Source organism: Triticum aestivum, chromosome 7A (genome assembly GCF_018294505.1).
Source record: "Triticum aestivum cultivar Chinese Spring chromosome 7A, IWGSC CS RefSeq v2.1, whole genome shotgun sequence".
NCBI classification, from domain to species: Eukaryota; Viridiplantae; Streptophyta; class Magnoliopsida; order Poales; family Poaceae; genus Triticum; species Triticum aestivum.
This window is the reverse complement of record NC_057812.1, coordinates 510,194,122-510,326,731: the sequence shown is the minus strand read 5'-3', so window position 1 is coordinate 510,326,731 and position 132,610 is coordinate 510,194,122. Positions and strand designations below refer to the sequence as shown.

Below are 132,610 nucleotides of genomic sequence, written 5' to 3'. Positions count from 1 at the left end.
CGGCCAAGTGGTTATGAGGTGACCAGCCGATGGCGACGCGCGGGGCGGCCGAGTGGTTATGAGGTGACCAACCGATGGCGACGCGCGGGGCAGCCGAGTGGTTATGAGGTGACCAACCAATGGCGACGCGCGGGGCGTCCGAGTGGTTATGAGGTGACCAACCGATGACGACGCGCGAGGGTCGAGTCTGGCAACTTGATGAAGATGTGCCCAACTGTGCGGCCACGCGCAGGGTGGCTGAGCGGGAAGTCGATGAAGACGTGCCCAAGTGAACGGCGACGCACGGGGCGGCCGAGCGGGCAAATTGATGAAGACGCGCCCAACCGAGCGGCGACGCGTGGGGCAGCCGAGTGATGTGGACATGCCCAGCCGAGTGGCTATGCACAGGGAGGCTGACTCGGACAAGTTGATGAAGATGTTCCCAGCCAAGCGGCGACGCACGGGGCACCCGAGTGATGTCGACGCGTCCCGCGGAGTGTCGATGCACGGGGCGTCCTAGTGATGCAGACACATCCCGGGGCGTGACGACGCGCGGCGCGCCCGAGTGAAATAGACGTGTGCCGCGGAGTGACGATGGCGGGGCGTCCGAGTGATGTAGACGCGTTCAGCAGAGTGGCGACCCGCGGGGCATCCGAGTGCAATAGACGCGTGTCCCGTGGAGTGGCGACGCGCGGGGTGTCCGAGTGAAGTAGACGCGTCCTGCTGAATGGTGACGTGCGGGGCATCCAAAGGAAGTTGACACGCCCGTGGAGTGGTGATGCACGTGGCGGTCGAGTGAACCTCCATAGGAAGGTCGAAGGCGCGTTGAGCGAGTGGAAGCAGATGTCGCAGTCGAGGGTCACCCTGACCTGTCGCCGCGTTCACTGAAGGAGACGAATCCACCAGTGTGCTCGCCGCATGGAGTCGAGCCGCAGACTGGTTAAATGAAGTGGTCATGGTCATTGCGTTGGAGGACCGGCCGAGTGAACCCCGCGACCTCACGGTCGAGTGAGGCCTGTCCGAGCAGACGCCTCATCCGAGTGTTTCTGCCCGTCCGAGTGAACCGCAGCCGCGGCTGTGAAGGTGCAAAGCAGATGACGCAGCAACGCGATACCGTGCTAGAGCTGGGTGGCTGACGAAGAGGTTAACTTGGTGCAGGACTCAGTCAATAATGGAGGAATAAATCCCTGTTAATTAGGCGTAATTGCTTGGCTAGCCAACGCATGGAAGGAGTAGCCCGCGTCCAGACCATGAATGCAGAATCATGTACACAGAATCTGCATGTAAGAGGCATTAATTAGCGCTAATTAAGCAAAACTTAAAGCCGTTAGTGTATGTAATGGATGTAAATGGAAGTTTCCCTTTCCCACGGCCATTCACTGCATGCAGTTCAATGTTGTGCTGTGGGGGTTTGCCGAACTTGATCTCGCGGCCCCGGAAGGCATCGAACTCGCCGGGTACGGGACCGTCGGAGGCTCCGGAGAGCAGCTCGGAGACCGTCGACGTCACGGTCGTCGAGGGCGTGCCTGGTGCGGAGGAGCACGTCGACGAACCCGACGACGCCGGCGGGCACGTTGTACCCCACTATGGCGTTCCGGGCCGGGTTGCGACTGCCGGAGTCGCGTGTGTGTGTGGCACTGCCTCCATCGTTATGTGCACATCGATGGATCTGCATTTCCATCGCAGGGCAGCCGCAGTGCAGCTGTCCAGAGGAAAATGACGGCATCGAGGCCGGAGATGACGACGGTCAGACGGCGTCGGTGCCAATGCATGGAAGCGCAACGTCAGCGTCGTAGATGGAGTCAGAGATGGCAACGCATGGACGGTGTCGCTTCATTGCCTGGGAGCAGAACCAATGATCACAACGAAGTGAGGTGTCCCTTTCGCTGCTTCTTCTCCTTATGATTGATCACGCATGGGTGATGTCGGATCCTACAGGAGGAAAAGATCAATCCATTCTTACATATAATTAATTCAAAGAAAGACTAGATTGAATGGATACTTCCCTGATCCTTTGCTCTATACGAATGGCCCAATGGTCAGAACTCCATCGGCCAATTACTCTGGCGATGGTCGTTGATCCGTTGCTGAAGATTGAAGAAAAAACCATTTGCACCATGGCTCGATAGACGCCGTGCCCCACGGTGGGCGCCAACTGTCGTGGATCTAAGACTGACAGTAGAATGGGGGGTAGGTATGAGGAGGCAAGATCCTAGCTATGGAGTAGTTGTACACACGAGTTTTACGAGTTTAGGCCCTTCTCGGAGGATGTAACAGCCCTACGTCTCGGTGCCCTGAGGCGGTCGACTGGATTATACGTGTGTATGTGTTTACAAAAGTGCGAACCCCTGTCCCAGAGGAGGGGGTGGCTTATATAGAGTGCGCCAGGACCCCAGCTCCCCTCCGTTACACAGGGTTCAATGTTCATAAAGGTGGGGCGGTCGACTGGATTATACGTGTGTGTGTGTTTACAAAAGTGCGAACCCCTGTCCCAGAGAAGGGGGTGGCTTATATAGAGTGCGCCAGGACCCCAGCTCCCCTCCGTTACACAGGGTTCAATGTTCATAAAGGTGGGGCGTTACTGGTAACGTCTACAATAAAGTGTTATAAATGCCCATAATGCTATGGTTTAAGTCGCGACCGTTGCAGAGTGGGGGGCTTCTCGTCTTCTGGTGGTCGAGTGTCTTCAAGGTGGTCGAGTGTCTTCAAGGAAGTCGAGTGAGCACATCTTCATGGTCGAGTGGATGATATTTTCTCTTCGACTGCTTCTGATTCTTTGTAAAGATGTCCTCGTGGAGGGTATGCTGGACAGGTCCATGACCCTACCCTAGGTACATAGCTTCATCACCTGGTTTCCTGACATCATGGTCCCACACCATTGTCAACCTATGTAGTACTAGCCAATAAACGAGAGAATTGCACAAGAAGCGGCCGACAGCTGGGACCAAGCAGCTCGAGTAGTATTTGTGTTTTTGAGGTGTGAGCACTGCAGAGTTTTTCGATGTTTAGCTCAGATATTAATTTTTCTCCTCTGAACAACAACGAAAACATCGCTGCAGGTATTAACTGGGGGGTTGTGGCCCGTCTAGCCCAGGCCAGATATCCAGCCCAGATATTAATTTTTTTCAAGCTAAAAATGGCTAGCCCAGCTATACTTTTTTAGGAATACCCAGGCAAGGTCAAGTTGTTATTCTCCGCCCCGCTGGGCTGCAAATCTTTCGTAGGAGGGATGCATTAGGCTTAACAAGAAAATGGGCTTTAAGAAATAATAAATGGGATGTAATTATAAAAACTGGGCAGTAACTATAAAAAAAATGCACCAAACACGTGATTACTTTATAAAATATTATTTTTGGATATTGAAAATTTTAATTTCATTAGTTGTTGCGAGCGCAATGTTTCGTTGGATTTTTACGTAATATAAATTTATATTGAAATTGTATTTAATCTGACTAGAAATTTCGGGATAAAAATATTTCGGATCCCATCAAAATGTGGGAAATTTTATTGAATTCTGTTTTGAACGGTTGGTTGAAATGGGTTGTACTTTTAACAAACTGTAAATGGGCTGTAGTAAATTCCATTAGAATTCAAAAATAGGCTACACATTCTTACAAATCTCAAATGGGCTATAAGTTCTCTGCCACACACTTCTGGCCTTACTAAGTTGACGCGTCCCCTAAAAAACAGAGTTGACGCGTATGCAAGGCTTTGTCAACTTATAGTCAACACACGGTTCTAGCAGTAGTGGCCGTTGGATGTCCATCTAACGGATGCCGTGCTTCTTCTTCAATCTCGGATATTCTAGCTTCACCCGCCCAAAAAATGATTCCTCCCCCTGACATTTGGGGCGCACCATTTCGGAAGCTGACCTGTGGGCCTACTAAGTTGACGTACCAAGGGCTTTGTCAACTTAGTCAATATAAACGATTCTACTCTAGTGACCGTACGATGTCCATCCAACGGCCGTAGTGCTTCTTCAACCTCTGGTCTTCTTGCTCCAGCCGCCCAAAGCAGCGCCGGTCGTGCCGCCTGCTCCTGCCTCCCGTGGCCGGCTGTGCTGCCGTGGAGGCCTCACCGCCCCCTACTATTCCCACCGCTGGCCAGGCCCTGCGGCAACGACAACCTCACACCGCAGCCGAACGAGTGAACCCTCATACTCCTCTCCGGTGGGCATCCACTGCCGTGTCTTCACCGGCTCCGCGTCGTCCCCTTCCTAGGCCTCGCTGTCGTCCACTGCCCTGGTGCTCTCGGCGCGGCGTGGTCAACATGGAAGGAACGACTTCCATCGGACATGGACTGTATGTGGAGAGGGTGACAGCTGGGTCCACGGCGGCAGCAAGGAAGTGCCTCCTTATTACGCGAAAAATAATGATTCCTCCACCTGACAGCAGGGACCCACCGGACGAGCCACCAATATTTTGCGAAAAAAATCATTTCCCCCTGACAGCTGGGACCCACCGGACGGGCCACCGTATTTCGCGAAAAAAAACGTTCCCCCGCTGTTAGCTCGGACCCACCGGAAGTGCCTCCTTATTACGCACAAAACAATGAATACTCCCCCGGCTAGCTGGCACCCACCTTGCTGGGAGGCTGATTTGTTTTGTGGGCCTACTAAGTTGACGGGGACGAAGGGCTTTGTCAACTTAGTCAATATGAACGATTCTAGCTCCAGTGACCGTACGATGTCCATCCAACGGTGGTAGTGCTTCTTTAACCTCTGGTCTTCTTGCTCCAGCTGCCCAAAGCAGCGCTGGTCGTGCTGCATGCTCCTGCCTCCCGTGGCCGGTTGTGCTGCCGCAGAGGCCTCACCGCCCCCTACTATTCCCACCGCTGGCCAGGCCCTGCGGCGACGGCAGCCTCACACCGCAGCTGAACCAGTGAACCCTCGTAGTCCTCTCCGCGTGGGCTTCCACTGCCGCGTCGTCCCCTTCCTAGGCCTCGCCGTCGTCCACTGCCGTGGTGCTCTCCGCGCGCGTGGTCAACATGGTCAAGGAATGACTTCCATCCGAAGAGTATTGTACGTGGAGAGGCTGACAGCTGGGTCCACGGCCACAACACAGTTTTTTGTGATTTGCCAAGTAAGTCGCTTTGTCGGGCCTGTTGGGCTGCAAATCTTTCAAGACGAGAAGAGCTTTCATTTGGCTTGCCGAGAAAATGGCCCATCAGTAATGAGAAATGGGTTGTACATTTTTAAAACACATCAAACCGGGAATTAGTTTCAAATATCTTTTTTTCATTTCAAGATTTTAAATTACATTAATTTTTATGTGTGGAGAATTTGTTGGATTTTATATTGATATACATTTATTTTTAAAATCAGTTTGAATGTGAGTCGAAATTTCAGGATTAAAAATAGTTCGGACCGCACCGAAGTATGCAAAATTTCGTATAATTTTTTAACCGTTGCCACAATATGGGCTGTAATGCTAACAAAAAGAATATGGGCTCCAAAAAACCCTTAAGAATTAGCAAATGGGTTGTAAATTATTAGAAATAATGGTAGATGGGTTGTATGCTGTTTTCCACAGATTTGAGGCTTTCCTAAAAAAAGGTTGACGCACAAGCACTGACTGTTGGATGTCCATCCAACGGCCGTCGTGCTTCTTCAATCGCTGCTCTTCCTGCTCCAGCCGCTCAAACAAGAGCCGGCGGGACTGCCTGCTCCCTCCTCCTCGCGGTCGGCTGTGCTGCCGCGCAGGCCTCACCGCCCGACCATACTCCCATCGCTGGCCTAGCCATCCCTCTACTCACCCACACCTGCTGTTATTCTCCGGCGACGGCAGACGAACCAGTAAACCCTCGTACAATCATACTCCTCTCCGTGTGGGAAACAACTACCGAGTCTTCCCTGCCTCCGTGTCGTCCCCTTCCTAGGCCTCGCCGTCGTCCACCGCCCTGGTGCTCTTGGCGCGGCATGGTCAACGTGGTCAAGGAACGACTTCCATCGGACGTGGACTATACATGGAGAGGCTGACAGCTAGGTCCACGGCTGCAGCAAGGAAGTACCTCCTTATTACACGGAAAATAATGATTCCTCCACCTGATAGCTGGGACCCACCGGACGGGCCACTGTATTTCGCGAAAAAACGTTTCCCCCTGACTGCTGGGACCCACCAGCTACATCTTCGCACGCAAGGAAGTGCGTCCGGGCAAAAAAACAATTCACCCCCTGACTGCTGGGACCCACCAGCTACATCTTCGCAGGCAAGGAAGTGCCTGACAGTCGGGACCCACCTGGTCGAAGCGTACGTAGCGTTGTCATTATGGTCACGAACGTGTACGTACATACTGGTCGATGTAGAGGCGCGCATGTGTCGTAGTAGAGGCGTGCATGTAGCATGTACACGTACGTACAGCGGCCAGGGTGCAAGAAAGAAAATACGGCCACGTATGTGTACATACGGGCGGGGTCTCGAACGCCTACTCGCGCATACGTACGGCCAGGGCTCGTGTACATTGCTGGGTCGGAACGGAGAAACAGCGTTGTCATCGTGTTCATGGGGAGGCAACGGAATGCGTCGTGTTCATCGGGAGGGCTTGGACGGAACAGGCGATGGAAACGAGGCCTAGCGTACCGCACAACGGACAAAACGGACCTCCTATGTTCGGAACGGGGTCCTGTTGATCAGGAGGGGTCTGGTGTACCACAAAACGGAGGAAACAGACCTCCTACGGTCGAAACGGGGGTCCTGTTGATCGGGAGGGGTGTGGCTTACCGCAAAACGGATGAAACGGACTTGTGTTGGAGCACTACGGTCGAAACGGGGGTCATGTTCATCGGGAGGGGTGTGCCATACCGCAAAACGGGACTCCACTGGATACTGTTCATCTCCACCGTTGACCCCCTCCAGCCTCCACGAGCTACTCTTCATCCACCGTCGACCTCCTCCAGCCTCCACCTGCGACTGTTCATCCACGGGCTCCTGTTCATCCATCCTCCACCGTGCGCTACTCCACCGGCTACTGTTCAACCAGCCCTCTCCATGGGCTCCTGTTCAACCACCCCTCCATGGGCTACTGTTCATCCTGCCCTCCACCGTCTACTGTTCATCCTGCCCTCCATGGGGTGGTCCTGTTCATCCAGCCCTCCACGGGGTCCTGTTCATCCAGCCCCAACTGGCTCGATCGATCGGGGTCCTGTTCATCCAGAGGCAACACCACAGGGTCCTGTTCATCCACCCCCACCGGGAACTGTTCATCCAACCCCCCCCCCCCCGCAATGCTCACTGTTCATCCAGAGGCAGCATCGATCGGCTTTAGTTAGCAGCAGTAGCGAAGGAATCGCTCGATCGGGTTCAGTTAACAGCCATCGATCAATCGCTCGGGTTCAGGAACACGTAGCCTGCAGTGCAATCGCTCGGGTTCAGTTAGAGCCCAATGCCTCGCTCGGGTTGAGTTAGAGCCAATGCCTCGCACACACGCGCGTATGTATACGAGAGAAACGCGCATCGCTCGGCCCCCGACCTCCCACCGTAACCGGGAACTCCCCGAAATTTTCCTCGCCCTCGCTTCTACCATAGTTTTTTCTGTCATGGACGGCCCAAAGAATGTCATGCAGCTGCGTCTCCGACCCGCACAGGACGAAAAGCCCATTTTCTTTCATGATTTTTTGTCATACAAGTAGGAGCCCACCACATCTATGATGATACCGGGTTTTGTCACAATTATCGTCATAGAAGTGTCATATGTATGACAGAAAAAAATTTCGTTCGGCCCAAAATGTCATGGGTGTGTCTTTTTTTGTACTGCTTGGTTCTCAAAAACTGAGGGAAATACTTACGCTACTTTGCTGCATCACCCTTTCCTCTTCAAGGGAAAACCAACACAAGTGCTCAAGAGGTAGCAATCATCCTGCCCTGAAAAGCAAGATTGTTCTCGAGCTTAGTAGCATATCGGTGGTTCATGATTTTCTGAATATCTTCTCGGAAGTGTTACCAGGTTGTCACCTGGCCGCTATGTTGAGTTCATGATCAAGTTGGTTTCTTGTAAACCACCCCTTCTCCAAGAATCTGTGTTGGATACCCCTGAGCTAGTTGGTTAAGCCAAACAACAATTTGGAGAGTTGGAAGATAAAAGCTTGTCTAACTTTTTGATTGTGTGTGTGTTGAAGAAAGATGATGTCTTCATCGATTGATCTCGTGACCAGTTGATGGATCTATTATCTTGTCCAAACTTTGATTTGAGTGTGGGCTATCCTCAAATCAAATCAGAACCAACAATGTTCGTAATGTTGTCTTACTCATGGTTGATCCCCCGAGCATACACCATTACATCTTTTGGTCTGGCCAATGCTATCACCGTGTTCACTTAATTGTGGAATTCCATCTATATGGAAGCCTGGATGGATTGTTGTTTAGCCCATTGACAACATTTTCATCTTGTCCATGATTCATGTTGAACATCTAAGTTAGTGTTGGAAACTTTGAAAGCATTTTCTTCGTGCTAGATCATGAAGTTTATGTTTGGTGAAAGAAGAGACTTTCTCCAAGTTCACGTGCATTAGGTGTAAGCTGCCGCCATGAATTTGAGAAAAGTTTGTTTTGCTTCCTCTGGAATCATACCAAGTCAGTCACGCATGTGCGAAGTATTCTATGGTTTGATAGACTGATCATCTCCATTCCATATGTATTCCCTAGTACACCAAGCCACTGATTGATTTGTTTAAGGAGAAGAAGTGCCTTCTTAAGAGCATGGCTTATGCAAGGACTTCGTTATCCTTGATGATGGTTCCCAACTAGAACTCGGTAGTTTTTGTTGTAAGACTTCTACATGGTCATGCTTGTCTTGGACAACGTGTTTACATGTATGTAGCAGAACCAGCTCATGTTTTGGAGCTTGCTATCGTAGTTCATTTCCCAAGAATCTCGCAACGTCATCTCGTCGGTTTGTGTTGCAAACTTTCTTTTCCAGACATGTTGTCTGAAATATCATGTTACCAACCAGATCTGAATCTCAGGCAGATATGATGGTTGGAACTTTTCCAAGATCTATGAGGTAGGCTCCAGCAAGGTTGATGTTTTGGCCGACACACCTAGCCGGAAGATCTATTATTGTAGCATCTTGATCAAGCAATTAACCATCTTCTCCATGAGGATGTTTTGCGACTTATTTTCGAAGTTGTTCCTTATGGATCCTTTGTTCTCCCGAAGTCAGACCTTTACTTCATATTCCAGATACCAAATGGAATTGGGTTAAGCTGGTACATCAAGGAGAACATTAGAAGTGGAGTACTAAATGTCTCTTGGTCGATCATCCAGATTTCATTTCCTTGGCATCGCTAAGATGAAGTCTGAGAAAGTGATGTCTTCCTTTGCATCTGCATCATCCATCACTATTCATCATGGTAGTATGATGTGTTGCCAGGATCCTCGACACGGATGTTGGTAAGACCCTTATGAATATGGAAATGCTCAAGTTCTTGAGAGCACGCTCAGACACTAGGTTATATCCTCGGTATCAATTGGAATGTGCCTTCCGTTTGCCGAGTTGTCTTATAACTCTAGTTTCCTTTCCAAACTGAGTATGCCATTCTTTCGAATTCCTTCAAACGATCAATTGTGAATTGCCTCTGGCTGGAATAAAGAGTTCCAATGATCTATGTATCAAAAGTAATTCCTTTTTACACTCAAGGGAATACTTCTATGAGTCACCTCCTCTAAGGTGCCCTGTTATGGGATCATGGCAATCAATCTCCTCGCTACTGTGAAACAATGCGCCATCCTATTCTAGCGTGGAATTGTTTCCTACCAATTTGAACATTCGTCATCTGGTTGTTTCCATCCCTCTTGAAGTGTGTTTGTGTCTCAGCTCAAGAGATGATTCAACATCTCACTCCATGAGTTGATCTTGAGTGCTTGATGTTCAAGGAGATCATTTCCAGTAGATCTTCTTTTCTGTCGTCATCGTGTTGGATGAAGATCTCGAAAGCAAAGGCGTCAAGATCAATTTGAAGCAATGGATCAACATCTTCGAGAATGGCAATTGGATCATGAAGATCGTGTTAGCCTTGTGTTCCATCTGTCCTCTTACCTCACGTCTTGAATCTCGGGACGAGATTCTTGTTTAGTGGGGTTGAGTTGTCACATCCCTAGCTTTACCTTGCACTAGGCTAGCACTTGTGTGTTGCATCATGTTTAAATTTTATGTAAAGTTGAAATGAGGATTGATCAAACCCTAGCACCAGAAATAATTCAAATAGGTTCAATTTTTTTTTCAAAGAACCCAAAATGTCATTAAAAATGTTCATGATTTCTGATAAAGGTGAAAACCTCTGCCAAAAATGATGAGCTTATTTCTTGGCCATTTATGGATTTTTGAGTTAAATCATATTGTATTTGAATTGGAGCATTTAATGCCTATAAATATTTCAAATGCTTCAATACTTCTAAAAACAATTGGGGGTTGTTGGAAATAATTCAAATAGTGCCACAATTTTTGACAGGATTTTACAAAATGAGTTAGTATTTTTACTAATTCAAAACAGATCAAAATAAATAGAAAACAGAAACAGAATTAGAAAAGAGAGAGAGAGAGAGAGAAGGACTCACCTGGGCCACTTACCTGGACCCCCTGGCCCTACTCCAGCTGGCTCAGCCCATCGCAGCGGCCACCGTCTTCAACCTCCTGCCAGTAGGCAGGAGGGCGTGTGCCCGACACGCGCGCGCACGCGCCGGCCACCTCCTGCTTGCCTGCTCGCCATTGGAAGCACCCGAGGGTGTCACACACTCCCCTCGACCCTCTGCACCTCCCCCTCCTCCCAGCTCTCCCCCCCCTCTGCTCTCTTCCCGAGCGGAGCCCGTCGCCGCCGTTCGCCATAGCCACAACCACAGCCTCCCCCACGCCCCCGCGATGTGACCAGAAGTTCCGCCGTGACCTATTCTTCCTCTCTGTCGAGCCACACATCGTCGGACACCCTGCAACGCTGTCACCACCATCATCTTCCTCCTCGGGTGCCGGAGCTCACCGCCGTCGATTCGTCGTCTCCAACCTTCCGCGAGGCCGCTGACCTACCCTGCCGCATCCCTGTGAGCTCCTGCTCCTCCCCCCTTTCTCATCCTCCCGTTTTCGTGCCCTAGATGCCTCTCCCACCATGGCCGTGAGCTTCTCTCCGCCGGCCATGAGGTCGTCGTGGCTAGAGCTCACGCACGGCGTGTCCGAGAACACACTTGAGCTCAGTGTGCTCCCAGGAGCCCGCCCCACCCACCAGATCGTCCAAAGATGCACCCTAGCACCTAGCCCGGGAGAAACCAAACTCCAGCCGCCACCTCGCTCGCCGCTGGCACTACTCTCGGCCACCCTGCGGCCTCCCGTCCGGTCCTTTGGATGTGGACGAGCAAGAGATCCTCCCTGGTGCCCTCAGCGCGCCAAACCACCGCCCGTAGCTCAAATCTGAGCCGCGCCATCGTCGTTTTGGTCGTCGTCGGCAGGCTCCGGCGACTGCTGACGTGGCCGTCATTAGCGCTAACCCTGCCAACTAAACACCCCTAATAGCCACTGAAAGCGGGCCCTACCCCTGGTCAAACCCCAGTCAGCACAGAGTTTGACTGGGACTAATTCCCGTGTCACTGATGTGTGGACCCCACACGTCAGGTTTGACCTGGATCCGGCCCCGTTGACCCGCTGACATCACAGTGTCGTCATGCTGATGCAGTAATCACTTTTCTGGATTCTAAATAAATCTAAACGATTTATTTATTTTCAAAAAATATCCTAAACTTCTAAAAATCATAGAAAATAATCTATAACTCAGATTGAAAAGATTTATATATGAAAAATTATCAAAAAGATCCAAAGAATCTGTTTATGGTATTCTCATGCATGTTTGAACAACTTAGAGCCATTGTTTATGACAATTTGAATAAATGGCATTTTAAATATCCCATGTGGAGTTTGAATTTTAACCTAGTGTTCAAACCAACTCCATTTAAATCGTTGCTAGTTGCATGAGCTCAAATCACAGCATATTGCCATGTCACATTCATGCATCATATTGTTGCACCACGTTGATTGTGTTTCTTCTCTGTTGCTGGTATTTGTCCCCTCTCAGTAGACGTGGTTCTGACGATGAGTTCGGTGACACTGATGAAGAGATATACTATCTTCAAAAGTGCCAGGCAAGCAAAACCCTCTTGTTCATTCCGATACAATCCCACTCTCTCGCTCCTGCTCTCTTTTACTACATTAGGACAACAACGATTCAACTGTTACATGCTGCGGTAGTTGAACCCCTTTCCTTTGCATGACCTGTCATTGCCACAGTAAATAGATGAAACCCACTAGCATGAGTAGGAGTTGTTTGAGCCCCGATGTGACTACTCATTCATGCTTGTTGTCATGCCTGCTACTGCTTAGAGTTGAGTCAGGTCTGATTCATCGGGGATGAATTAGAATGTGATGAACATGTCTTACTATTGAGAGCTAAGTGTGTGAATACGATTTGGTCAAGGTAGCAGTGAGAGGCCATGTAGGAGTACATGGTGGGTTGTATTATTGAAACCGTCCTCAGGAACTGAGTTCTGTGTTTGTGATCCATGAACAGCTACTACCACACATTGGGATCTGAGCACTCCAAGCTCTCTCGACTTATTAACCGCCTCGATCTCTGTCCAGGAGTTGCAACTAGTTTTTGGTGTTTGTAGGTAGTGTTAGTAGTCTACCAAGTGACACCCGGTACATGTGGGCTTGGGACAGACTAGGCACCGTGATACAGTGTACCAAGCATAGATTCATCCGTCGAGGTGGGCTTGGGAACCCTGCACACATCGTTTGGGGCCGTGAGCGACACCTCGGCCGGATCTCCTTGCGAATCGAACCCGAATAGGCAATAAATCTGGACTAGAGACTTGTGTGGTTAGTCAGGTCGTGGCCGACACCCTCGCTGGGCTTCCGCTTGAAGGTTGCCGAGTACATGTCGTGTAAACGGCGATAAGTGGTGAGAGCGTGTGTGAAGAAGTACACCCCTGCAGGGTTAACATGATCTATTCGAATAGCCGTGTCCACGGTAAAGGACTTCTGGGTTGCCTGTACAGTTCATAGACAAGTGAAATTGGATACTCTAAAATGCGCAAGATAAGCGTGAGTGCTATGGATGGCCTTCTCGTAGGGAGACGGGAGCGGATCCATAGTGGTGTATTGATTTGGTGAATATGTGAACTTGTGTGCGCCACCTCAAAAGAGTTAATTGCAGTCGTAGTTCAGGATAGCCACTGAGTCAAAGCTGGCTTGCTATTGTTAAACTCCACCACCCCCTTTGTTGATACTGATGCATATGTAGATAGTTTTGTTGTAAGTCTTGCTGGGTACATTTATACTCACGTTTGCTTAATTTATGTTTTGCCAGAGAGAGAGTTCAGTCTCACTAGTAGTATCGTGTGGACTTCGACGTTTAGCCTGTTACCTCAGCTACGATCTTGTACCCTTGGGAGGGTCTTGTAGATAGTCAGGCTTCTCAACCATTTTTTCATTTGTAGTTGTCTGTACTCAGACATGTTTATGCTTCCGCTTGTTGCTTGTATGCTCTGTATGTTGGGTCATGAGACCCATGTTTGTAATACTTGGCTCCTCGGAGCCTAATGAATAAATACTTTGAGTTGTAGAGTTTTGTTGTGATGTCATGTTGTATTTGAACATATCGAGCATATTGTGTGTATGATTTGAAATGCTTGGTATGTGTGGGATTCGACAACCTAGTTGTTTATCCTTGGTAGCATCTCTTACCGGGAAATGTCTCCTAGTGCTTCCACTGAGTCATGGTAGCTTGCTACTGCTCCGGAACACTTAGGCTGGCTGGCATGTGTCCTTCTTCGTTCTTGTGTCTGTCCCTTCAGGGAAATGTCACGCGGTGTCTATCGGAGTCCTGTTAGCCTGCTACAGCCCGGATTCTCCGAAGTCCTGTTAGCCCAGCTGCTACAGCCCGGATTCACTCGCTGATGACCGACACATTCATTGTTGGGTCATGTATGCCTGTCCCTGTAAGTTAGTGCCACTTTGGGTTTACGACTAGTCATGTCGGCCCGGGTTCTTTGTCATATGGATGCTAGCGACACTATCATATACGTGAGCCAAAAGGCGCAAACGGTCCCGGGCCAGGTAAGGTGGCACCCGTGGAAATACCGTGTGTGAGGCCGCAAAGTGATATGATGTGTTACATGCTAGATCGGTGTGAATTAGGATCAGGGTCCCGACATCCTATCTTTTGTTCTCCGCTAATAGGAACTCAGGAGTGATTCTTTGTTACACTTTGAGGGATAATCATTTGATCCAACTATGTTAGCACTATTAAGAGATTACACTAGCGAAAGTACGAACCCTAGGCCTCCTTTTTAAGCATTGAAATACCGTTTTTGTGCCCATTTACTATTTGCTACTTTGCTATTTTTATTTATTCTAATTATAAAAATATATTTCTACCATCAATATTACACTTTTATCATCATCTCTTCGCCGAACTAGTGCACCTATACAATTTACCATTGTATTGGGTGTGTTGGGGACACAAAAGATTTCTTGTATTTGGTTGCAGGGTCGTTTGAGGGAGACCATCTTCATCCTACACATCTCACGGATTGATAAACCTTAGGTCATCCACTTGAGAGAAAATTGCTATTGTCCTATAAAAATCTGCTTTTGGAGGCCTAACACGTGTCTACAAGAATAAAGTTGCGTAGTAGACATCACTAACCATCGGACTAGGACGCACATTTAGTTGCTTGGATTTATTTTAGTCCTTTATTTAATTCAGTTTTTTCGATGATTTTCATTCAGTGGGAGAAAACGTACTCGTCGACTACGAGGCGTCTATGATGACTTTGTCAACCTCAAAAAGTTGTTCATAAGGGTGAGATGTGTATGTTCATAGAGGTGAGTGTATGCTCGTGGTCGTGAGCATTTGTGATTGTATTGTGTTAAAATAAACTTTTTTAGTTTTGCTAAATCACATCTAGATATGCCATAAGTATTGCACATCTAAGTCATATGACATTGATCTTACGTTGAGATTCGCGTGGATTTTTTTTCTTTTCCTCTTTATGCTTGATTCACTCACTTAGAGCATCTCCACTAGGCCCCCCAGGAGCATTTTTCTGCGTCGGCGGTCAAAAACGGTCCCAGTCGCACCCCCACAGGCTCGTTTTGCGCGGGTAATAGCGAAAACTACGGCCGGCGCTGGCAAGCGAAACACAGAAAACTGGAGGTCAGCTGGGGGCGCCGATGCTATTTTTAGCTGCTGCAAGGCTGTAACACCCTCAATGCGACTATATCTCCCACGTGTCGAGGCACGACTTAGAGGCATAATCGCATTGAAGGCATATGTCACAAGTTAGGCAATCTTCACAACATCCCATGTAATATAAATAATAAAAGGGGAGATAACATAGTTGGCTTACACTCGCCACATCAATCAAGTACATAAATAACATTACATCAACCAAACACTCATGGACCGACTACGGCGCCAAAATAAAAGATAACCCAACATGCGACACGGTCCCGATCACCCCCAACCGGGCACCACTACTGATCATCAGGAAAAGAAACATAGTAACGTTGAGAGTCCTCATCGAACTCCCACTTGAGCTCGAGCGCGTCTCCTGGAGCGGAATCATCAGGCCCTGCATCTGGTGTAATAGTAATCTGTGAGCCACAGGGACTCAGCAATCTCACACCCTCGCGATCAAGACTATTTAAGCTTATAGGTAAGGCAAGGTAAATATGTGGAGCTGCAGCAAGCGACTAGCAAATATGGTGGCTATCCTGTTCGCAAAAGAGAGCGAGAAGAGGAGGCAAAGCGTGAGCGAGAAACTAGAGAACAACCTGCGTAAAACATTACTCCAACACCATGTCCACTTCCCGGACTCCGCCGAGAAGAGGCCATCACGGTAACACACTCAGTTGATTCATTTTAATTAAGTTAAGGTTCAAGTTATCTACAACCGGACATTAACAAATTCCCATCTGCCCATAACCGCGGGCACGGCTTTCAAAAGTTCAAATCCCTGCAGGGGAGTCCCAACTTAGCCCATGACAAGCTCTCACAGTCAACGAAGGAATTAGACCTCCTCCCAAGATGTTCCGATCAGACTTGATATCTCGGTTCTTCAAGACACTTCGATAGGTTAAAACAAGACTAGCAACACTGCCCGAATGTGCCGACAAATCCCGATAGGAGCTGCACATATCTCATTCTCAGGGCACACTCAGATGATACATCCTACGAGTAAAACCAACCCTCAAGTTGCCCCGAGGTGGCCCCGCAGTCTACTCGGTCGGACCAACACTCAGAGGAGCACTGGCCCGGGGGGGGGTTAAAATAAGATGACCCTCGGGCTCCGGAAACCCAAGGGAAAAGGAGGCTAGGTAGCAAATGGTAAAACCAAGGTTGGGCATTGCTGGAAAAGCTTTAATCAAGGCGAACTATCAAGGGGTTCCCATTATAACCCAACCGCGTAAGGAACGCAAAATCCGGAACATAACACCGATATGACGGAAACTAGGGCGGCAAGAGTGGAACAAAACACTAGGCGAGAGGCCGAGCCTTCCACCCTTTACCAAGTATATAGATGCATTAAGATAACATGGCAATATAATGATGTCCCAACAAGTAAATAAATGTTCCAACAAGGAACGACCTCCAATCTTCACCTGCAACTAGCAACGCTATAAGAGGGGGCTGAGCAAAGCGGTAACATAGCCAATCAACGGTTTGCTAGGACATGGTAGGTTAGAGGTTTGACATGGCAATTTGGGAGGCTTGAAATCAAGTGGTAGGCATCGTAGCATTGACATAGCGAAAGAGCGAGCAATCTAGCATAGCAAAGATAGTAGTGATTTCGAGGGTATGATCATCTTGCCTGCACAGTTGTCAGAGTTGACTGGATCCTCGAAAGCAAACTCAACGGTCTCCTCATTAGTGAACTCGTCTCCTGGCTCTACCCAAACAAGACAAACAAGCAACAAGGACACAATTAACCACGTGCAAGGATCAAACAATATGATGCAATGATGATATGATATGCGGGATGCGATGCGGGATGCATATGCAAGATGTGACAGGAAATGCAAGAACCTGGCCTCAACTTGGAATTCCGAGTGTGCCACTGGAAAGATGAGATGAAATCGCTTGAAAACGATATAAAGAACGTCGGAATCGGAGTTACGGTTTGAAAATGGCAAGCGATTCAAATATGACACCGGTCTGCGATTTACAGCAAGTAGCCATCTAAATGCAACGAGATGAACATGCTACAGCACCCAAACATGACAACAAAATACATGATAGGGATGCATACAGGATGCTTAACAAAAGTCTAGCACTGAGCTACGGCCAATTCATCCATTAACAGGTTCAAACAAACATGGGAAAAATGCATATGGTAAGCAGATTTCAGACTTAGTGAAATTAACACTTGTTTGGAATTTCAGATTAGGTAGCACTCTTCGGAGCACCAAAACTATATGCTACAGGACCTGAACATGGCAAAGTAAAGCATGGCATGGAGCTACTCAAAGAGCTTAACAAAAGTCCCTTAGTGACCTTGAGCCAAAAGGGATCAGTAATTACAATTGCAAGCATGCGAACATAGCAAAAACATAATCAGATCACAGACTTAGTGAAAACTGAAGCATGCTGAAAACAGATATCAAGTAGGCATGTTTACGAGCTCGATGCACTCACTACGGAGCAAGTCCTGACCAACTAAGCATACATCCATCAAGAATACACAAAATGCAATCTAGACATGGCAAGAACAATAGCATAGCATGCACGGATCAACTAGAACATCATCGGCAAAATTGCAAACAAGTTGACAATCTGCCCAGATTCACAAAGTAGCAAAAGTAGAGCTCGATTGACTCAAGCTAGGGTGCTCCATAATTGAAAATAAAGACATGGATGGATAGAGCACTACAAGATTAACAAAACATCCTTACTGGTCATCCTCAAAAAAGGCACGGATCACTAGGAAACAACATGAACATATGGCAATATGAGATAAACAGTTCAAGGACTTAGTGGAAATGCTAAGTCCCTTAAATCGTAATTACCAAGTGCATCACTTGGCAAGCTTGTGCTAGACACCACACACATCACAAAAATACATGGGTTGCACCTCTGGAAAGATGACAAAACCCTTAACAAAACATATGTAGAGCTCAGGGGCATATCATGCACACATTAATCATGGCAAAAATGACAAAAAGCTAAATGGAGCAGCAGATCTGACAATTATCTCAAGTAGCACTCTTCTAACAGCATTTCGGGCATCAAGATGAACTTAAATGAAAATTATGCAATGGAATGAAATGATGTACTCTCTGAGATGAACATTTCGATATGCTATATGCATGAATCGGAGCTATGGATGCAAAGTTATAGCATGATGAACATGGGCACTTGAAACTGGAAATTCGGGGACTTAGAAGAATTCGACCTCCGGATCTAGGGTTTGACTGTGGCACGCAAACGAGGCGGCGGCGGCGCTGCTCGCCAGAGACGACGAAGACGGCGGCGGCCGGGGTCGGCGGCGGCGGATCCGGCTCTCCCGCGCTCGGGTCCGGCCGGAGACGAGGCCGGGGACGGCGGCGAGGCGGCACGGACGCCGAGGCGGCCGCGGACGGTGCGGGCGGCGACCGACCGGGCGGCGGGTGGCGGGCGGCGGCGCGCGTGCCGGCGGGGAGGCGGCGGATGGCGGCGGGCGATGGCGGCGGTGAGGCGCGGCAAGGAGCGGGGCGGCACGGTGCGGATGGGCTCGGGGGGCCCGACTCGGGCTCGCCCAGGCCGGCGGCGGGGCGCCACGTGGCAGCCTGCCACTGGTGCAGGCGAGCGGCGGACGGTGTCCGGCCGGCACGGACGTGTCCGGCGCGGCGCGGTGGATTTTTTAGGGTTTGAGACGAGGGGAATCCGGGATTTCGGAGGAGGGGCTATATATAGGCTTAGGGGGAGCTAGGAGAGTCCAAATGAGGTGCGATTTTCGGCCACGCGATCGTGATCGAACGCTCTAAATGATGGAGAGGGTTTTGGGCCAACTTGAAGGGGTGTTGGGCTGCAACACATATGAGGCCTTTTCGGTCCCTCGGTTAACCGTTGGAGTATCAAACGAAGTCCAAATGATACGAAACTTGACAGGTGGTCTACCGGTAGTAAACCAAGGCCGCTTGGCAAGTCTCGGTCCAATCCGGAAATGTTTAATCCCCACACACAAAAGAAAGGTAGAAAAGACCACCGGAGGAGAACGAAGCGCCGGAATGCAAAACGGACAACGAAAAAAATGCTCGAATGCCTGAGATGAACACGTATGCAAATCCAATGCACATGATGACATGATATGCGATGCATGACAATGATACAACACACGGAGACAAAAACCCGAACCCGAGAAAATAAAATAACTTAACGCCGAAAACGGCAAGAGTTGGAGTACAAATTGGGAAAGTTATATCCAAGGTGTTACAAAGGCCCACTGCCAGCCTCTCTCCTTCCTTCTCCTGCGTAGGCCCACCACATGCAACATGCAAGAAAAAACAAACTATCTTCTCTCTCTCTCGCTTGCACCGAGGAAGAGCTCGTCCGCGCCCCCAACCGAACTTGGGCAGTCGGCCGCGACGGGCACCTGGCTACGGCGGGAGCCCGCCAGTGCAAAGCAGGCGGAGGCGGCGAGGCGGCCCGGCGAGGCATAGAACCCGGCCGCGGGTAGAGGCGGAGCCGTCCCGAGGCGGCGCGGTCGGCTAGCGGCGAGCCGGCCGGGCCCGCCGCGGGCGCAGGGAGCCACCAGGGCGCGGTCCAACGGCGGGGCGTTGGGCTGGAATGGGCAGAGCCGCGCGAAGGAGGCGCGGCGACGCAGGCGGGCGGAGGGCCAGGCGCGGCCAGGCCGGGGACGGCCGGGAGGGCCAGGCGCGGCCAGGCCGGGGACGGCCGGGAGCGCCGCGGCAGCGGGCGGAGCCGTGCGCAGGAGATCGGACGCGCCCGAGGCGGGGCGGAGCCGCACGCGAGCGGAGACGGCCGGATCGGTGCGACATCGGCGCGGCAGAGCGGGGCGGAGCCGTGCTCGAGGGCGGACACGCGGAGCAGAGCAGACGCGGAGCTCGCCCGCGCCCGTGGCCGGGGCTGAGCTCGCGCCCGCCTCTGCGTGGCCGGGGCGGCGTCGAACGCGACGGCGGGGCAGCGGACTTGGGCACACGTGCTCTTTGGTGGCGTCCTGCTGCTGGGTGGAGAGAAGGAGGAGCAGGGCCATGCCGCCTCCACCTCCATGGCCGAGCAGAGGAGAGGCAGATGAGGGGGTGGGGGGCAATGGGTGGAAACTTTTTGACACCCAGGCAAAAATTATCGCCGAGAGCTTCCAGGTGGTGAAAAAAATGTCTCATGGGCCTCAACGGCTGAAGATGCTCTTACATGTATAATAATTTGGACACATCTAGACTAGACACACCCAAATTTTTTATGGCTTATACTGTTGTATACAAACTATTACGCAAGACAGCCTTTTGCGCTCTCTCTCGAGAAAAATCACCTACCATTCCCTTTTCCATCCTCTCCATGGCGGGTACGGATCTGGATTCGCTGACTTAGCCACAGCAAGTCTCCGCTAACTTTGCCACAGGATCAAGAAGCGAAGGCTGAGATTTGCCAAATCACTGTCCGCGAACACTGTTCACGTAAACCACTGTTCATGCAAATCACTATTGACCATACTGTAGCATCCGATTTTTCAATCCGACGGACAAGACTGGGCAAAGGTAGTGGTACTGTAGCTTCGCTACCTTTGCCACGGCAAGTCAGCGAATCTGAATCGGGCGGGTACAGCTACATGCGTTCTTGTCCATTGCTAGCAAAATAAAAGCCGAAGTTCCCCAAGGCTATATACTGTGATTCCTGTGGCTCACAGAAGCAATGGCGCCATGCGATGCAGCTGTCCGGCGCCGCGTGGTCCTTTTCCCGCTGCCCTACCTTGGCCACATGATCCCCATGCTCCGGCTTGCCGCGGCGCTGCACGCCGGCGGCCACGCCATCACCGTGCTCCACACGGAACTCCACGCGCCGGACCCGGCGTGCTACCCTGCGGACTACCGCTTCGTGGCCGTGGCCGCCCCCGACCTCCCCGCCGCGTCAGAGGACATCGCGGCGTTCCTGGCGGCGCTCAATGCCTCCTGCGGGGCCGCCTTCAAGGACCGGCTGGCCGCGCTCCTCGCCGAGGGGGGCGTCCGCTGCGTGGTCACCGACGTGGTGTGGTTCTCGGCGCAGGCGGCAGCGAGGGACCTCGGCGTGCCGGCGCTGGCGCTCATGACGAGCAGCGCGGCCAGCTTCCGGACCTTCATGGCCTACCCGGCGCTGCTCGCCAAAGGCCACCTGCCATACGACGAGTCGCGGGCGGACGCTCCCGTGGAGGAGCTGCCGCCGTTCCGGGTGAGAGACCTGCAGCGGATCGACGCGAGCAGCCTCGATACCTTCGCCGGCCTGCTCGAGCGGTTCGTCGACGCGGCGAGGCGATCGTCGGGCCTCATCGTCAACACCTTCGACGCGATCGAGGGGCCCGAGGTCGGCGACATCCGCGACGGCCTTTCCCTGCCGGTGTTCCCCGTCGGCCCCCTCAACAGATTCTCGCCGCCGCCGCCCCAAGAAGGGTCCTCCAGCTGCCTGGACTGGCTGGACAACCAGTCGCCGGGATCCGTCCTGTTCGTGAGCCTCGGGACCGTCGCCAGCGTCGACGCCCACGAGCTAGCGGAGCTGGCCTGGGCTTTAGCCGAGGCCGGCCGGCCGTTCGTGTGGGTGGTCCGGCCAGGCATCGTCCGCGGGCGTCCATCGTGCCCGCTCGAGCTGCCCGGCGACCTGGCGGAGCAGATAGGCGACCGAGGGATGGTCGTCCCTTGGGCCCCTCAGGAGAAGGTGCTCGGCCACGCCGCCGTGGGCGCCTTCCTGACGCACAGCGGGTGGAACTCGACGGTGGAGGCGCTGTCGGAGGGCGTGCCGATGGCCTGCCTGCCGTGCTTCGGCGACCAGTTCGGGACGGCGAGGTACGCGTGCGCCGTGTGGAAGGTGGGGGTGGAGGTGGGGAGGCTCGAGCGGGGGGGCGTCCGGGCCGCCATTGACAGGTTAATGGGCCCTGGCATTGAAGGGGAGGAGATCAGAGAGAGGGCCCGAGATCTCAAGGGCAAGGTGGGACGGTGCGTTGGAGAAGGGGGCTCCTCGCACATGGCGTTGCTCGGCTTGCTGGAACGAATCGCTTCATTCTGATGAAAGTTGTGGTCGCAGCTGCAATCCTGCCCATCCGTGATGCATAGGATTTGTGTCCAGCAGTGTTATGCAATGTATCTATCTATACTACTTATAAAAGAGCAAACATTATCTTTTCTAAATGCACCTCACAAAACATACACGAATACATAACCACCACATGATTAGTCCCACTAAACTCAATCTAACGGCTAGCCTTAACTTAATTCGTTCATTGTGTGCACTTAGCAATTTACATTGACTAACCATACTCCACCGTGGAGGAAAATATGAAAGCGCCTAGTCAATTAAGAAACTATAATCACGGACACATCCTATTAGGAAACTAATCACAAACGCATCCTATTATTAGGAAACTAATCACGGACGCATCCTATTATTAGGAAACTAATCACGGACGCATCCTATTATTAGGAAAATGATCACGTGGGCATTCTATTATTAGGAAATAATCACGAGCGCATCCTATTAGGAAATTAATCACGAAAGCATCTAATTATTAGGAAACTAATCACGAACGCATCCTATTAGATAACTAATCACGAACGCATTTAATTATTAGTAGGAAACTAATCACGAGCACATCCTATCGTCTCCTATTAGGGAATCGCGCACTCTACATTATTGCACTCTACATTACATACTACGCACCACCACTTTGGTAGAGGTGACGAGTTCGCATCATACAGAGAGACCAACCATGTTTCTTCAAATATCTTGAATCATGATCCTTATGACTTCATCTCTACTACTTATAAGAAATACATTTTTTTTATTTGACTATTTCCTGACTTGAGAGGTAAGGTATGTTTTATCCATTAGAGTTGCTAAAATTGGAAGCATGTCTACATTTTTTTTCTTTCTAAACCGGCATTTGTTGGCCTTTTTTTGCCATTGTTATTCTTACAAGTGGTAGTCTACGCATGTTGAAGACCATTTTCAAATTATTTATCTTCATATCATTATTACTACAAACTGAGAGGATATTTCTTATATTGTCAAAATTTTAGAATGATGAGCCCTTAAAGAAATGTGTAGTACTCAAGTAATTGTTCCAAGTTGTCATATTAATGTTTTTGTCCAGTGAATAACAAGTATAATTATGCAATTTATCACTGTAATTTTTATTTGTTTTACATGTTCTATTTTCATAATAAAGTAAGTCACTTTTCTTGCTTTCAGACATTATGACACTTGTGGTGTAATAGTAGAATCGGATGGTCCAACTAGCATTTTTTTGTCTTGTTTCACAGCTGATTCTATGCAGTCAAGACATCTCTACACTTCTCTATCTGACAATTGCTTTCTCTTTTCAACAAACCATAGAGGTCTCTTCCCACTATTGTGGTTGACACTTAATTGTAATAATAATTCTTGATTGGAGTTTGTTGGCACTGAAACGCTTCCTTAGCTTGTCCTAAGTGACAATTTCATGTGTGATTATACTTGCATAAATGTGTGCATGTGGAGAATCATGATGAATCTTCTAAATAATTTTGAGTTTTATACATTGGAAAAAGTGGATGGTCTTTTAATACAGGAGACATGTTGATTAAGCAGAAATGATATTTCAAATTATTTGTACAAGTTGGGAATAAGAGATTGTGTACTTTATAGGAAAATTTCAAATTTATGAATAAATTGTCTTGTATTAAGTTTAGTATAATGTGTTAATCTAAATAGACGCGTGTTACACGTGCTCACTTATTAGTCTAAATAGACGTGCGTTGCACGTGCACACTTACTAGTTCCATAAATTATCCAATTTAATCTATAAATAATAAGCCAGGCTCTGAATGCATTGATCAGATTATTTTTTGCGAGAATCGAGGAATTTTATTCAACTTCAACGGGGTTACAATCGGCTAATACAAGATCGGCAATAGAGTCTGGTCCCTGATGCAACCAACACACGATGCTTCGGCGAACCAACTCGTGGTTGGATGGTTAGAGGGATAGTGATATCCTCAGCCCACCAAGGTTCAAATCCTGATGCAAGCATTATTCCTGGATTTATTTCAGGATTTCCTGCGATATGCTTTTGTCGGGAGAGACGTTTCCGTCAATGACGAGGTGCCTACGATGACTTCATAGATCTCAAGATGATATGCCGGCTCAGTCTCTCGAAGATGCTCATAAGAATAGGGTGTGCGTCTGTGCGTTCATAGAAGTGGGTGTATGCACGTATGTATGAGCACTTGCGTTTGTACTGTGTTTTAAAAAAACACGCAGTGCTTCAGGTCCGAGCACAACTAGTTAGGCAGGTGTCGTTGTGGAGCTCCAACACCTCAGTACTTTGCTTTGTAGTCTCCGGTGAAAACCTAAGATCAGGCTTGCCGGATCTGATGACGATGTTGTGTCCTCGACAACTCTATCTTCTTGGAGGCAGTATCTTGGAGACCCAAATGACAGTTTGTGTTGTTGCATGTGATTGAGGGTGGCGCGTTTGTGTGGTGGTGTAGTCAGCTTGGGGTCCGTTGGTGGTGTTTTCTTCTTCATGTATTTCTCTTCAGCTACCCTTTCTCTTTAGCTATCCTTCACGTGGTCTTTGTCCTGTTGCCGTGCATGCTCAAGACCCTCCATTGGTTATCATTATGTTGCGGCAAGCTTCGGGCTCTGTGTGTCTTCTCGGTTCACCTTTGCTCAATGACGACGCCTCCCCAACTTGCTAATCACCCCGACCTCCCGTGCTGAAGCTCCCGGTCAAGGTTCGTGTTAAGGTTTGGCACTCGTTGATTGTGGGTCCTCCTTTGTTTGTGCCGGTGCAGTGTGTTAGGCTGTTTGTAGAGTCTTGGCATTGTGATCCCTCGACAGTACCCTCACCTACTTGTGCCTCTCGTAGTGATGGTCTTTCTGTCTGCTAGCTAGGTCGTGCCTTCTCTTAGGCCTCCATCTTTTCTCTTCTTTATCTTTGATACTTGTCCGGCTTTGTTTTCCTCGTAAAAAGGACCAACTTAACTTAAGGTTTTCGATCAGATTTTTCTTGGCTTTTGAACAATATATTCAGGTGGGAGAACTCTTCCCCGGTGATTTAAAAAAAACTATCTTCAACTTTGCTAAGGTGGGACGACGCTGCTCGGTGCGGTGCGTTGGGCAGTGTGTAACCCTATTTTGAACTCCTGCTATTTTCAACTTTGCTTTGTTTAACAACTGCATGTGAAACAGCGAACATATAATTGGGAATTTAAACCATAACTGCCGTGCAGTTGTGTTTTTAGTTGGGGAGAGGATCCAGTTTGGAGTAAGTTTAGCATAACCAGAGCTACAGGAAACAGCCTCTCACCGATTTCTATTATTGTGCAGATGCTTTTGCTCCGGTGTTCTTGTTCCTCCTGTATCTCAAGTTTTGAACACTACACTTCTGATTTACACTTGTGCAGGGAGATACGGATGACACAAATTCTTCTTCCTGTGGAGCATAATCATGCTACAGTCAAAACTGACTCCGGGGCACATGCATGCTCTTTATTGTTAATGGAATTAGGATGCCATAACGGGTGCAGAAGGTGGACATAGGCCCACCGAGCAAAGAAGATGGTTTTTCTGATTTGTTGCATAATAAAATCCTGAAGTGTAAATCTGCAATGTGATCAAATTATAGATACTCCTACATAGAGCTTTTATATTGACAGGATATGTGTCAAATAAGTCCGCGCCTTCTGTGGCGCTGGGGGGGGGGGAGGGTTCGGGGCAAGTGGCCCTGACTCCTCCTTCTTCTGCGGCGGTCAAGAGGACCGCCTCTCCGACGACGCCGGCGAGCCACTCGGCGCCGAGGGGTAGGGCGGGAGGAGGGCTCGGGCAGGCGGCCCACGCCCTTCTCTCTCCCGACTCGCCCGCGGCTCAGGGCCTCCGTGTGGGCCACTTATCCAAGGGGCTTGGGAGCCCCCAGCCGCATACTCCAGTGACCTTGGTTGACCCTTTGAGGGATTCAACGCGAGGTTTTACTAGGGAGGAGGTCATTGCTTTTGGCGGGATCCCTGACCCGGTCTCGGCGGGGAGACGGATGAGTGCTCGCATTCAGGAGCTCCCGGAGGTGGATGACATGCAGCAGAGGTGCGCTATGAGGGCGGCCAAGCTTCATGATGCTGCGATCTCTACTGGTATGTCCGTCAACATATCTAATTCTTTATTGCATTTTTCTAATGAGGACATTATAAATAATGCAAATCAATTAGGAGTTTCACTAGGGGCTACGGATAGTGAGATTTCCAAGTCGGTGAATGATCTTTTAGATTTGGAGGCGGAGCGTGCCTTAGAGACAATTCGTAATCTCGCAGCGGTAAAACCCATGAATGATGATGAGATTGATGCGTTAGGGGCCAGGGTGCTGGATAATCTGTGTGTGGATCTAGCACCATCCAACCATGAGTCTGAGATGATGATGTGCCCATAGATGATGCAGTTGTTAGTACCGTTCAACCCAGTTATGAGGACCGGAAAACTGAACCTAGTAAACCAAAGCGCAAGTGGAAATGAAAGATTTATCCCGATTCTGCAGTACATAGGAGTGCTAGGATTCGAACCACCAAAAAATTCTATGATGATCGATGAAAGAAATCTTCTGGAATAGCAGAGGTCTGAAGGACTTGGCTAAAAGAAGGTTTCTGGCTGAGGCATCTTTGGAGCAACGTTTAGATTTTGTTGCTCTTTCGGAAACTGGTCGAGCTAACTTTGCGCCCCAGTTTCTTTCCTCTCTTGTGGGTGGTGTTGATTTTGATTGACATTGTCTCCCCCCGCGAGGAAGATCGGGTGGTATCTTGCTGGGTGTGAGATGTGATTCGCTTGAAGTCCGAAGTGTAGTAATGGGTGATTTCGTGGTTAAGTTTCGAGTCAGGTCTAAAGTAGATGGTTTCAACTGGGCTTTGGTGGCAGTTTATGGTGCCGCACAGCCTGATCTTAAACCGGAGTTTCTAGCGGACCTTGTTCGAATCTGTGGGTCAGAGCAGCTCCCAATTTTAGTTGGGGGTGATTTCAATATCATTAGGAGGAGAGAGGATAAAAACAATGATAACTTTGACGGCAGGTGGTCATTTATGTTTAATACCATTATTGAAAGCTTGGATCTGAGGGAGATAGAGCTTTCTGGTAGAAAGTTTACCTGGGTTAATGCTCTGCCAAACCCGACTTATGAAAAGCTTGATCGAGTTCTCGCGAGTGTAGAGTGGAAACAGAAGTTCCCTCTTGTAACGGTACAAGATCTCTCGCGGGGCATTTCCGATCATACACCCTTGTTCGTGGATTCTGGTGAGCCGAGCCACGTGGGGAACAAAAACACCTTCTCTTTTGAGATGGCCTGGTTCGAACGCGAAGGATTCTTGGACCTGATTGCCAGGGAATGGGCTAAGGGTGCAGGAGGGAGGACTTCGGTCGAGCGCTGGCAAAATAAGATTAGGAATTTGAGAAGTTTCTTACGGGGTTGGGCTAAACACCTTAGCGGAGTGTATAAGATTGAAAAGGACGGGCTCCTTTCTCTTATACAGGCACTAGACATAAAGGCCGAATCCACAATTTTGTTGCCTGCTGAGCTTCAGGTTAAATCTGAGGCGGAGAAGAGGTTGAAAGAACTTCTCCGCGAAGAAGAACTGAAGTGGGCGTTGCGGGCTAAGGTCCGCAGAGTGGTCCAAGGGGACGCGAATACTCAATTCTTTCACTTGATTGCTAATGGTAAGCACAGAAAGAAGAGGATCTTTCAACTTGAACAAGATGAGGGTACTATTTTAGGACAAGACAACCTCAGAACCTATATAACAGAGTATTATAGGCAGTTGTTTGGACCGTCGGAGGATAGCTGTGTGTCCCTCGATGAGTCCAGGACTGAGGATGTGCCTCAACTGTCGGCTGCTGATAATGATATTATGGTTGCCCCGTTCACTGAGAAGGAGGTGTTTGATGCTATTGCACAGATGAAAAACAATAAGGCTCCTGGACCGGATGGTTTTCCGGTTGAGTTCTACAAAAAGTGCTGGCACATCATTAAGGGGGATTTGCTTCCTATGTTTCATGATCTGTTCTCTGTACAGCTTCACTTATTTCACTTGAACTTTGGAACTATCACACTGCTTCCTAAGAAAACGGATGCTGTGAGAATTGAGCAGTTCAGGCCAATCTGCCTTCTCAATGTTAGTTTCAAAATTTTCACCAAGGTCGGGACTAATAGGCTTACACAGATTGCGCATTCTGTGGTGCAACAGTCGCAAACTGCTTTCATGCCAGACAGAAACATCCTTGAAGGGTGGTCGTCCTTCATGAAACGCTCCATGAAATCCATTCAAAAAAATTAGATGGAGTAATTTTAAGGTGGATTTCGAGAAAGCGTACGATAAGGTCAAATGGCCATTCCTCCAACAGGCATTGCGTGTGAAAGGTTTTGATGAAGCCTAGCGCCGCCAGGTTGAATCATTCACGCAAAAAGGTAGTGTGGGAATTAAAGTGAATGACGATATTGGGCGTTACTTCCAGACACATAAAGGCCTAAGACAAGGAGATCCGATGTCCCCTATATTGTTTAACATTGTGGTTGATATGTTAGCAATTTTGATAGGGAGGGCTAAGGAGAATGGTCAAGTAGGTGGCTTGGTACCCCATCTTGTTGATGGAGGTGTATCCATCCTGCAGTACGCTGATGATATAATCATCTTCATGGAGCATGATTTGGCCAAGGCGAGACATATGAAGCTGGTGTTATGCCTTTTCGAACAATTGACCGGGTTAAAGATTAACTTTCATAAGAGTGAGTTGTTCTGCTTTGGTAAAGCAAAGGATGAACAGGACGCTTATAGGCAATTGTTTGGGTGCGAGTTGGGGGAGTTACCTTTCTTTTACTTAGGTATCCCGATCCACCATCGTAGGCTGACGAACCGAGAATGGAAGTGCGTCGAAGACCGATTTGAGAAGAAGCTGAGTTGCTGGAAGGGCAAGCTCATGTCATACGGTGGCTGATTAATTTTGATTAACTCGGTACTCACGAGTATGCCTATGTTTCTCTTATCGTTCTTTGAAGTCCCAGTTGGTGTCAGGAAAAGACTGGACTTCTATCGATCGCGTTTCTTTTGGCAGGGTGATGACTTAAAAAGAAAGTACCGGCTAGCTAAATGGGATATCATCTGTAGACCAAAATACCAAGGGGGTCTCGGGATCGAGAATCTTGAAGTTAAGAACAGATGTCTTCCTAGTAAGTGGCTGTGGAAACTGTCTTCTGAGACTGATGACACGTGGGCGCATATCTTTCGTAGCAAGTACCTCCACACAAAAACTTTGTCCCAGGTTACAGTCAGGCCGACCGACTCGCCTTTTTGGAGAGGACTGATGAAAGTCAAACAATCCTTTTTAATAGGACAAAGTTCATTATTGGCAACGGTGCTAGTACGCGTTTTGGGAGGATACTTGACTCGGAGAGACACCCTTGGCCATTCAATATCCGTCTTTATATCGTATTGTTCAAAGACGCGAGGTGTTCGTTGCAACGGTATTTCAATCTATCCCCCTTAATATTCAGTTCAGATGGTCGCTAGCGGGCAATCGTTGGGAATCTTGGCTCCGTCTAGTTAGGAGACTGATGGAGGTTCAGCTTTCTCAACAACCCGATGAATTATGCTAGAAGCTGGCTAGGTCTAGAGTTTTCACGGTTAAATCAATGTATATTGATGTTATTAATTCGTCCTCCATTCCTACCTCTAAGCATGTTTGGGATGTTAAAGTGCCTTTGAAAATAAAAGTGTTTATGTGGTTTGTCCATAAATAAGTTATTTTAACCAAGGACAACTTGATAAAGCGTAATTGGACAGGACCTACTAGGTGTAGTTTCTGTGATCGGGATGAGACGATTCAACACCTCTTTTTTCATTGCCCGTTAGCCAAAGTTCTATGGCGGACGGTCCACGTTGCTTTTAAGATTACTCCACCGAACTCTGTCAATGCGTTATTTGAGATATGGCTTAATGGGATTGAGCCAGACTTAGCGAGACATATTTGTGTTGGAGTTTGCGCCTTGCTGTGGACTATCTGGAATTGCAGAAATGATTTGGTGTTTAACAGAATATCACGTATTCACTTTTTGCAGGTTATTTTCCGAGCCACCACACTGATCCGTTCGTGGTCGCTACTCACTCTGACGGAGGCCAGGGAGCATTTGGTTACTGGATCTGTCTGCTGGGAGATGGTAGCTCGGGATATTTTCAACCGGTTTGGATGGCGGTCATGTAATAGGATAGGCAATTAGTTTACCTATTTTTCTTTAGCCAGCCGGCTGTGGCTTTTCTTTCTTGGCTAGTTGGTGTTTCTAGCCTTTTTAGCTCTGTGTGAGCTTTTTTTTTTGTTCTGTCAGTTGGAGACTTTGGAACCTTGTTCGAACTTTTTTTGGTTAATAAGATGGCCGTATGCATCACTCTGATGCAGAGGCCAGGGAACTCCCCCTTTTCGAGAAAGAAAAATAACCTATTTGTAGATGGGTTGACATGATCATGGTACACTGTCAATTTTTGGGTCTGATATACTGGAATTTGATTCATCAAAAAACAATAGAAATTTCTAGAAGCATCAATGTTTGTGTAAGCTGAAATCGATCTGAAAGGTGAAACCTGGTCCAGAAATAATGAAATGTTCAGAACCATTCATGGAAGTGTGCAATGGGGCAATGCTTCAACATTCGATACATGCTCACTCGGTCCCAAATAAGTGTCCCTGATTTAGTACAATCATTCTGGTTGACATCTGTTTTGCGATACGCCGATGGCATTTGTTGATTCCAAAAGATAGCAAGATGGCACATGGATCCAAAATGGACTCAAACTGAAACAATCCAGTAACAACATTCCTGGAGACATTAGAAAGCAGAAAGACAAGGTTACAGTTTCTGCAGTTCAGAGCAGCAAGTTTCAGATTATCAGCAGTACACCCACCATGCAAAGTTCTGAACTGAACATCAGTTCAGATATCAAGATGACCACACAAGTATCACCAAGCCCTAGCAGTTGTCGAACATCGCACGCACTCCTGTCCTCGGCTATAAACCGGAACGGCACGCACTCCTGTCCTTAGCGATGCAGTGGCTGGCAAGGTCCTTGGAACTGGCGTTCGATTTCCTCCCCTGCCTCAGCATGGCAGACATGTCCGGACAATCCCTTCCCGGCGAGGTCCGTGCCGGCGGTCCACGCCTCCAGCTCCGGGTTCCGGTAAATTTTGTTTTGTGTTTTAGTAGTAGACAAGATCTCAGCATGCAAACTGCAAATGAGGGGTCTGATCTGGCACCACGTGCTTAGCTTTACTACACCATTTCATTAGTGTCCCTATCCCTACGGGGATGCTACAAATCTTGAGGACAACGAACGTAGACTCCTGCTGGTCCAATCTGATGCCGTAGCTCGGCCGTAGCTTTTGTTTAGGGGCTAGAGCTTTTGTTAGGGCGCTCTTGTCTTCTCTCGCAGATATTAAGGTCCCGTTGGAATACAAGAATAGACGAATTTCACAGAAATAGGATCCCATGAAGACTTTCGACGATGACCCTTGGATTGGAAATTTGGCTTTGAAAATTTATACAGGAATTCCTTCTTTCATGCACGTTAGAGAGGATCCTACAGGCTCTTTTGATTCGAGGTCGATATGAAAAATGTGAATTAGGAGAGGGATTAATGAATTATTATAACACACTGACAAATTTGTAAAACCGTGTAATAAGATTTTCTCAATCAACCGAGATAATGCTACATATTTTGCATCGGAACCATGATACATATTTTCTTAATATATATTACTTTTTCTCGTTTCTAACTATTACTGGAGGGTAGTTCTTCTCCCGATCCAACCCTCCGAAACACCTCTATCGCAACAACCCTCATGCCGCTGCCGGCGGCGGCCTCTGGCCGGCTGGCCGGTGGCAGCAGCGCCTCCAATCCGACTCCCCTCCTTTCATGCCCTTCTCCTTATCGTGACCCCTGTCCTGCAGCCCGTCGGCGCATCTGGTTGATTCCCATTGTCCAGATCGGATCAGGATAGGCCGATGGTCGTCAACATGATCTGCTGCTTGCTCAAATCGGCCTCCAACTGATTACCCTCCACTACTAAATTTGCTCTATTTTGTGACATTTCACTTGTGTCACGTACAACCCTTTTTCGTCGCCAAAAATAGCCACCATGACGTTTTTCGGCCGTCGCCCCCACCGTCATCGATGATCCCGTCACAGGTGATCGGTCGACGGGTTTGATCAGTCAAAGATTCTGACATGTGGGGCCAGCAGTTGCTGACGTGGCTGCTTCCAGATGGGTCCCCCGTGCGTTTTATCGCCGACGGTCCCGTTAGTAATAATCGGTCGTCAGTTTTGACTAGTGAAAGCTCCTGACATATGGGCCCAGAAGATGCTGACGTGGCTGCTTACATGTGGGACCAGGTAGTCTAATATCGGTGACGATGTGTCGTCTGACCTGTCAACGTTTTTGACATGTGTGCCCATTGTTGTGGTGATGTGGATGCAGGTCACGACGTCCATAACTGTCGTCATAGTCTGCACTGTGTAGGTGCTGTCAATTTGTTTTATGTATTGCAAATGGCGGGCATATTTGATACAAAACTGAATTAATTTTCAAGAATTTTAATATAAATTTAAACAAATTTTGAAATACAATGAAAATTCAACCCAATGACTACATCGTAAACAAGAACACAAATCCGAACAAAACTCAAAAAACATTTAAAAACTTAATAAAAAAACATAACCCTTCCGCCGACAAGAGACAGGATCCACTGCGTCTCTATGGCCTTGAGGCCACTGGAGACGAGGCAGACCTGCGCCGGTGCCAGCGGGAGGCACGAGAAACCCTAGCCCTCGGATGTGAGTGGTCGTTTGATAGAAGGGTTGAATCACTTTTTGTTTCAGAGTAGGAGGGACAACGTTGGTCGATGGAGATCTCATAGTATTAGCCTTTTTTAGGGCAATCTAATAGTGGTAGCTGATCTATTTAGATAGCATTTCTTAGTCGGGCCACGCATGTAATAGGAATAAAATGTGGCTATTGTTAAGTTCCACCAAAACGATGAAGATCTTCGCTAGTGTGCCCACGTCCACACGGGCATCCTCGCACGTCGCAAGCAAAATTCCGTAGCATGTTTCTTTCCCCTTGAGGTCCAGGATGGCACGTGCGTGGCGTACTGGCGTTCGAGACATGTCCACCTTTTTCCCCACCGCTGGTACGGAGTACTACTATGTAGGCTCGTCCGTTCTCGCGCCTCCATCTGCTTCGCGGCGGTGTGTCTGCCATAGGTCGAGGTAAGGTGAGACGACGCTGCTAGGGTGGCTGCCGCGGCCTCGGATGCACATGGCCGCTCCACTTCTCGGTGATATCGCCAGCTGAGCTGCTGCTATGGAGGAGAAGATCGTGGCAGGAAGTGACCAAGAAGAGGAGAGCGACGCGTCTCCCAAACCAAGACAGTTTTTCTTTTCAGAGCCACATAGGGCATTTTCGACGTGAACGCCTATTCTCCCTTCATATATTCCCCCGGCTCGGACAATTTTAAGCCTTCAATGTAGATGTCCATATTGGTCCAGACACGGACGGCGTCTAAAATCCTCCGGCCCTAAATGAGAGGCGGCGGAGTAGGGGCGTCTGGATGTCCGCCACATCGGCCCGACAGGCCGGTTTCCTTACTGTTTTTAACGAGGCCCCTCGCTCTCGCTCACGCTCTCCTTGCCTTTCAAAACCCTAGTCATTGCTCCGCCGTGATGGGCAAAAAGACAACACTGGAGGAGCGCCTCTGTGGCCGCATGGTGTGGTATTCGCAACTCCTCACCACGAAGCCCGGTATGGGGTGCGACGCTCGGCGTCATTCCCTAAGATGCAGGTGTCGCCTGTTTGGGTCCTCTTCGACCCGAAGCTCGCGGAGGCCTGGTCCTTGGACCGGTTCAAGACCACCAAGGAGTCGGATGCCCGTCGTTAAAGTCGGATCAGTCAAGACCTACTCCAGATCAGGATCGCCGAGTCGAAGCGTGAGCTCGGCCTCAAGATCGATGAGAGTGCAAAGTGAAGAAGGAGGCATGGTGGCTGGGACGACGACAACAACAAAGGCGGCAATGACGATGATGGTCTTGATAGCCTCGAAGGTCGTGCGTACGAAGTTGTTGTCCACTATTTACTCTAGTTTAGATTAAATTTGGAGGAGTTTGTGCGTACGAAGTTGTTGTCCACTATTTACTCTAGTTTAGATTAAATTTGGAGGAGTTTGCGTGTACTAATATATGTGAAACTTGTTGAATTCGTATTTGAAATGTTTGAAACAATGAGATAACATGGAATAGCCCTGAAGAGACGACTATTCGCGACGTCTGAACATGACCAAAAACATTTAAAGACGACATGTTTGATAAACGACCTTGGAGATGCCTTAGGGGTTACGGCAACTATGACAATTCTAGTCACCAAATCTGTCTCAAATGTCCGGACAGGACGACCCAGACAGTTTTAGCCATCCAATGCTGGTCGTCAAACACCGATAAACAGTTGGCTAGGCGGTCCGGGCGTCTGCTGCCACGGTTAGTTGGACCACATCTCCTTGTTGATCCGCTTAGCCAACCGTCCAAATTTATTGATTATGGTTGCGTGACCTTTGTCCGGCCTGTTGTCTACGGACATGTCTGAACACGTCCGCGGACATTTGTAGATTTAAAATAAGCGCTGGAGTTGGGAAAATACACAGGAGCTCCTGGGTGCTCCACAACCCTATACGAATATTAAACGTAAAAAATACCAAAAAAAACTGAAATTTGGGATATCAAATCTGGGTTCTCAATCTACTTCCGTGTGAAATTTCGTAGAACATATCTGTGACGAAGGAAATATTGTCCGAACAAAAATCCATCCAAAACAGTTTTATCCTATACATAGGTTTTTTTGTCTTTTTTGCCACGAATACGTTTTCTAGTATTTTTCACGAAATTTCACGCGGGAGTAGATCAGGAGCCAGGTTTTGATATCCCAAAATCTCAGGTTATTTTTTAAATTTCTCGCTATTTTTTATTTCAATGTTCGTATAGGGTGAGTTGCCCTTGCTCTCGCAGCAAGCGGCTAGCGCAGGTCATGCACAGTGCTGGTCTGGTCTGAAAGAGCAGTGCCGCCGATGACACGCAAACAATATTGAATGCATGGTACCCTAAAATTTTTTTTGAATGCATGGTGGCGCTACAGTGGCTACGTACCGTACGTAGGTATAGCATTAAATGGAGCACACGCGCTATATGTATATGCAGTACTACTCGGTATAAACTCCATACGCAGGGAGGCCGATGGCGGACAAATTTTGTGTTTTGACCTTTTACTCAAACCTATTAGAGATCTGACTCTAGTTTGATTTTTTTTGCAAGATCTGATCATTTTGCTACCGTCAGGATTCATGGCAGTAGGGTATAATAGTCTACCGTCAAGGTCTCTGACGGTAGGGTTATACAGGCTACCGCTAGTCTATTTGGCGGTAGCAAAAGGGTCAAATCTTCAAAAAAAAATTCAAGCTAGGGTCAGATCTCGAATATGTTTCGAGAAAAGGGTCAAAACATGAAAAAAATGCCGCCGCAGGCATAAAGGAGCTCCAAACGCTCAAAGGAATGGAATTTCATCACATGTAAAGCTTCAAACTCTACTGTAAGCGCTGAACGCGTACGGTCTAGTGTTGAGTAAGTAAGTTCGTATGCATCTCCCTCCCCCACCCTAAAAATGGGTTTAGCTGCATTTAGTTTGGTAAGACGAATGCCATGGCAGGGGAGGAGGGGACATTTGGTGAGACAAATGCGGACGCCTACGTTGCTCAAACAAAACACGAAGGCCAACGATCTTTTTATCCCTACGATAGTCTTGCGCGGGAATCCTCTCTCTCTCTCTCTGCATTGACGGTTTCAACGCGAGAATCTTATTATATCCCCCTGGGGAGAAAGCGGAAATGAGTAGTAGGTCATCTGCAGCAGCGGTGCGGCCTAGCGTAGGGCAATGTTTCTTGCCTTACTCTACTGTGGTAGGGTCATGATGTATCGCTCTGGGACTCGAACGGGCGCGAATTAACCTGTGGTTGAGATAGTTAGGTGGATAATGGTATCCTCATTCATCAGTGTTTAAATCTTGATGCTCGCATTATTTCTGGATTTATTTCAGGATTTCCGGCGATGCGCTTTCAGTGGGAGAAGACGTTTCCGTCGACGACGAGGCGTCTAAGACGACTTCGTAAATCTCAAGATGATGTGCTGGCTGAGTCTTTCAGAGGCGCTTGTGTCTGTACTGATGCTAAAAAAAAAACTGGAACGGGTAGATTTCGTCACGTCTCAGAAAGAGAGATGAAGCGACGGGTCGCGTCGACCGGCGCAGCAGCAGCAGCACCAGCATGCCCGCCGCCTGCTCTCTCTAGTCCTTCACCTCACGCCCGTGCCGTCGGTCGAATAGACCGATCGACCAGACGTTTCGTACGTGCACGCCGAGCTGTACCACAACCCAAGGAATACAAGGCTAGCCAGCCAGCCAGGGTCGGCCGTCGGCGAGCAATCCAGTCGGGCCGGTGAGGCCAACTCCACCGCACGACCAGAGACGGACGTTCGCAGTAGCGGAGCTACAGCCCCAAACCTGGACGGGCCAGTACAAAAAAAGCCAACTATTTTTATTAGCTCGGTCTAATTTACCTATCAACCTCCATTAAACTTGCTATAACATAGGCGGGGCATAGCCTATTTCGTCAAGACGTAGCTTTGTCAGTGAATGTTCGGTTTGGTCGGATTTTGTCCTTTTGGGGTGGCGATGAGGTTGTCTATATCCGCGTCTGTTCAATGGGCCGTGGGTGCGTCCAACGCGCGACTACATTTCAAATCATATTCGAAGGTTACATGATTAAAAAAACAAAAAATAAAATAAAATGCCTAAAAAGTAAATAAACGCAGTTAAAAAAATTTAAAACATAATTTAGGGCTCACGGCCACAAAACGGCCCAGTTTCACGGTTCACTTAAACGGTCCAGTGCCATAATTTTTACATAAAAATAAATAAAAAAACGCCGTCCGCGTACTCCTGCCGTGGTCGTCGCCGTCTTTAGTGGCCGCCGGTGTCGTCGTCGTCGTCGTCGCTGATGAGATCGACGTAGTCCGGCGGCGTCCACAAGTGGGCCGGCGGTCCGTGGTGCACGGGGGCGGCATGATGGAAGGTGGCAGGTGCCTGCACCACCTCCTCTCGCGAAGAGGCGTCCCGCTCTGGTGAGTGCGGCGGCGTGGGGCACCAGTCCACTCCCCCCACGACGGTCGTCGTCTCCGGAGTCGTGCATGGCCAGCTCAAGTGCTGGCCCACCAGGTCCGGGTTGAACGAGGCCACCGACGGTTCCCCCATCACCTCCTCCTTTGCCGCCATCTTCAGCTCGGGGATGATGACGTCGCCGGCCGCAGAGAGAGCCGTCATCTCCTTGAGGCCCTCCCATTGGTGCTTCTCGTGCGTGCGCATGAAGTCCTCCATGACACACGCCATGATATGAGCCTCCTCCTCCGCTGTCATGCGAGGAGGGGGAGGTGGTGACGGAGACGGGGAAGGCGACGACGTGGGCGTGAGGCCGCGCACCCGCTTACACCCGCGCACCTCCCGTCGTGGCCGCCGTGGCCCCGACACCGTGTCGACGAAGTAGGACGCGCGCCGCACAACGCGCTCATCCTGGAGCCACGTGTCCCAGAACACGAAGTCGGGGGTGTACCTCTCGTCGTAGTAGAGGTCGTCGGGGTGGAGGAGGCGGCGGCACTCGATCTCATCGCGCCGCGCACGGCCACTCATCGGGACCGGTGGGATCGGGACCCGATCCGCGAAGAGGTGCCAATTGTTGGGGAGGTGCACGTCGCTCCACGGGACCGGTGTCCTTGTCTCCCACTACCACCAGCACACGTCCGCGGCCAGGTACCATCGGTCGCGCTCGCCGGCGATGGTGAAGGGGGCAAGCGCGGGGACTCGATTGGAGGTGCATGGCGGTGATGCGGGCTCATCCTTCTTCACGGAGCCGCGACGACGTCCCGAGGAGGAGCCGGCCTCGCGGCCGTGCTTCGCTTTGCGGCCGTAGTTCCATAGCCCCATGGCTGCGGCCGGCCGACGAGTTCAAGGATGGGGAGCAGCTAGGGTTTGGGGAGTGTCGGGTTTCGAGTGGGCAAAGAGGGGCCGGAGTGGGAAGTGTGGACGACGATCGGTCCACGGCTTTCCATTTAAGAAGGACGGTGACTGTTCGCTTGGCGGATGATAGGTGAGCCCACCCGCGCGTGCGCATTGATGTTGGCGGGTTGGAGATAGGTGGCCGCCTGCCACGCGGCTCCGACGCGAACGAGTCGCGCGCCCATTCGCTGTCCTGCTCGACACAAACCCGACGCATGTTTGCGTTCGAAATGAGTTGATCCGAACACAAAACGAACTAGATGGGTTCAGACCATCGCGCGCTGGATCGTCTAGTTTGTCCCTTTTAACCCGAACGAACGACGCCGGACGGGATGGGGTTGGGCAGTGGAGTTGGCCTGAGTTGGGTGGCGAGAGAGGCGTCGGGGCGGTGAGGGCGGCGGAGGCTATGTAGAGTACGTGTAGCGCCACACGCGGCGTGGCGAGCGAGTGAGTGTTCAATCATCAATCAATGCGCCGCAAGTGGAATAAAAATTTCCTCGCCTCTGACAACCGCCGTTCTCCGGAGCAGGCTACCGCTTTTCCCTTCACACCTCGGCGGTAAAAAAATACATTCCTCCCGCTCTACTGCCTGGGATCCTACTGCCGCAAGCACTGTGCGCAGGGAGACAGCACAAGGGAGCGAAGCTGAGGACGCAGGGCACGATGGCAGCCCCGTAGTCAGAGAGTCCAAGGAAGGGCAAGAAAAAGCAGGCAGGGGAAGGGAGGGGAAGCGGAAGGGGCCCAAGATAGCGAGGCGGCAGCCATGGAGGTAGAGCCACCGCCACCGGCAGCGGCAGGGGCAGCGGTGCCGCGGAAATGCGGCGTCGGCGGGGAGCAGCCGGGCCACGGGACCCCGAATCGGCCGCGGGAGGCGCAGGAGGACCAAGCAGCCCCGGCGCCGCTGCGGCGGGAGCTGGCGGCGGCGCGGGCGCGGCGGAGGGCGGGCCGCGCCACGCCCTCGCCGTCCTGGAAGCTCGAGGCGTCGCCGCCGCGGCCGGAGGAGCCGCCGGCGGACGCGGCGGCGGCGGGGAGGAGGAGCTCGTCGGGGGCGTCCGCGCGCCAGCTGGGCGCCACGCTGTGGGAGATCCAGGACGTCGTCAGGGCCGCGGGCGCCGGCCGCCGGATCCGCAGGCGCGCGCGGAGGGGGCCCGCCGCGTCCCCTCACCGCGGCGGCGACGACGACGACGACGTGGATCGAGTGAGGGCTCCGCTACCTCCCTCTCTCTGCTTTTTCCTGGTCAACGTCGGTGACGTCGCTAGTCAGTTGCGGTCTGCTATTTTCACTTGCCGTCTTTTCCTGCTATTCTGCCACAACAACTCCATATACATACTCTGCATTGGCATCATGTCATTGTCGCCGAATTTTCAGTGGATCAATATGTTAGAATTTGTTCCTCAATGCACATGCCAGTGCGGCGGATAGATTAACTTTTCTGCCACAGCAACATACGTATCATAGGCTGCTGCTTCTTGAGATTTAGCCATTTCGGCGCTACTAGAAAAATCCTAGCCGCAATGTGCCCCTTCCTCGACTATTTTCGAGGCAGAGATCAGGTCCTAAAATGCAGTACCAAGCACGCCGCGTTGTTCGATTCGATTAGCCTTAGCCTCGCTCCGAGATTTCTATTATTTTGTTCTCCACTTTTGTGGTGTTGAACTGTCAAGAAGACAAGAAGTAATGTGCAATAAAGCCGCAATCCACTGCTGTCACAGTAGTATATACTTGTACCTTCCTTTCAATTGAGGGCGAGCTCGTACATATTTTTGGCACATGAATCGGGCATGTTTAGTATTAATGTGGTCCCCTGGCCCTTGTGCATTGGCTGCTTAGTGATAAAATGCCCTGAAATTTATCACTCAGCAGTTGCCTCAACAGAATGGAATTTGGACTGCCCTTCTTCTAGGGGAATTTGGAGTATGTTTTGCACATAGAACCTGCAACTAAATACTAGTAACAGTATTAGTTCGAAATGCACTGGTGTTGAAACATCAAACATGTCATCAACCGTATATGGTGGAGGGTTTTTTCGTTAGGAAATTTTCTTTAGGATCACCGAGTTCTCTGAGTGTTCTTGGGTTGATTATTTTAAGATCATGCAAAAGCTAAGGAAGAGACATAGAATGTTAAAAGGAAAAACCTCCGGGCGATCATTCACAAATCAGGAGCTGGCAAATATTTCTAGCAGTCCTATGTATTCGTAGTTCTTTGAGATGGACTTGATGTGAATTTCTACCTTGCATTTGACTTGCATGGTTGATTACTGTGATGATTGTGATTCTTTTTCTTGATGTTCTCCTAGCAAAATCCCAATTCTAAAGGTGTAAACACATCTTCTATCAGTTGGGATCTTTGCCATAAAATCTTGGCAATTGTTTTAGTATACATCTGAGCTTGAAGAATATGCTTTCTCCTTGTAATTATAACCTTAATGTTCCCTACTATGTAATGATCCTAGAATATATACGAAAACACACCTGTACTTCATGTTCTTCTAAATTTTCTTTCTCTGAAAAAAGGGGAAACACCCACCTTGTATTAGATAAACTATCTTTAATGTTCCCCACTATGTAATGATCCCAGAATATATACGAAAACACACCTGTACTTCATGTTCTTCTAAATTTTCTTTCTCTGAAAAAGGGAAAACATCCAGCTTGTATTAGATAAACTATCCTTAATGTTCCCCACCATGTAATGATCCCAGAATATATACGAAAACACACCTGTACTTCATGTTCTTCTAAATTTTCTTTCTCTGAAAAAAGGGAAAACACCCAGCTTGTATTAGATAAACTATCCTTAATGTTCCCCACTATGCAATGATCCCAGAATATATACGAAAATGCACCTGTACCTTCATGTTCTTCTAAATTTTCTTTCCCTGACAAAGGTAAACACCCAGCTTGTATTAGATAAGCCAAAGTATTACAAGGTATATATGGAGAAATGTGTCACAATAATAGATGGGTAGCATAACTATGTGTCGAAAACAAGCACAGAATGAAAGGGTAACGAGCTTGCAGTCCAAGACTTCTACTGTCTAAAAAGCTTGCGTTCTGCACCATCTTTCTCTCGAAGTCCAAGCTGAGCAAATGCTGTATTGCCATCACACATGCCACACAAAAGGATTTCAGTTTGTCTTGTACTTACAGATCATATTAGATGTATAACTGTTTGGTGCAATGCAGTATTGTAGCATCATGTTCTGTTTTTCTTATAGTGATGTACATGCTCAATAAATAGGATCTTACGATTTTAAGTACATAAGTTTCTGAAGAGATTTTTTTGCTAGCATAATTCAATGGTTTCAGATTTACCAAACTCATGCCAACTAGAATATCATGAATTTTATGAATGATGCTTCCTGAACTAGTTTTGCTTAAAGGGAGCAATGCTTTCTCTTTGAGGTGCCAAAGCTTAAGTTCTTTTGTTCCAAAAGCCATGCATTTTGAGATCTCTTAATGTAATTCCAATGGAGAATTATGTTTTCTGCTGTAAGCTTCACAGCTTAGTGTTTTGTTATTTTACAAAGCCATGAGTTCTGAATTCCATAACTTCTGTCGCATTTCAGCCACATATTTCAGGCGGCTGTGGTAGGGATCTTTCAGCACCATTGATGGAACATGAAAAGTTACATGAAGATCGATGCCATTCAAGGCAGTCTCTTTCTCCTGCAAGTTACACTAGCTCAATTGGGGTATGCACACACATCCCCTCCCTTTACTCATCTCTTGGTAATTTTGGTGTTTTAGTTGTCATGTCATCATGGAATCAAATTTAGCATTTGAATCTGTACAAGAGTGACTTGCATGCTTATTATGTTTGTTGCTTATTATGCATTATTATCTCTAGACTGGAATGCCAATACTATTTCTGTAGCCGGTGTGATCGTGCATGCTACTGGTCATGCCATCTTTTATCCTGTCGCCAATGATGACATGTTGTGTTATTGGTTTAGTATTTTGCAGCTATAAACATTGGAGGAAACATGTTTCTCACAATTGTATTTGTCTGTCCTTTCATTAAACAGGCTGCTACCATAAACCTCGTCAGTCCTACTCGGTCGTTGAATTTCAGGGACAGATATAGGGATGCAGGTTGCAATCTTAAAACATCAACAGAACTATTGAAAGTTCTGAATCGTATTTGGAGTTTGGAAGAACAGCATGCGGTTGATGTGTCAGCAGTTAAGGGATTGAAATCGGAGTTGCAGAATACACAGGCACGTGTTCAAGAGCTTACGCAAGAGAGGCAGCGATATCACTATGAAATCGAGTCTCTGGCCAGGCAAGTCACTGAAGACAAAATGGCTCGGAAAAACAAGGAACAAGAGAAGCTTAGAGCAACCCTTTGTTCCCTGCAAGAGGAACTTGAAGCTGAGAGACATCTGAGGAAACATTCTGAGAATCTCCACAGGAAGCTAGGGAAAGAGTTGTCTGCGATGAAACCGGCATTTCTCAAGGCTGTAAAGGACCTGGAGAAAGAGCAGAAAGCAACCCGCCTGTTGGAAGATCTCTGCGACGAGTTTGCGTTAGGAATCAGAAACTACGAAGAGGAAGTGAGGGTGTTAAAGCAAAGGCATGTAAAGGAGTATGAACAGAAAACTGATAAGTTGGTGGTTCATATTTCGGAAGCATGGCTGGACGAGCGAATACAGATGCAAAATGCTGATGCCAGGGGAGATTCAGAAGGGAAAACCTCAATCACGGAGAGGTTGAGCGGTGAAATACGGAGTTTCCTTCATGGTAGAAGATCAAGCAACTTCTACGGTGTTAACAAACATGCTGGTAATGAGAAGGGAGATGCAAGCTTGTGCCGACAGTCCCTCGAATCTCTGCACTTAAATGGAGCCACCAGTGCCCCCCGGTTAGCTGAAGATGATGAAAATTCTGTTGCTAGCGACTTGCATTGCTTTGAGTTGAACATGCATGGAGACGCTGTGCAGACTCATGACCTTGCAGGAACTCGACGGACAGTCGCCGACTGCATGTATTCACCAATGAGAAGGCTGGAGTTCTCCGATGGTCTGTCTGTTGAGGGCTCAAGGATCTCATCCGCAAGACCTTGTTCAGAAAAAGGCAAGGTAAAGCCAAGAAGCAGCAAAGCACAGCTGAATACTTCGGCGCCAGAAATCAGCTCTCGCAACGGTGACAAAATTGATCCTATAGATGAGCAGAACGAAACAGTCATGACCCAAGTTTCTCGACGGTTGCACGATGACTTGCTGAAGATCAAATCAGAGGCTCCTCAACATGCATTTCTAGAGCGAAAACCCCATGATCATCATCCCCGGACGTACCAGTTTCGTGAGTGTGCCGCGTCGTCAAGCGATCTGCTACACAATCTGCACAGTCCAGCCCGGCAGCTGAAGAATCATCAGCGCGCGCCGTTGGACTACCAAACATCTGAATGCACTACTACCGGTGACCTGCGTGGTCTGCGTAGTCCATCCTGGCAGCTGAAGAACCAACGCGCCTCATTGGACTACCAGATATCTGAGTGTGCCACCACAGGTGACATGCACAACCTGCGCAGTCCATCCTGGCAGCTGAAGAATCATCATCGGTCGTCGCTGGACCATGAAATCTCCGAGTCCTCGCCGGCGCGGTCTCTCGGCTCAAAAGACAACACGCTCAAGGCGAAGTTACTGCAAGCGAGGCTAGAGGGGCAGCATGCCCGGATTAGGGCGTCGGGCTACCCCTTGATCAGCACAAGGAGATGAGCACACCGACTGGCTGGCACCCTTGGGCTGATGAGCTTCCATGTTGTGGTTTCCTACGGCATGGAGCTGCATTTTAAGTTAATGTGACTTGATGTGTTTAGAATTTCACGCGCGGCGTCTCGGGTCTCGGGTCGCGGGCGGGATATGCGGAATTGTAGCTGCATGGGGGAGGAGAGACAGACCCCCTTGAGTAGATTTGCTGCATCCTTCAGGCTCATCCGGCTATGATTGAATGATTGAATGTACGTAGTAGAGATGGACTTTCGGTAATCACCTGTTGTTGTAATGTTTGTATTGTATAGTACTAGTATTATATGTGTCGATGTAGAAGTAGGAACCTGAAACACCCGTGGCAAAGCTAATGGCTGGAAGAAAGCTTGAGAGCTGTACTATTGTTCCCGTCTGCTTGAATTTTCAGCGCGATCTTGCAACGATCGTCTGATTATATGATAGTACTACCCATGAATGAAAGCATGTGGTCAAGATCGATGGACGTTCACGTTCGTGTTACGTGCCCAAACCAAAGCGCCGCGTGGTTGGCTGGATGCAGCAGTACACCAGCCAAAATTGTGTGTTTTTTCTCTTTTTTTTGAGGCAACCTCGCAAAGTTTTTTTATTTTTTGAGGGAGTTGTCCAGCGTTGCCATCCAGGCCTGCCATTTCTGCATCTGCAGGCCCAAGCCCAAAGCAGCGCACGGGGATAATAAGCTGCGACGGTTGCTCGTCTCCCCCGAGTTGCCGCACACCTCTTTCCTTCCTGAGAAATAGAACACCCAAATCCCCTCGGCGGCGCAACCCTAGCAGCACGCCGCCAGCGGCGGGCCATGACGACCGACGGCGACATCGACATGGCCGACCTCGCCTCCCTCGACGCCCCGGCCTCTCCCGCCGCCGCCGCCGCCCCCTCCGTCCGCTTCCAACCCAACGTCAAGGGCAAGCCCAAGCCCAAACCCAAGCCGAAGCCGAAGGCCAAGCCGGCGCCCAAGCCCAAGCACAAACCAGAGCCGGAGCCGGAGCCAACACCGGAGGAGGGTGACCCCCACGCCGCGGCGGCGGCGGCGGCGGCCACGCTGCCGGAGGGCGGCGTGGACGCGATGGAGACCGACGCGGACAGGGTGGGCCCCGGCGAGGGCGCGGATGACATGGATGTCGAGGACGAGGACTTCGTGGTGCGGGAGATCGACGTCTACTTCACGCCCAAGCCCTTCGACAAGGACAGCAAGCTGTACATCATGCAGTACCCGCTGAGGCCATGCTGGCGTCCGTACGAGCTCGGTGAGGTGTGCAAGGAGGTGCGCGTGAAGCCAGGGAGCTCAAAGGTTGAGGTGGACTTGGAGGTCGACACGCAGAGCGACAACTACGACCCGGAGGTTTCTGGGTCTTTGAGGGTGACGACCCAGACGTTGTCATCATCGGAGGCGGCTGATGTGTCTGACTATGCCGTCGGGGTTCTCCGAGGCAACATGGTTCATCTGAATCATCTTGATGCGGTGATGCAGCTGCGGCCGTCAATGCCGCATCTGATTTCTGGTGCTTCGCGTACTAGGCAGCCTTTGCAACAGGTGGAAACAAATGGTGGTGGTGCTGGTAGCAAGGCTGTTCCATCCGCTAAGGGAAATCAGCACCCAGATGGTTCCAAGGACTCCCCTAAAGAACCTGAGCCATGGATTTCTCTCACTTACGAACCAGCTGGGAGTGATGTTGCAAGCAAGTACTATGCTGAGATGGTAGCAAGCGAGGGCAGGCCTATAGATTTCACAATGAGCACACATGATTATGCATTGTCATTGTGTCCCGGAGGGCCGACAGGCAGCAAGAATATTAACAGAAGCCAGGCGATCCGGGAGATGCTTTCACTGCCACTGGAAGAGCGCCTGAAGAAATGGTTTACTGAGGTGTCACAAGTGACTCGATTTGTTGCTCTAATGCATCTTGCTCCAGACTGTTCGGAGGAAGACCTTCTGGAAACTCTTCCAGTGTATGCTGATTTGGTGCGTGGTTTATGGGTCTGCCGAAGTTCTTTGTTGTATGATGATGGACTCGCTTCCAAAAGGGATCAAATTATGCTCGAGTTTACAAAAATGGAATCCATACCTGTGAAGTATGTGGAGAGACTGATCAGAGATGAGCGAACAAGGAACATGATATTGAATCCGCTGGGTAAGAGAAGGGATAAGCTTCAAGACTACAAGTTTATAGTAGCAGCAGATTCATCCTTCATAAAACGTTATTCCCATATAGTCAAGGAGCAAGAAAATGCTTGGTCGGTCCGTGCTGCAACCATGCCTGACCCCCTAGAGAAATGCAGCGCTACTGAACAAAGGAAAACCAAGAACTCAACCAAATCTAACATTCCTGTGAAAGGGCCTGATCCAGTAATGGGTAAGACCAAGGATGGCCTCGTTCAAGGAAGTGAAAACCATGTGCGCTCTGTCTTGGATAGTGTCTTCACTGCCAATAAAGTTCGCAGCTTTCCGGCCGTTGTTAGAGACTTGAGGCACTTGGCAGTAAAATATGCCTCTGACAGGAAAGATGGAGCAAGATTCCAAGCTCTGTCAAATGCTGCACAAACTTGTGTTTCACTTTCTCGTAAAGAGCTTGATGCTTCAATACGTCTTGTTGCTGTTCCTGTCCATGATTTATATGTTCAAAAGTCCGAGGAGAAGGCTAGTGTGCGAAATTGTCTCATTAAGCTCTTCCGTGATAGAGTTCCCAATGGAACATTAAAGAAGCAGGAAATCCTTGATTGTGCTCTGAGTATCTTAAAGAGAAAAATTAGTGAGAAAGAGTACCATCAGGCTGTGTCTGAGATCTGCATCTCAAATGAAGATGGACACTTGGTATTGAAGAATGGTGAAATGCCCTGAATTCAGCCATCAGGCTGTGACTGAGTTCTGCATATCAAATGAAGATGGATACTTGGTATTGAAGAATGGTGAAATGCCCTGAATTCGATATGATGATGAACCTTATAGATGTCCAAAGTGCTTGAAGTTTACTGTAGTCACAGAAGGTGGTAAATAACTATTCTAGCATTGCACGTCGTTCTCTAAAAATAGTTGGGTGTGTTCTTAGTAATAAAGATGGGCATTGGTTGTGTAATTGGTTCATATCTGGACCACTTGCTGACAAGGTTCAAAATTCAAATCAACATTTCTAAGCACTATGTTTCTTTATTAAAACTAAACCTGTGTTGTAGCTGGTCTCCGGTATTTGTTGTGTTGCTCAGGTGTTGATGTGCTGTCTTGCCATAGCAATGGCTGAAAAGTACTCCCTCCTTCCTATAATATAAGACATTTTTGACACTGGACGGAGGGATTACATCATGAGTAGGTCAACATGCAGTCTCTTCATTTTTTCATCTTTGCTACACAGCTTGCTTACATCTTTGTGTACAACGTCAATCCCAACCAGAAACATTGGGTGATACTCAAAATGTATAAAACCATTTACCTCTATTATGGTCCCAGCAAACCCTGGTGATTTGGTTTGGTTCAAGGAGAGGTAGATCTGGATTTACATTTGTTTTGGTGTGGTCTTCTTTAATTTTGTAGGAATTGCTCCAGCGGAAACACATATCAAATTCCAGGTGTATAACCATATATTGTTGTAGATTTCAGGTTGGATGGATGGTCACATGAAAGAATTGATCTGATTTTGCCATCGTTTGTCTCTGTAGAATTTTGCTCACGCTGGGCTGTGTCTATCTGTAGATTTTTGTTCATGTGTGGAAGCTGGACCGTCTATATGTACAATTTTGTTCATGCAAGAATTTTTTACTTGCACTCATTAGATCATCTTATTCTCATGTGTAGCTCAATCATTTGCCCAAATTATTGTTCTTCCATCTGGGCAATCTTTAGTTGCAGATCCATGCTTAAAATTTTATTGTGTAGATGCATGTTCACTCCCCTGTTCTGCTTGAGCCTGTTGCCTTGCCATGAAGCCCTTTGCTGCAACTTGTCACTTCACCATCGATGACACTCTGCTGCAACCCAGCTCTGTCCAAGTACTTAAATTATTCAATTTTGTTACTATATATCTGAGCATATATATTGTAAATACGAATAGTATCATAGGCTTTTAAGAAACAGTGTTGCTATCTGTTTGACATTGGTATGGGTGTGAGTTGCTTTAGAGGTTGTTTTTCTTGAAAACATATTGGTTTACCAAATTGAGTTTTGTTTCATCATGTTTTTATACCATGCCATCAGGATTTTCAGTTGTTCTTCTGCATTACACACAATATGTCGCAGCCCTTCAGGTTTTTTGGTTGTTCTTTTGCCATACCATCTATCTGTGTGTATGTTCCTGACATATAGGCCCTGTTTGGATACTCTAACTAAGTTAGAGGCTAGAGTTATATTTTAACCCTAAATTAACCCTAAACTAACTCTAACCAAAGAGATGTTTGGATGGTATGGTTAGATTGACAATAAATATTCTTTCTTAATCATTTGATTACTTTGGACCCTATTTGGATGGGAGAGGTAACTTTTTTTACTATTTTTTTAGTGGGCCCAGAAGAACTAACCCAAATAAGCACCTCTAGTGTGGGCTAGTTTTTGGGGTGGGTTAGATCCAACTAACCCACCATGTTTGGATACTTTTAGGTTATTTGATCCCCAACTAACTAAAACTAACTCTAACCTAGGAATCCAAACAGGGCCATAGTTTCCTTTTGTTGTGCAGATGTTCTTATATTTTCTCATGCCTTCCCCTCCTATTTTAGCTTAGTATTCTTTGGATATAACATAGCCGCTACAAAGGTCGGTACCAAGGGTGAGTGCCTCCACATTTGGAGATGATCTCATAGGATGTCCATTACTATGCTTCTTTTATTCTTTTGGTTGAATGTTGAACAAGGAAAAGAATAGTATCTGTGTTGCCTTGATAGGCACACCCATTATTCATTTCGTGCAAATTTTCTTATGTGAGTCTCTCAATATATTCCGTAATATTATGCACTGAGTATCCTGACCACTAATTCTTACTTCTTTTTTGCGGGAGACCATTAATTCTTACTAATAATAGGCTTCTTGATTTTTTTATTTTAGAAAATGAAAGCAAGGAATGTGTTATGGGTACACATTCTAGACAAACTATTACAAATTGGGGTAGCAAACTGGAGTAAATCAATGCGACAACACAGCTAGAGACCACTTGTATAGGAACTGCAAGTGCATAGTGTACATGGATAGGAGCAGAAAAATAAACACACCGGTCAGAAGTGTCGTTATCTAAAAAAATGGTCAGAAGTGTGACCTTATCAGCCAAACATGCATCCACATGAACCAAAGAATTGGTCAGCAGCAAATGGGTTGTATTGTTCTACTTCTATGGAATCATGACTAGAATGTGTACCTATTGTTCTACCTCTAAGAAAAGCATGACTAGAATGTGTGCTCATAGTGTACATGGATAGGGGCAGGAAAACAAACACTCTGGCCAGAAGTGCTACAAATAATAGGCTTAGTTATCGAGGTTTCTCTATGGGGTTATAAAACAAACTATTTTAGTGGCAAAACTGCTTACTATTGGTTAGCATGGTAACCTAATAACTGGTGAAGACACATCTTGGGTCCAGCTCATTTTGGACGAATGAAGCTCCAGAAATCTAAAGGCAATGTAGGTTCAGAGGCGCAGTCCTAAAACTAATCTTCCAATGGACATGTTGATTCATTCACGTGCTGTGACGAATGAACCGATTCATCAAAAAAGTCGAATGAACCGATTAGTATGTACATTGTCACGTGATCAAATGGCATGCTTTGTGGGAGTTAGATTTCTCTGATGATAGCTTTGTGTGATTTATGCAGGCATGCACAACCTAGGTAGACCTCCCTTAGAACTGTGTTTAAAATTGAAACTGGCTGTTTTTTCAGGGTCCTAACGAGTAACGCCACTTGGTTTTGTTTCGGGTGAAACTATATGCTGGCAACAAATATTCAAATGTTTCTGTTGGAGTTGTACTAATTTAATGTACGCATGTAGGAACTGGACTGGATACATTGTGTATAAAAAATCAATCCTAAGTTCAGATTTAAAAAAAAAAAGTGAATTGCTTATATGTGTGTATCTTATTGATTCATATGCCTATTCTTGAATTTTAAAATTGGGAAAAATCTTATGTCCAGTTTTTCTATCGGAGTTGTAGTAATTTAGAGTTTCTTATAGTCAAATGCATGGAATAGCAGAACTTTGTACGTCTCTCCCAGCCAATTGCTACGTTGGTATGTCCCTCCGGTTCCATCTTTATCACATTGTTTTGTGTTATTTCCCCATGGTTTACATGCTATATGATTATATTATATTCATTGTTGTTTGGCTTGCTTATACCAGTTCTAGGTAGCTATTTTTTACACTATAGGTTCAAATACCTAAGATGTGTGTGTGTTAATTTTGTGAAGGTTTCATTTACATATATAGTTATCTGCCCTTCCCTCCTTTGTCTCTGCAGCTGAACCAACAACGCAAAAGAATACTTTTCTCTGGTTAGGTTGATTATTTGCATCTGTTTGGTTGTGGGGAGCTGAGATATAGTTTATTGTTTTCATTTTGTTCATTCGTAGATATTTGATATTGTTAGATAGACGAATGGATGAATGGACCTTGTATTGCTATGGGCCTAACAGGGCAGACAAGTACAATGTACATATGCAAATAAATCCCTATACAAGGGAGAAAACTACACTACCCTATACACAACACCATAACACTTTGACAGCCCCCCTCAAACTCAGGGTGGATCTATAACACTGAGTTTAGAAAGAAATAGCTTTGTTGAGCTCGATTTTGTGCCTTCGTGAAGAAATCTGCTAGCTGGAGCTCGGAAGGCACGAATTGAAGAGCCACCATCTAGTCCCACACCTGCGATCTCGTGTAAGAAGCATCCACACCAATATGTTTGGTGAGCTCATGCTTCACAAGATCTCGAGCAATGCTGATTGTGTTGGTGCTGTATGATGAGAGAGGGGTCGTGCGGTAGTAGAAACACCAAAATCAATAAGAAACCTGTTGGGGAATGTAGCATGCAATTTCAAAAAAAATTCCTACGATCACGTAAGATCTATCTAGGAGATGCATAGCAACGAGAGGGAAAGAGTGTGTTCATGTACCCTCGTAGACCGAAAGCGGAAGCGTTAGGTTAACGCGGTTGATGTAGTCGAACGTCTTCGTGATCCAATCGATCCAAGTACCGAACATACTTACGTACTTCTCCTCCGTGTTCAGCTCATGTTCAGCTCAATGACGTCCCTCGAACTCTTGATCCAGTAGAGGGTCGAGGGAGAGTTCCGTCAGCACGACAGTGTGGTGACGGTGATGGCGATGTGATCCGCGCAGGGCTTTGCCTAAGCACTACGACGCTATGACCGGAGGAGTAAACTGTGGAGGGGAGCACCGCACACGGCTAAGAGAACAATTGATGTGCCTTTGGGGTGCCCCCGCCCCCGTATATAAAGGAAAGGGGAGGAGGTGGCCGGCCAGGAGGAGGCGCGCCAAGGGGGGGAGTCCTACTAGGACTCCACTTCGCCCCCCTTCCTTCCAACGAAGAGGGGGAAAGGGGAAAGAGCGGAGAGGGAGAAGGAAAGGGGGGGCACCCCCACCCCTTGTCCAATTCGGATTGGGCAGGGGGGAGGCGCGCGCCACCTCTTGTGGCCTGCCTCCCTCTCTCCACTATGGCCCATGAGGCCCATTAACTTTCCCGGGGGTTCCGGTAACCTCCCGATACTCCGAAAAATCCCCGAACCTATTCGAAACTATTCCGGTGTCCGTATATAACCTTCCAATATATCAATCTTTATCTCTCGACCATCTCGAGACTCCTCGTCATGTCCGTGATCTCATTCGGGACTCTGAACAAACTTTAATCACCAAAACACACAACTCATAATACAAATCATCATCGAACGTTAAGCGTGCGGACCCTATGGGTTCGAGAACTATGTAGACATGACCGAGACACATCTTCGGTCAATAACCAATAGCAGAACCTGTATGTTCATATTGGTTCCTACATATTCTACGAAGATCTTTGTCGGTCAAACCGCATAACAACATGCGTCATTCCCTTTGTCATCGGTATATTACTTGCCCGAGATTCGATCGTCAGTATCATCATACCTAGTTCAATCTCGTTACCGGCAAGTCTCTTTACTCGTTCTGTAATACATCATCCCGCAACTAACTCATTAGTCACATTGCCTGCAAGGCTTATAGTGATGTGCATTACCGAGAGGGCCCAGAGATACCTCTCCGATACTCAGAGTGACAAATCCTAATCTTGATCTATGCCAACCCAACAAATACCTTCGGAGACACCTATAGAGCATCTTTATAATCACCCACTTATGTTGTGACGTTTGATATCACACAAGGTGTTTCTCCGGTATTCGGCAGTTGCATAATCTCATAGTCAGAGGAATATGTATAAGTCATGAAGAAAGCAATAGCAATAAAACTAAACGATCATTATGCTAAGCTAACGGATGGGTCTTGTCCATCACATCATTCTCTAATGATGTGATCCCGTTTATCAAATGACAACACATGTCTATGGTCAGGAAACTTAACCATCTTTGATTAATGAGCTAGTCAAGTAGAGGCATACTAGGGACACTCTGTTTTGTCTATGTATTCACACATGTACTAAGTTTCCTGTCAATACAATTCTAGTATGAATAATAAACATTTATCATGATATAAGGAAATATAAATAACAACTTTATTATTGCCTCTAGGGCATATTTCCTTTAGTCTCCCACTTGCACTAGAGTCAATAATCTAGATTACATAGTAATGATTCTAACACCCATGGAGTCTTGGTGCTGATCATGTTTTGCTCATGAAAGAGGCTTAGTCAACGGGTCTGTAACATTCAGATCCGTATGTATTTTGCAAATCTCTATGTCTCCCTCCTTGACTTGATCGCAGATGGAATTGAAGCGTCTCTTGATGTGTTTGGTTCTCTTGTGAAATCTAGATTCCTTCGCCAAGGCAATTGCTCCAGTATTGTCACAAAAGATTTTCATTGGACCCGATGCACTAGGTATTACACCTGGATCGGATATGAAGTCCTTCATCCAGACTCCTTTATTTGCTCCTTCCGAAGCAGGTATGTACTCCGCTTCACACGTAGATCCCACCACGACGCTCTGCTTGGAACTGCACCAACTTACAGCTCCACCATTCAATATAAATACGTATCCGGTTTGTGACTTAGAGTCATTCGGATCAGTGTCAAAGCTTGCATCGACGTGACCATTTACGACAAGCTCTTTGTCACCTCGATAAACGAGAAACATATCCTTAGTCCTTTTCAAGTATTTCAGGATGTTTTTGACCGTTGTCCAGTGATGCACTCCTGGATTACTTTGGTACCTCCCTGCTAAACTAATAGCAAGGCACACATCAGGTCTAGTACACAACATTGCATACATGATAGAACCTATGGCTGGGGCATAGGGAATGACTTCTAGTTTCCCTCTATCTTCTGCAGTGGTCGGGCATTGAGTCTGACTCAACTTCACACCTTGTAACACATGCAAGAACCCTTTCTTTGACTGGTCCATTTTGAACTTCTTCAAAACTTTATCAAGGTATGTGCATTGTGAAAGTCCAATTAAGCGTCTTGATCTATCTCTATAGATCTTGATGCCCAATATATAAGCAGCTTCACCGAGGTCTTTCATTGAAAAATTCTTATTCAAGTATCCTTTTATGCTATCCAAAAATCCTATATTATTTCCAATCAACAATATGTCATCCACATATAATATTAGAAATGCTACAAAGCTCCCACTCACTTTCTTGTAAATACAGGCTTCTCCAAAAGTCTGTATAAAACCATATGCTTTGATCACACTATCAAAGCGTATATTCCAACTCCGAGAGACTTGCACCAGTCCATAAATGGATCACTGGAGCTTGCACACTTTTTTAGCACCTTTAAGATCGAGAAAACCTTCTGGTTGCATCATATACAACTCTTCTTTAAGAAATCCATTAAGGAATGCAGTTTTGACTTCCATTTGCTAAATTACATAATCATAAAGTGCGGCAAATGCTAACATGATTCGGACAGACTTAAGCATCGCTATGGCTGAGAAGGTCTCATCGTAGTCGACTCCTTGAACTTGTCAAGAACCTTTCACAACAAGTCAAGCTTTGTAGAAAGAAACATTACCGCCAGCGTCAGTCTTCTTCTTGAAGATCCATTTATTCTCTATGGCTTGCCGATCATCGGGCAAGTCAACCAAAGTCCACACTTTGTTCTCATACATGGATCCCATCTCAGATTTCATGGCCTCAAGCCATTTTGTAGAATCTGGGCTCATCATCGCTTCCTCATAGTTCATAGGTTCATCATGGTCAAGTAACATGACCTCTAGAACAGGATTACCGTACCACTCTGGTGTGGACCATACTCTGGTTGACCTACGAGGTTCGGTATTCACTTGATCTGAAGTTTCATGATCATAATCATTAGCTTCCTCACTAATTGGTGTAGGAATCACTGGAACTGATTTCTGTGATGAACTACTTTCCAATTCGGGAGAAGGTACAATTACCTCATCAAGTTCCACTTTCCTCCCACTCACTTCTTTCGAGAGAAACTCCTTCTCTAGAAAGGATCCATTCTTAGCAACGGATATCTTGCGTTCGAATTTGTGATAGAAGGTGTACCCAACAGTTTCCTTTGGGTATCCTATGAAGACACGTTTCTCCGATTTGGGTTCGAGCTTATCAGGTTGAAGCTTTTTCACATAAGCATCGTAGCCCCAAACTTTAAGAAATGTGTGACGCCCCCGATTTGACCGTACACTAATCATGCACGCAAATGTGTACGATCAAGATCAGGGACTCACGGGAAGATATCACAACACAACTCTAAAACATAAATAAGTCATACAAGCATCATAATACAAGCCAGGGGCCTCGAGGGCTCGAATACAAGTGCTCGATCATAGATGAGTCAGCGGAAGCAACAATATCTGAGTACAGACATAAGTTAAACAAGTTTGCCTTAAGAAGGCTAGCACAAACTGGGATACAGATCGAAAGAGGCGCAGGCCTCCTGCCTGGGATCCTCCTAAACTACTCCTGGTCGTCGTCAGCGGGCTGCACGTAGTAGTAGGCACCTCCGGTGTAGTAGGGGTCATCGTCGACGGTGGCGTCTGGCTCCAGGGCTCCAGCATCTGGTTGCGGCAACCAGGTAGAAGGGAAAGGGGAAAAGAGGGAGAAAAGCAACCGTGAGTACTCATCCGAAGTACTCGCAAGCAAGGAGCTACACTACATATGCATGGGTATATGTGTAAAGGGCCATATCGGTGGACTGAACTGCAGAATGCCAGAATAAAAGGGGGATAGCTAATCCTGTCGAAGACTACGCTTCTGGCAGCCTCCGTCTTGCAGCATGTAGGAGAGAGTAGATTGAAGTCCTCCAAGTAGCATCTTCAAGTAGCATCTCCAAGCAGCATCTCCAAGTAGCATCGCATAGCATAACCCTACCCGGCGATCCTCCTCTCGTCGCCCTGTAGAAAAGCGATCACCGGGTTGTCTGTGGAACTTGGAAGGGTGTGTTTTATTAAGTATCCGGTTCTAGTTGTCATAAGGTCAAGGTACAACTTCAAGTCGTCCTGTTACCGAAGATCACGGCTATTCGAATAGATTAACTTCCCTGCAGGGGTGCACCACATAACCCAACACGCTTGATCCCATTTGGCCGGACACACTTTCCTGGGTCATGCCCGGCCGCGGAAGATCAACACGTCGCAGCCCCACCTAGGCACAACAGAGAGGCCAGCACGCCGGTCTAAACCTAAGCGCACAGGGGTCTGGACCCATCGCCCATAGCACACCTGCACGTTGCGAGGGCGGCCGAAAGCAGACCTAGCCTAGTGGCGTTCCAGTCCAATTCGGCGCGCGCCGCTCCGTCGCTGACGTCTGAAGTGCTTCGGCTGATACCACGACGCCGGGATACCCATAACTACTCCCGCGTAGATGGTTAGTGCGTATAGGCTCGTAGCCGACTCAGATCAAATACCAAGATCTCGTTAAGCGTGTTAAGTATCCGCGAACGCCGAACAGGGCCAGGCCCACCTGTCTCCTAGGTGGTCTCAACCTGCCCTGCCGCTCCGCCATAAAGTAACAGTCGGGGGCCGTCGGGAACCCAGGCCCACCTCTACCGGGATGGAGCCACCTGTCCTTTCAGCCCCCTCATCAGAATCACTTGCGGGTACTCATCGAGCTGACCCGACTTTAGTCACCATCTGTATAGTATGTATGTATGTATAGTATATACCCGTGATCACCTCCCGAGTGATCACGGCCCAATAGTATAGCGAGGCAGACTGACAAGAATGTAGGGCCAATGATGATAAACTAGCATCCTATACTAAGCATTTAGGATTGCAGGTAAGGTATCAACAGTAGTAGCAAGGACAGGCTATGCAGCAGTATAGGATTAACTGAAAGCAGTAACACGCTACACTACTCTAATGCAAGCAGTATAGAGAAAAATAGGCGATATCTGGTGATCAAAGGGGGGGCTTGCCTGGTTGCTCTGGCAAGAGAGAGGGGTCGTCAACACCGTAGTCGTACTGGGTAGCAGCGGCGTCGGTCTCGGTGTCTAGCGAGAGAAGAGGGGGAAGAAACAATAAATATAATGCAAACAAATGCAAGACGATGCATGACATGACAAAGCGTGGTGCTAGGTGTGCCCTAACGCGGTAGTAGGTGATACCGGTGAAGGGGGGAAACATCCGGGAAATTATCCCTGGTGTTTCGTGTTTTCGGGCAGAGGAGCCGGAGGGGAAAAGTTGCATGTTTGCTACGCTAGGGAGGTGTGGCGGACGAACGGGCTGCGTAACCGGATTCGTCTCGTCGTTCTGAGCAACTTTCATGTTGAAAATAATTTAATCCAAGTCACGGATTAAAAGATATGATTTTCTAAAGATTTTATTAGTTTTTGGAATTTAATTAATTATTTAATTTAATTCGAAATTTGGTTTTATGACATCAGCATGATGTCATGCTGACGTCAGCAGTCAACAGAGTTGACTGGGTCAACTATGTGTGGGACCCTCATGTCATTGATTGATTAGTCTAATCAGGGGGTTAATTAAGTTAACTAGTAATTAGGTTAATCTAATCAAGACTAATTAATTTAATTAAGCCTTTAATCAATTAATTAATTATCATTTTAATTAATTTTAGTTATTATTTATTAATTCATTTTTTAAAAAATTAATTTAATTAGTATTATTTTTTTTGTTTTCGTTCACAGGGGGTGGGCCCCGTTGTCTGTGGCACAGAGGCCTTGCGGGTCGGGCGCTGGGTGCGGGCGTGGTGCCCGTGCCCGAGGCCGAACGGGGCTGGCCTCGGACGCGGCCCGTGGCGTGGGCGCCGACAGCCAGTCGGGGGCGAGCTGCAGTGGATGCAGCAGCAGGCCGGCGGCGGGGCGCTGCGACTCGAGGCGAGGTGAGCGACGGGCTGCGCGAGAGGAGGCGCCCGAGCGAGGACGGATGCAGGGGAGTGTGGGCAGCGGCGGCTATAGGCGCGGGCACGCGCGTTGGTGAAGGGCACGGCCGAGTGCGGCAACGGGAGGCCGGGGCGCGACCTGGGGCGGGTGTCGGCGTGAGTGGAGCGCCGGCCAAGGCGACTTCTAGCGTGGGACGGAACCGACGAGCATGGCGACTAGAGGATGCAGATCGAGGGGGAGGCAGAGGGGAAAGGCGCGCCAGCTCACATCGTTGACGGGGAGAGGCTCGGGGAGGCGCGGGATGTAGTGAAGCCGTCGGAACCGACGATGAACGGCGGCGGACGAAGATGACTGTGGCGGAGAAGACCGGTGATGGCGATGGCTATGTGGCGTGGTTGGAGAAGAGGTCGAGGACGGGGAGTCGCGGCAACCATGGCGATGGCTGGCATCGGGAGGAAGCAGAGGCGCAGGAGGCAGGCCAGCAACGTCGGGGCCCGTCCCTCCAACGAGCAGAGGACGACGCGGGGCGGCGTCGGGCGGCTTCGGGTCCTCGCCCCGATCTCGATCCAGATCGGGGGAACAACGAGCGAGCGGGGGGGGGGGGGGAGCGAGTGGGGAACGTGGGCTAGGGTTCGGTTGGGGTGTGAGGGGATAAGGGAGGCGGGATGGGCCAGCCAGGTGGGCCTGGTAGCCTAGCTGGGCCGAACGGCCAGGGAGGGTCTTTCCTCTCTTTTTGTTGTTTCTGTTTTTTTTCTTTTATGTATTTTATTTCTTTTCTGTTTTATTTTGTTCCTGATTGTATTTTAGTTTTGTGAAGTACAAAAATGATCCCTAAATTGGTAATAGGAATTATACCACTGTCACAATTAACTTGGCACCTAAATATATTAGTTTGTAATTGTTTACCATTTTAAAGCATTTAAATAATTGTTTTTTCTATTGTTTTAGTTTATTTAGTGCATTTAAGTATTTTATTAAGAGATGATTTCTTCACCAGCATTTATTATGGATTATTAGACACATTAGGAACAATTTAGTTTTGAGTTTTGAAAACTTTAATTGTTTTGACTTTAATTCAAATTTGAATTTGGTTCAGTTTCGAGCTAACACGAGATTATCAACAATAATCGAGGTGACGTGGCATCATTACCAGAGGGTTACTGTAGCTTGATTACCCGGGCGTCACAAAATGACAACTTAGGTTTCTTGCTAAACCATAATTCATATGGTGTCGTCTCAACGGATTTAGATGGTGCCCTATTTAACATGAATGCAACCGTCTTTAAAGAATAACCCCAAAACGATAGCGGTAAACCGGTAAGAGACATCATAGATCGCACCATATCTAATAAGGTACGATTACAACGTTCAGACACACCATCACGCTGTGGCGTTTCAGGTGGCGTGAGTTGCGAAACTATTCCACATTGTTTTAAATGAAGACCAAACTCATAACTCAAATATTCACCTCCATGATTAGATCATAGAAACTTTATTTTCTTGTTACGGTGATTTTCCACTTCACTCTGAAATTCTTTGAAGTTTTCAAATGTTTCAGACTTATGTTTCATTAAGTAGATATACCCATATCTTCTCAAATCGTCTGTGAAGGTCAGAAAATAATGATACCCGATGCGAGCCTCAACACTCATCGGACCACATACATCAGTATGTATTATTTCCAATAAGTCAGTGGCTCGCTCCATTGTTCCGGAGAACGGAGTCTTAGTCATCTTTCCCATGAGGCATGGTTCGCAAGCATCAAGTGATTCCAAAAGTCCATCAGCATGGAGTTTCTTCATGCGCTTTACACCAATATGACCTTAAACGACAGTGCCACAAATAAGTTGCACTATCATTATAAAATTTGCATCCTTTGGCTTCACTATTATGAATATGTGTATCACTACAATCGAGATTCAACAAAAACAGACCACTCATCAAGGGTGCATGACCATAAAAGATATTACTCATATAAATAGAACAACCATTATTCTCTGATTTAAATGAATAATCATCTCGCATCAAACAAGATCCAGATATAATGTTCATGCTCAACATTGGCACCAAATGACAATTATTCAGGTCTAAAACTAATCCTGACGGTAGATGTAGAGGTAGCGTGCCGACGGCGATCACATCAACCTCGGAACCATTTCCGACGCGCATCGTCACCTCGTCCTTAGCCAATCTTTGTTTAATCTGTAGCCCGTGTTTCGAGTTGCAAATATGAGCATCAGAACCAGTATCAAATACCCAGGCGCTACTATGAGCATTAGTAAGGTACACATCAATAACATGTATATCAAATATACTTTTCACTTTGCCATCCTTCTTATCAGCCAAATACTTGGGGCAGTTCCGCTTCTAGTGACCAGTCCCTTTGCAGTAGAAGCACTCAGTTTCAGGCTCAGGTCCAGACTTGGGCTTCTTCCCTTGAGCAGCAACTTGCTTGCTATTCTTCTTGAAGTTCCCCTTCTTCCCTTTGCCCTTTTTCTTGAAACTAGTGGTCTTGTTAACCATCAACACTTGATGCTCCTTCTTGATTTCTACCTCCGCAGCCTTTAGCATCGCGAAGAGCTTGGGAATTGTCTTTTCCATCCCTTGCATATTATAGTTCATCGCGAAGCCTTTATAGCTTGGTGGCAGTGATTGAAGAACTCTGTCAATGACACTGTCATCAGGAAGATTAACTCCCAACTGAGTCAAGTGGTTATGGTACCTAGACATTCTGAGTATGTGTTCACTGACAGAACTATTCTCCTCCATTTTGCAGTTGTAGAACTTGTTGAAGACTTCATATCTCTCAACTCGGACATTTGCTTGAAATATTAACTACAACTCCTGGAACATCTCATATGCTCCATGACGTCCAAAACGTCTTTGAAGTCCTGATTCTAAGCTGTAAAGCATGGCACACTGAACTATCGAGTAGTCATTAGCTTTAGTCTGCCAGACGTTCATAACGTCCGGAGTTGCCCCTACAGTGGGTCTTGCACCTAGCGGTGCTTCCAAGACGTAATTCTTCTATGCAGCAATGAGGATAAACCTCAAGTTACGGACCCAGTCCGTGTAGTTGCTACCATCATCTTTCAACTTAGCTTTCTCTAGGAACGCATTAAAATTCAAGGGAACGGTAGCACGGGCCATTGATCTACAACAACATAAATATGGAAAAACTATCAGGACTAAGTTCATGATAAATTAAAGTTCAATTAATCATATTACTTAAGAACTCCCACTTAGATAGACATCCCTCTAGTCATCTAAATGATCACGTGATCCATATCAACTAAACCATGTCCGATCATCACGTGAGATGGAGTAGTTTTCAATGGTGAACATCTCTATGTTGATCATATCTACTATATGATTCACGTTCGACCTTTCGGTCTTAGTTTTCCAACGCCATATCTGCATATTCTAGGCTCGTCAAGTGTAACCCGAGTATTGCACATGCAAAACTGTCTTGCACCTGTTGTATGTGAACGTAGAGCTTATCACACCCGATCATCACGTGGTGTCTCGGCACGACGAACTATAGCAACGGTGCATACTCAGGGAGAACACTTATACCTTGAAATTTAGTGAGGGATCATCTTATAATGCTACCTCCGTACTAAGCAAAATAAGATGCATAAAATATAAACATCACATGCAATCAAAATATGTGACATGATATGGTCATCATAATCTTGCGCCTTTGATCTCCATCTCCAAAGCACCATCATGATCTCCATCGTCACTGATAACCCACAAGTATAGGGGATCGCAACAGTTTTCGAGCGTAGAGTATTCAACCCAAATTTATTGATTCGACACAAGGGGAGCCAAAGAATATTCTCAAGTATTTGCAGCTGAGTTGTCAATTTAACCACACCTGGATAACTTAGTATCTGCAGCAAGGTGTTTAGTATTAAAGTAATATGATAGTAGTGGTAATGGTGGCAAAAAGTGATGGTAGCAAAAGTAATACTTTTGGGTTTTACAGTGATGGTAACGGTAGCAACGGAAAAGTAAATAAGCGAAGAACAATATATGGAAAGCTCGTAGGCAATGGATCGGTGATGGAGAATTATGTCGGATGCGATCGATCATGTAATAGTCATAACATAGGGTGACACAGAACTAGCTCCAGTTTATCAATGTAATGTAGGCATGTATTCCGAATATAGTCATACATGCTTATGGAAAAGAACTTGCATGACATCTTTTGTCCTACCCTCCCGTGGCAGCGGGGTCCTATTGGAAACTAAGGGATATTAAGGCCTCCTTTAATAGAGTACCGGACCAAAGCATTAACACATAGTGAATACATGAACTCCTCAAACTACGGTCATCACCAGTAATGATCCCGATTATTGTCACTTCGGGGTTAACGGATCATAACACATAATAGGTGACTATAGACTTGCAAGATAGGATCAAGAACTCTCATATATTGATGAAAACATAATAGGTTCAGATCTGAAATCATGGCACTCGGGCCCTAGTGACAAGCATTAAGCATAGCAAAGTCATGACAACATCAATCTCAGAACATAGTGGATACTAGGGATCAAACCCTAACAAAACTAACTCGATTACATGATAAATCTCATCCAACCCATCACCGTCCAGCAAGCCCACGATGGAATTACTCACGCACGGCGATGAGCATCATGAAATTGGTGATGGAGGAAGGTTGATGATGACGATGGCGACGGATTCCCCTCTCCGGAGCCCCGAACAGACTCCAAATCAGCCCTCCCAAGAGAGTTTAGGGCTTGGCGGTGGCTCCGTATCATAAAACATGATGAATCCTTCTCTCTGATTTGTCTCTCCCCGAACACGAATATATGGAGTTGGAGTTGAGGTCGGTGGAGCGTCAGGGGCCCCACAAGGTAGGGGGCGTGCCCAGTGGGGGTAGGCACGCCCCCACCCTCGTGGACAGGGTGTGGGCCCCCTAATGTGGATTCTTCTTCCAGTATTTTTTATATATTCCAAAAATAATCTCCGTTGATTTTCAGGTCATTTCGAGAACTTTTATTTCTGCACAAAAATAACACCATGGCAATTCTGCTGAAAACAACGTCAGTCCGAGTTAGTTCCATTCAAATCACGCAAGTTAGAGTCCAAAACAAGGGAAAAGTGTTTGGAAATGTAGATACGACGGAGATGTATCAACTCCCCCAAGCTTAAACCTTCGCTTGTCCTCAAGCAATTCAGTTGATAAACTGAAAGTGATAAAGAAAAAAAATTTACAAACTCTGTTTGCTCTTGTTGTTGTAAATATGTAAAGCCAGTATTCAAGTTTTCAACAAAGATTATGAACTAACCATATTCACAATAACATTTAGGTCTCATGTTTACTCATATCAATGGCATAATCAACTAGCGATCAATAATAACAAATCTCGGATGACAACAGTTTCTCAAAACAATCATGATATGATATAACAAGATGGTATCTCGCTAGCCCTTTTTGAGACCGCAAAACATAAATGCAGAGCACCTTTAAAGATCAAGGACTGACTAGACATTGTAATTCATGGTAAAAGAGATCCAGTCACAGTCATACTCAATGTAAACTAACAATAATGGATGCAAATGACAGCGGTGCTCTCCAACTGGTGCTTATTAATAAGAGGATGATGACTCAACATAAAAGTAAATGGATAGGCCCTTCACAGAGGGCAGCAGGGATTTGTAGAGGTGTTAGAGCTCGGTTTTGAAATAGATATGAATAATATTTTGAGCGGTATACTTTCATTGTCAACATAACAACCGAGAGATCTCGATATCTTCCATGCTACACATATTATAGGCGGTTCCCAAGCAGAATGTTAAAGTTTATACTCCCTCACCACCAACAAGCATCAATCCATGGCTTGCCCGAAACAACGGGTGCCTCCAACTAACAACAATCCTGGGGGAGTTTTGTTTGCAATTATTTTGATTTGATTTGCTTAAAGCATGGGACTGGGCATCCCGATGACCAGCCATTTTGCCGTGAGTGAGGAGCGGAGTCCACTCCTCTTGAGAATAACCCGCCTAGCATGGAGGATACAGACAACACTAGTTGATACATGAGCTATTCGAGCATACAAAACAGAATGTTTATTTAAAGGTTTAGAGTTTGGCACATACAAATTTACTTGGAACGGCAGGTAGATACCGTATATAGGTAGGTATGGTGGACTTATATGAAACAACTTTGGGGTTTATGGAGTTGGATGCACAAGCAGTATTCCCGCTTAGTACAAGTGAAGGCTAGAAAAAGACTGGGAAGCGACCAGCTAGAGAGCGACAACAGTCATGAACATGCATTAAAATTAATCAACACTGAATGCAAGCATGAGTAGGATATAATGCACCATGAACATAAATATCGTGGAGGCTATGTTGATTTTGTTTCAACTACATGCGTGAACATGTGCCAAGTCAAGCCACTCGAATCGTTCAAAGGAGGATACCACCCTATCATACCACATCACAACCATTTTAATAACATGTTGGCACGCAAGGTAAACCATTATGAACTCCTAGCTAATTAAGCATGGCATAAGAAACTACAATCTCTAATTGTCATTGCAAACATGTTTCTTTTGTAATAGGCTGAATCAGGAATGATGGACTAATCATATTTACAAAAACAAGAGAGGTCGAGTTCATACCAGCTTTTCTCATCTCAACCAGTTCATCATATATCATCATTATTGCCTTTCACTTGCACGACCGAATAGTGTGGATAATAATAATAGTGCACATGCATTGGACTAAGATGGAATCTGCAAGCATTCAATTCAAGAGAGAAGACAAGGTAATATGGGCTCTTTGTTACATCAACAATAATGCATACGAGAGCCACTCAACATTTTCATTATGGTCTTCTCCTCTCGACCCCCAAAGAAAAGAAACAAAACTATTTACACGGGAAAGCTCCCAACAAGCAAAAGAAGAACGAGAAATCCTTTTGGGTTTTCTTTTTAATTACTACTACTACAGGCATGGAAAGTAAACTAACTAAAAGCTACAACTAATTTTTTTTTTGTTTTTCTTAAGGTTTATTAAGGCACACAAGAAGAAAGCTAAAAAGGAAATAAACTATCATGGATGATACAATGAAAAAGTATGAGCACCGAAAACTAGCATGAGTGTGTGAACATGAATGTAATGTCGGTGAGAAATACGTACTCCCCCCAAGCTTAGGCTTTTGGCCTAAGTTGGTCTATGCCCATGGATGGCCTGGTGGATATCCGAAGTTGAAGCTGGGGTCGTACTGAGATGCATCAGCTATTGCCTGACGAGCTGCAGCTTGGAGGCAAGCTGCCTCCGTCCTCCTCTCGTACTCGGTCGCCTCCTCCTTGGTTATAACATATCCCCCTTTTGCCCGAAAGTCAAAGAAGGTAGGAGCAGGGAGAGCGACGTGATAGGTGCGTCGTCTGTCAAAGATTAGTCGGTACTGGAGGAACTGATTGTTCCTCTCAACAAACTGATGACGAACCATGACATTATAATCTAAATAAATAGGAGGCCACTCAATATCATCTCCACGTATGGGTATCTTAAGAAAATCAGCTAAACGGCTTGCGTAAATTCCACCAAAGAAATCTCCATTAATTTTGTTATTATGCAACCTGCGTGCAACAATGGACCCCAAGTTATATAGTCTATCTCCTAATACAGCACTCTTGAGAACACTAAGATCTGGCACACACATGTGACATGTCTCATCCTTACCATTTATGCATCTACCTATAAAGAGAGCAAAATAATGTATAACAGGAAAATGAATGCTCCCTATGGTAGCTTGCATGATTTCCCTAGATTCCCCCACAGTTATACTAGCAAGAAAGTCTCTATATTCATATTTGCGAGGTTCACTAACATTACCCCACTGTGGGAGTTTACAAGCAGTGTTAAAATCTTCTAAGTCCATGGTATAAGATTTATCATAAAGATCAAACAGGACAGTTTGAGAATTGCGTGATGATGAAAATTCAAACCTTCTCACAAAGGAATCAGTGAGGTAGTGGTACTGACGGCACTTATCTGCCATGAAGCTCTCAAGATTGGCATTATGCACATATGCTTCAAATTCCTCCTTGATTCCTGCTCGAACCATGAAGTCCTCTCCGACGGCCATTCACAAGGCCGCACTTGAGCATCCATTGGTGGTTCATTGTCCGGCCCGCGTATTGCGGGCCTGGGTCCTTGCTTCCTTGAGGAACCACCTTGGTACATTTTCCTAAACATATTTCTTCCTCTGATTTTTTTTGAATTTTTTAGTAACTTAAAAATAAAAGTGAACCAAACTCAACAAAATTGATAGCAACTACTCCTACAAGTGCCTAGAGGCCCTATCATGCATTAAAACTACTTTTGACCACATAAATTTGACATGCAAGCTCAAGAACAGGTGACCTAAGCAGCAAAAATTTGCAATAAATAAAGCACTAGAACAAAAACTAATTGGACCATTGGAGGAGTCACATACCAAAGAACAATCCCCCAAAGCAGTTTTGTGAATGGAGCTTTGAGCTAGGAGATCGAAAATGGCAGCAAGATGAGCTAGAACTCGTGCTTGAGCTGGCTGGTGATTTTTTTTGGGAGAAAGAAGGAGTGTGTGGTGGCTGGAATAAGTGGAGGGAGGCCACCAGGGGCCCACGAGGTGAGGGGCGCGCCCTGGACCCTCGTGGCCAGGTGCTGGCTCCCCCCGATGTGTTCTTAGTGCCAGGTATTCTCAAATATTCTAGAAAAAATTATATTAAATTTTCAGGGCATTTGGAGAACTTTTATTTTCGAGGTATTTTTTATTGCACGGATAATTCAGAAAACTGATAGAAATTACTATTTTTGCTTTATTTAATATAAATAATAGAAAATAAAAAGAGGGTACAGAGAGTTGTGTTTTCTAAGTTCACCCATCTCATGTTCTTCAAAAGGAATCCACTAACAAGGTTGATCAAGTCTTGTTAACAAACTCATTCCGAATTGCATGAAACCGGAGAATTTTTGAATAACACTAGGTTACCTCAACGGGGATATGCACGTCCCCAACAATAAGAATATCATATTTCTTCTTGACAGTAGGAAGAGGAAATTCAAAACCTCCAAAAATAATCAATGAAAATTTTCCAATAGAATTGATACTGTGGACTTGAGGTTGTTTCCCCGGGAAGTGTACCATGTGCTCATTACCATTAACATGAAAAGTGACATTGCCTTTGTTGCAATCAATAACAGCCCCTGCAATATTCAAAAAGGGTCTTCCGAGAAATAATAGACATACTATCGTCCTCGGGAATATCAAGAATAACAAAGTCCATTAGAATAGTAATGTTTGCAACCACAACAGGCACATCCTCACAAATACCGACATGTATAGCAGTTGATTTGTCAGCCATTTGCAAAGATATTTCAGTAGGTGTCAACTTATTCAAATCAAGTCTACGGTATAAAGAGAGAGGCATAACACTAACACTGGCTCCAAGATCACATAAAGCAGTTTTAACATAGTTTCTTTTAATGGAGCATGGTATAGTTGGTACTTCGGGGTCTCCAAGTTTCTTAGGTATTCCACCCTTAAAGGTATAATTCGCAAGCATGGTGGAAATTTCAGCTTCTGGTATCTTTCTTTTATTTGTAACAATATCTTTCATGAATTCAACATAAGGATTCATTTTAAGCATGTCAGTCAAACGCATACGCAAAAAGATAGGTCTAATCATTTCAGCAAAGCGCTCAAAATCCTCATCATCCTTTTTCTTGGATGGTTTAGGAGGAAAGGGCATGGGTTTCTGAACCCATGGTTCTCTTTCTTTACCGTGCTTCCTAGCAACAAAGTCTCTCCTATCATAACGTTGATTCTTTGATTGTGGGTTATCAAGATAAACAGCAGGTTCAATCTCTACATCATTATCATTACTAGGTTGAGCATCAACATGAACATCATCATTAACATTATCACTAGGTTCATGTTCATTACCAGATTGTGTTTCAGCATCAGAAATAGAAATATCATTGGGATTCTCAGGTGTGTCAATAATAGGTTCACTAGAAGCATGCAAAGTCCTATCATTTTTCTTTCTCTTCCTTTTAGAAGGACTAGGTGCATCTATAGTAGTTCTCTGAGAATCTTGCTCAATTCTCTTAGGGTGGCCCTCAGGATACAAAGGCTCCTGAGTCATTTTACCACCTCTAGTCATAACTCTAACAACTTTATCATTCTTATTGTTTAATTCATTGAGCAAATCATTCTAAGCTTTAAGTACTTGTTCTACTTGAGTGGTAACCATAGAAGCATGTTTACTAATAAGTTTAAGTTCACCTTTAACACTAGCCATATAATCACTCATGTGTTCAATCATATAAGCATTATGTTTCAATTGTCTACCAACATAAGCATTGAAGTTTTCTTGTTTAACAATAAAACCATCAAACACATCTAAGCATTGGCTAGCAAACTTAATAGGCGGGATTTCAACTTTATCATATCTATAGAGAATTTACCTTTACCACCTGTGTCGGGTTATCAAGACCATGTATTTCTTCAATAGGTGGTAAATTAAGACCATGTATTTCTTCAACAGGCGGTAAATTCTTAACATCATCAGTTTTAATACTTTTTTCTTTCATAGATTTCTTTGCCTCTTGCATATCTTCAGGACTGAGAAATAGAATGCCCCTTTTCTTCGTAGTTGGCTTAGGAGTTGGTTCAGGAAGTGTCCAATTATTTTCATTAGTCAACATATTATTCAATAACAATTCAGCTTTATCAACAGTTCTTTCCCTGAAAACACAACCAACACAACTATCCAGGTAATCTCTGGAAGCATCGGTTAGTCCATTATAAAAGATATCAAGTATTTCATTTTTCTTGAGAGGATGATCAGGCAAAGCATTAAGTAATCGGAGAAGCCTCCCCCAAGCTTGTGGGAGACTCTCTTCTTCGATTTGCACAAAATTATATATTTCCCTTAAAGCAGCTTGTTTCTTATGAGCGGGGAAATATTTAGCAGAGAAGTAATAAATCATATCCTGGGGACTACGCACACAACCAGGATCAAGAGAATTAAACCATGTTTTAGCATCACCCTTTAATGAGAACGGAAATAACTTAAGGATATAATAATAGCGAGTTTTCTCATCATTAGTGAACAGGGTGGCTATATCATTTAATTTAGTAAGATGTGCCACAACAGTTTTAGATTCATAGCCATAAAAAGGATCAGATTCAACCAAAGTAATTATCTCAAGATCGACAGAGAAATCATAATACTTATCAATAATAAAGATAGGTGAAGTAGCAAAAGGAGGGTCATATTTCATTCTAGCATTCAAAGACTTTTCTTTAAGCTTGGCTTATAATTTCTTAAGATCAGATCTATCATTGCAAGCTAAGAAATCTCTAGCAGTTTCTTCATCCATAACATAACCCTCAGGAACCACATGCAATTCATATCTAGGGGGAGAATCTTCATTATCACTTTCATCAATATTATCAGTTTCAATAATTTTATTCTCTCTAGCCCTAGCAAGTTGTTCATCGAGAAATTCACCTAGTGGTATAGTAGTATCAAGCATAGAAGTAGTTTCATCATAAGTATCATGCAAAGCAGAAGTGGCATCATTAATAACATGAGACCTATCAGAATCAACAGCATGTGTAGGTGTCGCAAGTTTACTCATAACAGAAGGTGAATCTAGTGCAGAGCTAGATGGCAGTTCCTTACCTCCCCTCGTAGTTGAGGGATAGATCTTGGTTCTTTGATCTTTCAAGTTTGTCATGGAAACGTCACGACAGATGTCCTAGTGTGAGGACTTAGTCGTGAGGCCAATGCATCTATGCGGTAGCTTGAAGGGGCTGATCAGAATCGAGAGACGCAACACGCAAGACGAAAACTTAGATAGCTTCGGGCCCCGGGAAACATCGTTCGGTAATAGCCCTACATGCTGTTTGTGGCTAGATCTCATTATGCTCATGAGAGAGTCGCCGCATAAGCCGGCTACCCCTTTGTGTCTATCTCTAGAGATTAGTGCTTGTTGCTTGTCCCTCTTTTGGGGAGCCCTGCCCCTCCTTATATATGTTGAAGGGCGGGTTACATGACTAGTCCTAGTAGAATTAGGATTACTCTATTACAAGTGGAGTCCTAGTCTTGCTTCCTTTGTAGGAGAATATTCCTTATGTCTTCCTCTTAAGCCGGCCCACCATCACATGAACCGCCCTTCTGGGCCTTGGGACTTGTTATCCATCTGACCCGCCGTTGGGGTCATCAGTAAGTCACCAAATACTCGCTGAGTCTCTGTGAGCCGCCAAGTCCGCCCGGGTCATACTGCGGGGTATATCCTCGACATTAGCCCCCAGTTTAATTTGGATTTATCCATGTTAAACTGATCCTGCAACATAAACACAAGAACAGACTTGACAGGTTGTGCTTCGGGTTAAGAATTCTTGTAAGCCGGCACCTGATCTTCCTTAATTCCTTATCATTTCCTTCTTCTAGAAAAATCCGGGTCAATAGACCAGCTTCATAATCAATTTGCTGACATTGGTTTCTTGATATTCAACCGACTTGAAGATGTAGAACTTGCCGGTTTATCATTGCCAAAATTGCCGGGTTATAAAAACTGATGATTCTGGGTTATGACTGTTATACACACCGGGTCATGATTGTTGCCAACGCCGGGTCACACAATTAATCTTCCTGATTTGCTGAAAACTGAGAATTTGAAGACGTTCCTCTATATGCATATTACCTGTAGCCCCCAAGTCTTAGGATGAGAACATAGTTGCCGGGTTGTCATGCTTGCAGCAACCTGGCACTTGAAATTTCCTTATGCTCATAAAAACATCAACCAGTGTAGCCCCCAAGGCCCGGGTCATTATACAATAATGAGCAGGGACTTTGTAGATATAACCATGTAAACTTGAACATCAACATGTAGCCCCCAAGGGCCGGCTTAGTAAGATAATACTGAGCTGGGACTTTGTATATAATTTATTGATAATAACATCATATAATATAATCTCCACCATAGGGCTTGAACCCACGTCCACGAGGTTAAGAGCTTTGTACTCTACCAACTGAATAGTGGATCGTTCAATATAATAGATTAATGCTTGTGTACCTTGAATTTTTGACAGGAGCAATTGGTAGCCCCCAAGGGCCGTCTCATTACGATGTCATGAGTCGGGTCTTCAATAAGGCGAGCAAACAATGACTTTGCATTAGCCCCCAAGTGTCATGGTGCATGCTTGCAGCGACATGAGACTTGTGCATTTGATGTAATCCCAACTTGAATAATGTAGCCCCCAAGTGCCGGGTCGTATGAATAAATCATATCCATTGATAAAATAATAGCCATTACGCCAAAGCGACTTTGAATACCTTATATGTTGATAAGTAAACCCGGAGTTTAAATACCCGGCGGCTCTTGGCCGATGACGATTTAATACGCCTCCATTGTAAACCGGAATTTTTATAACCCGGGGGCTTATAGCCTTTGAGAAAATCAAGAATTGATAACCCTTTTGAGACACCAATTTCAATCTTTGATGATGGGCTGAAACTTAATCATTTATGTAAGTCATAGCTCTGTAAATCCTGCACAGAGTTTAAACAACATATGCCCTGGCGACTTAATGTTAATAGCCAGGGCGGGTAACCACTCAAATGTAGTCTTATCCTGCACACAAGTAGATCACAAGATCCCTTGGCGGTTTACCGCAGTGCGGGTCATAATATCCCACATATAACCATTGTGATATTGAAACTGCCGGTTTACATGACCTGTGCAGTAAGGGTGATAACCCAATTCTTAGAAGCCAATACTTACAAATATATGATGATTGTCACATGCTGGCGACTTATCGTCCAAATCCAAGCCGGGTTTAAACGAAACCACACTTATACTTAGATCTGAGCAAAAAAGTCTCAAGACAAAACCAAAGATTGTTTGCAAAAACTTAAACCAAATAAAAATCGAGGTTTCTGATTCGAATACGATCAGTAAACCGTTCCAAAAGGGTTAATCTAGGATTCGAATACAATCATGTAGCCCCCAGTGGCTTTGGCGTTGCGCCGATCAAGAGGGTACCGACTCTATGTTCTCTTTGGTTCGAATACGACCTATGTTTGAATAGGAAGCCCCCAAATGACCTTGAGAGGTTTTTAACGACCCTGATTTGAATACGATCCAAGTTGGACCCAAAAGGGGTTAAGCTATGATTCGAATACGATCAAGAAGCCCCCTAGTGAGTTTGGCAGTGTGCCGATCAAGTGGGTACCGACAGCTATGTTCTCTTTGGTTCGAATACGACCTATGTTTGAACAGGGAGCCCCCAAGTGACTATATAAATTTTGGCATCACGCCAATCAAGAGGGTACCGACAGCTATGCTTGATGAGCAGGAAGCCCCCAAGTGACCATAATAAAGTAAGTCGTAAGGCAGGATACCCATGTTTGAACCGCGCATCATGGTAGTAAGTTCTCTTTGGCAACCTTTAATCTTCTGAGAACTCGAATCTTGCGAGAGATTAATTCTTTTTGAACTGGAACTTTAAACCGGATTTGAAAGCTTCAAAACTTTGAGACAGATTGTCCTTAAGCCGGATGTTTGAACCGGATTTGAGAGATTTAAAAGCTTTGTAAGAGACAAATTTACCTTGAGCCGGATGTTTGAACCGGATTTGAGAGCTTCAAAGCTTTGCGGGAGAGAGATGTCTCTTGATATGGATTTTAAACCGGAATCTTTATTTTGAACCGACAATTTTCTGATGGCCTTTAAACTGGCAATATTTACTGAGCCATGGCATCATAGCCCCCGAGTCTCAAGGCGACTTGAGGAGTTGGCTTGAGATTCTTCATAATTAACCGTGATATAGACCAGTTTGAATCCTGCATGGGACAACTTGCAAACCGGAGTAATTTCTCCTTTAAAGAAAGCAATATATAATATAAAAACATGATGGATGGATTTCACCTGATACGTCATGCCAGTAGTTATCCACCGCAGAGTTGATGATTACCACGATGAAGCTGAAATCAATCGCAGTTGAGCCGGCCGCGGGAGCAGACGGATGAGTCGGCCATGGCGTTGTAAGCCGGTGCGAACGGGCGAGTCAATCGCAGGCGTGGTAAGCCGCACGAACGGGCGTGTCAGCCGCGTTGTGTTAATGTAGTGGGGGCAGCGATCTGCACACATACTCGTCAGACAACACGACACGGACAAGCGCTAGTGCAAAGATAATGCTGGTGCGCGCCCCTTGTGTGACACCTTTATTTATAATAAACAATAGTCTTGAAAAAAAAACCATAGACCAAAGTAATTGTTCTTTTGATGAAAACAATATATGTTAGTGAAATAAACTTAGATAGTTATCACCTGATTCATCTGGATGATACTCAGCCGCCAAGTTGATGATGACGTCACGTTCTTCCCGTAGGAGTTAGTACTGATAGCACTATGCAACGCACCAGCCACAATAGTGTTTGTAGACACTGTCCCTCATCATCGCAGTTGTAGTCTTTTCGGCATAAGTGTGCGCAGAGGGAGGGACGACTCAACACATCCCTGACGGCTCATCATGCGGTAGGCGTGGTGCAGGCAACGGTGATTTAATCGTGGCGACTCATGACGAGCCAATAGAACAAGGGGCGGCTCACCCCCAGCGGAGATGGAACGGCCGGTTCAAAAAGGCAAAATTGACAAATTTAACCTATGGACGAAATCAAATCACAGAATGAACTGCCCGTGAAACTATTTCACGCGGCTGACCTTTTTGTATGACGCCCGACACGAAGGCGTCACACTATACTGTGCAACGCCTTGCAGATAGGCGTTACACGCCTGGCTAGCGTCGCACCCATGTGATCCGAAAATTACTAAGTCAGTGTGCAGCGTCTGAGAGATAGGCGCCACACTATACAGTGTAGCATAGGCGCCACACTATACAGTGTAGCGCCTAGCTTCTAGGCGTTGCACTAGTGGTTGCTTCATTTTGTAGTGCAACCACTAGTGCAGCGCCTGAGAGCTAGGCGCCACACTATACAGTGCAGCGCCTAGCTCGTAGGCTCTGCACAATAACTTAGCAATTTTTAGGCAGTTTGGGGTGCAACGTTGGCCAGACGTGTAGCGCCTATCTGTGAGGCGTTGCACAATGTAGTGTGACGCCTTCGTGTCGGGCGTCACACAAAAAGGTCAGCCGCGTGAAATAGTTTCACGAGCAGTTCATTCTGTGATTTGATTTCGTTCACAGGTCAATTTTTTTAAATTTGCGGTTCAAAAACGGAGGTGCACTTCGGCGGGTCACAATAATATAAGCGAAGGCGAGCAGCAAGGTGGCTCAGGACAGTCCCAGCGGGCGGCGGTTTGGCAGAGGCCGATGGAAGCGGCGGTAGAAAAGAGCTGGCGACCCAGAGCAGCAGAAACAGGCCGTCAGGTAGAACTGCAACGACAGGCAGTCGTACCTGGGCGGGTACTGATGTATTGTTGGTGAATAAAACATCCGTCCGATTAGACTGTACTCACTTCTTCCACCACTGAATATTGCAAACGATGGATGTATTTTTCCTTGCGTGGCTCCATAGAGAAACAGAAAGACTGTTTTTGGAAACTGTGCATGTAATAGTACATTTTTCCCAAATGATGACGGTGCTTGTAGTACTAATCCTCAATGCTTCTTTGGATGGATGCCCATGCTAGTGCTGACTTTTAGTGGCTTCCTCGTCGCTTTACACAACGCTTCGGGTTATGTGATGCAACTTCAGAAAGGAATCTCATTTTTTGGCTTGATCTCCATATACATTATTTCTTTTAGCAGAGTACGCCACATGCTCAATCTACCTCCAGTACCTGTGTCCTAGTGATTCTGCAGGGCTACCACATTTCCTCTCGCATGGGTTTTGACTTAATGGGAGGTGTGGCAGCAGCGGTAATATCTTGCATTGGGCACGGCTGCCCCAGTGCATGCGGCTATGTTATATGTTGTATTAGTACTGTAGTATTCAATTAGCACGGAGAGCGCAGCAGAAGAAGCCCCGTCGCTGCTGCTCGTGGTGCAGAACGGGTCAACAGAGGAGTCCGAAGCGTGATCCGGCCGAGCAAAGTACGGAATCATCAGTAGCATGTGGTGAGCCGGAAGCAGGGGCAAGGCGACTCAGCACGACCGCGGCCGCTTGACCACAGCGATAGAGGTGTGGGTGACTCATAGTAGTGGCGGATCGCAACTGCAGAGACGGAGACGAGTCGGCCATGGCTCGACCCGAGGTTCGCGCAGGTCAGCAGCTCACAGAGGCCACGGAGGTCTTCGGTTCATTCAGCTTGCAGGTGAGGTCGGACCAGCGGATTTGACTCAGAGGCCCCATGACCCGGAGTTTGATGCGGAGAACGGCAGAGGACGCCGGCGAGGCGGGCCACAGCAGAATCATGCTAGAGGAGCAACGCGGCAGAGGTGAAGATGATGGCGACTCGGGGTGGCTTGATAGCGCGTCCACAACGGTGAGGGAAAGCTCAGAGCTAACCACGGCAGCGGAGGCAGCCGGCGGCTCGTGGCCAAGCGACGAGAGCTATAGCACAGAGGCGGAGGTGGGCGGGTCAACGGCCAGCTCGGAGCAGGGAGTCCGGATCGTGGTCTTCTCCTATTTCAACCGTTGAAGGCTGGGGACTCTGTGGAGGCCACTCGGCATATTGTGAATCGGAGGCGGCCGGCGGCTGAATCCGGGTTGGGGCGACTCGAAGTAAGAGATGTGAGGCTAGCTCGGCAACTCACCACAAAGGCGAGACGGCCGACGGTTTGACCGAGGCGGAGTCGGCGCACAGCAAGGCGGTTTAATCGCGTCAGTCCGCGGCATTAGCGTTTCATGGCTGCACACGCAAGGTTGCAGCGCAGTCGGCGGGTCACCAAGCAGGTCACAGGAGGAGTCCGAGCTCGTGGACCGTCCCCGTCCGGGTTGTGTACATCTGAGTTGGATTTGGCTTGCAACAACAACATTGATGGCATCGGGTTTTGGCCTTATTTTGGTAGATCGCCCAGTCGCGTATGTCCTGGATAACCCGTACATGAATTGACTTCACGGTTTCCTTAGGAAGCGCTTCAGTACTTCATCATAAAAAGAACTCACGGATTCGCCGGATCGTTAGGCCTCTTGCAGCGACCGCAAAAACGCAACCCTAAATTTTCTTTTATCTCAACTGTTGTATGTCGTTCCAACTTTTGGCCATGGAAACGATGTATATCATAATATGCCAGCTCCTTTTTTTTTTCATCCGGCGCATCGCGACCTCCTCGATCCCTGAGAGAAGATCCCTTCAAAAACTCAACACCATCATGCATAGACTCCACGATGGGCGCCAACTGTCGTGAAAACGTCACGGCAGATGTCCTAGTGTGAGGACTTAGTCGTGAGGCCAACGCATCTATGCGGTAGCTTGAAGGGGTTGATCGGAATTGAGAGACGCAACACGCAAGACGAAAATTTAGACAGCTTCGGGCCCCGGTAAACATCGTCCGGTAATAGCCCTACATGTTGTTTGTGCCTAGATATCGTTATGCTCATGAGAGAGTCGCCGCATAAGCCGGCTAACCCTTTGTGTCTAGCCCTAGAGATTATTGCTTGTTGCTTGTCCCTCTTTTGGGGAGCCCTGCCCCTCCTTATATATGTTGAAGGGGCGGGTTACATGACTAGTCCTATTAGAATTAGGATTACTCTATTACAAGTGGAGTCCTAGTCTTGCTTCCTTTGTAGGAGAATATTCATTATGTCTTCCTCTTAAGTCGGCCCACCATCACATGAACCGGCCTTCTGGGCCTTGGGCCTTGTTATCCATCTGACCTGCCGTTGGGGTCATCAGTAAGTCACCAAATACTCGCCGGGTCTCTGTGAGCCGCCAAGTCCTGCCGGGTCATAAATCCCAAGTGACTTAAAGAATAGAGCTATGCCCCCGGCAACGGCGCCAGAAAATAGTCTTGATAACCCACAAGTATAGGGGATCGCAACAGTTTTCGAGGATAGAGTATTCAACCCAAATTTATTGATTCGACACAAGGGGAGCCAAAGAATATTCTGAAGTATTTTCAGCCGAGTTGTCAATTCAACCACACCTGGATAACTTAGTATCTGCAGCAAGGTGTTTAGTAGCAAAGTAATATGATAGTAGTGGTAATGGTGGCAAAAAGTGACGGTAGCAAAAGTAACATTTTCGGTTTTATAGCGATGATAACGGTAGCAACGGAAAAGTAAATAAGCGAAGAGCAATATATGGAAAGCTCGTAGGCAATGGATCTGTGATGGAGAATTATGTCGGATGTGATCGATCATGTAACAGTCATAACATAGGGTGACACAGAACTAGCTCCAGTTCATCAATGTAATGTAGGCATGTATTTCGAATATAGTCATACGTGCTTATGGAAAAGAACTTGCATGACATCTTTTGTCCTACCCTCCCGTGGCAGCGGGGCCCTCTTGGAAACTAAGGGATATTAATGCCTCCTTTTGATAGAGTACCGGACCAAAGCATTAACACACAGTGAATACATGAACTCCTCAAACTACGGTCATCACCTGTAATGATCCCGATTATTGTCACTTCAGGGTTAACGGATCATAACACATAATAGGTGACTATAGACTTGCAAGATAGGATCAAGAACTCTCATATATTGATGAAAACATAATAGGTTCAGATCTGAAATCATGGCACACGGGCCCTAGCAGGCATTAAGCATAGAAAAGTCATAGCAACATCAATCTCAGAACATAGTGAGTACTAGGGATCAAACCCTAACAAAACTAACTCAATTACATGATAAACCTCATCCAACCCATCACCGCCCAGCAAGCCCACGATGGAATTACTCACGCACGGCGGTGAGCATCATGAAATTGGTGATGGAGGAAGGTTGATGATGATGATGGCGATGGATTCCCCTCTCTAGAGCCCCGAACGGACTCCAGATCAACCCTCCCGAGAGAGTTTAGGGCTTGGCGGCGGCTCCGTATCGTAAAACACGATGAATCCTTCTCTCTGATTTTTTTTCTCCCCGAACACGAATATATGGAGTTGGAGTTGAGGTCGGTGGAGCGTCCGAGGGCCCACGAGGCAGGGGGGCGCGCCCAGGGTGGTAGGCGCCCCCCACCCTCATGGACAGGGTGTGGGCCCCCTGATGTGGATTCTTCTTCCAGTATTTTTTATATATTCCAAAAATAATCTCCGTTGATTTTCAGGTCATTCCGAGAACTTTTATTTCTGCACAAAAATAACACCATGGAAATTTTGCTGAAAATAGCGTGTGTCCGGGTTAGTTCCATTCAATTCACGCAAGTTAGAGTCCATAACAAGGGCAAAAGTGTTTGGAAAAGTAGATACAACGAAGATGTATCAATCACCGGCTTGACACCTTGATCTCCATCGTAGCGTCATTGTCGTCTTGCCAACTATTGCTTCTATGACTATCGTTACCTGAAAAGGTTTCGGAATGTTTCGTATATTTATCAGGGAATCAAGGGGTTACCGGAACCCCCTGGGAAGTTATGGGCCTTAATGGGCCATAAGGGAGTAGGAGAGGGTAGCCCGTAGGGTGGTGCCCCCTCAAGGGAGTTCGAATTGGACTAGGGGGAGGGGGCGCGGCCCCCTCTTTCCTCTCCCTCTCCCTCTCCTTCCCTCTTTCCCCCTCTTGGAATAGGAAAGGGAGTCCAACTAGGATTCGGAATCCTAGTTGGACTCCCCCTTGGCGCGCCCCCTCATGGCCGCCGGCCTCCTCCCTCTCCTCCTTTATATACGGGGGCGGGGGGCACCCCAAAGGCACATCAATAGTTTCTTAGCCGTGTGCGGTGCCCCCTCCACAGTTTACCACCTTGGTCATATTGTCGTAGTGCTTAGGCGAAGCCCTGCGCGGATCACATGATCAACACCATCACTACGCCATCGTGCTGACGAAACTCTCCCTCTACCCTCTACGGGATCAAGAGCTTGAGGGACGTCATCATGCTGAACGTGTGCTGAACACGGAGGTGCCGTACGTTCGGCACTTGGATCGGTTGGATCATGAAGACGTTCGACTACATCAACCACGTTAACCTAACGATTCCACTTTCGGTCTACGAGGGTACGTGGACACACTCTCCCCGTCTCGTTGCTATGCATCTCCTAGATAGATCTTGCGTGATCGTTGGATTTTTTTTTTGAAATTGCATGCTACGTTCCCCAACACCCTCAACTAACTCATTAGTCATATTGCTTGCAAGGCTTATAGTGATGTGCATTACCGACAGGGCCCAGAGATACCTCTCCGATACTCGGAGTGAAAAATCCTAATCTTGCTCTATGCCAACCCAACAAACACCTTCGAAGACACCTGTAGAGCATCTTTATAATCATGCAGTTACGTTGTGACGTTTGATAGCACACAAGGTGTTTCTCCGGTATTCGGCAGTTGCATAATCTCATAGTCAGAGGAATATGTATAAGTCATGAAGAAAGCAATAGCAATAAAACTAAACGATCATTATGCTAAGCTAACGGATGGGTCTTGTCCATCACATCATTCTCTAATGATGTGATCTCATTCATCAAATGACAACACATGTCTATGGTCAGAAAACTTAACCATCTTTGATTAATGAGATATTCAAGTAGAGGTTACTAGGGACACTCTCTTTTTTCTATGTATTCACACATGTACTAAGTTTCCGGTTAATACAATTCTAGCATGAATAATAAACATTTATCATGATATAAGGAAATATAAATAACAACTTTATTATTGCCTCTAGGGCATATTTCCTTCAAAACCACCTCAACCAAGTGACCTCAACTGTCAATGCTACCATAGCCCTCAACTCAGCCTCAGCACTAGAACGGGAAACCGCTGTGTGTTTCTCAGTCTACCAAGCAATCAAAGAGGAACCAGGAAAAACACAATAGGCTGAGAGGGGCCGACGATCACAGGGATCACTAGCCCAGGCCGCATCAGAGTACACCTAAAGCTGCAAAGAACCCAAACAAGGAATGAAGAGGCGGCGAGAGGAGGTTCCACGAAGGTTTTGTAGAACCCGAAGGAGGTGGGAGTAGTGAAGTTGAGTAGGAGATGAGACGAACTGACTCAAAGTGTGGACAACATGAGAGATGTCAAGACGAGTGATGCCGAGGTAGACAAGGCTCCCAACAAGGTGATGATATCGGCTCGGGTCCTTGATAACCCACAAGTATAGGGGATCAATTGTAGCCTCTTTAGAGAAGTAAGAGTGTCGAACCCAGTGAGGAGCTAAAGGTAGAACACATATTCCCTCAAGTTCTATCGACCACCGATACAACTCTACGCACGCTTAACGTTCGCCTTACCTAGAACAAGTATGAAACTAGAAGTACTTTGTAGGTGTTGTAGGATAGGTTTGCAAGGTAATAAAGAGCATGTAAATAAAAGATAGGGGCTGTTTATATAAAGACACAACTAAATTAGTTTCAGTAGAGAGCTTTTTGTCACGAGAAAGTTATTTGTTCCTAGGCAATAGATAACTAGACCGGTAATCATTATTGCAATTTTATTTGAGGGAGAGGCTTAAGCTAACATACTTTCTCTTCTTGGATCATATGCACTTATGATTGGAACTCTAGCAAGCATCCGCAACTACTAAAGATCATTAAGGTAAAACCCAACCATAGCATTATAAGGCATCAAGTCCTCTTTACTCCCATACGCAAACAACCTACTTACTCGGGTCTGTGCTTCTGTCACTCACTCCACCCACCATAAGAAAATCATGAACATATTGCAAACCCAACATCGGGGATCCCTCACGCTTGCGCAACACGGAGAGCACCATAGGACAACACCAATAATAAAACATGCAACTCAAACCAATCACGATCATCAATTAATCCATAGGACAAAACAGATCTACTCAAACATCATAGGATAGCCATACATCAGTGGGAAATAATATATAGCATTGAGCACCATGTTTAAGTAGAGATTACAGTGGGTAAAATAGGGGTTACACCACTGCATAGAGGAGGGAAGAGTTAATGATGACGGCGGTGAAGTTCTTGGTGTAGATCGTTGTCGCGATGATGGCCCCGGCGGCGTTCCGGCGCCACCGGGAGAGAGGGGGAGAGAGCCCCCTTCTTCTTCTTCTTCTTCTTCTTCCTCCTTGACCTTCCCCCTAGATGGGAGAAGGGTTTCCCCTCCGCTCCATGGCCTCTCCATGACCTTCCTCTCTCTCTCTCTCTCTCTCTCTCTCTCTCTCTCTCTCTCTCTTTGTTTCCTTCTGTTTCTGCGCTCCCCGATTCTGCCCTTTCACCATTTCTTAAATTCCCGGAGATCCGTAACTCCGATTGGGCTGAAATTTTTACACGATTTTATCCGGATATTGGCTTTCTTGCCGCGAAAGAAGGGCACCAACCGCCTTACGTAGTGTCCACGAGGGACCAGGGCGCGCCCCCTCGGGCATCGTCTCGCGTTGATTCCACTTCCCAAAACTCACATATATTCCAAAAAATCTCCATAAGTTTTTATCCTGTTTAGACTCTGTTTGATATGGATTTTCTGTGAAACAAAAAACATGTAATAAACAGGAACTGGCACTGGGCACTGGACCAATATGTTAGTCCCAAAAATAGTATAAAAAGTTGCCAAAATTATGTAAAACTTGTAGAATATGGGCATGGAACAATAAAAAAATATAGATACGACGGAGACGTATCAGCATCCCCATGCTTAATTCCTACTCGTCCTCGAGTAGGTAAATGATAAAAAAGATAATTTTTGATGTGGAATGCTACCTAGCATAATCTTGATCGTGTAATCTAATCATGGCATGAATATTGAGACACGAGTGATTCAAAGCAATAGTCTATCATTTGACATTAAGACAGTAATACTTCAAGCTTACTAATAAAGCAATCATGTCTTTTCAAAATAACATGGCCAAAGAAAGTTATCCCTACAAAATCATATGGTCTGGCTATGCTCCATCTTCTTCACACAATATGTTCAAATCATGCACAACCCTGATGACAAGCCAAACAATTGTTTCATACTTTTGATGTTCTCAAACCTTTTCAACTTTCACGCAATACATGAGCGTGAGCCATGGATATAGCACTATAGGTGGAATAGAATATGATGATGGAGGTTGTGTGGAGAAGACAAAAAAAGAGGAAGTCTCACATCGACGCGGCTAATCAATGGGCTATGGAGATGCCCATCAATTGATGTCAATGCGAGGAGTAGGGATTGCCATGCATCAGATGCACTAGAGCTATAAGTGTATGAAAGCTCAAACTGAAACTAAGTGGGTGTGCATCCAACTTGATTGCTCATGAAGACCTAGGGCACTTGAGGAAGCCCATCATTGGAATATACAAGCCAAGTTCTATAATGGAAATTCCCACTAGTATATGGAAGTGATAACTCAAGAGACTCTCTATATGAAGAACATGGTGCTACTCTGGAGCACAAGTGTGGTAAAAGGATAGTAACATTGTCCCTTCTCTCTTTTCTCTCATTTTTTCTTTTCTTTTCTTTTTGTAGGCTTCTTTGTCCTCTCTCTCCTTTTTTGGGGGCTTCTCTGGCCACTTTTATTTTGATAACCTCACATGGTACAATGTTCTAATAATGATGATCATCACACTTTTATTTACTTACAACTCAATATTACAACTCGATGCTAGAACAAAGATATGACTCTATATGAATGCCTCCGGCGGTGTACCGAGATGTGCAATGATCTAGCGTGGCAATGAAATCAAAAGACGGACAAGCCATGAAAACATCATGCTAGCTATCTTACGATCATGCAAAGCAATATGACAATAAATGATCAAGTCATGTATATGATGATGATGGAAGTTACATGGTAATATATTTCGGAATGGCTATGGAAATGCCATGATAGGTAGGTATGGTGGCTGTTTTGAGGAAGATATAAGGAGGCTTATGTGTGATAGAGTGTATCATATCACGGGGTTTGGATACACCGGCGAAGTTTGCACCGACTCTCAAGGTGATAAAGGGTAATGCACGGTACCGAAGAGGCTAGCAATGATGGAAGGGTGAGAGTGTGTATAATCCATGGACTCAACATTAGTTATAAAGAACTAACATACTTATTGCAAAAATCTATTAGTCATCAAAACAAAGTACTATGCGCATGCTCCTAGGGGGATAGATTGGTAGGAAAAGACCATCGCTCGTCCCCGACCGCCACTCATAAGGAAGACAATCAATAAATACCTCATGCTCCAACTTCGTTACATAACGGTTCACCATACATGCATGCTACGAGAATCACAAACTTCAACACAAGTATTTCTACAATCCACAACTACCCACTAGCATGACTCTAATATCACCATCTTTATATCACAAAACTATTGCAAGGAATCAAACATATCATATTCAGTGATCTACAAGTTTTATGTAGGATTTAATGACTAACCATGTGAATGACCAATTCTTGTCATCTCTCTAAATAGATGTAAGTGAATCAAGAGAGCTTAATTCTTTCTACAAAAGATATGCCGATGCTCTAACAAATATAAGTGAAGCAAAATAGCATTCTACAAATGGCAGTTTTATATGTGTTGGGAAATAGGCAATCCAAACTTCAAATGATATAAGCGAAGCACATGAAGCATTCTATATAGCCATACTCAAAAGATATAGGTGAAGTGGAATGAGAATTCTATAAATCAACCATGGACTATCTCATAACATCATGGTGCATCAAATAAAAGTGAAAACTGAATGCAAAAGACGCTCCAAGATTTGCACATATCACATGAACGAAACAAAAACCGGAAACATACCGGTACTTGTTGAAGAAAGATGGGATGCCTTCCGGGGCATCCCCAAGCTTAGACGCTTGAGTCTCCTTGAATATTTACTTGAGGTGCCTTGGGAATCCCCAAGAATGAGCTCTTGCCTCTCCTCCTTCTCCTCATATCGAGACCTCCTCGATCCTTGATCACTTCATCCACACAAAACTCAACAGAAAGTTTGGTAAGATCCGTTAGTATAATAAAGCAAATCACTACTCTAAGTACTGTTGAAAACAAATTCATATTTTGTTTTTGCATTATATCTAATGTAGTATAACTTTTCCATGGCTTAATCCACTGATAGAAATCGATAGTTTCATCAAAACAAGCAAACAATGCATCAAAAACAGAATATGTCTTAAACAGGATAGTCTGTAGTAATCTAAACATTGACCATAATTATGGTACTCCAAAAATTCTGAAAAAAATATGAAAAATAAAAATTTGTATACATGCAAAAAGTTTCAGAACCGTTTGACGTTCCAGTAAAAAAAATTGTAAAATCGTGCACTACAACAAAAGTTTCTGTTTTGCACCGCGCAAACCAACAAGCAATGTAAATACCCTAAAGGCAAATCTTGGCACATTATTTTTATAATAAAATGGAATTGTAAAAGGGGATAATTATTTTTGTTGAAAAGTTTCTGTAATCAAGATTCACAAATTTTCCGTGAGCATGAACAAAGTTCAAGGAGCTCCCTCACTTCAACAATGCTTGTCTCTCTCACTTTCACTTTCCTTTTTGAAAAGTTTTGGGTTCCCCTCTTTATTTTTTTTGTTTTTAAACTCTATAAAAACACTCAACAGAAATAAATGACTCTCTAAAACTTCCGGGTTGTCTCCCTGGCAGCGCTTTCTTTAAAGCCATTAAGCTAGGCATAAGGTGCTCAAGTAATGAATCCACTCGGATCCCAAGGTATATCAAAGCCAATTTGAATTAGCAATGATTTGGCATTTAGTAGTGAGCACAAAGCAACATATATCAAGCAATGACGAAGTCTAACCCTCTTCCTATGCATCGGCATGTCATACAAGAACAATTCATGCACATCAAGTAAAGGCCAATGCATAGCATAAGAAGTTTCTTGCAATTTTATTGTCTTGGAAACATAGAGAGGCGAAGATGTAGTTCCTCTCTCATAATAATTGCAAGTAGGAGAATCAAGCACATGCATATTATATTCATCAAAATTATAATGTGCAACGGTAAAAGGCCACCCTTCAATATAATCCTTAATAAATGCAAACTTCTCCGATATAGTGTAGTTTGGAGAATTCAAAAAGATAATAGGACTATCATGTGTGGCTGCAATAGCAACAATTTCATGTTTAACATAAGGAACAATAGAAAGTTCATATCCATAAGCATAATTCATATTGGCTTCTTCGCCACAAGAATAGCAATCATAAAGTTCATCAAAAAGGGATATTTCAAACGAATCAATGGGATCATAGAAATTATCATGGCATTCATCCTTCGGTAAGAATGAAGGGACATTAAATAATGTATGAGTTGGAGAGTTACTCTCATTAGAAGGTGGGCACGAGTAGCTAATCCGATCTTCCTCCTTTTGTTCTTCGCTCTCCTCATCATCTTTTTCATCCAATGAGCTCACAGTTTCATCAATTTCTTCTTCCATAGACACCTGCAAAATATTAGTCTCTTCTCGGACAGCGGAGACTTTCTCAATAAATTCATCAATATCATAATTGTATTTATAATTCTCATAGCAATATTTAAGGATAGCTAAATTTTCGGGTCTATAAAATGAATCATCAAAATCTTCAAACTCTTTGAACAAAGATTCAATTTCACAAGCACCCTTAAAAGCAACAAATTCTTCTATTCGTTCCACGTCATAGTAATCATATATACCATTAGCATAAGAAGCTAAGGTTTTATTATCATTAAATTTGCATGAAAAGGGAAGGTGTGGAGCCTTCATCCTAGAGCAAAAAGTATAATCATATCTCAAGCATAGTTGCCGAGCATACCAATGCAACATATAAATTTGATCCCATAATAGTTTCCCTTTTTGAGTCAAGCGATAATCCCTAAAGTATTCATGTTGATCGAACGTGTCTCCCATTATATAATTGAATGGGGATTTCTCAGGATTATTGAAATTAGTGCATAATATCTTTCACATAATGAGCATCGAGGGTTTTACGAGATTCCCCGGTTTTACGAGGTTCCCCATCTCCATGAGTAGCAAGTAAACCTATTTTTTTGGTATTCTGTGTTCCATATCCATAACTAAAGATAGAGAACAACCTAGAACAGCAAATAAAATCCACTTACTGATAAACCAAACAAGCACACACGAGAATATTCACCCCACGCTATTGCCCCCGGCAACGACGCCACAAAAAGGTCTTGATAACCCAAAAGTACAGGGGATCAATTGTAGCCACTTTCGATAAGTAAGAGTGTCGAACCCAACGAGAAGCTAAAGGTAGAACAAATATTCCCTCAAATTCTATTGACCACCGATACAACTCTACGCACGCTTAACGTTCGCCTTACCTAGAACAAGTATGAAACTAGAAGTACTTTGTAGGTTCGTAGGCTAGGTTTGCAAGATAATAAAGAGCATGTAAATAAAAGATAGGGGCTGTTTAGATAAAGAAACAACTAAATTAGTTTCAGTAGAGTTCTTTTTGTCACGAGAAAGTTATTTGTCCCTAGGTAATCCATAACTAGACCGGTAATCATTATTGCAATTTTATTTGAGGGAGAGGCATAAGCTAACATAATTTCTATTCTTGGATCATATGCACTTATGATTGGAACTCTAGCAAGCATCCGCAACTACTAAAGATCATTAAGGTAAAACCCAACCATAGCATTATAAGGCATCAAGTCCTATTTACTCCCATAACAAACAACCTACTTACTCGGGTCTGTGCTTCTGTCACTCACGCCACCCACCATAAGCAAATCATGAAAATATTGCAAACCCTACAGCGGGGATCCCTCACGCTTGCGCGACACGGAGAGCACCATAGGACAGCACCAATAATAAAACATGCAACTCAAACCAATCACGATCATCAATTAACCCATAGGACAAAACGGATCTACTCAAACATCATAGGATAGCCATACATCATTGGGAAACTATATATAATGTTGAGCACCATGTTTAAGTAGAGATTACAACGGGTAAAATAGGGGTTACACCGCTGCATAGAGGGGGGGGGAGAGTTGGTGATGAAGGCGGTGAAGTTGTTGGTGTAGATCGTCGTCGCGATGATGGCCCTGACGGTGTTCCGACGCCACCGGGAGAGAGGGGGAGAGATCCCCCCTTCTTATTATTCCTTGACCTTCCCCCTAGATGGGAGAAGGGTTTCCCCTCTGGTCCATGGCCTCCATGGCAGCGGAGGGGCGAGAACCCCTCCGAGATTGGATCTCTCTCTATGTTTCCTTCTGTTTCTGCGCTCCCCGATTCCGCCCTTTCATCGTTTCTTAAATTGCCGGAGATCCGTAACTCCGATTGAGCTGAAATTTTGACACAATTTTTATCCAGATATTGGCTTTCTTGCGGCAAAGTAAGGGCACCAAACGCCTTACGGAGTGGCCACAAGGGCCCAGGGCGCGCCCCTCACCCTCATGGGCCCCTCGGGCATCGTCTGGCGTTGATTCCACTTCCCAAAATTAACATATATTCCAAAAAAAATCTGTGTAAGTTTTTATCCCGTTTGGACTCTACTTGATACGGATTTTCTGCGAAACAAAAAACATGCAACAAACATGAACTAACACTGGGCACTTGATCAATATGTTAGTCCCAAAAATAGTATAAAAAGTTGCCAAAAGTATGTATAAGTTGTAGAATATTGGCATGGAACAATAAAAAGTTATAGATACGACGGAGACGTATCAGTCCTCAAAAGGTTCTCCGTCCATGGGACGAAGGTGAATGCCCAACTCCATGGGATTATCAATCGTACGCTGATCAGAAAGACAAGCACGAGCAAGGAGAGCCTGGGTATACTTCTCCTGGGAACGAAAAATTCTGTCAGGCATAGATGAGACCTCAAGACCAAGGAAGTATCAAAGAGGATGCTTCTTCACAAAAGCAATGAATGAAAAGTCATAACTGATGATAATCATGTCACAACATATAGAAGAAGAAGCGCTCGACCACGAGGAGAAATATTAACAAACTGAGCACGGTTGTGATCACTGGCTTTGAAGCCAACATTGGTAACCACGGAGGAGAAGTGCTCAAATAGGTACGAGGAGCTTGCTTAAGCCCATAGAGAGAATGCCGTAGAGGACAAACCATTCCTGGAGGAACAAAGCACCCTGGAGGCGGCTGCATGTAGATCGTTTCACGTAGTTTGCCATAAACAAAGGCATTTTGCACATCCAACTGAGAGATGGACCACTGACGAACAGAGGCAACTTTCAGTAAGGTCCTGATACGTCCATTTTGCATCATGCTTTTATATCAATATTTATTGCATTACGGGCTGTTATTACACATTATGTCACAATACTTATGCCTATTCTCTCTTATTTTACAAGGTTTACATAAAGAGGGAGAATGCCGGCAGCTGGGATTCTGGCTGGAAAAGGAGCAAATATTAGAGGCCTATTCTGCATAGCTCCAAAAGTCCTGAAACTTCACGGATGATGTTTTCCAAATATATAAAAAACATTGAGTGCAAGAACTGCACCAGGGGGGCCACACCCTGCCCACGAGGGTGGGGGGCGCGCCCTACCCCCTGGGCGCGCCCCCTGCCTCGTGGCCCCCCTGGTGGCCCTCCGATGACCATCTTATGCTATATGGACTCTTTCGATGGGAGCCATCTTCTCGGACAAAACTCCGCCGCCACGAGGCGGAACCTTGGCGGAACCAATCTAGGGTTCTGGCGGGGCTGTTCTGCCGGGGAAACTTCCCTCCCGGAGGGGGAAATCATCGCCATCGTCATCACCAACGCTCCTCTCATCGGGAGAGGGCAATCTCCATCAACATCTTCATCAGCACCATCTCATCTCAAAACCCTAGTTTATCTCTTGTATCCAATTCTTGTCTCCAAGTCCGGGATTGGTGCTAGTAGGTTGCTAGTAGTGTTAATTACTCCTTGTAGTTGATGCTAGTTGGTTTAATTGGTGGAAGATCATATGTTCAGATCCTATATGCACATCAATACCCCTCTGATTATGAACATGTTTATGCTTTGTGAGTAGTTACTTTTGTTCCTGAGGACATGGGAGAAGTCTTGCTATTAGTAGTCATGTGAATTTGGTATTCGTTTGATATTTTGATGAGATGTATGTTGTCTCTCCTCTAGTGGTGTTATGTGAACATCGACTACATGACACTTCACCATTATTTGGGCCTAGAGGAAGGCATTGGGAAGTAATAAGTAGACGATGGGTTGCTAGAGTGACAGAAGCTTAAACCCTAGTTTATGCGTTGCTTCGTAAGGGGCTGATTTGGATCCATATGTTTCATGCTATGGTTAGGTTTACCTTAATACTTTTGTTGTATTTGCGGATTCTTGCAATAGAGGTTAATCATAAGTGGGATGCTTGTCCAAGTAAGGGCAACACCCAAGCACCGGTACACCCACATACCAAATTATCAAAGTAGCAAATGCGAATCATATGAACATGATGAAAACTAGCTTGACGATATTCCCATGTGTCCTCGGGAGCGCTTTACATCATATAAGAGTTTGTCCAGGCTTGTCCTTTGCTACAAAAGGATTGGGCCATCTTGCTGCACTTTATTTACTTTTGTCGCTTGTTGCTCATTACAAATTATCTTATCACAAAACTATCTGTTACCACTTATTTAAGTACTTGCAGAGAATACCTTGCTGAAAACCGCTTATCATTTCCTTATGCTCCTCGTTGGGTTCGACACTCTTACTTATCGAAAGGACTACGATAGATGCCCTATACTTGTGGGTTATCAGGTCCAAACCGTGGTCATGTGAGCAACCAGTGCAGAGGTCTCATCATAGTCCCGACCGTGGTCCTACTGAAAACCACGAGCAACAAGGCGAGCCTTGTAGCGCTCAAGGGAACCGTCAGGATGAGTCTTAACCTTGTAAACCCACTTGTAGGTGATAGGAGTGACACCAGGTGGTGAAGCAACAAGATCCCCAGTCTCAGCGCACTCTAGGGTAACAAGCTCCTCGGCCATAGCGTACTGCCACTCTTGATGGATGGCTTCTCGGTAGGTCGTGGGCTCGAGAAGAGCGGTTGATGCAAAGCCATCCTGGTCAATTGGCTGCATAGCATGCCAATCAGAAAGCGCGTACCGAGAAGGATAAACAAGAACATGAGCGAGAGAAGACGCACAAGGAGCATCGTCAAGCGAAGCGAGAGAACGAGGACAACGAGTGTAGTTCAACTTCTAAGTGCATCTAGTGCCACCCCTAGTTGGTTTTGGAGTATTGAATACAAGCTTGGTTGAGGGACTAATGTGTTTGTGAGAATTGCAGGATAACATAGGTAGTAGTCCCTTATTGATTCGGTTTACCTACCAGAGATGACCCCTAAAAATGTGTGAAGACATTGAAGACAATGGTGGTTTGTGAAGATAATCACTGTGAAGACTATGACATGAGAAGACATTCACATAAAGGCTATGACATGACTTCGAGATAGTAGCTTCTTGCTGTGAATCTTTTGCTGCTTATGTTGATCTCCCCAAGGAGAAGTGGTTTAAATATCATCCTCCCATAGAAGTAAAAGTAGCTGCACCTATTAAAGTTGAAGAAAAGACTATTACTTATAATGATCCTATTGTTCCTACTCCTTATGTTGAGAAACCATCTTTCCCTATTAGGATAAAGGATCATGCTAAAGCTTCAACTGTGGTTCATAAAAGCAATATTAAAACATATACACCTCCTGAGCAAGTTAAAGTTGAACCTAATATTGCTATTGTTAAAGATCTCTTGTCTGATAGTATAGATGGGCATGTCATTTATTTCTGTAATGAAACTACTAGAATTGCTAAACCCTGTGATACAGATAAACCTAGACCTGTGGTAGGCATGCCTGTTATTTCTGTTAAAATAGGAGATCATTGTTATCATGGCTTATGTGATATGGGTGCTAGTGCTAGTGCAATACCTTATTCTTTATACCAAGAAGTTATGCATGATATTGCACCTGCTGAGATGGAAGATATTGATGTTACAATTAAACTTGCTAATAGAGATACTATTTCACCAATGGGAATTGTTAGAGATATTGAAGTCTTGTGTGGGAAAACTAAATATCCTGCTGATTTTCTTGTTCTTGGTTCCCCACAAGATAGTTTTTGTCCCATTATATTTGGTAGACCCTTCTTAAATACTGTTAATGCTACCATAGATTGCAAAAGGGATGTTGTTACTGTCGGTTTAGATGATATGACTCATGAATTTAATTTTTCTAAATTTAGTAGACAACACCATGAAGAAGAATTACCTAGTAAGGATGAAATTATTGGTCTTGCTTCTATTGCCATACCTCCTAGTGATCCTTTAGAACAATATTTGCTAGACCATGAAAATGATTTGTTTATGAATGAAAGAAGGGAATTAGATGAAGTATTCTTTAAACAGGAACCTATTCTTTAAACAATTTACCCGTTGAAATCCTAGGGGATCCTCCTCCACCCAAGGGTGATCACGTGTTTGAGCTTAAACCGTTACCTGATACTCTTAAATATGCTTTTCTTGATGAGAAAAGGATATACCCTGTTATTATTAGTGCTAATGTAATGCCCTCGATGCGGCTATATCTCCCACGTGTCGAAGCACGACTTAGAGGCATAACCGCATTGAAAGCAATGTCGCAAGTGTGGTAATCTTCACACAACCCATGTAATACATAAGGGAAAGGGGTACGTAGTTGGCTTACAATCGCCACTTCACACAATACATAAATAAAGCATTACAATATCCAAATACAATCAAGGTTCGACTACGGAACCAAAATAAAAGAAGAACCCCAAATGCGACAAGGTCCCCTAATCGACCCCAACTGGGCTCCACTACTGATCAACTAGAACGAAACAACACAAAGGACAAGATCTCCATCGAGCTCCTCCTGAGCTTGGTTGCGTCATCTGCACGGTCTCATCGGCACCTGCAAGCTGGGTTTTGAAGTATCTGTGAGTCACGGGGACTCAGCAATCTCGCACCCTCGCGATCAAGACTATTTAAGCTCATGGGTAAGGTAAAGGTATGAGGTGGAGCTGCAGCAAGCGACTAGCATATATGGTGGCTAACATACGCAAATGAGAGCAGGAAGAGAAGGCAAAGCAGGGTCGAACAACTATGACCAAGAAGTGATCCTAGAACAACCTACGTCAAGCATAACTCCAATACCGTGTTCACTTCCCGGACTCCGCCGGAAGGAGACCATCACGGTAACACACGCGGTTGATGCATTTTAATCAAGGTCAACTTCAGGTTTTCTACAACCGGACATTAACAAATTCCCATCTGCCCATAACCGCGGGCACGGCTTTTGAAAGTTCAAATCCCTGCAGGGGTGTCCCAACTTAGCCCATCACAAGCTCTCACGGTCAACGAAGGAATAGACCTCCTCCCGAGACATTTCGATCAGACTCGGTATCCCAGTTCTACAAGACATCCTCGACAATGGTAAAACAAGTCCCGCAAGACCACCTGATGCGCCGACATCCCGATAGGAGCTGCACATATCTCGTTCTCAGGGCAACACTGGATAAGCAATCCGTACAACTAAAACCAGCCCTCGAGTTTCCCCGAGGTGGCGCTGCAAGGGGCTCTAGTTCGGACCAACACTTAGACAAGCACTGGCCCCAGGGGGGGATGAAAATAAAGATGACCCTCGGGATGCGCGACTCCCAAGGGAAAAAGGCTAGGTGACGAATGGTAAAACCAAGGTTGGGCCTTGCTGGAGGAGTTTTATTCAAGGCGAACTGTCAAGGGGTTCCCATTATAACCCAACTGCGTAAGGAACGCAAAATCCGGGAACATAACACCGATATGACGGAAACTAGGGCGGCAAGAGTGGAACAAAGCACCAGGCATAAGGCCGAGCCTTCCACCCTTTACCAAGTATATAGATGCATTAATTAAATAAGATATATTGTGATATCCCAACAAGTAAAACATGTTCCAACAAGGAACAACATCTCCATGTTCCAACAAGGAACAATCTTCAATCTTCACCTGCAACTAAGAACGCTATAAGAGGGTCTGAGCAAAGCGGTAACATAGCCAAACAACGGTTTGCTAGGACAAGGTGGGTTAGAGGCTTGGTTCAACAATATAGGAGGCATGATAAGAAAGTGGTAGGTATCGCGGCATAGGCATAGCAAAAGAGCGAGCCACTAGCAAGAAAAGATAGAAGTGATTTCGAGGGTATGGTCATCTTGCCTGAAATCCCGCAAGGGAGAAGAACGGGTCCATGAAGAAGACAAACGGACGTAGACGAACGGTTCCTCACAACGCGACATTATCGGAACCAACCCAAAGAAGCAACACCTGAAAGAAGCAAACAACATAGTAAACAACCAACACATAAACATGGCATGATGCACAACCAAATATGATGCATGTCCGGATTAAAGAGGCATGGCATGGCAAAGAGCACAAACAATCCTACAAATTAAGTGGAGCTCAATATGCAACGAGTTGCATATTGATGGAACACCACATCAATTATTTAGTTCTCTCTCGGGTTAGGTACTCAACAATATTAAATGTTGTTAAACATGGCAAGAGGTGAGGCAAAGTAAAACTACCTATCTAGTCAAGTTTAAATGAGGCTGGAAGTAACGAACAACAATTCCGGTAAATCCCCATATGCATATATTAGGTTTGGTGCTGTTCTGCCCTAAACCAAATTTTATAGTTATTAAACATGCAAGCTGATGCCACCATGTTAAACTAGGCAAACTTCTACCCCATTTACATATAAAGTTTATTAAATTCCGAGTTACGGTTATTTAGTTATGAAATAAATCATTTTAGCATGGCATAGGAGCAAATTTAAACAAACATCATTTAAAACATTTTAAACATAGATTAAAGTTGCATATTATTAAACTAGATGAAAATCTAAGCAAGTTTCATATTAAGTTTGTTTTAATCCGATGCACGGTTATTTACTTGTGAGCAAATTAAAAAATGGCATCCTCCTATAATTATGCATGCATTGGAAAGAAAAAAAACGCACAGACTGGAAAAAAAAGCTACACGGGCTGAAACTGGATCTGGCAAGGGTTGCTCACATTGGGCCAAGCCCATCTGAGCCTGGAGGCGCATGGCGCGGTGCAGGCAGGCTGCGGAGGAGGCTGGGCCTGCGGTCAACGCATCGAGCGGGGCGGGTGAGCTGCTCTCGTATCTGAAGAAAAGCGAAAATCAGCAGCGACAGGTTCAGGGCGACCGGATTCTGGGGCGAAGGGAAGCAGACTGGCGACGGGTCGCGGGGCTGAGGGACTTGGCGCGGTTGAGGACGACGACGTTGGGGAAGAACTCGAGGGGGGTGGCTGCAAAATGATGGCACTTGGTCTTGGAGCAGCGGGACGGCGGCCATCCATGGCAACGGGCAGGGGAGACCCACGCAGCGAAGACGCCGAGTGGACGAGGCGCTGCTGCGCTGGCGGGGTCGATGGAGCACGGAGGGGGTCCCTGGTGGTGGTGGTGGTCCGCAGATGGGACTCGGTGACCTGCAGAGTTTCAGCCGGTGATGGAGATACTCCGGCTAGTGGCGCAGGGCGACAGGGATCGAACACAGGAGGCCGACCATGGCGTCCTAGTACTTGGGCGGCTCGACCGCGATGGAGAATGCAAAGGGGCGGTGCTCGGAGGAGACCAGGGACGCAGCGAGGTCCTCACTCGCTGTCTCGAGCGCATGGACGAGGACGGCCGGGGCGCTGCTGGCGACGGAGACGAACGTGGCGCGGCTGGAGCGTCGTCCTCTTCTCGCAGAAGAAGAAAAGGGAGGCCAGCGGGGTCCTTGACGGCGACGTGGTGGTGAGACCGGGAGCGGGGGGTTTCGTTCCCGGCGCCGGAGTGGAGGTAGGGTGCACCGGCGAGGTGAGGAGTGCTTGGGCGCTGCGCTGCTGCTACTGGTTCGAGGAGAAGCAGAGGAGGAGCTTCGGGGAAGGAGTAGGTGGATCTCAAGGAAAAACAGGAGGAGTGGATCTGGTTGGTTGGCCGAGAAAAATGAGGAGGATGCGGCGGCGACCGAGGGGATGGATCCCGAGGGGGATTTGGAGTGTGGCGGCGGCTGAGGGGGACAAAAGACCTAGATTTTAGGGTTGCTGCCTAGGGGATTGGTCTATATACAGTAAGTGGATTTTTGGATAGGGGCATTTGGTCCCTCCGATCTTAATCAGATGGACGGGAAAAATAGGTTAGGTATCCCAAAGAGAAAAATGGAGACGTTTTGTAGATGTTCGGGGATGTTTTGAGTCCAACGGTGACAACTGTCCGGGTCGGGTCCGGGACAAATTCCGGACGCGCGCGTGAGGAGAGGGCCGCGGGCATAAGAGAGAGGTTAGGTTGGACCTGGCGGTAGGTAGTGGGCTGTGTAGACGGTCTCGAGCTGAGAGAAGAGAAGAGAGGGAGGCCCGACGACTGTTTTCGGAGACCGAAAACGTCCGACGTTAGACCGACTATAATGTCGCTATAGTTATCCGTTGGGCTATCAAACGAACTCCGAATGCGATGAAACTTGGCAGGCGGCCTACCTACAACATAACAACACCACATGCCAACTTTCAACCCATTCCGAGAACATTTTCCGGCCACTTATAAAATACTATTTTGGACATGCCGCGGGCGCGTGCAAGTGTGTCTGGGCTCAGAACGGACAACGGACAGAACTGGGGAAAACCGGACGGATGCAAGTTTTGAAAACATGATGATTCAATGCACATGATGACATGATATGCAATGCATGACACGCAAGCAATGACACGGCAACAAGACACCTGGCACATCGGTCTCAGGGCGTTACAACACTCCACCACTATGAGAGGATCTCGTCCCGAGATCTAGAATGGCACCGGAGGGAAAACGGAAAAAGGAAGATAAGCGGTAAAAACTAAGTTGCTTCTTTGACCAATGAGTGAAACCAAGGAACCTTGAAAAGGTTAAGCCATTTCGAGAAAAGAATACAACGGAGGTGACAGAACTTGAAATGAAACACTCCGTTAGAAAAGAGAAACAAGGAAGAACGAATTCTGACAGCACTCCGATTGAAAAGAGATGAAAGACTAGATAGGAAGAAAAGAGCTTGAGCAGAGGACACGACACTCTGTTTAAATGGATAGGCACAAAAAGAACACGATCCAAGATGATGAGAGAAAAGAGCAACATTACAATGACTCCGGAACAAAAGAATAGAATGGAATGGAATGAGCGAAGGGAAACAAGATATTGAGGGAGCACGCTTACAACAAATGCTAGAACGGAGTTGTTGGAAAACCAACAACAAAAAGAATAAGCTTGATATGGTCTTATGGAATACATCTCCGATTATGAGGTGACAACCTGCCGCTCACAGGAAAAAGAATTGTATTGATAAGAACAAGGAGACGAGAAACTTATTTCACCGGAAGGATGAAAGAAGAACTTGGGTCTTATATGAGCACCATAAATAGCAACAATCCTTAGGGACGGTTTTAGGTGAAATATAGCTCAAGATAATTCCAATGACGAGATTGATGGCTTTAAAATACCTCATTCTTAACAACATGTGAATAATGAGACATGAACTCAAATTATCAAGAATGACATAATACCACCTCAAATGATACGGATGAAAGAATTGCAATTTAAAATGCAAGATAAAGAATACTTGAGTTCCTCTGAAAAGAATCTTGATGAGCACTTCGAGAAGGGATTAAATCCTTGATGAACCATCATGTAGAACCTCCATGAAGAACTCCGGTAAACAAAATGATGATAAAAAGAAAGAGAAGTTGAAAACACAAGGTGAAACCTTGTAATGATTTAGAAGGAGCTTTGCGATAATTAGAGCTTGGAACTCCGGGAGAGAAAGATGAACAAAAGAAATCAAGAATTTATTCGTCATGAACAAACTCCGAAGGAAGGAATTGATCACTTGGGTGAAACAAGAATAAGAATTACATTATGCGTATCCTTCACCAATTAAATTGATGACGAGCAAACGGATTTGGCATAGTACTTATTCTTGAAGAAAGGATTAGAATAGATATAGCGCAACTTGAGAATGTCTTCGATGATCCACCGGTAGGATGACATAACGGATGAATTGATACAAAAAATAAAGGAAGCGAAATCTTGAACGAACCACCATTAGGATTGACAACAAATAGATAGATATGATAGCAAGGAAGAAAAATCCTGAATAGCCACCGTAAGAATTGGAAATGAACGAAGTAAAGGGATGAATCACCGGTAAGAATTAGAGAATGAGTGAGGATACTTGAGGGGATTTAGATACCACTAAAACAAAGAGATCACGAGCTAATTTGAGAATATTGAATGATGCACCGGTAAGATTTGGAGAATGATAGCTGAAGGCTAAGAATGAATAAGTCTGAGATGATGGGCTCCGGATAATCAAACTAAACAGAATCTTGAATTGCTCCAGATAGGTGAAAAGAATTCTCACAATCGAAAACAATTATGAGAGGATGGCCTCGAACTAGAACCACGAATCTCTGAGAGAACGGGTAAGATATGGAGGTAAAACTCTTCTTCGGTCTTCAAATGTTGAGAGTGACAACGAGAAACGCCACCGTGAAATTTTTTGAGGCACTCCGGAATCAAAAATGAAAAGGTTGAGTCAACGGTGAAAAGAATTTGAAAGATCTTGGAGAAAGGCATTAGACTGATGATAACTCATTCTTACGTCAAACTTTGAAAAGAATTTTGAGGATAGCTCCGGAAAAAATAAGAAGAATCAGGTAAGATCCTGGGAAAAGACCTGTGGGTTAGGGCCCACTCAAAAGAAACACCGTTGAATGATTTAGAAGATAGATTGCGCCGGTTGAAATAAATGGCTTGAATGAGGTAACATCCTCGAAAGATCTTGAACGAAAGCAGAGTGGAAACACGAATCTTCGAGATATCTTGAGCACTCCGGAACAAATGAATAGCGAGAGGTGAATGATAAAGAGGTGCACCGGTAAGAAAAGGTATTTGAAAAGAGGAAAAAGGGTATGATCCACAAAGCTTGACTTGGTTCCACCGGAGAAGAAAAAGAATGAATAATGGTGAACTAGAAACTCCGTTAAAATCTTCATGAGCATCACCGGGTAAGAACATTGATTGAAAAGAAGAAGAGGCTTCACATGAATAAGATGGATAGTTTTTAAGAATTCTTAGTCCTTGAAGAAAAAGGGTGGGTGGGCGGGAAAAACAAAGGCAACTTGGAGACGGATGAAACAAACACCGTTGAGAAAACCGAGAGGTGATCTTGCGATGTTAAAATGATCGAATCCACTTGAAGAGAAGCACACCGGTCGAAAAGAAATTGAAAAGACAAACTCGATGATCGAGAAGGATAAGTATTCACATAGAAATATGAGAACACCGCTTAGAAAAGGTATGGAATCAACACTTGACTTCGAAGCAACTCGAATACCACAACTCAAAACAAAACAAAGTATTGGCTTGCAGAATAAGCTGGAACAAACATATGATAGAGATTTCGTCCGAAGTTTTCGTGGTGGGGCCTACACAGGCTCGATCGTACATCACCATCATGTACAAGGCAGTGCACATGACATACGAAGCGTCCCCGAGTCGGCATAGCCAAGGACTCTGTAAGACACAACGAGACACTGTAAAACCAACCGTGAATAGGCGGACCACTAGACGTCGAACCCCAATTTCATATCACACATCTGTCGGAAAGATATCCTAGGAGCTACTTGAATTCCCACCTATGAAACTCCCGAAACTTTCCTGTTATGCAATCAGGTGTTGGGGATACAGGGGAAGCATAATATCTCACCCAAAACTAGCAAATCCTACATCCAGCTGTATCCATCCTTCAACACATAACCAAGAAACCTTCGGAAATCATCTACCTCAACCTTCGAAAAGCATCTGTTATACAAGTTATGGCAATACTCCCGAACTCCCGCCCCAGTACTAGGTGGCGTCGAGGTTATCTCACCAACGAACTGCATAAAAGAGATTTTCGATGTCGGCGTACTAAACTCAGGTATTCCAGAACTGCAACGATAAAATTGTGATGACAACACCTCAGAGCTCAACTCCCTGGGACACTTCCACAAAACCCCTGACAGGAGGCACCAAGACAATGTTCTCGTCACAAAACCATCGGAACGATTCCAAGATACCCGCGTGATCCTAAATTTTTTTAGTGAAATTTGAGAAGAGAAGAGTCAAAACTCTATGTTAGGATGCCTTACCAGAGCGATGAAGGGACTGAGGAGTAAAAAGAATTCCTAAACTTTCCGATATATAATTCCTAAATGACTCAAAACATTTTTTTTCTAGACTCAACAACGGCTGCTAAAAACGATCAAGCAGTGGGGCTCCTAAGGTTGGGGAAGGCTCTGATTACCAACTTGTAACGCCCTCGATGCGGCTATATCTCCCAAGTGTCGAAGCATGACTTAGAGGCATAACCGCATTGAAAGCAATGTCGCAAGTGAGGTAATCTTCACACAACCCATGTAATACATAAGGGAAAGGGGTACATAGTTGGCTTACAATCGCCACTTCACACAATACATAAATAAAGCATTACAATATCCAAATACAATCAAGGTCCGACTACGGAACCAAAATAAAAGAAGAACCCCAAATGCGACAAGGTCCCCTGATCGACCCCAACTAGGCTCCACTACTGATCAACTAGAACGAAACAACACAAAGGACAAGATCTCCATCGAGCTCCTCCTGAGCTTGGTTGTGTCATCTGCACAGTCTCATCGGCACCTGCAAGCTGGGTTTTGAAGTATCTGTGAGTCACGGGGACTCAGCAATCTTGCACCCTCGCGATCAAGACTATTTAAGCTCATGGGTAAGGTAAAGGTATGAGGTGGAGCTGCAACAAGCGACTAGCATATATGGTGGCTAACATACGCAAATGAGAGCGGGAAGAGAAGGCAAAGCACGGTCGAACAACTATGATCAAGAAGTGATCCTAGAACAACCTACGTCAAGCATAACTCCAACACCGTGTTCACTTCCCGGACTCCGCCGGAAAGAGACCATCACGGTAACACAAACGGTTGATGCATTTTAATCAAGGTCAACTTCAGGTTTTCTACAACCGGACATTAACAAATTCCCATCTGCCCATAACCGCGGGCACGGCTTTCGAAAGTTCAAATCCCTGCAGGGGTGTCCCAACTTAGCCCATCACAAGCTCTCACGGTCAACGAAGGAATAGACCTCCTCCCGAGACATTCCGATCAGACTCGGTATCCCGGTTCTACAAGACATCCTCGACAATGGTAAAACAAGTCCCGCAAGACCACCTGATGCGCCGACATCCCGATAGGAGCTGCACATATCTCGTTCTCAGGGCAACACCGGATAAGCAATCCGTACAACTAAAACTAGCCCTCGAGTTTCCCCGAGGTGGCGCTGCAAGGGGCTCTAGTTCGGACCAACACTTAGACAAGCACTGGCCCGGGGGGGGGGGGTGTTAAAATAAAGATGACCCTCGGGATGCGCGACTCCCAAGGGAAAAAGGCTAGGTGACGAATGGTAAAACCAAGGTTGGGCCTTGCTGGAGGAGTTTTATTCAAGGCGAAGTGTCAAGGGGTTCCCATTATAACCCAACCGCGTAAGGAACGCAAAATCCGGGAACATAACACTGATATGACGGAAACTAGGGCGGCAAGAGTGGAACAAAACACCAGGCATAAGGCCAAGCCTTCCACCCTTTACCAAGTATATAGATGCATTAATTAAATAAGATATATTGTGATATCCCAACAAGTAAAACATGTTCCAACAAGGAACAACATCTCCATGTTCCAACAAGGAACAATCTTCAATCTTCACCTGCAACTAACAACGCTATAAGAGGGGCTGAGCAAAGCGGTAACATAGCCAAACAACGGTTTGCTAGGACAAGGTGGGTTAGAGGCTTGGTTCAACAATATAGGAGGCATGATAAGAAAGTGGTAGGTATCGCGGCATAGGCATAGCAAAAGAGCGAGCCACTAGCAAGCAAAGATAGAAGTGATTTCGAGGGTATGGTCATCTTGCCTGAAATCCCGCAAGGGAGAAGAACGAGTCCATGAAGAAGACAAACAGACGTAGACGAACGGTTCCTCACAACGCGACGTTATCGGAACCAACCCAAAGAAGTAACACCGAAAAGAAGCAAACAACATAGTAAACAACCAACACATAAACATGGCATGATGCACAACCAAGTATGATGCATGTCCGTATTAAAGAGGCATGACATGGCAAAGAGCACAAACAATCCTACAAATTAAGTGGAGCTCAATATGCAACGAGTTGCATATTGACGGAACACCACATCAATTATTTAGTTCTCTCTCGGGTTAGGTACTCAACAATATTAAATGTTGTTAAACATGGCAAGAGGTGAGGCAAAGTAAAACTACCTATCTAGTCAAGTTTAAATGAGGCCGGAAGTAACGAACAACAATTCCGGTAAATCCCCATATGCATATATTAGGTTTGGTGCTGTTCTGTCCTAAACCAAATTTTATAGTTATTAAACATGCAAGATGATGCCACCATGTTAAACTAGGCAAAATTCTACCCCATTTACATATAAAGTTTATTAAATTCTGAGTTACGGTTATTTAGTTATGAAATAAATCATTTTAGCATGGCATAGGAGCAAATTTAAACAAACAGCATTTAAAACATTTTAAACATAGATTAAAGTTGCATATTATTAAACTAGATAAAAATCTAAGCAAGTTTCATATTAAGTTTGTTTTAATCCGATGCATGGTTATTTACTTGTGAGGAAATTAAAAAATGGCATCCTCCTGTAATTATGCATGCATTGGAAAGAAAAAAAAACGCACAGACTGGAAAAAAAGCTACACGGGCTGAAACTGGATCTGGCAAGGGTTGCTCACATTGGGCCAAGCCCATCTGAGCCTGGAGGTGCAAGGCGCGGTGCGGGCAGGCTGCGGAGGAGGCTGGGCCCTCCTGGCGCTGGCTGGGCCTGCGGTCAACGCATCGAGCGGGGCGGGTGAGCTGCTCTCGTATCTGAAGAAAAGCGAAAATCGGCAGCGACAGGTTCAGGGCGACCGGATTCTGGGGCGAAGGGAAGCAGACTAGCGATGGGTCGCGTCGCCGAGGGACTTGGCGCGGTTGAGGACGACGGTGTTGGGGAAGAACTCGAGGGAGGTGGCTGCAAAACGATGGCACTTGGTCTCGGAGCAGCGGGACGGTGGCCATCCATGGCAACGGGCAGGGGAGACCCACACAGCGAAGACGCCGAGTGGACGAGGCGCTGCTGCGCTGGCGGGGTCGATGGAGCACGGAGGGGGTCCCTGGTGGTGGTGGTGGTGGTCCGGAGATGGGACTCGGTGACCTACAGAGTTTCAGCCGGCGATGGAGATGCTCCGGCTAGTGGCGCAGGGCGACGTGGATCGAACAGAGGAGGCCGACCATGGCGTCCTGGGACTTGGGCGGCTCGACTGCGGTGGAGAACGCAAAGGGGCGGCACTCGGAGGAGACCAGGGACGCAAAGAGGTCCTCACTGGCTGTCTCGAGCGCATGGACGAGGACGGCCGGGGCGCTGCTGGCGACGGAGACGAACGTGGCGCGGCTGGAGCGTCGTCCTCTTCTCGCAGAAGAAGAAAAGGGAGGCCATCGGGGTCCTGGACGGCGACGTGGTGGTGAGATCCGGGTGCGGGGGGTTTCGTTCCCGGCGCCGGAGTGGAGGTAGGGTGCACCGGCGAGGTGAGGAGTGCTAGGGCGCTGCACTGCTGCTACTGGTTCGAGGAGAAGGAAAGGAGGAGCTTCGGGGAAGGAATAGGTGGATCTCAAGGGAAAACAGGAGGAGTGGATCTAGTTGGTTGGCCGAGAAAAATGAGGAGGATGCGGCGGCGATCGAGGGGATGGATCCCGAGGGGGATTTGGAGTGTGGAGGCGCCTGAGGGGGACAAAAGACCTAGATTTTAGGGTTGCTGCCTAGGGGATTGATCTATATATAGTAAGTGGATTTTTGGATAGGGGCATTTGGTCCCTCCGATCTTAATCAGACGGACGGGAAAAATAGGTTAGGTAGCCCAAAGAGAAAAACGGAGACGTTTTGTAGATGTTCGGGGATGTTTTGAGTCCAACGGTGACAACTGTCCGGGTCGGGTCCGGAACAAATTCCGGACGCGCGCGCGAGGAGAGGGCCGCGGGCAGACGAGAGAGGTTAGGTTGGACTTGGCGGTAGGTAGTGGGCTGTGTATACGGTCTTGAGCTAAGAGAAGAGAAGAGAGGGAGGCCCGACGACTGTTTCCGGAGACCGAAAACATCCGACGTTAGACCGACTATAATGTCGCTATAGTTATCCATTGGGCTATCAAACGAATTCCGAATGCGATGAAACTTGGCAGGCGGCCTACCTACAACATAACAACACCACATGCCAACTTTCAACCCATTCCGAGAACATTTTCCGGCCACTTATAAAATACTATTTCGGACATGCCGCGGGCGCGTGCAAGTGTGTCTGGGCTCAGAACGGACAACGGACGGAACTGGGGAAAACCTGGACGGATGCAAGTTTTGAAAACATGATGATGCAATGCACATGATGACATGATATGCAATGCATGACACGCAAGCAATGACACGGCAACAAGACACCTGGCACATCAGTCTCGGGGCGTTACAGCTAACCTTTCAGAACATGAAGAAGAGAGATTATTGAAAACTCTGAAGAAGCAGTGTGCTGCTATTGGGTATACTCTTGATGATCTTAAGGGCATTAGTCCCACTCTATGTCAACATAAAATTAATTTGGAAGAAGATGCTAAACCAGTTCGTGATCATCAACACCGACTGAATCCTAAAATGAAAGAAGTGGTAAGAAAGGAGATACTAAAGCTCCTTGAGGCAGGTATAATTTATCCCATTGCTGTTAGTAAGTGGGTAAGTCCTGTCCATTGTGTCCCTAAGAAGGGAGGTATTACTGTTGTTCCTAATGATAAAGATGAATTGATTCCTCAAAGAATCATTACTGGTTATAGGATGGTAATTGATTTCCGCAAATTAAATAAGGCTACTAAAAAAGATCATTACCCCTTACCTTTTATCGATCAAATGCTAGAAAGATTATCCAAACATACACATTTTTGCTTTCTAGATGGTTATTCTGGTTTCTCTCAAATACCTGTGTTAGCCAAAGATCAATCAAAGACTACTTTTACATGCCCTTTTGGTACTTTTGCTTATAGACGTATGCCTTTTGGTTTATGTAATGCACCTGCTACCTTTCAAAGATGCATGATGGATATATTCTCTGACTTTTGTGAAAAGATTTGTGAGGTTTTCATGGACGACTTTTCCGTCTATGGATCTTATTTTGATGATTGCTTGAGCAACCTTGATCGAGTTTTGCAGAGATGTGAAGAAGCTAATCTTGTCTTGAATTGGGAAAAGTGCCACTTTATGGTTAACGAAGGTATTGTCCTGGGGCATAAAGTTTCTGAAAGAGGTATTGAAGTTGATAAAGCCAAGGTTGATGCTATTGAAAAGATGCCATGTCCCAAGGACATCGAAGGTATAAGAAGTTTCCTTGGTCATGCCGGTTTTTATAGGAGGTTCATCAAGGACTTCTCAAAAATCTCTCGACCTCTGACTAATTTATTACAAAAAGATATACCATTTGTCTTTGATAATGATTATGTAGAAGCATTTGAAATACTTAAGAAAGCATTGATCTCTGCACCTATTGTTCAGCCACCTGATTGGAATTTACCCTTTGAAATTATGTGTGATGCTAGTGATTGTGCTGTAGGTGCTGTTCTAGGACAAAGAGTTGATAAGAAACTAAATGTTATTCAATATGCTAGTAAAACTCTAGACAATGCTCAAAGAAATTATGCTACTACTGAAAAAGAATTCTTAGCAGTTGTATTTGCCTGTGATAAGTTTAGACCTTATATTGTTGATTCTAAAGTAACTATTCACACTGATCATGCTGCTATTAAATATCTTATGGAAAAGAAAGATGCTAAACCTAGACTTATTAGATGGGTTCTCTTGCTACACGAATTTGATTTACATATTGTTGATAGAAAAGGAGCTGAGAACCCATTGCAGACAACTTGTCTAGGTTAGAAAATGTGCTTGATGACCCAATACCTATTGATCATAGCTTTCCTGATGAGCAATTAAATGTCATAAATACTTCTCATACTGCTCCATGGTATGCTGACTATGCTAATTACATTGTTGCTAAGTTTATACCACCTAGTTTCACATACCAGCAAAAGAAAAAGTTCTTTTATGATTTGAGGCATTACTTTTGGGATGACCCACATCTTTATAAAGAAGGAGTAGATGGTGTTATTAGACGTTGTGTACCTGAGCATAAACAGGAACAGATCCTACAGAAGTGTCACTCCGAAACTTATGGAGGACACCATGCTGAAGATAGAACTGCACATAAGGTACTGCAATCTGGTTTTTATTGGCCTACTCTCTTCAAGGATGCCCGTAAGTTTGTCTTATCTTGTGATGAATGTTAAAGAATTGGTAATATTAGTAGACGTCAAGAAATGCCTATGAATTATTCACTTGTTATTGAACCATTTGATGTTCGGGGCTTTGACTATATGGGACCTTTTCCTTCCTCTAATGGTTATACACATATTTTAGTTGCTGTTGATTACGTTACTAAGTGGGTAGAAGCTATTCCAACTAGTAGTGCTGATCATAACACTTCTATTAAAATGCTTAAAGAAGTTATTTTTCCAAGGTTTGGAGTCCCTAGATATTTAATGACTGATGGTGGATCACATTTTATTCATGGTGCTTTCCGTAAAATGCTTGCTAAATATGATGTTAATCATATAATTGCATCTCCTTATCACCCTCAGTCTAGTGGTCAAGTAGAATTGAGTAATAGAGAACTCAAATTAATTTTGCAAAAGGCTGTTAATAGGTCCAAAAAGAATTGGTCCAAGAAACTTGATGATGCATTATGGGCCTATAGAACTGCATATAAAAATCCTATGGGTATGTCTCCGTACAAAATGGTCTATGGAAAAGCATGTCACTTACCTCTCGAACTAGAACACAAGGCTTATTGGGCTATTAAAGAACTTAATTATGATTTTAAACTTGCCGGTGAGAAGAGGTTATTTGATATTAGCTCACTTGATGAATGGAGAACCCAGGCCTACGAAAATGCCAAGTTGTTTAAAGAAAAGGTTAAAAGGTGGCTTGATAAAAGGATACAAAAGCGTGAGTTTAATGTAGGTGATTATGTATTGCTATACAGCTCTCATTTAAGATTTTTTGCACGAAAACTTCTCTCTAAATGGGAGGGTCCTTACATTATCGAGGAGTTCTACCGTTCCGGTGCCATAAAAATCAACAACTTTGAAGGCACAAATCCGAAGGTGGTGAACGGTCAAAGAATCAAACACTATATCTCAGGTAATCCCATAAATGTTGAAACCAATGTTATTGAAACCGTAACCCGGTGGAATACATAAAGGACACTTTCCAAAATGTTTCAGACTCCTAAAAGGAATAGGTATGTGGTACGGTAAGTAAACCGACTCCCAACAGTTTTAAGGCAATGTTTCTCCATTTTGGAATATTTAGAAAAATAGAAAAATAGGCAGCGGTCCGGAAAGGACAGGAGGGCTCTACGAGGGTGGAGGGCGCTGTTGGGGAACGTTGCAGAAAAAAATTCCTATGTTTTCACCAAGATCCATCTATGAGTTCATCTAGCAATGAGTGATCGGATGCATCTACATACCTTTGTAGATCGCGAGCGGAAGCGTTCAAAGAACGGGGATGAGGGAGTCGTACTCGTCGTGATCCAAATCACCGGAGATCCTAGCGCCGAACGGATGACACCTCCGCGTTCAACACACATACGGTCAGCGTGACATCTCCTCCTTCTTGATCCAGCATGGGGAAAGGAGAGGTTGATGAAGATCCAGCAGCACGACGGCGTGGTGGTGGATGCAGCAGTCACCGCAGCAGGGCTTTGCCGTTCTTCTGCGAGAGGGAGAGGTGTAGCAGGGGAGAGGGAGGCGCCAAGACTTCAGGGTACTGCTGCCCTCCCTCCCTCCTTTATATAGCCCCCCTAGGGTGTGCGCCGGCCCTAGGAGATGGGATCTCCTAGGGGGGGCGGCGGCCAAGGGGGTGGAGTGCCCCCCAAGGCAAGTGGAGGCGCCCCCTCCCCTAGGGTTCCCAACCCTAGGCGCATGGGGGGCCCAAGGGGGGGCGCACCAGCCCACTATGGGCTGGTTCCCTCCCCACTTCAGCCCATGGGGCCCTCCGGGATGGGTGGCCCCACCCGGTGGACCCCCGGGACCCTTCCAGTGGTCCCGGTACAATACCGTTGACCCCCGAAACTCTCCCGATGGTCGAAACTGCACTTCCTATATATAATTCTTCACCTCCGGACCATTCCGGAACTCCTTGTGACGTTCGGGATCTCATCCGAGACTCTGAACAACTTTCGGGTTACTGCATACTCATATCTCTACAACCCTAGCGTCACCGAACCTTAAGTGTGTAGACCCTGCGGGTTCGGGAGACATGTAGACATGACCGAGACGACTCTCCGGTCAATAACCAACAACGGGATCTGGATACCCATGTTGGCTCCCACATGCTCCTCGATGATCTCATCGGATGAACCACGATGTCTAGGATTCAAGCAACCCCGTATACAATTCCCTTTGTCAATGGTATGTTACTTGCCCGAGATTCGATCGTCGGTATCCCAATACCTCGTTCAATCTCGTTACCGGCAAGTCACTTTACTCGTACCGTAATGCATGATCCCATGACCAGACACTTGGTCACTTTGAGCTCATTATGATGATGCATTACCGAGTGGGCCCAGAGATACCTCTCCGTCATATGGAGTGACAAATCCCAGTCTTGATCCGTGTCAACCCAACAGATACTTTCGGAGATACCCGTAGTATACCTTTATAGTCACCCAGTTATGTTGTGACGTTTGGTACACCCAAAGCACTCCTACGGTATCCGGGAGTTGCACGATCTCATGGTCTAAGGAAAAGATACTTGACATTGGGAAAACTCTAGCAAACGAACTATACGATCTTGTGCTATGTTTAGGATTGGGTCTTGTCCATCACATCATTCTCCTAATGATGTGATCCCGTTATCAATGACATCCAATGTCCATAGTCAGGAAACCATGACTATCTGTTGATCAACGAGCTAGTCAACTAGAGGCTTACTAGGGACATGTTTGGTGTCTATGTATTCACACATGTATTACGATTTCTGGATAACACAATTATAGCATGAATAAAAGACAATTATCATGAACAAGGAAATATAATAATAATCCTTTTATTATTGCCTCTAGGGCATATTTCCAACAGGCGCGCCCCCTATCTCGTGGGCACCTCGTGTGCTCTACGGACTCCGTTTTCGTACACGACATGTATTTTGGTCGGTAAAATTCATTATATAATCTCCCGGGGGTTTTGACTCACGTATCATGCAATTATCTCCTATTTTTGTTTCGAGCTGTTGCTGCTGCAGATTAGAGGAGGATGTCTTTGCAAGAGTCAGCCGGGGAGAGCCGAGTGTCTCATCCGGCACCGAGATCAACGACAAACAATCATGTTGACCCCTTTGGGCCAGCAATGTAGGAAGAGATGGAGGCTGATTTGAAGAGGATAGATGCCATGGAAGAGGATCAAGAAGTCACTTCCCACCTCCAAGCTGGATTCACAATGGGAGAACTGCAGAGCTCAACTATTCCAAACTCGGTTATCCCTTCCAATGTTAGATTTCTTTCTTATGAGAATATGAAAAAGTGATCACTGGTTCTCCCGCAGCTATGCAGCACCCCTGGGTGCAGGGAGCTTTGGCTGTTACAGGAAAACTCTGAAAGGAAATAATGGACCTCAAGCAGCAAGTCAACAAGCTTGAGGAGGAGAACCGTATATTGAGGGGCATCATCGCCAAGAATATCACATCACCATTCCCGAAAAGAGAGACATAATCACATGGGTATGGGCACTCCACTTGGCAACTGCCAAGCTTGGGGGAGTGCCCCGGTATCATATCACCATCACTTTATCTTTACCGTTTTTCTTAGTTCGATCCTTTTGGTAATATCTTGATCTAGTAGAATAAAAGTTCTTAGTACGATCTAGTTGTGAGTTTTGCTTTATTATCCTTCTATGTAATCGAGTCCGGAGTTATATAATAAAGATTAGTGTTGAGTCAAGGGCTCGATTATTTTTCCATGATCCTAAGTGAATAAAACAAAAGAGAAAGAAATAAAAAGAAACAAAGAGATCATGTGACTCTTATGGAGAGTAATGAGCTCACATAGAAAGAGTATGATGAATAAAAGTTATTGAGGGTTGACAAACATAGTTTTGGTCATCGTTGCAATTAATAGGAAGTAATAAAGAAAGAGAGGTCTTCACATATAAATACACTATCTTGGACATCTTTTATGATTGTGAGCACTCATTAAAATATGACATGCTAAAGGGTTGACATTGGACAAGGAAGACAACATAATGGGTTATGTTTTCTTACATCTGAGATAAATTATATTGTCTTGGATCCTCCAACATGTTGAGCTTGCCTTTCTCCCTCATGCTAGCCAAATTCATTGCCCCAAGTAGAAATACTACTTGTGCTTCCAAATACCCTTAAACCAGTTTTGCCATGAGAGTCCACCATACCTACCTATGGTTTGGGTAAGATCCATCAAGTAAGTTGTCATCGGTGCAAGCAATAAAAATTGCTCTATAAATATGTATGATTGATTGGTGTGGAAGAAATAAGCTTTATACGATCATGTGACATGGAAGTAATAAAAGCGACAGACTGCATAATAAAGGTCCATATCACAAGTGGTAATATAAAGTGACTTTCTTTCGCATTAGGATTTTGTGCATCCAACCATAAAAGTGCATGACAACCTCTGCTTCCCTCTGCGAAGGGCCTATCTTTTACTTTTATCTCCTACATTGCATAAGAGTCATGGTGATCTTCACCCTTGCTTTTTACATTTTATCCTTTGGAAAGCACAATATGTTGGAAAGATCCTGGTATATATGGCTAATTGGATGTGAGTTCTCATGAACTATTACTGTTGACATTACCCTTGAGGTAAGACGTTGGGAGGCGAAACTATAAGCCCCTATCTTTCTCTGTGTCTGATTAAAACTCCATACCCATAAGTATTGCGTGAGTGTCAGCATAAGAATGGTCATAAGAATGGTCATGATGCCCTCATGTCCGTATTTTATTTTTATCGACACCTTCATCTCTAAACATGTGGACATATTTTTCGATTTCGGCTTTTTGCTTGAGGACAAGCGTCTAAGCTTGGGGGAGTTGATACGTCCATTTTGCATCATGCTTTTATATCAATATTTATTGCATTATGGGCTGTAATTACACATTATGTCACAATACTTATGCCTATTCTCTGTTATTTTACAAGGTTTACATAAAGAGGGAGAATGCCGACAGCTGGGATTCTGGCTGGAAAAGGAGCAAATATTAGAGACCTATTCTGCACAGCTCCAAAAGTCCTGAAACTTCACGTATGATGTTTTCCAAATATATAAAAAACATTGAGCGCAAGAACTTCATCAGGGGGGCCACACCCTGCCCACGAGGGTGGGGGGCGCGCCCCCTGCCTCGTGGGCCCCCTGGTGTCCCTCCGGTGACCATCTTCTACTATATGGACTCTTTCGATGGGAAAATAATCATAAGCCATCTTCTCGGACGAAACTCCGCCGCCGCGAGGCGGAACCTTGGCGGAACCAATCTAGGGTTCTGGCGGGGCTGTTCTACCGGGGAAACTTCCCTCCCGGAGGGGGAAATCATCGCCATCGTCGTCACCAACGCTCCTCTCATCGGGAGAGGGAAATCTCCATCAACATCTTCATCAGCACCATCTCATCTCAAAACCCTAGTTTATCTCTTGTATCCAATTCTTGTCTCCAAGTTCGGGATTGGTGCTAGTAGGTTGCTAGTAGTGTTAATTACTCCTTGTAGTTGATGCTAGTTGGTTTAATTGGTGGAAGATCATATGTTCAGATCCTATATGCACATTGTGACGCCCCCATTTCGATCGTACACTAATCATACACGCAAACATGTACGATCAAGATCAGGGACTCACGGGAAGATATCACAACACAACTTTACAAATAAAATAAGTCATACAAGCATCATATTACAAGCCAGGGGCCTCGAAGGCTCGAATACAAGAGCTCGATCATAGACGAGTTAGCGAAAGCAACAATATCTGAGTACAGACATAAGTTAAACAAGTTTGCCTTAAGAAGGCTAGCACACACTGGGATACAAATCGAAAGAGGTGCAGGCCTCCTGCCTGGGATCCTCCTAAACTACTCCTGGTCGTCGTCAGCGGGCTACACGTAGTAGTAGGCACCTCCCGACTAGTAGTAGTCATCATCGACAGTGGCGTCTGGCTCTTGGGCTCCATCGTCTGGTCGCAACAATCGAGTATAGGAAGGGGGAAAAAGGGGGAGCAAAGCAACCGTGAGTACTCATCCAAAGTACTCGCAAGCAAGGAGCTACACTACATATGTATGCATTGGTATCAAATGGAATAAGGGTATCATATGTGGACTGAACTGCAGAAAGCCGGAATAAGAGGGGGATAGCTAATCCTGTCGAGGACTACGCTTCTGGCCACCTCCATCTTGCAGCATGGAGAAGAGGGTAGATGGTAAGCTCACCAAGTAGCATCGCATAGCATAAACCTAACCGATGATCCTCCCCTCGTCGCCCTGTGAGAGAGCGACCACCGGTTGTATCTGGCACTTGGAAGGGTGTGTTTTATTAAGTATCCCGTTCTAGTTGTCATAAGATCAAGGTACAACTCCAAGTCGTCCTGTTACCGAAGATCACGGCTATTCGAATAGATTAACTTCCCTGCAGGGGTGCACCACATAACCCAACATGCTCGATCCCATTTGGCCGGACACACTTTCCTGGGTCATGCCCGGCCTCGGAAGATCAACATGTCGCGGCCCTACCTAGGCACAACAGAGAGGTCAGCACGCCGGTCTAAATCCTATGGCGCAGGGGTCTGGGCCCATCGCCCATTGCACACCTGCACGTTGCGAGGGCGGTCTGAAGCAGAACTAGCCCCCTTAATACAAGAGCAGGCTTACGTTCCAATCCGGCGTGCGCCGCTCAGTCGCTGACGTCACGAAGGCTTCGGCTTATACCACGACGTCGAGTGCCCATAACTGTCCCCGCGTAGATGGTTAGTGCGTATAGGCCAGTAGCCAGACTCAGATCAAATACCAAGATCTCATTGAACGTGTTAAGTATCCGCGAACGCCGACCAGGGCCAGGCCCACCTCTCTCCTAGATGGTCTCAACCTGCCCTGTCGCTCCGCCACAAAGTAACAGTAGAGGGCCGTCGGGAACCCAGGCCCACCTCTACCGGGATGGAGCCACCTGCCCCTTCAGCCCCCAACTTCGAACAGCACCACAGGTAATATAACAGTGTAAAGTATATAGTATATGCCCGTGATCACCTCTTGAAGTGATCACGGCCCAGTAGTATAGCATGGCAGATGGACAAGAGTGTAGGGCCACTGATGGAACACTAGCATCCTATACTAAGCAGTAGGATAGCAGGTAAAGGTAACAACATTAGTAGCAAGGACAGGCTATGCAACATGATAGGATTAATGGAAAGCAGTAACATGTTACACTACTCTAATGCAAGCAGTAGAGAGTATAGTAGGCGATATCTGGTGATCAGGGGGTGGGGCTTGCCTGGTTGCTCTGGCAAGAGTGAGGGGTCATCAACATCGTAGTCGTACTGGGGGTCTCCGGCAGTCTCGGGGTCTACCGGAAAGAAGTAACGGAGGGGGAACACAATAAATAACAGAGCAATCAATGTAACAAAAAGCAAGATGCGGCATTACATTGTGCTAGGGGTGACCTGACGCGGTACGAGGTGATACCGATGAAGGGGGGAAACATCCGGGAAAATATCCCTGGTGTTTCGCGTTTTCGGACAGATGAACCGGAGGGGGAAAGTTGCGTGTTCGCTATGCTAGGGATGCGTGGCGGACGAACGGGATGCGTAACCGAATTCGTCTCGTCGTTCTGAGCAACTTTCATGTACAAAGTTTTTCCATCCGAGCTACGGTTTATTTTACATTAATTTTTAAAGTTTTAATTCATTTTCTAAAATTATCAAATTATTTTAATTCGAAATAAATGTGAATTGCTAGGTGCACCCAGCTCTGGGTACACATAAGTGTACCAGAGGGGCTGACATGTGGGTCCAAGGGGTCCCAGTTGACCAGTCAAACTTTGATTGGTCAACAGGGGGTGGGCCCCCGTTGTCATACACTGTTTAACTAACCTAATAGATTAAAAAGACTAATTAGGTTATTAGGTTAACTAACACAGGTTAATTAAGTTAATCATTTAGTTAATTAATTAATTAACTATTTTTATTATTAATTATTACTTTTTTTTCATTTTCGTTCTGGGCGTGGGCCCCGTTTGTCATAGGCCCAGGGGGAGGTTGCGAGCGCCAGGCGAAATGGGCACCGGGCGCCGCGGGTGTGGCCCGAGCGGGCGCACGCTCAGGGGTGGGCGTACCCGGCCGGGCGCCGGAGCAGAGGAGGCCGGAGGCCACGGCGCCGTCCAGGCGGTCGGAGTGGCGCAGCGAAACAGCCTGAGCTGCATTCAGCATATTGACCTTGGCGTGCTTGGGATTGTGCTTCACCACAGCTGTACTTGCCGATCTGACAGGAGGAGGAGGAGGAAGACGCCTCTGGTTGGTACACTTGTTGGCATAGTGACCCTTCTGTTGGCACTTGTTGCACGTGACCTCTGAAAGCGGACGGTGATACGGAGCACTCGATCTTGGAGCTTGAGACGAAGACTTGTTCTGAAAGCCTGGGTTGGGTGGGTGGGAGAAACCACTGCCACCTTTGCTCTTCTGCTGATACGGCTGACGGAACGGAGGAGGAGGAAGCCAATACTTCTGCTGCTTGACCACTTGAGTAGAGGAAGAAGGAGTAACATCTCTGGCACGCTTCCTGGAAGCATCACATCTCATCTGAGCAGCCTCTTGCTTCAGTGCCATGTTGTAGAACTCATCGTATCTCAACGGCTCAAAGAGGACAAGAGCGAGCTGAATTTCCTCATGAAGACCACCCCTGAACTGATAGATCATGCTCTTCTCATCAGGAACATCCTACTTGGCAAAACGGGCGAGCTTCTGGAACAACTTGTTGTAGTCATAGACAGACAAAGAGCCTTGCTTCAGATTGCGGAATTCCTGACGCTTACTCTCAACCACACTTTGAGGGATGTGATGAGCGCGGAAATCTTGACGGAAATCGTCCCAAGTGATCAGACGTCCACCTCTGGAATCCTTGTACTGCTGGAACCACTCTGCAGCCTAATCTTTGAGCTGGAAAGAAGCGAACTTGACGAAATCTTCAGGCCTGACGTTGCTACATTCAAAATGCTTGCCCAGATCCACTAGCCAATCGTCAGCATCGGTAGCCTCAACACAACCGCTGAACGTCTTTGGGCCATTTGCGAGGAACTGGTTCAGAGTAGCAAAGTGGTGCTGATTATGGCCTTGATTCCCTTGACTGCCTTGATTGCGCTCTTGAAGGATTTGCATGATCAACTGTGTATTTGCATTAGTAGCGGCCATCACAGCTTGCCATGCTTCCGGAGGAGGCGGAGGTGGAGGCGGATCAGGATTCGGAGTCGTGCGTGTTGGAGGAGCCATCCTGAAGAGGTTGACCACCATTAGCACATAGGTAGACAACAATATAGAAGCTGAATCCAACGGAATGAAAATTGCAACATATAGTCTTCACATCCGAACAAAATGAACGAATGCATTCCTCTTGAAATGGTCACATATCCATAAATTGAGAAGCCACGTAGAATTAAGGAAGAGAAATAATTCAACAAGGTACGGATCAAGAACGAATAATCGGTAAGAAATCCCAATCTCAAACCAATATCCGTGGAAGAAGAACTAGAGCTACTGGAATTCCCACCTATGAAACTCCCGAACCTTTCCGATTATGCAATCAGGTGTTGGGGATACAGGGGAAGCACAATATCTCACCCAAACTAACAAATCCTACATCCAGCTGTATCCATCCTTTAACACATAACCAGGAAAACTTCGGAAACCATCTACCTCAACCTTCGAAAAGCATCCGTTATACAAGTTATGGCGATACTCCCGAACTCCCGCCCCAGTACTGGGTGGCGTCGAGGTTATCTCACCAACGAACTGCATAAAAGAGATTTTCGATGTCGGCGAACATATCTCAAGTATACCAGAATTGCAACGATAAAATTGTGACGACAACACCTCGGAGCTCAACTCCCCGGGACACTGCCACAACCCCTAAAGACAGGAGGCACCAAGAACAATGTTCTCGTCACAAAACCATCGGAACAAAACCAAGATACTCGCGTGAACCTAAATTTTTTTTAGTGAAATTTGAGAAGAGAAGAGTCAAAACTCTACGCCAGGATGCCTTACCAGAGCGATGAGGAGACTGGGAAGTAAAAAGAATTCCTAAGCTCTCCGATATATAATTCCTAAGGACTCAAAACATTTTTCTAGACACAACTCGGCTGCTAAAAACGATCAAGCAATGGGGCTCCTAAGGTCGGGGAAGGCTCTGATTACCAACCTGTAACGCCCTCGATGCGGCTATAGCTCCCACGTGTCGAGGCACGACTTAGAGGCATAACCGCATTGAAAGCAATGTCGCAAGTCAGGCAATCATTACAACATCCCATGTAATATATAATAAAAGGGGGAGATAACATAGTTGGCTTACACTCGCCACGTCACATCAGAGTACATAAATAACATCCATCAAACAAACACTCATGGCCCGACTACGGCGCCAAAATAGAAAAGAACCCAACATGCGACAAGGTCCTGAATCGATAACCCCAACTAGGCACCACTACTGATCATCCGGAAAAGATACGTAGTATCGCTGAGAGTCCTCGTCGAACTCCCACCTGAGCTCGTAATCGTCAACTGGAGCAGAATCACCTGGACCTGCATCTGGAGTTGTAGTATCTGTGAGCCACAGGGACTCAGCAATCTCACACCCACGCGATCAAGACTATTTAAGCTCATAGGAATGGATAAGGCAAATATAAGTGGAGCTGCAGCAAGCGACTAGCATATGTGGTGGCTAACTTATACGCAAAAGAGAGCGAGAAGAGAAGGCGAAGCACGAGCGAGAAGCTAAAGGAACATCCTGCGCAAGCATAACTCCAACACCGTGTCCACTTCCCGGACTCCGCCGAGAAGGGGCCATCACGGTAACACACACGGTTGATTCATTTTAATTAAGTTTAGTTCAAGTCATCTACAACCGGACATTAACAAATTCCCATCCGCCCATAACCGCGGGCACGGCTTTCGAAAGATCAATCCCTGCAGGGGGGTCCCAACTTAGCCCATAACAAGCTCTCACGGTCAACGAAGGAATAGACCTCCACCCAAGACACACCGATCAGACTCGGTATCTCGGTACAACAAGATGATTCGACAGGTTAAAACAAGTCCAGCAACACCGCCCGAATGTGCCGACAAATCCCGATAGGAGCTGCACATATCTCTTTCTCAGGGCACGCTCGGATAGGTCAAGCTACGAGTAAAACCAAACCTCAAGTTTCCCCGAGGTGGCCCCGCAGGCTGCCTGGTTCGGACCAACACTCAGAGGAGCACTGGCCCGGGGGGGGGGGGGTTAAAATAAGATGACCCTCGGGCTCCGGAAACCCAAGGGAAAAGAGGCTAGGTGGCAAATGGTAAAACCAATGTTGGGCATTGCTGGAAAAGCTTTAATCAAGGCGAACTATCAAGGGGTTCCCATTATAGCCCAACCGCGTAAGGGACGCACAATCCGGGAACATAACACCGATATGACGGGAACTAGGGCGGCAAGAGTGGAACAAAACACTAGGCGAGAGGCCGAGCCTTCCACCCTTTACCAAGTATATAGATGCATTAAGATAACATAGCCATATAATGATATCCCAACAAGAAAATAAATGTTCCAACAAGGAACGGCTCCAGTCTTCACCTGCAACTAACAACGCTATAAGAAGGGCTGAGCAAAGCGGTAACATAGCCAATCAACGGTTTGCTAGGACAATGGTGGGTTAGAGGATCAACATGGCAATTGGGAGGCTGACAAGCAAAAGGTAGGCATCGTAGCAGTGGCAAGCAAAAGAGCGAGCAAACTAGCATAGCAAAGATAGTAGTGATTTCGAGGGTATGATCATCTTGCCTGCACAGTTGTCAGAGTTGACTGGATCCTCACAAGCAAACTCAATGGGCTCCTCAGTAGCGAACTCGTCTCCCGGCTCTACCCACAAGACAAACAAGCAACAAGGATACCATCAACCACGGGCAAGACCAAGCAATATGATGAAATGACGATATGCTATGCGGGATGCAAAATGCAAGATATGGCAGGAAATGCATGAACCTGGCATCAACTTATAAAACCAAGTGTGCCACTGGATAGAGGGGATGAAATCGCTTGAAAACGATATAAAGATCATAGGAATCGGAGCTAAGGTTTAGAAATGGCAAGCGTTTTAAGATATGACACCGGTATGCGATTTGCAGCAAGTAGGCATCTAAATACAACGAAATGAACATGCTACAGCCACCAAACATGAAAACAAAATACATGGCAGTGCTGTACACAAGATGGTTGACAAAACACTAGCACTGAGCCATAGGCAAATTCATCCATTAAGAGGTTCAAACAAGCATGGTTAAAACGCAAATGCAAAACAGATTCCAGACTTAGTGAAATTAACACTAGTCTGAAATTTCAGATCACGATGCTCTCTTCGGAGCAGCAAAACAACATGATACAAAACCTGAACATGAAAAGTAAGAACATGGCATGGAGCTACTCAACAAGCTTAATAAAACCCCAAAAGTGACCTGGGGCAAAAAGGGTTCACAAAATACTCTACCGAGCTCACGAACATAGCTCGAACACAATCAGTTTTCAGACTTAGTGAAAACTGAGACACGCTGAAATATAACTCACGAAGGCATGTAAACGAGCTCGATGCACTCACTACGTTGCAAGTCATGGCAAGGAAAGCATATAACCAGCAAGAAGGCACAATGTGCTAGCTACACATGGCAAGAACAAAGGCATAGCATGCATGGAACACTAACGGTAGCATCGGCAAAATCGCAAACAAGTTGACGATCTGCCCAGATTAACAACGAAGCAAAAGTTGAGCTCGATTGAGTCAACCTAGAGCACTCCACATATGCCAACAAAGACATGGATGGATAGAGCATAACATAAATATCAAAACTCCCTTACTGATCATCCTCAAAAGAGGCACGGATCACTAGGGAACAAGCTGGACATATAGCATCATGAACTAAAATATCCCAGACTTAGTGAAAATCACTAAGTCCCTGAAATCTGCAATCTCAGGTACCTCTCTTCGCAAGCTTGCACAAGACAACACACACATCCTAAAAATGCGTGGGTGGTACCTCTGGAAAGAAGACAAAATGCTTAACAATTCATCCCAAAGGGGCACAGGCATATCATGCACGAATTAAACATGACAAAAATGACAAAAGTGCATGATGAACTAACGGATCTGCAATTTAACTCACGAAGCCTCCTTCTGACAGCATTTTGGATATCAAGATGACCTAAAATGCAAATGATGCAATGGAATGAAATGATGTACATGTCGAGGCGAAGATTTTGATATATCATACGCCCAAAACGGAGCTACGGTTGCAAAGTTACGGGACCTCGAACAGAGCAACATGGATCAATATTTGCAGGACTTAGCAAAAAAAATCGGGGTTAGGGTTTACTGTTCACGCGACCGGATCCAGATCGGGATCGCGGCGCGGAAGCCGAGGCGGCGCCGGCGGCGGAGCTCGAGCTCGCCGGAGGAGCTCGTCGCCAGAGCCGGTGGAGGAGGGGAGACCGGCGAGGCGGCGGGGAGAGGCCGGGGCGACGCCGGGGGAGGCCGGTGGCGGCGCCCGGCGGCAGTGGACGCGGCCCGTGCCCGGCGAGGGCAGCGGCGGCCGGCGCCGATGCTCCCGGGCGGCGAGGGAGCCGCGAGCGGCGGCGCGGAGGCGGCGGCGGCCGGCCGCGGGGAAGAGGCGGCGAGGAGACGCGAGGGCGGCGGCGGGGCGACACCGGCTTGGAGGGCCCCGCGTGGGCCTGCGGGCCGGCGGCCGCGGCGATGTGGTCCTGCCACGTGGCGCGACCCGGCTGGCTGAGGCGGGCGGTGGCGGACGTTGTCCGGCCGGGGCGGACACGTCCGTCGGCGCGGATCTGGCGGGGATGATTTTTTTAGGGTTTCGGGGAGAGGGAGAGATCCGAAAACGGAGGGGTGTATAAATAGGCATAGAGGGAGCTAGGAGAGTCCAAATGAGGTGCGGTTTTCGCCCACACGATCGTGATCGAACGCTCTAGGACATGGAGCAGAGTTTGGTGGGTTTTGGGCCAAATTTGGGGGGTTTTGGGCTGCAACACACACGAGGCCTTTTCGGTCCCTCGGTTAACCGTTGGAGTATCAAACGAAGTCCAAATGACCCGAAACTTGACAGGCGGTCTACCGGTAGTAAACCAAGGCCGCTTGGCAAGTCTCGGTCTAATCCGGAAATGTTTAATCCCCACACACGAAAGAAAGCTAGAAATGACCACCGGAGGAGAACGAAGCGCCGGAATGCAAAACGGACAACGGGGAAAATGATCGAATGCATGAGATGAACATGTATGCAAATGCAATGCACGTGATGACATGGTATGAGGTGCATGAAAACGAAAACAACACACGGAGACAAGGACCCGAACCCGAGAAATAAATATAACTTGACACCGGAAACGGCAAGAGTTGGAGTACAAATGGGGAAAGTTACATCTGGGGCGTTACAGAGCGCCAGGCGAAATGGGCACCGGGCGCCGCGGGTGTGGCCCGAGCGGGCGCACGCTCAGGGGCGGGCGTACCTGGCCGGGCGCCGGAGCAGAGGAGGCCGGAGGCCACGGCGCCGTCCAGGCGGTCGGAGTGGCGCAGCGAAACAGCGGCGAGGACGAGCGGTGGAGGTGGTGATGGCGCCTGGAGATGGCGCCACAGTGGAGGGGCACGCGAGTGAGGCGGCGATAGGCAGCAGTGGGGCGCGGCACCGGCGAAACATATGCGGGCGACGCAAGCGGTGGCGAACAGGGGCCGCGGGCGGGGCCGGCGAGGTGCCTGCAGGGGGCGGTGGTGAGCGCGTTCGGCTGCGGCGGCGGGGCGATGCGGCGGCAGGCACGAGAATGTCGTGGGAAGCAGCGGCAGCGGCGCAGCAGGGCGCACGCGGGGAAGGGCGCGGCCCGAGCGAGCGCGGCGAGGGGGGGACACCGGCGTGGACCGCCACCGGTGAACGAGCAGCAGTGGGCAGCGGCGAAGGCAGGCGCCAGCGCGGGCGAGCAGAGAGGGGGGTCCACGGGCGCTGGCCGGCAGCAACGGATGGCGGGGTGCGCGTTGCGCGACACATGGGGGTTTCGGGCGCGCGCGAGGGAAAAAGGAGAGGACGGGGCCTCACCGGCATGGCCGTAGGGTCAAGGGCAGCGGGCTCGGGGTGGCCGATGGGGTAGCAAGACGGCGAGGCAGCAGGGCAATGGTGGTGATGCTCTGGTGAGGAGACGAGGACGACGAAGCTGCGGGGCGGAGACGGCGGGGTTGGGGAGCGCCGGGGCGCGGTCCAGGTCCAGGCGCATGCAGGGGGGGAAGCAGATGGCGGGGCGGCGTGGGATTTGGCTCCTCTTCCCCGATCCAGATGGGGGAAGGGGAGAGAGGCGTGGGAGAGAACGAGGGGAGTGGGGAGTGGGGTTCGTGTGGTCGGGCTAGGGTTTCCCAGGGGGTTATGGAGAGTGGGGTGGGGCGCGACTGGGCCGGCCGGTGGTGGCCTGGTGGCTAGCTGGGCCACGGCCCAGCATGGGGGGGGGGTTTGTTTCCTTTTCTTTTAATTTTGTTTTATTTTTAGCTACTTTTTTGCTATTTCTATTAAAGGCAAATGATTTTTGGTTCAACAAGGTACTCTACACATAAATACTATGTATTGCTATGAGCTAGCACGACAAGTTCCATGTTATTTTGAAATGTGCAAATATTTATTGAAATTCAAAACGATCAATTAAAAGTTGTTGGTCCAATTTTAATAGTTTAAGGGCATTTTAATTTCTCATAAAATGTTGGTTTCTTTCAGGAAAATTGTTAGTGAATTTTGGCAACCCAACGGACATTTTTGTTTTACCTTTTGAATAGATAAAAATTTGACTCTTTTCAATTTGAATTTGAACTCGGTTTGGATCCAAGTGAGGTTTAGAAATTTAATTGCGATGACATGTCACCATTAGTGTGTGGTTACTGTAGCTTAACTACCAGGGTGTTACAAATCTCCTCCACTACAAGAAATCTCGTCCCGAGATTTAAGAGGGGGAGTAAGGGGAAAGTTCTGGTTACGAAGTTCTAACGAGTGTTCTCGGTATTAGTTGCTCTTCTCGAAGAGGTTGATCCATTACGTTGATGTCTTCATTTCTCTGCTTTAGGTCATCATGATGAAGTCATCATCCTTTCTTCGGGAATGCCATCGTGCTTACGAAAGAATAAAAGGGTGGGCATTCTGGGAGAACGGACCTCAGCAAGGTTGACTATTGGGTCGACAACATTGAGGAAGGTGGCCGAAAGTAACTCTCGAATCGAAACTTAAGAATCGAGAGCAAAGTAAGGAGGTAACCCGAGAAGTTTCGAGCGGGCAGGCAATCGTTCGATGCCTGTTATAGGGCGTGAAAGGGTCAAAGCAATGGGAATAAGTATTGTGTCCGATATCAGACCTGAAGGTGGCTCGTGAATTACATACGAGGCCACGCGGGAGGAACCTTGGAAACAGGGGGTGTACATGAGAGTCAGGTTTCGATCCTATGGAACTGTGGGTTATGGGCCCACCATGTGGGTTAAAAGTAGGAAGGGCGACGACGTCTTGCATGATACTGTAAGCAAGGCATGTCAGAGCATAGCATGTTAGAGGGTAGCCTGTTGATTATGTCGGCAACAACGTCGGTACCAAGGGCGAGGGACGAAGAGAACCATTTTCCTGCTCGTTGAAACAAGGCGGACCAATAGGCAAAGTAGAGATCTCAGGTAGGGGGTCCCGAACTGTGCGTCTAGGCCGGATGGTAACAGGAGGCAAGGGACACGAAGTTTTACCCAGGTTCGGGCCCTCTTGATGGAGATAAAACCCTACGTCCTGCTTGATTAATATTGATGATATGGGTAGTACAAGAGTAGATCTACCACGAGATCGGAGAGGCTAAACCCTAGAAGCTAGCCTATGGTATGATTGTTGTTCTGTATGTTGTCCTACGGACTAAAACCATCCGGTTTATATAGGCACCGGAGAGGGTTAGGGTTACACAAAGTCGGTTACAATGGTAGGAGATCTATATATCCGTATCGCCAAGCTTGCCTTCCACGCCAAGGAAAGTCCCTTCCGGACACGGGACGAAGTCTTCAATCTTGTATCTTCATAGTCCAGGAGTCCGGCTAAAGGTATAGTCCGGCCATCCGGACACCCCCTAATCCAGGACTCCCTCAGTAGCCCCTGAACCAGGCTTCAATGACGATGAGTCCGGCGCGCAGATTGTCTTCGACATTGCAAGGCGGGTTCCTCCTCCAAGTACTTCATTGAAGATTTTGAACACAAAGATAGTGTTCGGCTCTGCAAAATAAGTTTCCACATATTGCCATAGAGAGAATAATATTTACACAAATCTAATCTGCTGACATATTTCGTAGCGTGACACACCACGGCCAAGCCTTTATCCGAATCGTTTTATTATCCCACCTCAGCGTGTCATGCGAGGCGGTTTCCTTGGCACGTCTCGTCGAAGTAGAGATCATGTCCCCTTATTCCGAGATTCTCATCAATACGGGCGTGGGTAACCCAACCGTGCCATTGATTACGGCGCTTGGAGATTAGCGAGTTTTACCAGGCTGGTGGGGACACGCAGTTGCGTCCACCCATATAAGGGGATAAGGATCCACCTTTTCACCTACACCTTCTTCCTCCTTTGCCTATCCATTTTCGTGCACTCGAGCTCCAGCGCCCAAGTCCGCACTCCCCACCTCAACCTTCTCCAGCCATGTCCAGAGCGGGAGGCAAGTGGATGGCCTCCTCCGTCACGGAGGGACACATCAAAAAACTTAGGAAGGCCGGATACTTGTCTAACGACATCGTGTACCGGCTTCCCGAAGAGGGGCAGCTCCTCCCCACCCCAAGGCCCCATGAGAGGGTAGTATTCCTTCCCCACTTCCTCCGCGGACTGGGCTTTCCTATCCATCCATTCGTCCGGGGACTCATGTTCTACTACGGCCTGGATTTCGATGATCTGGCCCCGAACTTTATCCTCAACATCTCGGCATTTATCATCGTGTGCGAGGCTTTCCTCTGCATCCACCCCCATTTCGGCCTATGGCTCAAGACTTTCAATGTCAAGCCGAAGGTGGTGCGCGGCAACCAGGCGGAGTGCGGAGGCGCCATGGTGGGCAAGATGCCCAACGTCTTATGGCTCGAGGGCTCCTATGTGGAGACCCTGAAGGGGTGGCAATCGGGGTGGTTTTACATCACCGAGCCGCGCGACCCTGAGTGGGTCGCAGCCCCCGAGTTTCGGTCCGGACCCCCAACGCGGCTCACGTCCTGGAAAGAGATGGGCCTGTCGTGGGGCAGCAAAGGAGAGGTGACTGGACTTCAAACATGCATCCAAACCCTGGTGGACAAGCAGCTCAAGCTTGTGAATGTAGTCCAGGTTATGCTCATCCGCCGGATCCTCCCGTGTCAACAACGGGCCTTCAATCTGTGGGAGTTCAACCCGGTGCAGCACCGAACTCTGAGCAGGCTCTTCGACACGATGTACGAAGATGCCTGGAAGGTGCTTTTCAAGGGCGCCGAGGCTCCCGCATCCGCTACCGAGGATCGCGGATTCAGCGCGCAGCGTCACGCTAGCGCAGTAAGTTGTTTGTACCTTTTACAGGGGATTAGTTTTTCATAGTTTAACTCTATGTGGGATCTAAGCTCCCTTACCTTTGATAGGTTTGGCAGGCGAAGTCCGGACAGATCAACTGTCCATCTCCTTTGCCCGAAGACCCAGCTGATGCCTGCTTGGCGAAGCTGCTAGTTCCGGCACCCCATGTGGTGCCGGAGAAGAAGGCCACGAAGAAGGCCATGGGGACTCGAAAAAGTTCCCGGCGCCAGGAGGTGTCGGGTTCATCATCCGACGGCTCCAAGGCGCATTCCTCCCGTGAAGACGAGGAGGAGGAAGAAGAGACCTCTCGCCCTCCAGCGGGGGGAGAGAAGAAAAGGAAGGCCGCCCTCACTGGGGAGGCCGAAGGGTCTAAGAAGGGGAAAACCCTTCCTCCGGACTACTCCACCAACGCTGATGACAGCGGAGAGGAGTGGCCGCTCAGGGCCAAGCCCCTGGCGAAATCATAAGTATCCAGATACCAGAGTAATTCATAGTATTCCTTTATTGCACAACTTTCCCTTATGTCGAATATGATTATGCAGCCCACCCAAAGATCGGCTCGACGCATCGTCGAGCGGTTCACTCGACTCGTCGGATGTGAACTCGCTTCCGGCGGCTACCTCCCCCCGCCCTACGAACGACGCTGAAGTGTTGTCCCAACATGTTCCAAGCCAGGAGGAGGTAGTCTTGGAGGTGCCGCAAGGCGACCTCCCGGACTCCAGGAGTAAAGGGGATAAAACCCCCCAGGGCTCCAAGTCCGGCTCTAGGCCGGACACCGCTCCGGAACCTTCAAAGGTTCCAGAGTCCGGTGAGGGACCTCCTTCCAAGAGGAGCAAGCCCACCGTGCCGGTGACCCCCGTCCAACCAGAGGCGTCGGACAATCTATTGGAGGTGCTCAAAGGCGCCTCCATCGACGAGGAGCACTGCACCATTATGAGTGCGGTGGTCCAGAAGGTTCAGTCCGCCAAGAGCGGACTGACTGAAGCTTGTACTAGCCTTTTAACAGGCTTTGAAGTAAGTAAAGAATGTGTAAATAATATTACCGCATAGACAATAGCCCCTGATGCTTTGTTTGGCGTTCGGGAAGAAAAGCTAAATAGAGGATCAAATAAAATTCGCAGGAGTCTAACAAAAAGGAGTCAATATGCGTATGCAGGTTTCTTTGCTGGCGTCCGCCGCACTGACTGCGGAAGTGGACACGCTAAAGCAGAACCTCGAGCAGTCCGAGCAAGAGCTCGGGCGTGCCAAGAAGCAGCTCGAGGACAATGAAGGTAAGAAATACCTTCTTTAAATATATATAAAAAAGGTGCATTTGCAAAAAATGACAGGATTATCGTGGCTATTGTAGGGGCCACGTCTGAGGTGGCAACCCTCAAGCAAGCGCTGCTCGAGGCCGAGAAGAGGGCGGCCACGGAGCGCACCGAGCGGGAGAAGTATGAGGCCCAGGTTGGCAAGGTGCGGCAAGAGCTCCAGGCTCTCATGAAAAAACATGAGAGTTTGGAGCTTGACTCAAAGACGCGAGCGTCCGAGCTCGCGGTGGCTATTGAAAATGCCAAGTCTGCCAAGGCCGAATCCCAGAAGACCCTCCAGGAGTTGGATGCGGTGAAAAAGATAGCGGCGGGTAAGGCATTCTTTATGCAAAGCAAACACATAAACGTGAGTTACTTGTTACTTACCCGAATCCGGAGCTCTCCAGGAGCGTTCGCAGATCTTCCCCGTAGCGTGTCCGATGCCGCCGCATTCTATCGAGCCGAGGAGGGCAGCTCGACAGAGAAGGTGTTCTGGTCTCAGTATGCTGAGGCCGGACACCCCGTGCCCCTGAGCGACCAGCTGAAGCAACTGGTCGAGCTCCACAAGGCGGCCGAACAGGCCATGAAGGGCCTCATAGTTCGGCTGTGGCCTGGAGAGGCTCTGCCTGGGAGCTATTTCGGGCTGGTGCGGCGGCTGGTGGGGGCCTGTCCAAGGCTCGAAGTCATCAAGCGCTCCGTCTGCATTGAAGGTGCCCGTAGGGCCCTTGCCCGTGCTAAGGTGCACTGGGGCAAGCTGGATGCTGAGAAGCTTGTGAAGGACGGGCCACCGCCGGGGAAAGAGCATCGCAAGCCCGAGAATTATTATAAGGATGTTCTGAAGGGTGCCTGCCTTATGGCGGATGAATGTTCCAGGGATGTAATTTTTGAGTAAAACTCGCTCGTTTTGTCCTGTGCGCTGAAAACTTGTTCATATGCGCTAAGCAATGCTGTTGGAATTTAAAATATTACCTTCTGTGCGGCTGTTTATCAATTCTGAGAGATGGCGAGTCGTCGGCTTCTGCCCCCGTGCCGCTAGTGCTGGGGTGTTCGGGGATAAACCTGAGCGCTCTTTTTCCCATGTTTGGGTCCTTCGAGGGAGGCGCTCAGCACAACGAACAAGGCAATCGGACTATAATGCGTGAACACTCTCACTTAGCCATAGAATTCTATAATTTTAAATTTCGGCGAAGCCCCTGGTATTCGGAAGACCGAGTTCGGGGCGCTATCCACGCCTTGGCCGGACAGAGCCGACTCCTCGCTCTAAGCGGCATAAGTCTTTAGGGACTCGAAAAACCTCTCGAACAGCGACCAGCTCTCGCTTCATCATGACAGTCAGTTTTAGCTTTCTCTACTGAGGTGCTCGACCCAGCTCAACTGGGGCACAATCGCAGTAGTTCTCCTAGTGCTACCTTAGCCGACATAGCGGAACGTAAGGCACCAAAACATAGGAGCCGGGCAAACCCAACTATTGACCCAAGACATGATTCGGAGCCGATGCATATAATGCTATAAGTTCGGGGTGCCGCACTTGTTAAAGTGTTCGGACTTCTCACACCATATTGAGGGGTACTAAAGCCCCTGGCGTATTTTGGCCGTACCAAAGTGTACGGGTGCAACATGTCGTTAAGGAACATATATTTGTAAAAAAAGAGTAATGCAAAAATAGACAAAAGCTATGCATTGTTTATTAAAAAGGGCTGCGATCAAAGCAGAACGATACAAATAATGCGATAAGCAAAAGGTTGGACTATTTAACATGTCCGTTCCAGGGGCAGGCTGCGGAATGGTATGCGAAACAGGTATACTGCTCGTGATAGAGACCACCTGGGAGTTCCGTAATGCGGCATGGCTTGTCTGCTTCCCTGGTTCTTGCATCGTTTGTGCGGCAATTGAACTGCCGAACAGGCCTTCCGAAGAATGGAGTCCTGAAAGTAAGAGAAAATTAAAAAATCGGCAGCCCCTGGTGCGGTTTAAGCCGTGTTTCGGGCGTGCCGTGATGGTGCCCCTCCCCCTGTACCCATGGTATTTCTAGAGCGTAGTTATGTACGCGAAGCACTGGCGTCGCATTTTTGCGAGGGCTGGGGTTGGGGCCGCATTGCTACGCCTGCTCGGAACGTGCCAGGCGGTCTTGTTGTAGGTTACTCCGGGCGCGCTTGACGGTGTCCGGACGTTTAATGGCCGGACTGGAGAACTGCCTGGAGAGGCTGCTTTGTACTTCCGCTGCGAGGGCCGCCGTGTGCTCCTCCGTTCGGAGGGAGCGTTCGGTGTTTCCATTGACCGTAATTACTCCTCGAGGGCCTGGCATCTTGAGCTTAAGGTATGCGTAGTGAGGTACCGCGTTGAACTTGGCGAATGCGGTTCGCCCGAGCAGTGCGTGATAGCCACTGCGGAATGGGACTATGTCGAAGATTAACTCCTCGCTTCAGAAATTATTCGGAGATCTGAAGACCACTTCAAGTGTGACTGAGCCTGTACAGTTGACCTCTACACCTGGTATTACGCCTTTAATAGTCGTTTTGGTGGGCTTAATCCTCAAGGGATCTATGCCCATTTTCCGCACTGTATCCTGGTAAAGCAGGTTCAGGCTGCTGCCGCCGTCCATAAGGACTCTAGTGAGATGAAATCCGTCAATAATTGGGTCTAGAACCAATGCGGAAAATCTGCCATGATGGGTGCTAGTGGGATGGTCCCTTCGATCAAAGGTGATCGGGCAGGAGGACCATGGGTTGAACTTTGGGGCGACTGGCTCTACCGTGTATACGTCCCTTAACACGCGCTTCCGCTCCCTCTTGGGGATGTGGGTTGCGTATATCATGTTCACCGTCCGCACTTGTGGGGGAAAACCCTTCTGTCCATTGTTGTTCGGCGGCCGGGGCTCTTCATCATCATCGCTATGCAGCCCCTTGTCGGTATTTTCGGCGTTTAACTTGCCTGCCTATTTGAACACCCAACAATCCCTGTTGGTGTGATTGGCCGGCTTTTCGGGGGTGCCATGTATCTGGCACAAGCGTTCGAGTATTCGGTCCAAACTGGATGGGCCCCTAGGATTTCTTTTGAATGCCTTTTTCCGCTGACCGGATTTATAGCCTCTGAATCCGGCATTAACTGCCGTATCCTCAGCATTGTCGCCGTTAATGCGGCGCTTCTGCTTGTTGCGACGCGACCTGCCACTACTGTCCCTGGTATCCGAATTACCAGGGTTCTTGGTCATATTGTTGCTACGAGCAAGCCAGCTTTCTTCTCCCGCGCAAAAGCGGGTCATGAGTGTCGTGAGTGCTGCCATAGATTTCGGCTTTTCCTGTCCAAGGTGCCGGGCAAGCCACTCGTCACGGATATTGTGCTTGAAGGCTGCTAGGGCCTCTGCGTCCGGACAGTCGACTATTTGATTTTTCTTTGTTAGGAACCGTGTCCAGAATTGCCTGGCCGATTCCTCTGGCTGCTGAATTACGTGGCTTAGGTCATCGGCGTCTGGTGGTCGCACATAAGTGCCCTGGAAATTGTCGAGGAATGCGGCTTCCAGGTCCTCCCAACAACTAATTGATCCTGCTGGCAAGCTGTTAAGCCAATGCCGAGCTGGTCCTTTAAGCTTGAGTGGGAGGTATTTGATGGCATGGAGATCATCGCCGCGGGCCATGTGGATATGAAGGAGATAATCCTCGATCCATACCGCAGGATCTGTTGTGCCATCATATGATTCGATGTTTACGGGTTTGAAACCCTCGGGGATTTGATGATCCATTACTTCGTCTGTGAAGCATAGTGGGTGTGCGGCGCCTCTGTACTGGGCTATATCACGACGTAGCTCCAATGAGCTTTGTCTACTGTGTTCGGCCCTACCGGATTTGTGTCCGGCGTGACGGTTACCGTCTCGAGTTGTGGGGCGCCCGCGTGATCCGTAGATCGATCTTGTTTGCCTTGCCTTGTCCTCTAACATATCTCGCAGGTCAGGCGCATTTTCCCGTGCCTTGGTACGGGGTGCTGCTTGAGTGGAGGGCTGAGAGGCCTCTCTGTCGCGGCCACGAGGTGGCCGGTCGGCCGTATCAAGTGCTGGTGATGTAGGTTTAAGTGCTTCCTCCTCTAATCGGGGTAGCAACCTGCGCTTTGGGTAGCTCTTGGAGGGGCATTCGAGTTTATGCTCTTCGGCCGCAAGGACTTTAGTCCATCTGTCGACTAGCAAATCTTGATCAGCTCTAAGCTGTTGTTGTTTTTTCTTGAGGCTTCTTGCCATGGCCATAAGCCTGCGTTGAAAACGCTCTTGCTCGACGGGATCCTCTGGCACGACGAATTCATCGTCGTCGAGGCTTGCCTCGTCTTTAGAGGGAGGCATATAATTATCGTCCTCGACCTCTCTGTCCGCCGCTCTCTCTTGAGGGCTGGCTTCTCCATCCTCCTGTTCTTGCTGGAGGGGGTTTTCTTCAGCACTCTCCGGAGTATTATTATCTCCCGTGCTGGAATCACCGTATTTGCTTTGGCGGGATTTTGAGCGGCGCCGCTGACGCCGGCGCTTAGGCTGTTTCTTGGAGGGGTCATCCTCCGCTGTTCCATCGCTATCTCCTTCTTTTGGGGTGTCCACCATGTATATGTCATATGACGAGGTGGCTTTCCAGGGCCCAATAGGCGCTGGTTCTTCATCGTCTCCTTCATCGGCGTCCATATCATCGATGTTTTCGGAGTCAAAGTTGAGCATGTCAGTTAAATCGTCGACAGTGGCTACAAAGTGGGTGGTGGGTGGGCTTTGAATTTCTTCATCGTCCGTATCCCAACCTTGCTAACCGTAGTCCGGCCAGGGCTCTCCTGATAAAGAGAGAGACTTTAGTGTCTTCAGAATATCGCCGAAAGGCGAGTGCTGAAAGATGTCCGCGGCAGTAAACTCCATGATCGGCGCCCAATCGGATTCGATCGGCAGGGGCACGGAAGGTTCAGAGTCCAGAGAGGAGTCCGGCTCCTTGGAGTCACAAGTCTCGCGGAGTGCGGGGCTGGTGTTCGGCTCGATCGCCGTTGGGATCGCAGCCCCCGAGGCGGCGTCCAACCGCCCATCCTTGATCGGCGCAGTTGGCTCCGAATTAAGGGTCGAAGCCGATGCGGGTGCGGCCTCCAGGGCACTGTTCGGCGGCGGAGCTAGATCATGCTCGTCATGACAGTGCGGCGCGCTCGGCAGTGGCTCGAATCCGTCGAAGATCAAGTCCCCGCGGGTGTCAGCCGTGTAGTTTAAACTTCCAAATCTGACCTGACGGCCAGGGGCATAGCTTTCGATCTGCTCCAGATGGCCAAGTGAATTGGCCCGCAGTGCGAAGCCGCCAAAGATGAAGATCTGTCCGGGAAGGAAGGTCTCACCCTGGACTGCATCGCTATTGATGATCGTAGGAACCATCAAGCCTAACAGCGATGACACAGAGGAACTCTCAATGAAAGCAGCAATTTCGGTGTCAAAACCGGCGGATCTCGGGTAGGGGGTCCCGAACTGTGCGTCTAGGCCGGATGGTAACATGAGGCAAGGGACACGAAGTTTTACCCAGGTTCAGGCCCTCTTGATGGAGGTAAAACCCTACGTCCTGCTTGATTAATATTGATGATATGGGTAGTACAAGAGTAGATCTACCACGAGATCGGAGAGGCTAAACCCTAGAAGCTAGCCTATGGTATGATTGTTGTTCTGTATGTTGTCCTACGGACTAAAACCATCCGGTTTATATAGGCACCGGAGAGGGTTAGGGTTACACAAAGTTGGTTACAATGGTAGGAGATCTATATATCCGTATCGCCAAGCTTGCCTTCCACGCCAAGGAAAGTCCCTTCCGGACACGGGACGAAGTCTTCAATCTTGTATCTTCATAGTCCAGGAGTCCGGCTGAAGGTATAGTCCGGCCATCCGGACACCCCCTAATCCAGGACTCCCTCAACGGGTATGGCACAAACTCGAAACCAAGCTTGTGGTTTAAGGAGAAATGATATGATGAGGAAAATCGATGTAAGCTTCGCTCATCATCGAAAATTGTGCTCCGGGAAGAAGGACCAGGTAGCACAGTTAAGAGCAGCACGTTAAGGATATAACCGATCAAGCTAGGAATGACTTGAAGGATTATTTAAACTCGTAAGCAATGAAAATTATTTAGGGTTATTGAATTGGAGTGCGGACTCGATTCACTATTCGGTGTTCTCGGTTGACGACAACCCAGAACCTAGGAACAATTGGATCCGGTGAGTAATAATAGTTGATGAAGAACCCATAAGAAGTTATGATGTCTCATGATATCTCGAGATACCAGGGGGCAATACTCGGCGACAGATCAAAGTAGAGGTTGGACTGGGGTATTGCTCTGTAGAAGACAAGTGCTTAAACTTGCACGCGAAATGGTATTTAAAGGGGAACATGGTCGGAACCACGATTGCAGAAGGCCAGATCCCGGATATAAGATGAACTTATACCAAAGGAATAATTTAATTTAAGAGAAGCTTTAATGATAAGATCTAGCAAAAGCTTCACAGTGATGGCTCTGGCATTGGAGGCTAGGGCATGATGGCATGAGGAACTTGTACACTCTTGAGAAGAAGAAGCATGTCGTAGGCATCGAGGGCGTCAAGTTCAAGAAGGATCATCTATGTGGTGCCTACGAAGATGGAAAGATGACTAGGGCCAAGCATCCCTCGAAGACAATCATGATGACGACTCGTCCTTTCGAGCTGCGTCACATGGACTTATTTGGCCCTACTCATTACTCTACCCTTACTACCACTGCTTGCCTCTATTGTTCTTCATTGTTGATGATTACTCAAGATATACATGGGTGCACATAATCCTCTATAAGAATGAAGTGCAGGATATCTTCAAACGGTTCGCCAATCGTGCCATGACCAGCTATGTTATCAAGATCAAGCACATCAGAAGTGATAACGACACATAATTCAAGAACACTGACCTCGACACTTATCTTGATACATTGGGCATCACACATGAGTTCTCAGCTCCATATACACCTCAGCAAAATGGCATCATGGAGCGCAAGAACAGAACCCTCATTGAGATGGCACGGACGATGTTTGATGAGTACAAGACACCAAGGAAGTTCTGGCCTGAAGCCATTGATACTGCATGCCACATCATCAACCGTGTTTATCTTCACAAGCTTATAAAGAAGACATCCTATGAGCTCCTAACTAGTAAGAAGCCAAACGCCAGTTACTTCAGAGTATTTGGTGCTAGGTGCTGGATCAAGGATCCACATCACACCTTAAAATTTGCACCGAAAGCACATGAAGGTTTTATGCTTGGCTATAGAAAGGATTCACACTCCTACAGAGTCTTCAACCTCTTTCACTATAAAGTGGTTGAAACTGTGGATGTGCGGTTCGATGAGACTAATGGCTCGCAAAGAGAGCACCTGCCAAATGTGCTAGATGAAGCCCCACCAAGTGAATCCATTAAGCTTATGGGTACTGGAGAAATCATACCTTTAGAGGCACAGGCTGAAGAAGAAATCATCATTTCTGCACCTAATCAACCTGAAGACACTGCTCATCCTGAAGTCAATGCGGAAGATGAAGACAATGATCAGCAGGAGCAAAATCTTCATCCAGTTCATCCTCATGTTGCAAAAGAAGTACAAATTGAGAAGATAATCCATAGCATCAATGCACCTGGTCCACTCACTCGTTCAAGAGCTACACAACTAGCAAATTTCTATGGGCGCTTTGCAT

The 132,610-nt window shown here is 46.8% G+C and overlaps 3 protein-coding genes across 3 annotated transcripts; all 3 read left to right on the top strand.

Annotated features, from left to right (window-relative positions):
* Positions 1-20,855: 20,855 nt before the first annotated feature.
* LOC123147887 (DIMBOA UDP-glucosyltransferase BX8) lies at positions 20,856-22,329 on the top strand. The gene has a single exon (XM_044567204.1). It carries the CDS (start codon positions 20,867-20,869, stop codon positions 22,205-22,207), a length of 1,341 nt encoding a protein of 446 aa, XP_044423139.1. The 5' UTR covers positions 20,856-20,866; the 3' UTR covers positions 22,208-22,329.
* A 16,387-nt stretch (positions 22,330-38,716) lies between these two features.
* Positions 38,717-44,547, top strand: LOC123147885 (uncharacterized protein At5g41620). The gene is made up of 3 exons (XM_044567202.1): positions 38,717-39,539; positions 41,914-42,039; positions 42,373-44,547. Exons 1-3 carry the CDS (start codon positions 39,105-39,107, stop codon positions 44,062-44,064), a joined length of 2,253 nt encoding a protein of 750 aa, XP_044423137.1. The 5' UTR covers positions 38,717-39,104; the 3' UTR covers positions 44,065-44,547.
* Positions 44,548-44,779: 232 nt separating this feature from the next.
* Positions 44,780-47,226, top strand: LOC123147886 (uncharacterized). Its single transcript, XM_044567203.1, has one exon. The coding sequence runs from the start codon at positions 44,888-44,890 to the stop codon at positions 46,928-46,930; it is 2,043 nt and encodes a 680-aa protein (XP_044423138.1). The 5' UTR covers positions 44,780-44,887; the 3' UTR covers positions 46,931-47,226.
* The last annotated feature ends 85,384 nt before the right edge of the window (positions 47,227-132,610 follow it).

Bases quoted from the DNA above. Each gene is read 5' to 3' on its own strand.
- LOC123147887 (XM_044567204.1), top strand. From the start codon at position 20,867: ATGGCGCCATGCGATGCAGCTGTCCGGCGCCGCGTGGTCCTTTTCCCG.
- LOC123147885 (XM_044567202.1), top strand. From the start codon at position 39,105: ATGGAGGTAGAGCCACCGCCACCGGCAGCGGCAGGGGCAGCGGTGCCG. The intron at 39,540-41,913 runs GTGAGGGCTCCG...GTCGCATTTCAG, and splicing joins ACGACGACGACGTGGATCGA to CCACATATTTCAGGCGGCTG. The intron at 42,040-42,372 runs GTATGCACACAC...TTCATTAAACAG, and splicing joins GTTACACTAGCTCAATTGGG to GCTGCTACCATAAACCTCGT.
- LOC123147886 (XM_044567203.1), top strand. From the start codon at position 44,888: ATGACGACCGACGGCGACATCGACATGGCCGACCTCGCCTCCCTCGAC.